This window comes from Natator depressus, chromosome 4, assembly GCF_965152275.1.
Source record: "Natator depressus isolate rNatDep1 chromosome 4, rNatDep2.hap1, whole genome shotgun sequence".
NCBI classification, from domain to species: Eukaryota; Metazoa; Chordata; order Testudines; family Cheloniidae; genus Natator; species Natator depressus.
The window spans coordinates 132,901,784-133,023,679 of NC_134237.1; the positions used below are offsets into that span (position 1 = coordinate 132,901,784).

The 121,896-nt window shown below is 44.7% G+C and overlaps 1 protein-coding gene and 1 long non-coding RNA gene across 2 annotated transcripts; one reads left to right on the top strand and one right to left on the bottom strand.

Moving 5' to 3' along the window:
* Positions 1–8,049: 8,049 nt before the first annotated feature.
* LOC141986011 (uncharacterized) lies at positions 8,050–47,607 on the bottom strand. The gene is made up of 3 exons (XR_012639103.1): positions 47,319–47,607; positions 35,879–36,003; positions 8,050–8,263 (listed from the first exon to the last, which is right to left on the bottom strand). It is a non-coding gene; the product is annotated as an uncharacterized LOC141986011 (long non-coding RNA).
* Positions 47,608–47,702: 95 nt separating this feature from the next.
* On the top strand, positions 47,703–120,969 carry RNF24 (ring finger protein 24). Its single transcript, XM_074951909.1, has 6 exons — positions 47,703–47,835; positions 89,856–90,005; positions 99,412–99,454; positions 103,300–103,341; positions 110,986–111,065; positions 114,175–120,969. Exons 2-6 carry the CDS (start codon positions 89,863–89,865, stop codon positions 114,311–114,313), a joined length of 447 nt encoding a protein of 148 aa, XP_074808010.1. The 5' UTR covers positions 47,703–47,835; positions 89,856–89,862; the 3' UTR covers positions 114,314–120,969.
* The last annotated feature ends 927 nt before the right edge of the window (positions 120,970–121,896 follow it).

The window sequence follows — 121,896 nt, forward strand, 5'->3', positions numbered from 1 at the left end:
ACTGGCTCTATGCTTGTATTTAAAGTGTTTGCTGTAGAAAGCACCTAAGGCAGATTTGGTCAACATAGTGTGAAGGGGTTATTCAAGTAATTGGGAGTACTTGGTTAACAATGGACCTTGATAGATGCCAATCCACATCTGAGCTTTCCTGGGAATGTTCTATATAAGTTGATATATGCATGGACACGTGACTTGCCCATGTGACTCCAAAACTCCATTTTGTAGCTGCGTTCTACACAGGGGAAGAGAGGGGTTTCCACCCACGAGAAAGAAAATATATATGCCCCTAGGAAAACCCCTCCATTTTGTCTTCAGCTGGCTCAAGAGGTAGCCTCTCCACTCCAAAGAGGTGCCTGAAAGAAACTGGAACAAAGGCCAGTAAGTACAGGGGTGTGAGTGATTGCTGGACCCAGACTAGAAGGAGGCTAGTCTGCCAAAGAAGCTTATTGGAACATCTCTGAGGGTGAGATTTACCTGCACTTAGTTTCCTACTGTATTAGGTGAAGACTTGCATGTTTTTATTTTATTTTATTTGGTAATTTACTTTGTTCTGTCTGTTATTACTTGGAACCACTTAATCCTACTTTATGTATTTAATAAAATCACTTATTAACCCAGAGTATGTATTAATACCTGGGGGGAGAGGGGGAAGAAACAGCTGTGCATACCTCTCTATCAGTGTTTTAGAAGGCAAACAATTTGAGTTTACTGTGTATAAGCTTTATACAGGGTAAAATGGATTTATTTGGGATTTAGACGCCATTGGGAGTTGGGTATCTGAGGGCTGGAGACGAGCACTTCTTAAGCTGTTTTCAGTTAAGCCCGCAGCTTGTGTGGTTCAGACTTGGATCTGTGTTTGCAGCAGGCAAGTATGTCTGGCTCAAACAAGGCAAGGCACTGAAGTCCTAAGCTGGCAGGGAAAACAGGCTCAGAGGTAGTTTAGGCACATCAGGTGGCAGTCCCAAAGGGGTTTCTGTGATCCAACCCATCACAGGATCCACTTCTGTTATTACCTCACCTGCTACATACTGTGGCAGTGAATCTGGGACCTTCAGCACCAGAACCACAAGCCCTGTCCCCTGAGCAGCTCTGCTAGTGGTCAGTAAGTAGCAGGGTTTTATTCCTGCTGGGACCAACCACTCGAGGAAGACGTGATCACATGCAGTAGCCCAGGCTATTATGTGGTGTAGTGATTGAACGATCCTTGGTCAGTGCTGCTGAGTCAAACCATGGGAGATAAGGGGGAGAAGTAAAATGAACAATGGCTTTCAATGGGGCATGCAGAAGTGTGCCTAGAAAAGCAGGTCAGTTACTGCCGCACATTCGGGTGGCATTTGCTGTGACTTCTCCATGGCTTACTTCTAATTCTAGTGGGCCAAGTTCCGTCCCCAGCTGCACAGGACGGTGTTGGCTTGGGACCAGCGAGCTGCCTTGCTGTGTCATATTGGACTGGACAAACCAGGGCTCTGCTCCTGTGGGGCAACGCCCAGGGACAGAACTAAACGGTGTTCAGAGTCCTGCCCCATGGGCAGTAGCAGAGGAAGGACAGGGTATTTGAGAACAGAGGAACTAACTCTGATTTTGCTGTCCCATCTCCTAACCCCAAACTTCTTGCAGGAAGAGAGAATGATGGAGGAGAGAAGGTGGGGGGAGCAGAAGCAGCATGTCCTGTACTGAGCAGGCTGCTGCTTGTGCAGGAAGGAAGGTGAAATGTAAAGCAAACTCCTGTTTTACTTCTCTACCTGGGCTGGGCTCTTGTGGGGTTCTATTACTTATCTCTGCTCTCCACCCTGCCCTGAGAGCCACTGCTCACTCAGCCTGCACCCCACTTCTCTGTCCTCTGACCTCGTATCCCCCCATTCCTCCACATGTCACCCAGAACACATCAGTCTATTCAGCTTCCCCTGGGTCTTCCTTTTGGTTTTCCCAGCAGGGTCCTTCAGTCCCTTCTGGGAGAAATGAGGCTCTTAACTAGCATACTTGTTCGGGTCTAAACTCACCGCATAGACTCATTTAATGGTAGGAACAATCATTTCTCCTTCTCCACTCCCCTGCCAACCAGCCTTTCACCCACAAGGCAACCGCTTTGCTTTTCTCCTGGTTTTACAGGGGGGATTTTCTCTTCTCCCCATCCCACTGCCTGGTCCAATCAGGAATCCCGCCCTCTTCCTGACAGGCTTTTACTACTGTAACCCTTCTGCCCGTCAGAGTTGGCAGCAACAAGGGCCGGGTTCAATATTTAGGGAATCCATTCCCATAACACAATGCTCGAGCCCCCACCCAGTGACCTGGGACAAATATATACCACCCCCGCTGGGCGCCTCCAAGAGGCAATACTTCCCCTCTCGCAAGCACATAGTCTGAGTGTAGCAAAAAGCCTTTTAATAACGGAGAGAAACAATGTGGCATTATGTTGGGGAAACACCACCAACAGGATTCATAACACAACCCATGAGCAAAAACCCACCCCAAGCAAATTGGGGCATACCCCTTTCCCTTTGGTTCTTGAGTCCAGCAACCCCAAATCACCCAAAGTCCCAAAAGTCCAATGACCCAAAAGTCTCTGTCCCTGGTCAGGGCAGCCCCAGAGTTCGAAAGTTTATCTGCGGAGCTTTACCTCCCAACCTGGGTGGAGATGGGACGGGGGTAAGAGGCACCTTACATGATCTGAAGCTGACCGCCCCACAGCTCCATAGGCCTTCGCTCCGCTCACCGCCCCACAAACTCCTTCGCTCAGCTCCGCTCCGCGGCCCACAAGCAGCTCCCGCCATCCCACAAACTGCTCCGCATCCCACCAGCAGCTCCCGCCATCCTACGAACTGCTCCACCAGCCTGTCCACAAGGCACTCCAGCTGTCCCGCAAACTGCTCCACGATATATCTTCAGGCTCCCCCACTACTTAACACAACGCTCAGTGATTTCAGCTCTTAGTCAGTTCAGCTTGTAGTAGGGGAGCCTCAGTGCTGGTGCACGGTTAGCCCAAAGTGAGCTCAGCAGCCTGTAACTAGACTTCTAATGAAATCAAAATTAGCTCTGATATTCCACAGTGGAGAGAGGAGGAAGTGCAATTAGCATGTAAGGCCCTCACCAAGGAGCCCATGCCACCAAGTATTAATACTTGTCCCCAACCTCTCTCAATTCACAGAGTTTTGGAACCCATGACCCTTGCCTAGCGAGTGCCACTTAGTTGATGGTGAGTCCCTCCATCATAACAAAAGGCCAAGTACAGTTCCAAGCACAGCTCCCATAATCAGGGTAATAACAATTTATTCTTCCTGCCCCAATAACAGAGACACTGGGGATCCCACAGCAGCCAAAGTGACCATTTGGGCAGCTATGGCCTCATTCTAGGTGGGGTGGGTGTGCCTATGCAAATGAGATCAGCCCCTGAAGTTCTTTTCCACAACTTGCCACACCTCACCACCAGATGTCAGGGTGGAGCTCATCCTGACACTGCTTACACTACCTTGGCTACCCTCGACACGCACACTTTCCCAGGTGTGGCCTCTCTTTGCCGCTGACCCTCAAACACCGTCCAGCACACAATCTAACTCTCAGCAAACCATGCAAATGTGATTGCTGGGGAGAGCTGTGCAACAGTTTTGTCCCACCCTTGCCCAGCACCTTTCATTCAGAGATCTCCAAGCGCTTTACAAACCATCATTAGGGCTCATAATATCCATGCAGGCTAAAAAAATCAACAGTACTTCCATCTGACAGCTGGGTGACCACAGGGCCAAGTTCACCCACTGAACGGCCCTGGGCTGATGCCAGGAATGAATCTGCTCCAGAGGCGATATGGCATTTTCAGTGGAAAGCCCTCACCCTGGAATTCACGTCCCCCGCTGGCCTTGCAGAGGCACAGCTTGCGCTGTTTGACATGGCGTAAAGCCCACCTCCTTGAAGAGGTCTGTGTGTGAAGGGTGCTGGGAGCAAGTGAGGATGTGGGTAATTGCATTGGAAAATGCACTTTGGCTCAGGACAAAAGTTAAAATGGCATCATAGCATTCCATGGTTATATTTTTTTTACATTGTTTTTACTCCAGATCAAATGTGATCAGTCTTCATGTAAAAAGCAAGAGATTTACTCATTGCCATCCCTGCAAACACCACTAAGCGGACCAGAGTAAAGCTGGAGTCTTTTAATCTCCTGCATCGTTCCCAGGAATTCCATTGCACAGGACTGGGATGCAGGAGATCTAGGTTCAATGCTCAGCCCTGCTACAGACTTCCTGGGTGACCTTGGACAAGTCACTTAATCTACTCTGTGCCTCAGTTCCCCAGTTGTCCAATGGAGACAGTGCTTCCCCCGACTCAGAGCTGTTGTGAAGGTGCTTGAATACAGTGATGACAAAGGCTCTATAAGTACCTAGATAGATTCATGTTACTGGAGTAACTGATCGGTCTTGCATGGAAGCTTTGCAACCAATTCTATTTATGGAACACAAGAAGGAGTGGAATCCAGTTCACGCTGGGTTACTGGGAGTAAAAAGCAAGAAGAAATTATTTTTCGCACTAAAGTCAGCAGCTCTGACCCTGAACACAGCCAAGTGACAGTTCAAATATTGTTATTACTTAGTCCCTTTTCACAGTAGAGCTTCACTTAAAAAGCCACTTGCAACATATTTTGTATTCAGCATTTTAAAAACTGAGGGGAGGAAAGTCAGTGATTAGGCTGGATATAGAACCCAGGAGTCCTGGCCCATCCCAGGCCCCTGCTTAGCCATTTTACAGAACAGGCCGGCAAATTGCAATGAAAATGTTGCAGGCGTTTTGGAAGTTAGAGAGGCACCAACTCAAAAAAAAAAAAAAAAATCACAATGGCCTGCACTATATTTACCTGCTACTGTTTCAAACAACACTGAAGATGACAATGGCCCTGAGCCAAAGCACATTTAAGTCAATCGAACCGTCCTGTTAATATTAGTGAGCAGTGGAGCTATTCCTTGTAACTGAAAGGGATTAGATAGAGACACATTTGTTTTTAGTGTATTTATTGTGTGTGCACGTTGTGCTTGTTAGGGGCTTATTCCTTCACCCGCTCACTTCCCTGGTCCTTCTCGCATGAACAGAGAGCAACAATACCCAAAGTCCGAAGGTGCAAACAATTTGATGTTTATTGGGGTGAACTTACAGCAAGCATGATTCCAGTTTCCTTCCTCAGTGTCCCCCTTCCCAGCTCTGACACCACAGAGCCTTACACCTGTGTCCCTGTTCCCATTCCTGCCCTTAGCCAAACATGATTCCAATTTCCCCACCCCCATTCCCTGTTCCCATTCCCCCCCCTTACTTCCTGATTGACTGCAGACTATATAATAAAACTTGAGTTCTGCTTAGTTATACCTTAACCAATCATTTTCCTGAAATTTAACTAACCAATCCCAACATATTGTAACATGATTATTTAACCAATTATATCCCAGCACCTTAATTAGTTTACACCCAGCAAAATTAATTACACAGCAGACAGAAACAATCACAGAACCAGACAGAGACCATGCAAATAAATAATAGCAAAGTGGGAACTATAATGACAAAACAATACAGAAGTGAGGATTTCACAACTACATCTATAAAGACATCCGATGAAGTGAGCTGTAGCTCACAAAAGTTTATGCTCAAATAAATTTGTTAGTCTCAAAGGTGCCACAAGTCCTCCTTTTCTTTTTGCGGACACAGACTAACAAGGCTGCTACTCTGAAAAAAGACATAAGGGTTTCCCAGCTGTGTCTATTGATAAGTAAGTTCTTACCAAACAGAAAACTATCAAACTAAACTTCCTTTTACATCTTCTAGGCACTTCCCTTTCTCTGGAGGCGACAGGCATTATCAGGACAGGATTGTATTTCTAACAGCCCAATAGCACCTTATTTCAATGAGACTAGTTTGGAATGTGAGGATGTGACCGTTCGCTTCCCAGCTTATGGCTGCCTCTGCTGCTTAGCCAAAGATCTTAGCCTAAGGGTACGTCTACCCTACAAAATTACTCCGATTTTACAGAAGTCGATTTTTGGGAACAGATTGTATAAAGTCGAATGCATGCGTCCACACTAAGCACATTAATTCAGCGGTCTGTGTCCACAGTACCATGGCAAGCATCGACATTCTGAGTGGTGCACTGTGAGTAGCTATCCCACAGTTCCCGCAGTCCCCGCTGCCCATTGGAATTCTGGGCTGAGTTCCCAATGCCTGATGGGGCCAAAAATTTGTCACGGGTGATTATGGGTAAATGTCGTCAGTCAACCCTCCCTCTGTGAAAGCAACGGCAGACAATCATTTCGCGCCTTTTTCCCTGGATTGCCCAAGCAGACACCATAGCATGGCAAGCATGGAGCCCGTTCAGCTCACTGCAGCAGTTATGACCATTGTAAACACCTCGCGCGTTATGGTGCAGTTTATGCAGAACCCGAACCTGAAAAACCAGGCAAGGAGGCAACGGCAGCGCGGTGACAAGAGTGATGAGGACATGGACACAGATTTCTCTAAAACCGCGGTCCCTGGCAATTTGGAGATCATGGTGTTAATGGGGCAGGCTCATGCCGTGGAATGCCAATTCTGGGCCTGGGAAACAAGCACAGACTGGTGGGACCGCATACTGTTGTAGACTTGCTTTCCCCTGTCCTGAAGCGCAAGAATACCAGGATGAGAGCAGCCCTCACAGTTGAGAAGCGAATGGCAATAGACCTGTGGAAGCTTGCAACGCCAGACAGCTACTGGTCAGTCAGTAATCAATTTGGAGTGGGCAAGTCTACTGTGGAGGTTGCTGTCATGCAAGTAGCCAATGCAATCATTGAGCTGCTGCTATCAAAAGTAGTGACTCTGGGAAATGCGCAGGTCATACTAGATGGCTTTGCTGCAATGGGATTCCCTAACTGTGGTGGGGCTATAGACGGAATGCATATCCCTATCTTGGGACTGGACCACCAGGGCAGCCAGTAAATAAACTTCAAGGGGTACTTTTCAATGGTGCTGCAAGCACTGGTGGATCATAAGGGACGTTTCACCGGCATCAATGTGGGATGGCCGGGAAAGGTTCATGACGCTCGCGTCTTCAGGAACTCTGGTCTGTTTAAACGGCTGCAGGAAGGGATTTACTTCCCAGACCAGAAAATAACTGTTGGGGATGTTGAAATGCCTATAGTTATCCTTGGGGACACAGCCTACCGCTTAACGCCCTGGCTCATGAAGCCGTACACAGGCACCCTGGATGGAAGAAAGGAGCTGTTCAACTATAGGCTGAGCAAGTGCAGAATGGTGGTAGAATGTGCATTTGGACGTTTAAAGGGTCGCTGGCGCAGTTTACTGACTCGTTCAGACCGCAGCAAAACCAATATTCCCATTGTTATTGCTGCTTGCTTGTGCTCCACAATCTCTGTGAGAGTAAGGGGGAGACGTTTATGGCGGGGTGGGAGGTTGAGACAAATCGCCTGGCTGCTGAATACATGCAGCCAGACACCAGTGCGATTAGAAGAGCACAGCAGGAAGTGCTGCACATTAGAGAAGCTCTGAAAACCAGTTTCATGACTGGCCAGGGTACCATGTGACACTTCTGTTTGTTTCTCCTTGATGAAAACCCACCCCCTTGGTTGACTCTAATTCCCTGTAAGCCACCCATCCTCCCCACTTCGATCACAGCTTGCTTGCAAAGGAAATAAAGTCACTATCATTTAAAAAACATGGATTCTTTATTAATTGATTATAGAAATAGGGAGATAACTCACAAGGTAGCCCAGGTGGGATGTGGGAGGAGAGTAGGAAGGAAGGAAAAGGCCACTTCAAAACTTGTTGAATGACAGCCTTCTGTTGCTTGGGTTGTCCACTGGGGTGGAGTGGTTGGGTGCCCGGAGCCTCCCCCCCACCCCCCACGTTCTTGGGCGTCTGGGTGAGGAGGCTATGGAACTTGGGGAGGAGGGAGGGCGGTTAAACAGGGGCTGCAGCGGCAGTGTGTGATCCTGCTGCCGTTCCTGAACCTCTACCAGATGCCGGAGCATGTCCGTTTGATCCCGCAGTAGCCTCAGCGTTGCCTCATGCCTCCTCTGATCTTCCTGCCGCCACCTCTTATCTCAAACGTCCCTCCTGTCCTCATGTTCATCGGCCGCTTTCCTGTACTGTGCTACTGTGTCCCTCCACACATTCTGCTGAGCTCTGTCAGTGCCAGACGACTGCATGAGCTCAGAGAACATTTCATTGCGCGTGCGTTTTTTTCGCCGGCTTATCTGCGATAGCTTTTGGGGCGGAGGAGGGAGGCTTGAAACATTTGCGGCTGCGGGAGGAAAAAAAGGGAGTGAAGTATTTTAAAAGATACATTTTACAGAACAATGGTTATACTCTTTCACAGTGAACAACACTATTCACATTACATAGCACATGTGATTTTGGTACAAGGTCGCATTTTGCATCTTATATTGAGTACCTGCAGCTTTGTTGTTAGAGATCACACACACAGTGCTCGGCAACAGAATTCGGCTTGCAGGTGGCCATGGTAAGCCATAGTCTTTCAGCTTCGCCAGCAACCTTCATAACAGCAGCGCTCTCCTTTCCCAAACCAAGCAAAGCTCGTTGAGTTGGCCATTAAGTGCTGCGGTTTTCGTGTTAACATGCAGCAGCAGAAACCAAACTAACCCCCTCTCCCACATCCAAGTCTCTGGGATGATTTGATTTAACGCTACTAAATTCGACATAAACTCATAATGTAGACCAGGCCTAAGAACAGGGCCTCAGACTGTCACTGTAAGAGAAGGCCCGTAAACAGGCAGACTGTGATTTTGATTCTTTCTTTTATACCTCTATAACTAGCTAAGTGATAAGAATACACCTAAATTCTTAAAGTATAGGCCTTTGCAGACAGGCCTGAATATCTATATCCTAACAGTGCTTAGTCACTTTCACCTGTGTAATCAATTTCCCTTGTTTGTGTGGGAGATCTTCCATACGAAGGAGAGAGAAATATCTTTACAAAAAGGGAAGTGTGGTTGTAAAACCACAAAACTGGCCGGGTGCCTTCCGTAGATGTCAATTCATTGGGGCAGGGAGTGTCGTTTTGGTCTCTGTTTGTACAGCCGATAGCAAACAGAGCCCTGGGACATGACTCCTAGGTGCTGCTGCAATACACATCATAAATAAATAACAACAAGCATAGGGGCAGAGGGAGGGGGTGAAACTCTTCAACTCTGCCTTCTTTTTTCTTTTTTTAATTGAGTAGGTTTCAGGTTGCCGGATTCCTTTTAACAATATTTTAAATGGAATTATGAGGGCAGGGTCGCATTTTCAGTGCTGGTACCGTAAACAGACACAACCCTGCTATAATTAGCCCGAGCTCTGAGAGCACGCAGCTCACATGACCTCCAAACAAGGCTTTGCCCCAAACCCACATGGCCTTCCTGATCTCCAGGCAGAACTGAACAGTTCCTGCTGCTACAGAGTTCCCCTGCCAAGGCAGTGGCCACTTAATAACCTTGTAAGATGCCTGAGAAGGAAACATGATGTCCTAGAAGCATGACTGTCCTGTCAATACACAAGCTTGGGGCATAAAATGGATGGATAGGCTGCAGCTAGGTTTGGAAGGTAAAAAATCAGGAGCCAAGTGGGACCAAGTAAAGTCAGCTCAGTTCTATGTGTAATAAGCCTCCAGCGGCTGTATGAGGCTTTCAGCTGTGTTCTTATCAGCTAAGCAGCAGAAGATCTGGTCAATTCTTGGTTGGGAGCCCTCCAAGGAGAATCCAGCAGGGAGTGGAATTGGTAATTCAGTAGCCACTGGTCTTTCCTCTGAGTCAGTGCTCCAGCTTTGGGAGAGCTCTGATAGTAGAATACCAGGGGTCAGATGTTCCTCTCTGATACACTTGGTGCAGCCCTTTTGATATTCATGGGATTGCGTCTGTATAACTCAAAGGACAATAGGGACTTGCATTGCCAAAGCAAGGTACAAACATTGTCTGACCCTGACACCACTACTGGGGAGATCAGTATCATCATCTTGGTGTTACAGATGGGGAAACCAAGATAGGTTCAGTGAATTGTCCAAGGCCACACAGCCTATTGGCAGCAGAGGCAGGACTAGGTCCTAGGAACTCCTGGCTCCAACCCCTGTGCTCATTCTGAGTCTTCTTAGACCACGCAGGGTGTTGTGTTTTACGGGTGTACTATATAACCAAAGTCCTGACCAACTGTTTGCTCATTAAAAATCAGATGGAATTTTTCATAGCAGGATGTGGGCTTCGGCCCTGGATTCCTGGCCAGAATTGAACCCCTCTACAGTTCTGTTATGTGCAGATCTGGGGTTTTAATTTGGGCCCCATCGCTAGGTGAGTCCTTGCCATTCTGGGATTTGGAATGTCCCCAGTCTGACGAGTGGAGCTCAGCCAGCCTGGCCTATTACAGCTCCTCCATTGATATCAACTGTTCTACTGTCTCTCCAGTTGCGGTGGCCCGATATCCTCCTTTGGGTGATCGCTTCCCAGTGAGCCAGCGTAACGCTGACAAACCCCAGTCGCCAGCGGGCAGTATCGAAGCGGGGACCTCTGGAAATTACTGCATGAGCCTCTACAGCATGAGCTAAAAGCCAACTGGCTGGTAGCTCAGACTGTAGAGCAGACTCATTTAATCTCTCTCTCTAACGGTCTCGGTGCCACTAGATGGAAAGAACACCACATCCAGGAGGTGTGTGGGTTACACCAGCATACATTGCGCCTGCCCCACTGGAGAGGAGATTCACACTGAGCCCAGGGAAAACTTGCTCCCCCAAATTGCGTGTGCTTATAGAAGAGCGAGGTGAGAGGTGATGAGCAGGACAGTGAGCAGAGGGGAATCCAACCCAGCCTGATGTGAGAGGGCTGTTGTGCAGCCACCCAGTTAGTCCTGCTTAGGGACGTATTTAGCTAAATGCCTCATTGACACGCTTAGCATCACACTTAAGTCCATGCCTCTTCAGAGATGCCCATTCTATACCTCCACCTCGCCCCAGGCTTGCCCTGGGCACAGGCAAGTAAGCCATCAGGTGCCAGGGGGTTGAGACTTTTTTTAGTGCCCAGTGCAGAGGGATATATTATCTTACTAGGGCCAGCAAGCAAACTCCATTCACTCTTGGGTTAGACCGCAACAACCTTGCACACTTGCAAGATCAGAGCAAATTGTGTAGCCTGATACAGAACTGTCCCAAGACAGTGGCTTTGTGGCTTCACCTGTTGTGACCTTGCTGTTACATTCCCAGAGATTTTCCCTAAAGTTACGTAACGGTGCAACCGCTTTTCAAAGAGAGAATCTTATGATAGAAACTGAAGATGGACAAGAGCTACGAGATCATCTAGTCAACCGCCACCGGGATCAATGCAGAATTTTCTGCTACAATAGTTATGTTCTATTAAACCCTCCATCAGTTATTCTCACTGTGTGTGCTTCAGATGCTCTCTGGAGTTTTACCCAGTCTAGTTTTAAAGAGACACTAGCTAGTTAATTTAGGTCCTAGGATGAAGTTTTATAAAAAGGTTTAAATAAAATAACAATGAGACATTGTCTTTCTAGAGCACCTACCATTTAAGGATCCAATCCCATGGAATTTACATGAACACATTCTGATTTCACAACACTCCTGTAAGGCAGGTAAATATCACCTCTATCTTACAAATTGGTGGGGGAAACAAGCACAGAGCCGCTAAGTGATTTGACCAAAATAAGACACCAAGTCAGTGGTGGAGCTCGATTAAAAACGCAGCTGTCTTTGCTCCCTCCCAGGCTAGTATTTTGACCATAAAAATAATGGAAATTTTGCCCCAAAATTTTTGTTTAAAAAAAAATTCCTCTGAAAGCAGAGTTTTGTTTGGATAGAAATATTGCCTTGCTGTGTTTGTAACCCAAGCAGTGGAGCATTGTGCAAGGGGCAGAAAATGAAATGGGCTGAACAAAAGTGAAACTGTCTATTCAATTTTATTGTTCTGGTTGATGGAAATGAAAAAGCATCCAAACAAATAGCAGCAATGGTAGAAAGTCAAATAGATTTTTAAAATTCTTTCACTGGTCATAAATCTTCGGTGATATTAATATTTTAGAAAGGAAGTTCAAGTCTGGAGTAATAGGATTGAGGCTCTGTGGGAGTTTTGCCTGAGATAGGACTGAAGGATTTAGACCATGATTTTTAGTGTTGTTTTAAATAACCCAAGCGATGGAGCTCGAATGATCTCCTTTGGGAAATGACTGCACAGTCTAATCATTCTTACGGTTAGGCTGAATACCAGGAATTTTTTCTTAAGCTGTACTGCCATTAACTTCACTCCATTACTGCAAGTAATATCCAAATCAACATATTGGCAGCTCCGCTAGAGATAAGGCTGAAAGTCACTTACTGTTTAAAAGACGGATTCTGAGTGCTTTAAAAGCCACATGCTGACTCAGGTGGTCTTGAAATTTGCTACGCTCATGGGGGTGCAGCGTAGGGACAGTGGTCCAAATTTGGAGTCCTAATATCAAAGCAGCTTTGTCCTCTGATTCACAAAGGTTTCCACGTGGACTCTGGGCTGGCTTTCTGCTATGCACTCTGGTTTAATGGTTGTCCTGGATAATTCTAGTTACAACTCCTGACCCCTCATGCAGCTGAGTATCTTCCAATCGTATCCAAACCATTCGAACTGCATTTGAACTATAGGCACAGTGAGGCAGTTAGTGTCTATATAGAGAGCAGAATGAGGGACAGTTTGGAAGAACTCCGAATTTACAACATTCCATTCTCTGTAGGGTTGATTATATCCAGATGGTCCATATTGCAACCTATGTTTAGAAGTGAACTAATATCTCAGGGCTAAGAGTGAATTCCTCTAATCCCCAGATGCCTTGCTCAAGCAGTCAGTAGTTTCAGAATGGTTCTTTATACATCTTGAGATTTCTTATTTTTGCATAAGAACAGCCGTACTGGGACAGACCAATGGTCTGTCTACCCCACTATCCTGTCTTCTGACAGTGGCCAATGCCAGGTGCTTCAGAGGGAATGAACAGAACAGGGCAATTATCAAGTGAGCCGCCCCCTCTCGTTCACTCCCAATTTTTGGCAATCAGGGGTATAGGGACACCCAGAGCATGGAGTTTTATCCCTAACCATCTTAGTTAATAGCCACTGATGGACCTATCCTCCATGAACTTATCTAATTCTTTTTTTAACCCCATTATAGTTTTGGCCTTCGTAACATCCCCTGGCAAGGAGTTCTACAGGTTGACAACGCGTTGTGTGAAGAAACACTTCCTTTCGTTTGTTTTAAACCTGCTGCCTATTAATTTCATTGGGTGACTTCTGGTTCTTGTGTTATGTGAAGGGGTAAATCACACGTCCTTATTCACTTTCTCCACACCCCTCGTGATTTTATAGACCTCAATCAGATCCCCCCCTTAGTCGTCTCTTTTCCAAGTTGAGCAGTCCCAGTCTTTTTACTCTCTCCTCACATGGAAACGGTTCCAGACGCCTCATCATTGTTGTTGCCTTTCTCTCTACCTTTTCCAATTCCAAGAAAAAACAACTAAGATGGGGTGACCAGAGCTGCACGCAGTGTTCAGTGTGTGGGCGTACCATGGATTTATATAGTGGCCATTATGATATTTATGGCCTTATTACCTATCCCTTTCCTAACGGTTCCTAAAATTCTGTTAGCTTTTTGATGGCTGCTGCACATTGAGTGGATGTTTTCAGGGAACTATCCACAGAAACTCCAAGATCTCTTTCTTGAATGCTAAGAGCTAAAGATCACATCATTTTATATGTATAGTTGGGATTGTTTTCCAATGTGCATCACTTTGCATTTATTGATATTGAATTTTATCTGCCATTTTGTTGCCCAGTCACCCAGTTTTGTGAGATCCCTTTGTAAACCAGGACCGGCTCTAGGCACCAGCAAAGCAAGCACGTGCTCGGGGCGGCACAATTCCAGGGGCAGCATTCCGGCCACCCTTTTTTTTTTTTTTTTTGCTTGGGCAGTTGCGCTGTCAGAGCTTGGGGCGGCAAAAAACCTACAGCTGGCCCTGTCTGTAACTCTCTGCAGTTTGCTTTGGATTACACTATCCTGAGTAATTTTGTATCATCTGTAAATTTTGCCACCTCCCTGTTTACCCCTTTTTCCAAATCATTTATGAATATGTTGAACAACTCAGAGATCCTATTATTGTACCACTGTCATGTAAATATCCTACCATTCCATCCTCTCTTGTGCTTACTTCACTGCTGTTGTTTATATTCTAGTAGCATTTAGGAATTCTAGTTGGAGATTGGGGTCCTGGTGTGCTAGGTGCTGTACAGACAACGAGACACGCCCCATCTCAGACAGTTGACGATCTAAGTGTCAGACAGAATGCAACAGGCAGAAGAAATGCAGATGGGGCAGGTTGGAAGGACGAGGTTACAATACAATGAATGGAGGTTCGCAGAAACAAGCAGAATTCCTTAGCCTAACTAACGCTAGAAAGAAGTTTTTTGGAGGCATCGCAGCAGGGGCAGAATGATCAGACGATCCAACCGTTTTTACTCTTGTTGTATTACTGACGCGGCACTCCTTGTGCATTAATATTAGGTACATTTTGAAAGCCTGCCAGGAGACAATGGCTGTTTTATTGGGTTGTGTCTTTTTCTTTTAAAATGTTAATGGGAGTGCTCCAAAAAGTTGCCAGCCAGGGAGTGAAATCTTCAGAAGAAGTGTAGCATAGACAGCAACAGCTATCCCGTTAATGTGCTTCACGTGAGCTCCAGTTACTGAGCACAATACAGGGGTAAGTAGGTTGGATGTAATGTCCTGTGCTATACAGGAAGTCAGAATAAATGACCTAATGGTTCCCTTTGGTCTGAAACTCTGTTAATCTAACCATGGGAAGGGAATTCCTTCTCTATGCTCCTTCAGTCTTCAGCCTCTCTGCTGTGGTTACCATTAAAGGTTGTTCTATGTGCAATGAGTTTGGCAATTCTCAGTGTAGGTCCAAGTGGACAAGTATCTATGCGACAAGAAAACACCCCCCACACTTGGTACATTTTTTGTCTGTGTCAGCAAAGAGGACAAGTGGGCCGCAGAGAATGAATTACCTTCTGCCCCTTACAGCTAGCTAGTTCTCTCCAGGACAGGGCTGGAATATATTGGCAGGGCAGTCTGGTGAAGCCTGGGCTGCTGCTGCCAGTTCTGTGTCTGTTCTGGGGGTCAAGAAAAGACTTTGTTCTTCCAGACTGCCACTCTGACACTTTCATGAAGGCCAAAACAGCTTTTAAAGAACCAGGCGCTGGCTTGCACTGCCGCTCCCCACCTGGAACTGTCATGTAGTGTAAGGAGGGCTCTGTATCTGGATTGACTACAGAATCAGACTCCAAAACATTTCATCTTCTGCTACCGGTCTGTGGCTAGAATAACTGAGATAAATCTAATTGCAGCATTCTGTGCATGTTAGTCACTGGCCCCTGGAGCCAACTTGCACATTGTCTAGGACAGCGGCCTTCAGATAGGGAACTTCCACATCTTCTATCTTGATTTGAGTGCTTTCAAGGATGTTGGTGGGTGGTTGTTTTGTTTTTGTCTCTTCCCCCCCCCCCCATTTGTTACATACTTTAGCAAAACTGTAACAGCCCCTTGCTTAGATCCCTCAAGCATGGTGTGCAGCTGTTGGGGGGGAAGAAGGGGGACTGAGGAATCCACACAACCGCTGCATCATTGTCATAAGTTCTGGGCTCTGTCCCATGTCTTCCTCAGCCTTCCTGTGGGATCTTGGACCAATCACTGAGGCCCCTCAGTCACTGGCCTGATGCTTAGAAGTGCTGAGCTGATTTTGAGGAGTTTCCGGAATCTGGACAGTTTGCAGGGTCAGGGACCCCAGCACGTCAGTAACATAAACCCTTCCCACAAACGGTGGTACCAGGGATGACCAGCTCAGCTCTTAATGAACCCAGGCTCCTAGAAGAAAACACCTATAGACCAGCCAATGACAACTTCTCGGGGGGATTCCATGTAGGGAGACCATACAGCCCGTTTTGGCCAGGACAGTCCCCTTTTTAAAGCCCTGTCCTAACTTTTTTGGCAAAACTGAGCATTTGTCCTGTTTGCTTTTGCCAACTTGATCAGCGACACCAGCCCCAGCCGTGTGGTGGAGGCAGGGCTTGGGCCAGCCCTGCACGGAAGGGGGCCTCAGGCTAGCCCCACGCGGTGTCCCGTTTTCCCTTGGGGAAATATGGTCACCCTAATTCCACGGCATAACCAGCCAGGGGACCTGTGGCATTGCTCAATGCTGTGCCCTCTCGTCCCTAGCGGAACAGATTCGGGGGAAGCTTGCATAGCAGAGTTCTTGTAGCTATAGGCTGGAGGCAGGAGGAGACGCAGGGAGGGAAAAGAAAGCATCCTGCTTTCAAGGCTTATTTGTAACACCCGCAGTCCCAGCATACTTCACTCCCCTGAAAAGAACCAAACCCTGAGCTCCTGGGTGAGATTTCATTCAGACTGTACTCAGATGAAGCTCACTGACTTCACTTCCTGGGGACGGAGCAGGTGAGACCTGTGGATGTGGCCCCAAGCGCTTAAGGGAATAATCGTGAGTCACTTGCAGCAGCTGATATCCGGGCTGTAACTGAATGGACAGCTACAACAGCACTGCAAACTGCCTGTCTGAGTCAGTGGCGGGAGGGAGATAACAGGTCTCTGAGCCATAACGCTGATCAGCTCTGGGACTGTGAGGGGAAACAAATGTAGGTTCAAGTGTCGGTTTGTTGCTATTCCCCACCCCCCTGATCACGCCCTTCCTGACAGGCCGTGGCAGTGCTGTGAAACTTGCTGCAACACGTGGACTACTCTGCATGGTCTAAAGCCATTGATTTACCCGCGGGTGACGTGCCATCTGTAATTCAGCACGCTCATCACTTACGGCAAGTGCTTCTTCTAGCCATTATTCTCTGCCTGATCCTTCCCCTGCTCCACACAGGGCACCCCATCCACACCCAGCACAGCACCGATGAAGTGAGCTGTAGCTCACGAAAGCTTATGCTCAAATAAATTTGTTAGTCTCTAAGGTGCCACAAGTACTCCTTTTCTTTTTGCGGATACAGACTAACACGGCGGCTACTCTGAAACCAGTGTTACTCTGGGAGGTTTCCCTCCATCATATGGAGCCTGTGCACCACCAGAGTCCGATCAGGGCCAAGTGAAAAGAGTACCAGGATGAGGCACAGTAAAGAATCAGTTGTCTGCCCTTCCTATGTCCATCTCTTTCTCTCATATACAGAGCAGTGGAACTGGTGCTCTAACTCTATCCAGGGCTTATATTCTCATACAGTATTTCCCGGAGCCCCCACCCACACCCTGCATTCAGGGCACCAGGTTTCAGCTGCAGGGCACCAGGGCTTGGGGCTTCAGCCCTGCAAGTTTGAAAATATTTACTGGAGCTCCGCTCTGGCCAGCTCCAGCTGAATTTAAGCCCTGACTCTATCCTTCCGCCCAAAGAGCAAGCCTTTATCCCTGGAGCTATAACAATCACTCTAGGGAGCTGGGACCAATATCAGGTCTGTTATCCTCTCGGTGGCCCACCCCTTAGAAGACAGCCTCATTCACATGAGAGCATATGGCTCCAGATTGCACCAACTTATTTTGACTCTAGTTAATTTTTGTCCCTATGCTCTTCTCTTTCCTAGCGCTCTGTTCTCTGTCCTCTCTTGCGCTCCACTCTGCCCACTCCAGAGGGAGCATGTTCCTGCTGACAGGACTGGATTCCAGAGACTTTCGGTTTTACTTTTTTTTTTCCCCTGCTGGCTCATGCAGTAGTGCAGCAAAGTAAAAAATAAAGTAGGTCATGATAGAAGAGATGCACTGTCCTGCCTGACTCCCCTGTTGGTATCAGAGGGTGGGAAGGGAAAGCTTTAATAACTATCTTTCTGGGGATGGAAGAGCAATCACTAATATTTGGTGTGCAGAAGTGACGAGCTGATAACTGTTTGATAGTGGGTATGTTCGTAATGGGATTCCATCATTTGGGGACAGTACAAGGAGTATACAATCCAGATGAGACAGCAGTATGTGCTGGACCTAGGCATGTAAATAGAAATGACAGGAAGGACCAAGGCCCATCCCTGCTACATTACAGGAAGCTGACTTTGTGTAATGTGCCTGCTTAATCTGACCAGGCAATCCCTGCTCTGAAAGAAGACAGAAAACACCCAAAAGTTCCTGCCAATAGCACTTAGAGGAAAATTCCTTCCCGTGGCCAGATCTGGCAATCAGGTCCACCCTGCAGGTGAGTGCAGTACTGCAACAAGCAAGTCTCACTGAACTCAATGGAGCTGGGGTTTGCTCAGCGCTTTGCAAGATCAGGTGCCAGGGAGCAACAACCCCTGTGGCCAAGTGTCTGACTCCACTTATTCACTGAGTTTTTTTCCCCATTGAATCCTGTTTAAACTCTTCAATTCTCTGTGAGCTTGTGCCATGGCTAACAGCACACTGCCTGCAACTGGAAAGGAAGAATTTGCTACATTTTTATTATCCACCCATAAACAATACCTGTTCCACTTGTTAAGCTAGATGTGACACAATACAAAATCACCCTGAAATTCCTTCGCCCTGTATGCAGGGTATGATGCATAGATTCCGCATTTCTGCAACTATTTATAAAATGTTCCCAGTCCACCATGGCTGTAGGTGCGCACACAACATCTGGTTTAAAAAACAGCCCATGTTTTGACTCTTCCAAGGAGCTGGAATAGCTGAGGACTTTCCCCTAAAACAAATAAGCAAATGCTGGAGAATAGGGCTTGGTATGAGGCTCACATCCTAAAAACACACTCAGACAGTTTAGACCAGCAAAGGAGGCAAATTCCACAAGGGAGAGTTGTTCCTTGAGCCAGCAGCTCCCAGATGTTTAATTACAGAGACTGTGACAGATACAGCAATTTACTGCCATATTCTTAAGATACCTTATTGAATTAAGCTTAAGTATCTTTGGTGTCCATTCTATTAAATGACTGGTTTATGTATTATTGCAGGCCAGGAGCGTATGGAACCTCTCCAGGGGGAGATGTGAGACGTAGGGGTTCCCTGGACTATACTGAACAATGTGCCAGACAAGAATGGACTTTTGGAACAAAAAGTCTTAAGTAGTTTTCCTGGGTAAGGTCTAGGGGAAGGTGAATAAAAATTCCCCACCTCCAGTTATGCAAAAACCCAGCCTTTTCAAACAAGGTCCTGAGGAGTGGGCCTTTGTCTGCTGATCCCCTGTTACATGGGCCCAAGATCAAAGGCCCAAGCAGTACAAAGGAAAGACTAAACTGTTTATGGTGGTTCTGGTTCTGAATCTGAGACAGTTCTGAACTTTTAACCATGGGGAAAACCCAGTTGTGGACTGGTCTGATGACAGTTTGAAGGACTGACACTACCAGAGCCTGAGGTTGGAGGTGGGGTGCACTCCGGTCAGCTTTTTAGAATGTGTGAGGGTTCTTTGACTGTTTTTAGTATATTTTCTCTGTACTGCTTTCCCCTTAAGAATAAATGTGCTTGCTTAGAAAAAGCTGCGTGGTAACGGATAACGCTAGGATGGGTAAGGTGGGGTAGCAACTAGGCTGAAGCCAGAGTGGGTAGGTGGCAGTGCGGCAAGGCTCCAAGAAGAGTGCCATTCAGTAATCCAGGCCTGAGGTGACAGTGCTATGAATAAGTAGTGTGATACGGTCTGGGTCGAGGAAAAAGTACTCTTGGCCATCCAGGACAACAGGGATTCGGGAATAGTTGGAGACACAGGAGCACAGACACAAATGGAAAACTTCTTGGACAAAGGCTGGGGAACTCAACAACAGGGACGGGGATACCCTCAAGATTACCACCAACAGTTGCTCCTCCAGCCCCATCAAACCACTAGCAACATCTCTGTTGGGTCTGGACTGAGCCTCAGCCAGCAAACTATCACCTAAATCCTAATCTCAGCCAAGCCCTGGGAAAGCACCAGCTGGGTGTGACGAAAGCACAACCGGGCTGTGTGTCATCTGCACAGTAATAATGCTGCAGCTCTGATCTCACCATGAATCATTGTCCCACTCCACCCCCTGAGCCCTATCAAAGAGGGAAGAGTGGAACCATCAAGGGACTCTGCCTACCCCAGCGAGGGACGTCAGGAAGGTTAGCAAAGCCACACAGGAAGCGGTATCAGAGGCTACTCTGGACAGTTCTGGAGGATCAAGATCAGAACACTCTCCCCTCCAAATCCAGGCAGCAAAGCCAGCAGAGAAATGTAAGGACTCCAGAGCTGCCTTTCCACCACAACTTAATAACCTTCTTCTAAAAAGGCAAGATTAGAGACCGAGCAAGGACTGGTGAGAGCCAGTGACACAGCTTCCTGAGAGCAAGGATGATCCACGAGCACTTCGTTGGACTTTGGAGACCTAGGTTCAAGCTTCTGCCCTGCCACAGGCTTCCTGTGTGACAGTGGGCAAGTCACTTACTCTCTGTGCCTCAGTTTCCCATCACTTCAATGGGGATAACCGCACTGCTCGACCTCACAGCAGTGTTGTACGGTAAATACACTAAAGATAGTCTGGTAATAGGGGCCATGTACGTACCGTAGACAGTAAGGCTCTAATGACTGCTCATTTGAGGGAATAAATTACTATACCTTCTCATATAGAAATGTCCATCTCAGCCTTTCCTGTCACTAGCCACGAGGGGCATGCATCCAACTTGCAGGTGGTGAGCACAAAGCGCCCCGTCCTCTGTGACTGAAACTAGGTTGAATGCCGCCAAAGATGTTGCAGCTGCCTTCACTACAGCAGTCAGCCCTGTCTGGATCCAACAGACCCATCTGCAGAGACAGCGGAAGATTCCTCATGGCATGTGGGATGGGAGAGGATTCACCAGGATGCTGACAACTCAGGGCAGCTCCACTGGAGAGGACTTTGCAGACACAGTGGTGGAGAAGGAAGATTTTTCCCCCTACACCAGTGCAGCAAGACAGAGGTTTTCAAATTCTGTGCCACAGCTGACCAGAGTCACTGCATGATTCCCACCAGCCATGTGCTAATCTCCACCCCACATAGCTCATTGTACATGCAGTATGTTCTGTACAGTGTACAGCTCTTGCCTGTTCCCTTTCTAGCCTGGGATCATCCCACTTGTAACTCAGTAATTGGGGGTCACAGCATGTTAAAGGGTCCCAGAATGACTTTCAAGGATGCCCAACACTGTCATGTTAGGAATGGTTCCGAATCCAAACCTGGATTAGGATCAGAATTTCACAATTGATCTTATTTTTTTCCCCCAGTATTGCCCACAGTGTGATAAATGCTTCCCACACAAAACAGCTCCATCTTTAAAATGGGTCGGATCTGAACTTTGGAACGTCCAAAACCCAGATCAGAACTGAGGAGCATGGCCCTGTCTCTAGGCACAAGACGGGCAAGTTACCGTGAAGCGAACAAGGCATGTGAGGACTGTGTGGCACAATAGTCCATGAAGGAAGTATCCATCAGAGATATCAGTACAATGCGGTTTTTATCTCCCTTCTCACGTTGACATGTTTTCCACTTCTAAAGTTTGGGAGAGTGTTGGATTATCAGCTTGTGAGCACCAGTCTGTCTGCCCACCCCAGCCTCAGCATGGGTCACAGAAGAGCAGAAAGGGAACTGGAAACAGGCAGGGAGCCTGGTGGTGGAACATGGGCAGGGCCACACCAGGCTGTTTGGGGAGGCTCAGCCTCCCCTGGCCTATGATACCCGTCACCCATGGTCTCCTCTAAAAGACCCCTCCCATACCAGGCTGCATGGAAATAAATTTATCTACCTCAGACACAAAGGGCTCAGTTAACCCTGCCAGGATTTGAACCTGAAGGAGTCTAAGCAACCTAAAACTGACACTTAAACCACTAAGTTAGCCACTTTATCAAGCAAGCACATTCACCCACCGCAAGTATGAAAGTAATTGTCTCTTCTTCTTCTTTTAAATGCCTCCCCGCATATCCAATGCGGGCCGTTCAGTTTTTAAACTGAAGTTTGTTGCTGTGCATTTACAATCCTACTGATCAGGGAGATCCCTAAAAGAAATCGTTAACAGGTTTTTGCAGTTTTGGAGCGGGGGAGTATCTCATGGAGCAGAGAAAGGTGATGGGAATACATACAGTGGAGGCAGACGGGGGAAGGAACAACGAAGGAATTCATATTTTAGAAATCCTAGAAGCTCATATTACTCATAAGCCTTCCTTGCTGCTCCATTTATCAACCAAGATAAACACAAGCGCCACAAAGCTTCACTGTTGAACCAGAGAGAGGATGTATCTGACAAGCAATTCCCAAACAGCCAGGCACTCCCAAGGATATCACATAACATCCCCCTTACGTCATCCAAGGAGCAGAGCCAGACCAACTGAGTTACATTACTTCTTTTGCCTGCTGCACATGGCAACAGCCAGTAGAGATGTGGCAGGGCCCATTTCGCCCACTGTCCTTTCAACTGGAGCCCTGCTCAAAACTCCACGCACTTTATAAAGTGCACACGGGACTATCACTGTGTTGGGCTTTTGCAGCACGTATCTCAAAGCACTTTGCAAGCAGGAATGGGAGCTCACAGAAGTGAGATGGAACAAGCCTGTGAGCTCACCCAGTCTCTCTCCCTGCTAATGCAGAATTGTTCCCTTTCTTGATACTCAGTTTATACTTCCCCATTATTACTGATTTGTAGTAGCACCTAGGAGCCCCAGTCATGACCAGAACCCAATTGTGCTAGGTGCTGCACAAACACACCACACACAAAAAACAGTCCCTGCCTTAAATGCATTACATTAGTCCCAGTAGTCTGTGTCATCCCAGTTCTGCTCCCTCCTTGGAATGACCATCACCATTTTACAGAATAGGGAACTGAGGATCACTGAGTAACCAAAGGTCACAGAAGTCTGTAGCAGAAGTGGGAACAAACCTGTCTCCTCATCCTTTGCCTTAGCACCAAGTCTGACCAGCCCCTTCCTGATTTCTGTATGTATACCCAGTATCTGACACTCAATGGGTTAATTTCTGCCCCCCCCACACACCCCCGGTACATCATGCAATTCTGCTTGACTTCAGTTGGATGCACATAACTGTGAACAAAACTGGATCTTAACTAAAACAATAATAGTTCTCACATTATCTTGCACTTACAGAGAACTTTTTATTGCAAAGGACTCCTGCGCTCTCTACAAGCTTCACAGATGGGAATCACTGGGCAGGAATGCAGCGTCTGTTTAATATCATGCAACACTTCACTGTAGTGTGAGACAGGCAGTGGGAAGGAAACTGTATATACAGCTGAACCTGTAAGCAGCATTTCAGGAGCAGCAGGCAAGAAACAATTGCCCACAATAGGCTTTGGCCAGGACATTTTGGTCAATGATACTATTCCCAGGGGATCTTTAGTAACACATAGTCAGGGCCTTGGTCGTCCATCTCATCCAAAATAGAATCCCCAATTTACCAACCCTCTGCAAAGGTATCGAGGTCACTGGCCGCTCTGAGGGAGAGAGTCAGTATGGTTATTTCCTACAGCACTCTGAGTCTTCCATCCGATCCAAGTACTGACCAGACAGGAGACTGTTTAGCTCCTGAGGTGCCTCGTCCCAACCTAGGAGAGGCTGTCTCTGTAGGAGCAGCAGAAAGGATTAACCCCCTCGGACCAGCTACATCCTGGATATTTTCCCTGAACCTGCCAGTAATGGTTAGGGGTTGTGTGATGTGGACCCATGTCCCAGTGGACATCTTGAGATTGCTAGGTCATTTTACAGAAGAGGCCCCCTAAACAGCTCTCAGATGGTAACACCATCCAGTCACTGCCAAGCGAGTGTAGCTTTAAAGGGACCAGCCAGAACTAACAGAACTAACAGGTGTTGGGGTCACCTGATAATGGATCTATGCCCTGCAAACAGACACCACTATCGTATAAACCATATAAACTTTCAGGATCTAAAAGTTGAATTCTGGACCTGGGCATTTGTGTACACACACTTGCCCCTGAACCAGCTAATCCCCCTACAGATCCTGTTCCATTTGCAGCCCTCTCTTTATGAATTTTGATTTCTATCCACTTTGCTCAAGTTGCGCTATCTACCCAGACCACATCCACTCTAGGCGTAGACTTTTCCATAGGACTTTGGGACCCCTGAAGTCCTGTAGCTATAACATCCACTTGCAAAACTGCAAGTTGATTATAGCGATGTACTTAAAGGCTCACGCCTGAGAGGTGAAGTCGGCAGCAGCTGAGGATAATCAGAAGCTTGCTGGATTGGTCCCTTCCTCCGACATGATCTGCAAAAGGAGATAGATACAGGATGAATCTATTACAAAGGCAAATATTTTTGCGGGGTGAGGGGCGAAGGAGGATTGCATCAAGCTGTGAACTCCTTGCTGACACCTGGAACAAAGATGTATCTGTTGTGCCCCATGGCCTTGGTCTCAGGGATTTAAAATGCATGTGTTTATGTTTTGGTTTCCTTGAGTTAGGCTGAGTACATAGAGTGGTGGTTTCTTTCTGAGCCGTGACTGGAGCAGAGTTAGCCCTTTGTTAAACATCACCCCATCCTTCCATGCAAGCATCTTAAACACTCATTAAGCCCCAACACCCCTGACACTATTTACAGAAGGGGAAACGGAGGCACAGAGCAGGTAAGTGACCTGCCACAAGGTAAGTCACTGGCAGAGCCAATCATAGAACCCAGGAATCATGACTCACACTCTTCTGCTCTGACCACCAGCCAGGGTTCCCTCCTTCATCCCTTTGCGGTTAACCCCTTCCGTCCACAATTGGACAGCTTGTGTGTTGGAGGCAGAAGCAGAATGTTCTGGGGCTGCTCTCCCCACACTCCTGTGTTTGGAGAGCCAAGTGTGTATGTGGCTTAAATGAAAACAGATCCAGGGACAGGGAGTCATTTCCTCAGGAGGAGGGTTTAAAAAAAAACTAAGAGCAGGCACGGGAGCCACAGCTGTGGGACAGTCGTCCAGAACATGCAGTCCTGGAAACAGGGGAGAAACAGTTCGGGCTGGACTAATTAGGCCAAGATTTAAAAACTAGGAAAGGCCAAAGGAGGCTCCTGAGTCCATATTTCAACATGTAAATAAGTGACCTGATTTGCAAAAAGCACTGAGCTCCTAGCAGCAACCCCTGCCACCATGGGCCTTTGCAAGCAATTTCAATACTGGTTAGCAGGAGGAGTGTCTGTCCTCCAGCATTTCACATGCCATCACGTCCTATCACTTCTAAGCACGACGAGGCAATACAACACGAAAAATGTGGCACATGGTGACCCCGAGCTACCATCTCCCTGCTAGGGATGGCTTCAAACAGGAGACTGAGCCACAAAGCTGCCCTGCTCCCAGCATGAACCATGCCAAGCTCCCCACAGATGGCAGTGACATGATCAGAAGCCACAATGATGGGCACAGCACAAGACCCTTGCTAGATGGATAAATAACAAAGGAGCTCAAGAATTGCCAGCAGATGGAGGGAAGTGATTGTTCCCCTCTATTTGGCACTGGTGAGGCCACACCTGGAGTATTGGGTCCAGTTTTGGTCCCCTCACTACAGAAAGGATGTGGACAAATTCAAGAGAGTCCAGTGGAGGGCAACGAAAATGATTAGGGGGCTGGGGCACATGACTTACGAGGAGAGGCTGAGGGAACTGGGGTTATTTAGTCTGCAGAAGAGAAGAGTGAGGGGGTATTTGACAGCAGCCTTCAATTACCTGAACGGGGGTTCCAGAGAGGATGGAGCTTGGCTGTTCTCAGTGGTAGCAGATGAAAGAACAAGAAGCAATGGTCTCAAGTTGCAGTCGGGGAGGTTTAGGTTGGATATTAGGAAACACTATTTCACTAGGATGGTGGTGAAGCACTGGAATGGGTTACCTAGGGAGGTGGGGGAATCTCCATCCTGAGAGGTTTTTAAGGCCCGGCTTGACAAAGCCCTGGCTGGGATGATTTAGTTGGGGATTGGTCCTTCTTTGAGCAGGGGGTTGGACTAGATGACCTCCTGAGGTCTCTTCCAATACTAATATTCTATGAATGGGTATGGATTTGAACAGCCCTAGATAAACGGTGGGAGGAGAGGAACAAAATGGAAAATAACTGACTCCTAAACACAAGGCTCCCAAAATACTGGCCAGATTGTTTACACACACACACTATCAGTTTTTTTAAATAATCAATTAGTCAAATAGTCTGGTGGAGACAAGGCGGGTGAGGTAATATCTTTTGTTGGACCAACTTTAGTTGGTGAGAGAGACAAGCTTTCAAGCTACACAGATCTCTTCTTCAGGTCTGGGAAACTAACAAAGTGTCATTGTTAAATACAAAATTCCTTCTGGACTATTCTTGAATTCTCATGTTTGAGCAAAAAATATAGTTGTTACTCATTTTAGATGCAGTTGGGATAAAAAAACTAGCTGAAAGAGGCAGATCTTTCTGTTACAATTTCACCTTTAAAGTGGTACTGACAGGGAATGCAATGAGTAATGCTAAATGAGCTGGGTGGTAATAATAATTAAATAACTGCACTGACTTATTTTGTTTAGGAGAATCCATCCTCAGCTGTCACAGGGTCCCCGCAGGCTTTGTCCCTCTTGAGCCTGCGCCCTGTGTTTAGGCTGGTGTAATAAAGACTCTTCCACACCTTCTTTTGCTGGATCACCCAAGTGTCTTTATTTACAGTGTTCGTGCAGTTCCCAGATTCCCCAACAGCTAGTGGCCCACAGACCCTCCCCAGGGTCTCCTGGCTTTTGCGGCTTCCTTCTTTGGTAAGGAGACAGCGATACCACCCTCCTATCTCCTCCCAGGCAAGCCTCCCCACTGAGGTTTGCCCAAGGCTTTTATAGCCATCTCATGCCTCAGCCCAGCTGTCCACACTTAGCTTAGCATGTTCCTCTGAGCCAGCCCTCATTAGGGCTTGCAGCTGGGCTCCCTGCTCCTGGACAGAGAGCAGGATGCAGCCTTAAAGGGGTTTACTTCTGCCTGCAACATCAACATATAGGATTCTGAAGACTATCCACCTTCAAGATCACCATCATTTTCTACAGTTTCAGAGTTATCTGCCAATAATAGTGTTTCAGTCACATCATGTATATCACATACCCACAGGATATAACCTGTAGCAAAAAACAAAACAAAAAAAAAAAAAAAACACTCCATCACCCAGAAACAATCATAAATAAGTTTGTGATAAGAACCAGCAGATTACAAAAAGAGGTAACTGATGACAAAATTGCCCGATTTGTTTATGCAACAAACTCTCCTTTCCGTATGATTGAGAACCCACACTTCATTAACATGGTTCAGTCATTAAGACGAGGATACAGTCCACCCAACAGCAGATGTGACAGGCAAACTGCTGCATAAAGTGTATGAAAGAGAAATTGAGCAATGTGCAAAAGGTCTAGAGGGTGAAATTGTTAACTTGAGTCTTGATGGGTGGAGCAATGTCCACAATGATCCTGTTGTATGTGCTTGTGTGACAACAGAAGAAGGGAATGTCTTCCTTACAGAAACAACTGATACATCAGGAAATGCGCACACAGCAGAATACTTACAAGTAGCAGCAGTAAAAGCTATAACAAACTGAAAAAAAATTCAAATGTCTAGTACACAGTTTGGTCACACACAAATGCTGTAAATGTCCAAGATGAAAAGAAATTATTTAGAAGAGAGTCCCAAGCTAATAACATACGGCTGCAGTGCTCATTTGATGCACCTCCTAGCCAAAGACTTCAGTGTTCCAGAAATAAAGGCTAATGCTGTTGAAATTGCAAAATACTGTCGTAACAACCACTTGGCAGCAGCTGCTCTGAAAAAAGTGGGAAAAACCAAACTAACTCTCCCACAAGACCTGCGATGGAACTCAGTAGTGGACTGTTTTGAGCATGAAATCAAGAACTGGCCTAATCCGATGACAGTTTTGTGAACTAAATCGTGAAAGAATAGATGGTACTGTCACAGCCAAAGTTCTCAGCGTTGGGCTTAAGAGAAATGTTGAACACATGCAGAGTACCCTGAAGCCTATTTCTGTAGCCTCGAACAAAATGCAGGGAAACAGCTGTTTTATTGCTGACGCTGTTGAAATTTGGAAGTAACTGAGATCTTAAAAAGAGAAATATGCAATGACAGAGTTAAATTACAAGCATTAAAAAAACAAATGGGACAAGCACTGTCTCCAGCTCATTTTCTTGCAAATATTCTAATACTCAGTACCAGGGTCAAAACTTAACTGAAGAAGAGGAGTTGGCTCTGACATGGACATCCAGCAATCATCCCTCCATAATGCCAACTACAATAAACTTCAGAGCTACGGGTGAACCATTCAAGAAATATATGTTTGCTGATAATGTTTTAAAGAAAGTCACACCAGTGAACTGGAGGAAGTCACTAAGCACTTGGAGTCAGAGACTGTTGACGTGATAATCTCACTTAACAGCAGTAGCTTCTTCTGCCAGTGTAGAGAGAATATTTTCTTTCTTTGGACTAATTCATTCCAAATTGAGAAATCGTTTGGAACCTGAAAAAGCAGGAAAGCTCATTTTTCTTTTCCAGATTATGAACAAACAGGAAAATGAAGGTGAAGACGACTGAGTTAGCTGCAGAAGCCAAAATTTTAAGTTTCTCATGTTGACCTGGAGGACATAGTCGATTTAATTTTTTTTAAAAAAATATTTCATTTAACTATTTTAGTTAAAAACAATTTTAACAAAAACAAACCTGATTTTAAAAAACCTGAATGTTTAACGAAATTCAAAAATTCATATGCTTGTTTTGTTTAAAATATTATATGTTTGCTGTTGAATAAAAAAAATCCAGAATACATAACGTTGTTGTTTTAGTTAAATAAAACAATTTAAATGTCTGTCCGGTGATGTTCTCCTCCTAATACAGCATGGCAAGAAAATCCTCCAAATATTAATGATTGTTGAATTGGAGATAGTTCACCTCCCAATGACTTCATAAATATCTGCTTCAATTACCTTTGGTAAATGAAATAATCAAACAAGCATTCGTTTTCTGATATAGCTGCAAAACTAATCTGAAAAGTTTTCAAAATAAATCTCTTTAAAAATGTATAATATGTACCTTCTAAAAATGAAACCTATATCTATCTGAGTTGTGAAGAATATGAATTAAGATTATAACAACCAACAAGAATGCACTTTTATGTAGAAATCCATGATTAAATCGAGTCTTCCTGACTAGTGATTTAAATCAATTTGATTTAAATCAAATCCACCCTAGGAGCTTGCTTCTGCTGATGAGGTTGGGCGTTGTTTGAAGGCCAGAAGAGGAGGTTCAGCAAAGATTTCTTTCAGGATGGGGTCCCCATCGAGTATGGATTGTAGTTGTTTGATGAGACCCCATATGGGTTCCAGTGTGGGGTGGTAGGTGGTGCAGTCAGAGGTAGCTGGTTTGGTAACACTTTGTTGGTTGTTTTACATGTTCTGTTTAAAATCCGCTTGTTATTTTGGTGTCATTGTGTCAAAGTGAAAAACTAAAGGCCTGTTTGTGCAGTTCTTATTATCCAAGCAAATGCATTCACTGCCCCTATGTTTGGTATGAGGTGCCTACAACAAACATTGGCACCCCAGTGCCTGCCTGCAGCTATCTCACCTGGCGCTGTGATCCGGTTAGATCTTCCCTGCTAAGCCAAGACATGCCTACTCCGTATCAGGACAGGAGTTCTACAAGGAGCAGAGAGAAACTGCTGCAGCAAGTGTTGGGGATGCAGTCGGTAGTGCTCTTCCACAGCAATAACTAAGCATTTTACCACCTGGGGTGAGCAAGCACATTTGCACCCCCTAAAGGTGACATGAGGGGCGGGGGACATGTGGGGTCATGTCCCCCCCCAGATTTCTGCTTTCCGTTTAGCACAATGGTTTTCAAACTGTAGGGTATGACTTCCTAGGGGAACGCACCCCACAGTTTGAAAACCACTGCCTCCTTCCTGGAGCCAGCAGATCAGAAGCTGATGGGAGATGCTTGGGCCCCTGGGTTTCCGCACTTTGGGAGTCGGGGCAGTGGCTGGCTGCCCGGCAGCCCTCCCTGCCCTGCTTCCCAAGCCAGGCCACTTCTGCACGGCTGACTGCTCCCCAGGCAGGGGGGGCGACACAGCTCCAAGGTGCGCCCCTGACACGCTCCTGGCTCTGTCCCGAAGGAGCCCGGCGCTGGCCAACGCAACCGCTGGAGCCGGCCCCTGCCCACAGAACTCAGCTGTCATGGGCTGCTCCCTATGATGCTCCCTGCAGTACTCATCCCCCTTGGACCCCTGCCTCTCAGCTGCCCAGTCACACCCTGCTCGCCACCCAGGGACCTCCCACTGCAGCTGAGTCACTCTCCCCACATGCCTTATGTGCAGAGTGGAACCGTCCCTTGCTCCCATTGGCTTCCCTGTCCCAGGCCAGGGCTGCCAGGCTCACGGTCACACAGCCCAAGGTTGGCTGCGGTGCCCAGCCCAGCCACCGGGAGCAGGCGGCTGCTGCTAGCAGGGCGAACTTGCTCCCACCTGCACTGGAACCCGAGGCCCTGAGAACGGAGCCACCCCTAGGGTTACCATATTTCAAGTTCCAAACAGAGGACATTGCTGCGGGGAGGGTACAGTTAGGGGGCTGCTGAAGGGGTGTCTCTCTACTGGGAGGGGGTATGGGAGGGCATTGGAGTGGATATTTGGGGGGTGCTGGAAGGGTGGGTGTGTACTGGGAGGGATATTGCGGGGCACTGGAGAAGGTATTGAGAGGTCCTGCAGGGGATATCTGTGGCCGGGATACCCACAGGAGGTGGGGGGCAGCGTCGCGCTCCCTGCTGCGGTGGCAGGGTGGCTGGCGCAGGCCTGGGAAGCACTGCCAGCCCATCAATCAGCGCCTCCCTGTGGGCCTCTCCCTCTCCCCAGGGTGGGGAGCTGGTGGCCCTCAGTGCCCTGCCCGCCTGCTGCCGCCATCGCAGTCCTACTGGCGCAGGGAGAGCCTGCTCTGGTCAGGATCACCGGGCCCATGATCCTGTGGGGAGGGGGATGCTGAGCACCCTGGGCTCCAGCTGACACTGGTGGGCCTGAATCTGGGTTGTCATTAAAAGGTCACCTTTTGCCAACAGGTACCAGAGCGGTAGCTGAGATGCTGCAGTTTCCTCCTTCTACAGTGAACCCTGTGATGGGGTCTATCAGGCTTTCTCTGGAGACACCAGCACCCAGACACTCCCTGCCAAGGAAAATCCACTCGGATTGGGCAACCAACGAGACAGTCCTCCAGAGGCCTGTATGTGCCAGGAGCAAATATTTACCAATCAGGAACCACTGGGCCCATTAAGAAGGCTTGCCTGTTGTTTTTGCTCAGGAACAGAGGTGGGTGAGATTGGGATGGGAAGGAGCCCTTCAGTGCTGACCCAGGCCAAGGCCTGGCCTTAAGTGCCGAAACTACGCGCATGTTTAAAAGTGCAGACAGCTGACTCCAGAGTTGCTATTTTTGTTTAGAGACTGATGCCAAGCTTATGGCGCAGGCTACCCAGACTCAAGCAGGTGGCCAAAGGCTGCAGACTAAGGGGGCAGGGGAAACCGGACGCTGTACTGCTTGTGTCCCTGAAGGGGGCACTGCAGAGCAGCCCTGCCTGCTGCATCCCCGTCTCATCACTAGACCTCCCTTGGAAGAACCGAGCCTTGAACTAGTGGTGCATATCAGCTCCAGTCTCCTCACCCCCCACCCCAACTTCAAACAGCAGGGCTGATCAAAGCTCCCAGGGTCAGAGCCTTGCAGCCTTTACCAAGACACCAACAAACAGACCTGTCTTAGGTCCTTACGCAGCCAAGCGATGCCATTCACACACAGGGAACAAAATCAAACAAACCACCAACAGAGGGACCAAATGAACCACTCCCCAAGTCCTGCTACCTCCATGCACAGAGTCCACAGTAATTCCCTCTGAAGCTCTCATGTTAGCTGACTCTGTTCAGAGCTCTCCAGTGCACCAAGCAAGTGACTTTTTATACTAAAAAGATCAGTGTGAGGAGGATCACAGCAATAATGTGAGCCCTCAGGGTGCACAAGGGTGCACAAAAAAAGTTAGAACCACCAAGTGATTTTGTAAAGATGTGGCTTTTTAGTGGGCTCTATCTCGGGAACCCCTTACTCAAATGACCCCAAATTTGGGCCACTATCCTTACTCTGCACCTCTAATGGCACGCAGCAAATTTCAGGGCCCTGTGAATCACCAGGTGGGTTTTAGAGCACTTAGAATAAGCATCTTTTAAACAGTAAGTGACTCTCGGCCTGCATTCTAGCAGAGCTGCAGTTCTGCTCTAATGTATTATCCTGATGTTTCCTCCCCTTTGAAAACTTTGCATCACCACTTCTGTCCTCCAAACCAATGGCAGCTTCAGGAATCCATGCGGGCCTGGGATGCCCCTGCTCTCTTGAAGTGGACACACCTCCTTTTTTTCGGCATGGAATTGTAAAAACTGGACTCGGAGAACACTGAAAGGTCAAAGAGTCCTGCGGCACCTTATGTCTATAAGGTGCCACAGGACTCTGTGCCACACTTACAGATCCAGACGAACACGGCTACCCCTCCGATACCTGAAAGGGTCGGGGCATTTCCTGCGCTCCGCACTTACGGTGCTAAGGAACTTGCCTAGGAGAAACTGGTGAGTCTGGGCTGCCCCATTTGCTTTCTTCGCTCCTGTGCATGAACATTTTAAATGCAGTGCATTGAAGACGATGCGATTCAGTGCAACTTGGTGCTACAGCTGTCTCTACTTACTACCCCAGGATTAACCATTTATTAATAAAGGGTCAAACCTACACTTCTGTTAAAATGAATAAAAAAGAAATGCAGGGCAAAGGCAGCATGCGCAACCTCTGGCAGCCCCGGAAAGCTGCCACCATTCGGTGATATCACAGCTGGGCTTAACCTAAAGCTGCCTGAACAACTCACTGGGCCTACAAAGTGCCCCAGGTTTGCAGATGTTCCCAGACCTGGGAAAGGCTTTGGGTACTGCAAGAGAAGAAGAGCTTTAATTCAAATTCGTGGCCAACAGCTAAGTGTGAGCATTCCTACTCCTTGTACCATTCCCACTGATAGGACCTAGCTCCAAGCTTCACCAATGAACATTTAGGATTGGCCAATATGTAAAGCTCAATATAACCAGTTCACTGTGGGTATTTAGCAAAGATTAGGGAGATAATCCACCCCAATCAGTTTTGTCAATGGGTATTAGTGTTACAAGTCATCCTCACAAGTCTTTACACTCTGTTTGTTCAGCGTAAGCACATCTCAGGCGTGTTTTGGCAAGTCCCTCTCTTGTCTGATAAAACCACCCAGCATAACTCATGTAGCCTGAGGTTAGAAGCCGCTATCCCCTTCAAATATGCTGGCAGTCTTCTGATTAATCCTATTTTTGCTGTGTCAGCACTATCTTGACATAATCCTTCATTGGTAGGGGAAATTAGATTATTGTAGGGCTGTCGATTAATCACAGTTAACTCTCGCAATTAAAAACATTAATTGCAATTAATCACCGTTTTAATCGAACTGTTCAACAATAGAATACCAATTGAAATTTATTCAATATTTTGGATGTTATTCTACATTTTCATATATCTTGTATTCTGTGTTGTAATTGAAATCAAAGTGTATATTGTTTTTTATTACAAATATTTGCACTGTAAAAACGATAAACAAAAGAAATAGTATTTTTCAATTCACCTCATACTAGCACTGTCGTGCAATCTCTTTGTCGTGAAAGTGCAACTTGCAAATGTACATTTTTTGTTACATAACTGCACTCAAATACAAAACAATGTAAAACTTCAGAGCCTACAAATCCACTCAGTCCCACTTCTTGTTCAGCCAATCGCTAAGACAAACAAGTTTGTTTACATTTACAGGAGATAATGCTGCCCTTTTCTTATTTACAATGTCACCAGAAAGTGAGAACAGGCATTTGCATGGCACTTTTGTAGCCAGCATTGCAAGGTATTTAACGTGCCAGATATGCTATACATTCATATGCCCCTTCATACTTGGGCATCATTCCAGAAGACATGCTTCCATGCTGATGACACTCGTTAAAAAAATAATGCGTTAATTAAAATTTGTGACTGAACTCCTTGGGGGAGAACTGAATGTCTCCTGCTCAGTTTTACCCGCATTCTGCCATATATTTCATGTTATAGCAGTCTCATATGATGACCCAGCACATGTTGTTCATTTTAAGAACACTTTCACTGCAGATTTCACAAAATGCAAAGAAGGTACCAGTGTGAGATTTCTAAAGATAGCTACAACACTCACCCCAAGGTTTAAGAATCTGAACTGCCTTCCAAAATCTGACAGGGATGAGGTGTGGAGCATGCTTTCAGAAGTCTTAAAAGAGCAACACTCCGATGTGGAAACTACAGAACCCAAACCACTAAAAAAGAAAATCAACCTTCTGCTGGTGGCATCTGACTCAGATAATGAAAATGAACATGCATCAGTCCGCACTGCTTTGGATTGTTATCGAGCAGAACCTGTCATCAGCATGGACGCATGTCCCCTGGAATGGTGGTTGAAGCATGAAGGGACATGTGAATCTTTAGCACATCTGGCATGTAAATATCTTGTGACGCTGGCTACCAACAGTGCCATGAGAATGCCTGTTCTCACTTTCAGGTGACACTGGAAACAAGAAGTGGGCAGCAGTATCTCTTGCAAATGTAAACAAACTTATTTGTCTGAGCGATTGGCTGAACAAGAAGTAGGACTGAGTGGACTTGCAGGCTCTAAAATTTTACATTGTTTTATTTTTGAATGCTTTTTGTTTTTACATAATTCTACATTTGTAAGTTCAACTTTCATGATAAAGAGATTGCACTACAGTACTTGTATTAGGTGAACTGAAAAATATAATTTGGTGGGGTTTCAGTGCAAATACTTGTAATCAAAAATAAATATAAAGTAAGCACTGTACACTTTGTATTCTGTGTTGTAACTGAAATTAATATATTTGAAAATGTAGAAAACAACCAAAATACATAAATAAATGGTATTCTATTATTGTTTAATAGCGCAATTAATCAGCTTGGAAAAGAGGAGACTAAGGGGGGATCTGATAGAGGTGTATAAAATCATGAGTGGTGTAGAGAAAGTGAATAACGAAAAGTTATTTACTTGTTCCCATAATATAAGAACTAGGGGCCACCTAATGAAATTAATGGGCAGCAGGTTTAAAACAAATAAAAGGAAGTTCTTCTTCACACAGCGCACAGTCAACCTGTGGAACTCCTTGCCTGAGGAGGTTGTGAAGGCTAGGACTATAATAGGGTTTAAAAGAGAACTGGATAAATTCATGGAGGTTAAGTCTATTAATGGCTATTAGCCAGGACGGGTAAGGAACAGTGTCCCTAGACTCTGTTTGTCAGAGGGTGAGATGGATGGCACGAGAGAGATCACTTGATCATTACCTGTTCTCTCCCTCTGGGGCACCTGGTATTGGCCACTGTCGGTAGACAGGATACTGGGCTGGATGGACCTTTGGTCTGACCCAGTATGGCCATTCTTATGATTAATTTTTTTAACCAACTGACAGCCCTAGATTATTGTTTATTTTATCATAGTGCTTAGAGAGTGTGATTTCAGGCTTTGGACACACACAAAGCAACAGCTGCTGCCCCAAAGAGTTTACAAACAAGGTCATTGGAAACAGAACCCAGAACGCCTGGATCCCAGTCTAAGGAGCTATCCACTGACCCATGCTGCTATTTAAGGGATAGGAGAGTAGATGACCAATTATCTCTTTTCTGAGCCTTAGCTATGTTTAAACAAAGGCCCATAGGTCACACTGACCCCTAGACAGCTGACTGCAGTCAAGATGAATTTGGCCCCTTCTTTTTATTTGCTTTCTCCCCCTCCCCAAGCAGCATCAGCAGTCATAACCAACTATATGACGATCTTTACCTATGAACCAGCTGTCAGTGATACCTTAACACATCAATGTAGCCTGGTCCTTTTCAAAGGTCACCATCCGCCGACCATCAGATGACAGGACAGAAATCCAGATCCCATGAGTTCATCACCAAATGCTATGAAAAACCAACACAAAAGGAGGCGTTACCAGGCATAAAGTTCCCTCGGTGTTCAGCTCCAGGAGCCATTATTTCCAACTGTCGGCCACCTACACTAACAGAGAGAGAGAACACAAGCCTTTGGAAGGAATGGGAACACACAGGCTGGGGCTACACTTAAAAAGTTGTACCAGCATAGCTACATCAGAAAGGAGTGTTATTTTCTAGGATCAAAATTAAATTAATGGCAATTCCTTGTATAAGACTACAGGCTACAGGAACTGGGACAGAGCCTTGGGCTTTGTCTATACTACAAAGTTTTGTCGACAAAAGGCAGCTTTTATCAGCAAAACAGTAGAGGTGTACACACTACACTGCTCCTTCCACTCGCAAAACTCTCCTGCTTTGCCAACAAAATAAAACCACCTCAACGAGAGGCGTAGAGCTATTTGTGGCAAAGTTATATCGACAAAGTGTCAGTTTAGATACCGCGCTTGGTTAGGTCACCGTAAATGGCCTATCTGTAAATTTCAATGATTATTAATGGAAATATTTGTTTGTCACTTTGTGTGTGTACAGTAAAATTGACAGTTACAGACACTTATCGATAAAATTCTAATTCTTCCAAGCCTATGTAGTGCCAACAAGCATGTATTTGCCTTACCAGCTATTTTTAACAGCTTCCCTATATAAAAAGTGTTTTCCTTCTGTACTATGTTTACTCCTGATTTTCCTACATTTGCTGTTCTAATTTACCCAGGGATGTTGTATGTTAAATACAGTGAAGAACCTTCTCTTTTGAATCTTCTTTACCTTGTGACTACTGCTTTCTAGTCATAACAACCAACAACAAGCAAAGATTGATCTGCCCTCCTAAGGAACTACTTTGTTACATGGGGTCTAAATTGGCTGTTACCACTCAAGAAAGAGATCTTGGAGTCATTGTGGATAGCTCAGAGAAAACACTCAATGTGAAGTGGCAGTCAAAAAAGCGAACAGAATGTTGGGAATCATTAAGGAAGGGATAGATAAGAAGACAGAAAATATCATGTTGCCTCTATATAAATCCATGGTACGCCCACATCTTGAATACTGCATGCAGTTGTGGTCACCCCATCTCAAAAAAGATCTATTGGAATTTGAAAAGGTTCAGAAAAGGGCATCAAAAATGATTAGGGGTATGGATCAGCTTCCGTACGAGGAGAGATTAATAACAGGGGTGGCAGGTTTGTAGAAATTTGGGTGGTGCCCAGAACCCGCACCCCCAAACTCCGCCCCCCAGCTGCCTAAGGCAGCTCTGGAGCCCTTACATTTCTCTGCTGGCTTTGAGGCCTGGATTTGGAAGGGAGAGCGTTCTGATCTTTTTTCAGAGTAGCAGCCGTGTTAGTTTGTATCTGCAAAAAGAAAAGGCGTACTTGTGGCACCTTAGAGACTAATACATTTGTTAGTCTCTAAGGTGCCACAAGTACTCCTTTTGAAAAACTGACATGTCCTCAAAGTATAATCAAGCCAATGGGAATCTGTTCTGATGAGGTAATGCCTGTTATCTGATGTTTCACTGATTGAGTGTGTTGTCACTTTATTTACAGCTGGAGACTTGTAGGGGTGGAGTCTGTGGAAGGTCAGAGAACTTTCTCTCCCCTGATGGAGCTCGGTGAAGCTCTTGTTAAAATCAGTTTGTTAAAAATCACTCTCATGGGGCTTTCAATTATTGTTTCAAACAACAATTAGGCAGTGAGGGTGGGATCAATGGTTTGTTTTTGAAGACAAAGGGGAAAGTACTGACCGGATCTTTAAGTTGTCAGGTGTGCAATTATGCTCCTAATTTGCAGATGCAATTACCATGACTGCTTGCCCGAAGTCTATAACAGTATTTCCTGTAGCACCTAACACTGTAGTATTTAAGCAATCAGATGATTTTCAGGTATGCAAATCAGGCATGCAATTGTACATAGGTTTTTGCAATCACCTGGGCTGCAGACCTTTTGAAAACAAGATCTGTTGGTTTTGAAAGAGAAGGCAAATAGCTCGTTTTCTGGTTTGGAAAAGACAATGAATAGCTTGTTTTCACAAGGACACTAGCTTGCTCTTTGAGGACAGATGATCTCCAACAATTTCTAGGAGGGTGACAGGAAGAAAACGCTGTGCTGCCATCATCATTAGCAAAGTGACAGAGGATGTGGAAAAAGCTAATGTACTCAATGCTTTTTTTGCCTCTGTTTTCACTAACAAGGTCAGCTCCCAGACTGCTGCGCTGGGCATCACAGAATGGGGAAGAGATGGCCAGCCCTCTGTGGAGATAGAGGTGGTTAGGGACTATTTAGAAAAGCTGGACGTGCACAAGTCCATGGGGCCGGACGAGTTACATCCGAGAGTGCTGAAGGAATTGGCGGCTGTGATTGCAGAGCCCTTGGCCATTATCTTTGAAAACTCGTGGCGAACGGGGGAAGTCCCGGATGACTGGAAAAAGGCTAATGTAGTGCCAATCTTTAAAAAAGGGAAGAAGGAGGATCCTGGGAACTACAGGCCAGTCAGCCTCACCTCAGTCCCTGGAAAAATCATGGAGCAGGTCCTCAAAGAATCAATCCTGAAGCACTTACATGAGAGGAAAGTGATCAGGAACAGTCAGCATGGATTCACCAAGGGAAGGTCATGCCTGACTAATCTAATCGCCTTTTATGATGAGATTACTGGTTCTGTGGATGAAGGGAAAGCAGTGGATGTATTGTTTCTTGACTTTAGCAAAGCTTTTGACACGGTCTCCCACAGTATTCTTGTCAGCAAGTTAAAGAAGTATGGGCTGGATGAATGCACTATAAGGTGGGTAGAAAGCTGGCTAGATTGTCGGGCTCAACGGGTAGTGATAAATGGCTCCATGTCTAGTTGGCAGCCGGTGTCAAGTGGAGTGCCCCAGGGGTCGGTCCTGGGGCCGGTTTTGTTCAATATCTTCATAAATGATCTGGAGGATGGTGTGGATTGCACTCTCAGCAAATTTGCAGATGATACTAAACTGGGAGGAGTGGTAGATACGCTGGAGGGGAGGGATAGGATACAGAAGGACCTAGACAAATTGGAGGATTGGGCCAAAAGAAATCTGATGAGGTTCAATAAGGATAAGTGCAGGGTCCTGCACTTAGCATGGAAGAATCCAATGCACCGCTACAGACTAGGGACCGAATGGCTAGGCAGCAGTTCTGCGGAAAAGGACCTAGGGGTGACAGTGGACGAGAAGCTGGATATGAGTCAACAGTGTGCCCTTGTTGCCAAGAAGGCCAATGGCATTTTGGGATGTATAAGTAGGGGCATAGCCAGCAGATCGAGGGATGTGATCATTCCCCTCTATTCGACACTGGTGAGGCCTCATCTGGAGTACTGTGTCCAGTTTTGGGCCCCACACTACAAGAAGGATGTGGATAAATTGGAGAGAGTCCAGCGAAGGGCAACAAAAATGATTAGGGGTCTAGAGCACATGACTTATGAGGAGAGGCTGAGGGAGCTGGGATTGTTTAGTCTGCAGAAGAGAAGAATGAGGGGGGATTTGATAGCTGCTTTCAACTACCTGAAAGGGGGTTCCAAAGAGGATGGCTCTAGACTGTTCTCAATGGTAGCAGATGACAGAACGAGGAGTAATGGTCTCAAGTTGCAATGGGGGAGGTTTAGATTGGATATTAGGAAAAACTTTTTCACTAAGAGGGTGGTGAAACACTGGAATGCGTTACCTAGGGAGGTGGTAGAATCTCCTTCCTTAGAGGTTTTTAAGGTCAGGCTTGACAAAGCCCTGGCTGGGATGATTTAACTGGGAATTGGTCCTGCTTCGAGCAGGGGGTTGGACTAGATGACCTTCTGGGGTCCCTTCCAACCCTGATATTCTATGATTCTATGATTCTATGAAAGGCAGGGTATTGGGTTCAGGCAAAGGATACGCATGGCAGGGAAACCAGCTGAAACAGAGTTTAATATGTTCATTATACTGTTAAAGAGGCTTTTTAAAATTCACCTATAAAAACACATCTTAGCTAGAAGATATAGGGCCCCATTCATTTCCAGCATGGAATTCAGCCTGCAAACTCCAGGTGACTGAATGTCTCCTCCCCTCGGAAATGAGATCTCAGCAGCCCTCGCCACACACTTGCAACCTCTCTTTTGCTGGAAGATCCAGAGCTAGCTGGAGCCAGGACATCCAGGAGATGTACAGATTCTTCAGTGCTGATGCTGCTTATGATGAAGCCCTGGTGGATAAAGTTCCTCTTCCCTGGTGAATTTCACCTAAGATTCACCTTCCCTAATTCCTGCATGCAGAAACCGGATTAACCCCTGTGTATCCATAGGGGTGAATCAAGCTCAAGGGTTCTATGATCACTGTGGTGAAGTCGTCTGAAGAGCAAGTTTGAAGGAATTCATCCAGTTATAGTAAAATACATAAGATGCAAAGCAGGCCCAGGACCTGCTAACATTAGTGAGCTGTGGACTGTCCTGATATTCACTCCATGCCTGTCTGCTCTAGTAAAACATCCGGCTAATGCAAGATCTGTGTGACTATTTGTCACCAGGAAACAACATCTTCATCTCTGGGAAGAAAGAAGTGCTTGGAATGTTGTCATGTCCTAAGCTGGGTTTGGTGAGATAAGGCTGAGCAATTTATAAACAATAACTCAGTGTTTCCCAAACCTGGGATACCATTTGTTAAAGGAAAGCCCCTGGCGGGCCGGGCCAGTTTGTTTACCTGCTCCGTCCTCGGCCGATCGCAGCACCCACTGGCCATGGTTCGCCACTCCAGGCCAATGGGGTCTGCAGGAAGTGGCGGCCAATTTGTCCCTCAGCCCACGCCACTTCCCGCAGCCTCCACTGGCCTACAGCGGCGAACTGCGGCCAGTGGGAGCTGCGATCAGCCAAACCTGTGGACGTGGCAGGTAAACAAACTGGCCCAGCCCGGCAGGGGCTTTTCCTGAACAAGTAGCGTCCCAAGTTTGGGAAACACTGCAATAACTCATTTGGGGAGCAGTCACTAGCTCTGTATGAGTTCAGTCCCGCCAAGCCTCTTTGAAGGAGAATCTGCGTATTATAACCAAAGTAATGCTGTTGCAACATTCATCCATGTACATCAAAGCACTGTAACAACCATCCTTGAATTAAGTTTCACAACATCCCTGGGAGCTAGGGAAGTATCATTATACTAGATTTACAGATAAAGGAAACTGAGGTACACAGAGGTGAAATGACTTGCCCAAGATCACCAAGTCAGTGTGTGGCAAAGCTAGGAACGGATACCAATCTTCTGCTTTAGCCCAAACATTTTTCAGCAGAGCCTGATTTCATTAACCTTTGCACTCTTCCATCTTAGCATCGCTATTTGGGGTTTAACTGGCCTTTCTGGAGAACTTCCCTGAATCAATCACTGTTTGAGCTAGGGCAGATCTATCAGAAAACATCCAACCTGGATTTAAACATTGCCAGTGATCAAAAAGTTGGTTAACGTACTAGAGTGGGACTCAGGAGATAGGTTCAAATCCCAGCTCTGCCACAGACTCCCTATGTGTCCTTGGGCACTTTAGTCAATCTCCGTGCCTCACCTCCACACGTCTTAGATGGGGAGATTCCCCTACTTCACCGGCTGTTTTGTGGATATGTTCATGAGATATCAGATGTTACAATGAAGAGCCTGCACAGAGCATGGTGTTTTCCCTTTGCAACTGCTCCAGGCTGCTGGAAGCCACAATTAGTGTGAAACCTAGAGCAGGTGCTCCAGATGAGTGGCTTAATCCTTACAAAGTTGTTTCGTTGTAGTGGGATTGGCTTCTGTGCTACATACAGACTCCATCACATCTCTGGGAGGGTGCATGAAAGACAACACCTAACTATGGGCATCTTAAATATTCTGAAGGGATGCTCTAATGCCCTACCTGGAAGAAAATTAACGAGCAGCAGATTCCCACTTAGAAGGCCACGGATTGCACAGATGTCTATGGCTAAAGATCAGCTGAATTAAAAAAAAAATAAACCTAAATCTCTCTACCAACAGTGCTAGACTGGGAATAGCTGAACATAAGATTTAAACATGCATGTATGGTCAACCTAAGGCCCTCTCCCCACAACTACCTCAAGCAGAATTTTGTAATCAGTTTGTGAAACTCTCCTCTGGGCCAGTAAAAAACATGGTTTAGAGTGATGTCCACACTGTAACCACTCTGTCTGTATCTGTGGCTAGACAACATTTGGGCATCTGTCTCCCCATGCTACAACAGTGCATTCTGGGAAAATATGGGCAGCCACCCCATACTGCCTCAGAAGAGCATACACAAAGAGTGGCATTAGCAACATGTGGGACAACGTCCTACTGCACAGACAGCAGGGAGGAAGGAGGACTGGCCACACTGGTTACAGTGGCATGACTGGGAGGGCCAGCTGCACTTCATAAAAAACCCAGTGTGCTGAACTGGTTCCAGGGAGACAGCCAGGTATAATGTTGGCTTCTGGGAAGAAACAAGACACTGTTTGCAGCCACAGTTACTGAGGCCCAGATCCACAAAGGTGTTTAGGCTCCTAAATCAATGGAAGCTAGAAGCCTAAATATCTTTGAGGATCTGGGCTAAGTGCACAAAAACTATGCTTAGGGCCCACTAGTTGACCAATCTGGTTAATAGTCTCAAGGGCTCTTCTATCACTGTTTTATATAACTTTGTGATCCTATTGAAATCTGGCTTCAAATTTATCTTTCCATCTAAGCAACTTTTTCCTTTTTCGGGGGGCGGGGGTAGGGGAAGGGTGGAGCACAGAAGTACCTACTATTGTCAAAAATGGAGTCAGCTTCATTCACATCCTGGTACTTTTGGTGCATACACCCTATCATCGTGACATCATGCTGATGCACTGCTCTGAAAACCTCCTTACACTCCTATTTCCCCACTCCCTCTAACAACGTTGTGATGCAATAGAACCTTAGTTGTCTTCAAAGACGGGGATGATGATCTGTTACTTAATGTTATTTAAGGAGTGTGTTATTAAAGGCACATAATGCTACGAGCATGCACATTTCCCTGTTGTTCTTACTATGATGCATAGGGTTACCATCCATACATGTTCCAATGGGTTTATTCCATTTTTTTCAGAGAGGATGGATCCACAAGTGCTAGGTGCGGGATGGGTCGGGGTCCCAAAAACCCTATTGGGTCCCATGTAGTGCCATGTTGTAGCCATGCTGGCCCCAGGATATTAGAGAGACAAGGTGAGTGAGGTAATATCTTTTATTGGATCAACTTCTGTTTTGAGACAGACAAGCTTTCGAGCTTACACAGAGTTCTTCCTCACATGTGGGAAACATACTCAGAGTGTCACAGCTAAATACAAGGTTGTGCAAATTACTCAGCGTATGTAGTTAACACATATTTCAAGTTTCAGAGTAGCAGCCGCGTTAGTCTGTATCCGCAAAAAGAAAAGGAGTACTTGTGACACCTCAGAGACTAACAAATTTATTTGAGCATAAGCTTTCGTGAGCTACAGCTCACTTCATCGGAATGCATCCAATGAAGTGAGCTCTAGCTCAAGAAAGCTTATGCTCAAATAAATGGTAGCCTCTAAGGTGCCACAAGTCCTCCTTTTCTTTTTACATATTTCAAGGGCATTCAAGGTGAAGTGGCCCACTAACAACCCTCCAGTCATGGGGGGAAGAGGGGAGGGAGGAAGGAAGGGAGGGGGAAAAAGGCTGCTTGGGAAGGGGGTTGTTAGTGGGTTATAGATTGTTGTAAGAAGGTGATACGGTATTCTTGTCTTTTTATTGTTTTTCTGTGTGAGTTCATTTGCGAGTGCAGTGACTGTCTGGTTTCACCCACATAGCTGTTAGTGGGGCATTTACTAGGCTGGATGAGGTACACCATTTGTTTTGATAGGCATAGGTTGACCAGATAGCAAGTGTGAAAAACTGGAACACTTTTTTTTCCCTCGGGATGGGGTCGGCGTATAGTTGTGCATATAAGACAAAACCCCTAATATCAGGATGTCTGATTACCCTCAGTAGGCATCAAGTATCAGAGGGGTAGCCGTGTTAGTCTGCATCCACAAAAACAACGAGGAGTCCGGCGGCACTTTGAAGACTAACAGATTTATTTGGGCATAAGCTTTCGTGGGTAAAAAAACTCTTCTTCAGATGCCTAAGTAGGCATGCGTAGGACCCCTTGAAAGGTGGGTTGTGGTAGGTATTGATCACTCTAGCAGCGGAGAGATATCTGCAGGTTTTGCATCTGCTGTTCTGGCAGGGTCTGTTGCCACTTTGGGTTGGTATGTCTTGGGGCTAGTCTACACTGGCAACGCGCAGCGCTTTAACGTGGCTTGTGTGGTCACGGCAGAGCCACCTCCACAAGGGGCGCGGCTCCCAGCACTGGTGCACTGTCTACGCTGGCGCTTGACAGTGCTGAAACCTGCAGTGCTCAGGGGGCTGTTTTTTCACACCCCTGGGCAAAAAAGTTGCAGTGCTGTAAATTGCCAGGGTAGACAAGCCCTACGTCTGTGGAGAGCCCACCTATGGGTGAACCCTTTTCACAAAATGACCATCCTGTATCTGACCTCTCAGGCCTCATTCTCAAAGGAAAACTGCACAGCACCACAACGTCCTCAAAAGACAAGCCTGGGAGTTTAAAATGGTAACTTTTATAGATATTAAAAATCATGGACTGAATAGAGACACTGGATTTACAGCTTATTACAAAAACTATAACCCACTAACAACTTTCCCACCACCGCCAGCACCTCGACAAGCTGCCTTTTTTTCCCTTCCCTTTCTTTCTGCCCTATGACTGGAGGGGGTATTAATAAGCCACTTCACCTTGAATGGTCCCTTGAAATATGTTTTAACTCATTATGCTAAACAGTCTGTTCCACTGTGACACTCTGGGTACATGTACACTGCAATTAAAAACCCACAGCTGGCCCATACCAGCTGAGTCAGGCTCAGCAGGACTCAGGCTAAGAGGCTGTTTAATTATGGTGTATACATTGGAGCCCAAGCTGGGGCTCGAGCTCCTAGGACCCTGCATAGAATCATAGAATATCAGGATTGGAAGGGACCTCAGGAGGTCATCTAGTCCAACCCCCTGCTCAAAGCAGGACCAATCCCCAACTAAATCATCCCAGCCAGGGCTTTGTCAAGCCTGACCTTAAAAAATTCTAAGGAAGGAGATTCCACCACCTCCCTAGGTAATGCATTCCAGTGTTTCACCACCCTCCCAGTGAAAAAGTTTTTCTTAATATCCAACCTAAACCTCCCGCACTGCAACTTGAGACCACTACTCCTTGTTCTGTCATCTGCTACCACTGAGAACAGTCTAGAGCCATCCTCTTTGGAACCCCCTTTCAGGTAGTTGAAAGCACCTATCAAATCCCCACTCATTTTTCTCTTCCGCAGACTAAACAACCCCAGTTCCCTCAGCCTCTCCTCATAAGTCATGTGTTCCAGTCCCCTAATCATTTTTGTTGCCCTCCGCTGGACTCTCTCCAATTTTTCCACATCCTTCTTGTAGTTGGGGCCCAAAACTGGACACAGTACTCCAGATGAGGCCTCACCAGTGTTGAATAGAGGGGAACGATCATGTCCCTCGAGCTGCTGGCAATGCCCCTACTTATACACCCCAAAATGCCATTGGCCTTCTTGGCAACAACGGCACACTGTTGACTCATATCCAGCTTCTCGTCCACTGTAAGCCCTAGGTCCTTTTCTGCAGAACTGCTGCCTAGCCATTTGGTCCCTAGTCTGTAGCGGTGCATGGGATTCTTCCGTCCTAAGTGCAGGACTCTGCACTTGTCCTTGTTGAACCTCATCAGATTTCTTTTGGCCCAATCCTCTAATTTGTCTAGGTCCCTCTGTATCCTATCCCTGCCCTCCGGCGTATCTACCTCTCCTTCCAGTTTAGTGTCATCTGCAAACTTGCTGAGGGTGCAATCCACACCATTCTCCAGATCATTTATGAAGATATTGAACAAAACCGGCCCCAGGACCGACCCTTGGGGCACTCCACTTGATACCGCCTGCCAACTAGACATGGAGCCATTGATCACTACCCATTGAGCCCGACAATCTAGCCAGCTTTCTATCCACCTTATAGTCCATTCATCCAGTCCATACTTCTTTAACTTGCTGCCAAGAATACTGTGGGAGACCGTGTCAAAAGCTTTGCTAAAGGCAAGGAACAACACGTCCACCGCTTTCCCTTCATCCACAGAGCCAGTTATCTTGTCATAGAAGGCAATTAGATTAGTCAGGCATGACTTGCCCTTGGTGAATCCATGCTGCAAGTTGGGAGAGTCCCAGAGCTTGGGAAGCAGCTTGGCGTCTACTCTGCAATTAAAGAGTCCTTTAGCCTGAGCCCTGGAAGTTCAAGTCAACTGGCGCAGGCCAGCCATGGGTGTCTAACTGCAGTGTAGATGTACCCTCCGAGTACATTTCCCAGACTGGAAGAATAGCTCTGTGTAAGTTCAGAAGCTCCTCTCTCTCACTAACAGAAGTTGGTCTAATAAAAGAAATTACCTCACCCACCTTGTCTCTCTTTTGGGTCTCAGGAAATGCAACCACATTGTATAGCAGGACATTTTATTTCACTTTATTGAGCATCTGGCTGTGATCTATGAGCTTTACAATGCCTCGAAATAAAAACAGGACCAATTCTACATAACACAGCCCCAGTCCATCGTAAGTAAAATACAGGTTTCAGAGTAGCAGCCGTGTTAGTCTGTATCCGCAAAAAGAAAAGGAGGACTTGTGGCACCTTTAAGACTAACAAATTTATTTGCGCATAAGCTTTCGTGGGCTAAAACCCACTTCAGTTATCCCATAGCCAAGCCCTGAAGAAAAGCCTTAGAGGATAAATAGATCAGCTTTACCAAAAACTTGGCACCATGGACAATGCACCTGTGTGATACTAGCATGGGATGCCCCACTCTTGGTCATAACCAAGGATCACATGTTAATGGGGATATTATCTAGGAGGCATTACACCATTCAGTCTTCTTTGTCACTTCCCCCCAAGCTCTTGATCACATAACATTCCACAGCAAGTGCAGCAATTGCTTACGTGGAGAAGCAAGATTAGGAAAATATTAATTGTATTTTGTACTTTGCTTTTTTTAATGCAGTTTAGCTGGTGGACATGTGACTAAGGAACCAGCACCACCCGACTCGTTAGCTCTCTACCCACCATTAGGAAACCTCTGTACTGTGATACCCAGAAAGCAGTTCCCCCCGAATCGTGAGGTGGCTTAAAAAACAAATCATGAGTTTGGGGTTCCTTTTATCTGCCTTCTGGCTTTTTTGCACATTTCTCTGTGTCCACAAAGGGCTAGGAACTCACTTTTTGAAGAGAAACGAAAAGCCAAGAGTCTCACATAATCACAGGACTCCCGGAGCTGAGGCTTTCCGAAAAACGCCAACCATCCCGAGCCGCGGCACAAGAGGTCGCAACGCCGGGGCAACCCAAGCCGGCGACGCCCGCGGGCCCCTGGGCGCGGGGTGGGGACACGGCAGCCAGGCCCCACGGGCCCAGCCTGGGAAGGAGGCGCGACCAGGGCTCCGGCCCTTGCAGAGCGCGGACGAAGGGCTGGAGGCCGCAGTAGCCGCCACGAGAGCGGGCGGCCGCCGAGACAGACACGCCCCCCGCCGGCCCCGCCCCCGCGCGGAGCCCCGGCCTCGCTCGGCGCAGGCGCAGAGCGGGAGGTTCCCCGCGCGAGGCAGAAGGGGAGTGGGCGGGGTCCTCCAGATCCGGGTCCTTGGCGCTCTGGCAGAGCCGGGCTGTGTGTCTGTCTGTCTGTCAGCGGGAGCGAGGCGGCTGCGGCATCGACGGACTCCCTCCGCCAGGGCGGCATCTCTGGGTGAGTGAGGGGCGGGGCTCCCCCCGGGTGCAAGCTGCAGGGAGGGGGAGAGAGCTGCCCCCAAACCCCCCCCCCCGCCCCCTGGGTGCAAGCTGCAGGGAGGGGGGGAGAGCTGCCCCCAACCCCCCCCCCCGCCCCCTGGGTGCAAGCTGCAGGGAGGGGGGGAGAGCTGCCCCCACCACCCCCCCGCCCCCTGGGTGCAAGCTGCAGGGAGGGGGGGAGAGCTGCCCCCAACCCCCCCCCCCCGCCCCCTGGGTGCAAGCTGCAGGGAGGGGGGGAGAGCTGCCCCCAACCCCCCCCCGCCCCCTGGGTGCAAGCTGCAGGGAGGGGGGGAGAGCTGCCCCCAACCCCCCCCCCGCCCCCTGGGTGCAAGCTGCAGGGAGGGGGGGAGAGCTGCCCCCAACCCCCCCCCGCCCCCTGGGTGCAAGCTGCAGGGAGGGGGAAGAGCTGCCCCTAAACTCCCCCTCCCCCCCCGGGGTGTACGCTGCAGGGAGGGGGGAGAGCTGCCCCCAAACTCTCCCCCCCCCCCCGGGTGTACGCTGCAGCTTGGTGATGGGGAAGAGTTTCTTGTTCCCCCCGCCCCAGGGTCTCACTGGAGGACGGGGGCTCTACAGGGAGGAGCTGCCCCCTCTCTTCCTGGGGCTTCTGGCAGCCGGGAGGGGCTCTGACCTGCTCTGGGGGAGGAGACCTGAACCCCTTGGAGGGCAGAGGGAGGTGAGCAGTGGTTACCTGCTCAGGGAGGGGAGCCTCAGCCCCTCCACTTGACTGAAGTGGGGCAAGGAGTGGTGCGAGGAGGATAACTTGGCCTGAGAGGGAGAGGGGATGGAAGGAGAGCATCTTTCTGTGCAGCAGAGCCCGGGGGGCCATCATGCGCTCCCCTTCCTGCAGAGTAGTTGGCATCAGCCATGCCCCGTGGGGAGACATGCAAGCCCCCAAATCCCCGACCCAAGTTCTCAATTTGGTCTGGTCATATCTGGCTGACATCCTGGGCTGTGCCAAGGTTGCCAGCAAGTGCAAAAGAGACACCCCTCTCAGGGCTGTGTCAGAGGTGGGTACAATCTGCCCAGGATGGCACAATCGAGTGTGTCCTCTCTGTTGCTCTGTGCTGCTGAGCTGTCTGGTGGAGAGGTAGGGCAGAGAGGTTGCTGCTAATGTATTGTTGTAGCACATCCTATGGCTTTTTAGGGGCTGAGACATACATTTGTGATTCTGATAAAAGCATCACCTTCGTATTTAAATTGTACCATGAGATGGACTTTCCGGCCATGCAAGCACATACAGAGACAGTCTAAGCATCCGAGAGGCTGCTGTTTTTGGGGTGTTGGGTAGATTACACAGGGGAGAATGCTGGAGAGAAAATGCACCTTCTGCTTCTTGGCTTGCATCATATGTCTTTGTTTTAGGGTGCATGGGCAATGCACGGGTTAGGGAATCTGTGAGTTGATGGGAGGAAGTCTTAAAGCATAAAGACTTGCTATGGAAAAGATGTATTAGGTCGTTTAGTCTGTTCCCCCAGCCAGTGCGGAATTGTTCCCAGAGGTGTATTTGCTGTGCAATACTCATGATGCAGGGCTCCGTTAATATCTGTAATGTGTAAGTCAATCCAAGTAGCTCTCCTCGAACCTTCCACGCACACCATGTGCAAATAGCTAGGTGGTGCCAAATCCTCCACATCTGTGTATGTGTGTTGGATTTCCCCCCCCCCCCCCCACATACACCCCCCTTGACAGGAGGTTTTGATTACATATTGCTCTGGCATGCTCCCGTCTTTGATGTGGAGTTTCCTGTCATGTATAACGTGTTCAATATCACGTAACCCAGCTCAGTGGCTCCTCTCACAGGGCTGCTGGAAAATAATGAGATGCATTCCTCATTCTGATTTTTACAAAGGAATAATGTCTGGGCTCTTGAGCTGAAATTTTGTTTCACTGGGTTTTCTTTGTTTTTGTTACTGCTCTGCAGGGCTGTTTCAACTAGGAAGGGCTCCTATTCACAGTCTGCAACTGACTTTAAGCCAAATAGAGACAAGAGCTGTATGGTTCTGTTCTTTTATTTAATCATTTCTCTTTTGTACCTATTTTTTGTCTGTGGGGTGCACACTAGCTGGAGTGTTTCCTTTCCTTAGCTGCATAGTTCACATTTCATTTTGTTGTTTATTTGTTTGTGCTGTGTGTGGAGTAGCAATCAGCTAATTTAGATTAGGTATGTTGGAGAACTATATCATGAGTATATATCGAATAGACATATAGCAGTCTAATGTTAGCTGGTAAACTAAATGGCAACTGAAGCATGGTTCTTATATTAATTGCTGAGAGCCCTCTTCTGTTTTACCATGTTTCTTTATTCAAATACAGAAATACAGAAGTTAGTGATGGAAAAGATCTATTACAACAGATAAAGTCCATCCCTCTCCAAATGCAGGCTATATATACCTCTTGCTACCAGAAGCTCATTAAGGCCCTAATTCATAGGAGCACTTAAGTTCATGTTTGATTTTAAAGTGGACTACTCACATGCTTAAAGTTAAGCATATCTGCAGAGCACTTATGTTGAGAGGAAGAAGAAAAAAAGGTGTGTGAAGGTGAATAAAATATAGATCCCCTACCCAGAGTCCTGCCTAATTTAAAGGGCAGTTCTAGTATGAAAAAGGATTTGCAGTGCAAACAGGGAACAGATCTATTGACTACACCAAGGTGCCATTTTTACAAGATCACTATCTGCTTTAGTGGGGTGGGGGACAGAAATGGAAGAATTTATTCTTATGAGTAGTGGTAGAGCCAAAAGAGCTCTGTGAGAGAGCTGCATTTACTTCTGGATCATGCTTCATCAACAGAATTGTTAAGTTGCAGTTACAAGACCAAATTCTGCTCTTTGGTACACCTATGCAACACCTTTGAAAATAGCTGGTTGGTACAAGTGTAACTGAAAGCAGAATTTGGCCTGCAGAATTTTATCATCATGATAATGCAGAAATAGGAAAGAACCCAGCGTGACTTGTAGATTGTGGGTTGAGTCTAGTGCCTGCAAACAGGAAAAAACTATCTTTTTTTTTTTTTTTTTTTACTTATAAACTGGACAAATTTGATATGAAATCAACCTCACAATATTAGGCTGCTGAGTCACTTTTCAGAGTGAAGCCATGCTTAAAATCTCATGTCCTGTTTTGTTTTGAGTAATACATACTGTATAGAACCATATCACCAAGGTGGAACCTGTTCCTAGGCACACACATTTGATGTATGAATTTTGGCAGTACCTGTGTGCTTTATCATGTCAAAATTATTGAACTGAAATAATTACTTATCTTAAACAATAGCCCACCCTGTTATTGCTTAGTAAGGGAAATACAATATACCAGAATAATTCCAAGTGTAACTTCTAAGTGTGTGGAGTTACACCATAGATAAGTTTGGCCCATTTAGTTCAAACAGTGAAATGGCTTGTCTTGATAAACTACACTGATGAATAAAACAAAATTTGCCCATATTCTTCCTGTTTGAGTTATGAGACAGCAAAAATGGAATGGAATGTTTCAGACTTTATTCTTGATCCCAACCTGGGTAACCTACAATGTTTATTATTAAACTAAGCAACTACAATCTTCTTGGTATGTGTTTCTATCAGATGTAAATAAAACTACTTTAAACTAGTTACATAATAAAATTAACACAGGTGAAACAGATTATTTATTCAGTTACTGTATTCATAAAGCACTTCCTCTGGTTACTATATTTGGAGTGCTAGGCAATCTATAGCAAAACCTTAAAGAAAAACTTGGCCCAGAGCCTAGAAAAACTAGCTAGTTTTTCCCTCAAATAATACAGAAAAAAAGAAAATAGTCTCAAAAGGAAGAACTCCTTGGGGGCGGGCAGAGATGCCAACCCACCCTAATTTTCTGTAATGCTCCTGATTTTTACATGTAATTATGAAATTACTAATTCAGGTTTAAGCCTACAAATTTTGCAAGCATGCGCATACTTGATGAGTCTCACGCACGCACGCCTGACAAACACAGCAAATAGTTCCGCAGCTGTGGGGGGCATTCTTCACCACCCTTATGGCACATGCACAGACCGCACAGTGAGCGTCTGATAGGAAACAAGCTATGGAGATTTTGAGTGGGCCAAGATGTTGCTTGTTTCCCTGCCCAAGCCACGGGCTGTGCTCTAACTGTGACCCTGCTGGACTATGTTGATGTGCTCTAGGTACCTAGTGTGTGCCAGTAAGGTCCGCTTGGGCAGTTAATGCACGACATGCAGCTTTGTGGCTTGAATGGTGAATCCAGTGCCCCAAACTCCATTCAGAATCACTGCAGCTTGCCTCCTGTCAGACCCTCACTGTGCAGTCTGCAGGGGAGGAGGTGGCAGCAGGAAGAGAGAGGGAATGGGACAGAGGAAGCTCAACCTGATAAGGAGGCCCAGAACTGACGTAGGTAATTAAGGGCCCTATGCAGAATAGAAGGGCAGTTTTTCTAGGGCTGATCCTTCCCTTCTCCCTGTTTAGGGGTGGGGGTTGGGCACAACAAGAGGGGGGTGGGCATGCCCTCTCCTTGGTCATAGATAGTTGGGAGAGGTCCAGGTTTCTCTGTGGGGGGAGAAGTCCCAGTTATTTTAACATGCATGGAAATGCCTCTAAAATGCACCACAAGTGTTCAAGGCATTCCCCTAAACCCTCCCATCTTTATGTGGCTTTGTACCTTTGGCCCTTGCCGCTGGTCCAAGCAATCTCCATAATTCCTCCCTAGCTCCCCCCCTCCCGCCCGCAGAAATACCCCTGAAAATCTCAGAACAAAGCCATGGTATCTCTGGGAGGGGTGGAAAGAATCCAAAGTGTACTGACCAATGTAGGAAGGCCTTGTACCAGATGCCAGAGACAGCCAGGAGAGGCAGTGTGGTCTAGTTGTTCAGGCCTGGGACTGGCAGCCAGGGGAACAGGTTTCTAGTCCAGACTCCCACTGGTGCATCTCTCTATGTGTATAGTACATGCTTTAGCCAAGGGAGACTCCAGTAGATCTCCTCAAGGAGAGGGGGAGGGGGAAGTTTCACTTGCTGCCGCAGGCTAGATTCAGTTGTGCGTTCCAGACTGAAAGCAACTAAAACCCAGGCATCTCTGAGTGGCTGCTGACATCAGCGAGGGCAAATCCATGACCGCCATCACCAGAAGATTGTCCACTAGTACCGCTACATTGATCAGAGTTGCCTCCATGACATGAGACTGTTTGATTCCAGGGCAGATTTGAAGAGGCCCTGGGGGATTTTCACCTTCCTCTGCAGCATGGGGCCTGGGTCACTTGCTGGAGGATTCTCTGCACCTTGAAGTCTTTAAACCATGATTTGAGGACTTCAATAGCTCAGACAAAGGTGAGAGGTTTATTGCAGGAATGGAGGGTCAGATTCTGTGGCCTGTATTGTGCAGGAGGTCAGACTAGATGATCATAATGGTCCCTTCTGACCTTAATGTTTATGATTCTAGACTGAGCTCTGTATCATCTGATCCAAGTGGTATTGGGGCTTCCCAGCCAACACTTCCTCGATAACCTCTCCTGAAAAGGGTAGATGAGAGACTAGACAAGAGACTGGGATAATAACATAAAGTGAAGGCTTTTTTATGCCTATGGACCACACCTTTGCACATTAAAACAGAGGACCCTTTCCATCTTTATGCTTCTCTTCAGTCATCTACAAAGCCAGCACTTCTCCACTGGCCTTAAGCTCAAGCTCACCGTTAGAAACTCAGCCAGGGGTGTTTGTTCCCTCCTGCTCGGACATTGTAGCAGCAGTGAGGGCCCATCCTCTGCTGATCTAGCCAATGAAAGTCACAGCAAGCATGACGTCTGTCCTCTTGGCAGATGCACCAAGGATGGAACTGGGAACCTGCAGACTTGAAAGCCTGAGCTGCATCAGTTTGAGCCAAAGCTCTGTACCTGGGGGCTGTAAAAACTTATCCATTGGAACAGTGCAGAAGGGGAGCCTGTAACACCCACCCACCCACCAGTGTGTTACACAAGCAGCAACTGACTTTGTCATAGGCTACAGGTATATCAGGCTGCTGCCATCCAATGCCGTTCCACTGGATAATTCTCCTGCTCTTGCAGTGGTAGAGATCAACAAAGCTATTTTACCCTTCACAGAACACCAGTAGAATCAGTGATTCTAAATAGAACACAAGGTGGTCTTACTGGTCAACCTCTACTGCTGCTCCAGCTTTTCCCCTAGCCGTTCATTCTCTCCCCTGTGCAGTCAGTAAACCAAGACCAGCCCTAGGGTAATGCAAAGGCAGAGGAAACTTCTTCCTGGAGATGATAATCACTATGCAAAGCCTTTGATCTCAAGGTATGAATTTATATGGGGAGCATTCATACCCCAGTGGAATGCAGCAGCTGTTTAAAGGTGACCCATACAGCAAAAAAAAATTGTGACCCATTTTAATTCTTTATGATGTGTATATAAAGTAGGCCTGAACGTTTTTGATTTGGTTTAGTTCTTAAAACTTTCACCCCAAATATTAGGGTTTCCTGACTTTCTGTTATGGCAGAACATCTCTGGCTCATAGCTGGATCGTGTAATATGTTCTGAAGCTGGCTAGGCTTTGGCTTAGCTATTGCGGGAGATAGAACTGATATCAAAGTTGCGCATTGTTGACCCAAGACATTTTATCACAGTTTTGCAACTTTTCTTCTAGGCCTTGTTAGCTGCATTCTCCCAGAAGACACTTGGCTCAGAGGCTTGTAGTTGGAGAGGCTATTTCAGATATACAAAGGTCTTGACCTGCTCACAGCCTTGTGAATGACAGGTTTCAGAGTAACAGCTGTGTTAGTCTGTATTCGCAAAAAGAAAAGGAGTACTTGTGGCACCTTAGAGACTAACCAATTTATTTGAGCATAAGCTTTCATGAGCTACAGCTCACTTCATCGGATGCATACTGTGGAAATAAGGCTCAGGGCCTTGAATTGGAAATGAACTGTGAGCCAATGGAGTGTATAGAGTACAGGGGTGATGTGATTCCTCTAGCTAGGGAGCTGGGTTATCATGTTTTGCACAAGCTGGAGCCTCTTGGTTGCTTCTACCTTAACCATAATAATCACTCTCCTGGAGGTGACCCATTGTAAAAGGTACATATTTGCTGCAAAAGTTAGAAAGTTAAACCTCTGAGCTAGTGTAACTTATTGGCCGTTCATCTGGAGGGGACACTTGAACTATCAAACCAGCAATTGACTACGATAGCGTCTTTCACTGGCGCTGATCAGTTAATTGAACTAACTTATTTATTCCTGAAAAGAGAGAACGAGATTTTTTTCCAAGCAAAGAGAGTCTGTTCTACAAAATCTGGTGGGCCCAGCAAACTACAAGGGCCTGTTAGTTCTTAGTCATCATTTTATAATATTTATAATATAGTAATGTCTAGAGATCTTAGAATCATAGAATATCAGGGTTGGAAGGGACCTCAGGAGGTCATCTAGTCCAACCCCCTGCTCAAAGCAGGACCAATCCCCAATTAAATCAACCCAGCCAAGCCTTTGTCAAGCCTGACCTTAAAAACCTCTAAGGAAGGAGATTCTACCACCTCCCTAGGTAACGCATTCCAGTGTTTCACCACCCTCCTAGTGAAAAAGTTTTTTCCTAATATCCAACCTAAACCTCCCCCACTGCAACTTGAGACCATTACTCCTTGTCCTGTCATCTTCTACCACTGAGAATAGTCTATAACCATCCTCTTTGGAACCACCTCTCAGGTAGTTGAAAGCAGCTATCAAATCCCCCCTCATTCTTCTCTTCTGCAGACTAAACAATCCCAGTTCCCTCAGCCTCTCCTCATAACTCATGTGTTCCAGTCCCCTAATCATTTTTGTTGCCCTTCACTGGACTCTCTCCAATTTTTCCACATCCTTCTTGTAGTGTGGGGCCCAAAATTGGACACAGTACTCCAGACGAGGCCTCACCAATGTCGAATAGAGGGGAACGATCACGTACCTCGATCTGCTGGCTATGCCCCTACTTATACATCCCAAAATGCCATTGGCCTTCTTGGCAACAACGGCACACTGTTGACTCATATCCAGCTTCTCGTCCACTGTAACCCCTAGGTCCTTTTCCGCAGAACTGCTGCCTAGCCATTCGGTCCCTAGTCTGTAGCGGTGCATTGGATTCTTCCGTCCTAAGTGCAGGACCCTGCACTTATCCTTGTTGAACCTCATCAGATTTCTTTTGGCCCAATCCTCCAATTTATCTAGGTCCCTCTGTATCCTATCCCTACCTGCCACCGTATCTACCACTCCTCCTAGTTTAGTATCATCCGCAAATTTGCTGAGAGTGCAATCCACACCATCCTCCAGATCATTTATGAAGATATTGAACAAAACCGGCCCCAGGACCGACCCTTGGGGCACTCCACTTGATACCGGCTGCCATCTAGACATGGAGCCATTGATCACTACCCGTTGAGCCCGACAATCTAGCCAACTTTCTACCCACCTTGTAGTGCATTCATCCAGCCCATACGTCTTTAACTTGTTGACAAGAATACTGTGGGAGACCGTGTCAAAAGCTTTGCTAAAGTCAAGAAACAATACATCCACTGCTTTCCCTTCATCCACAGAACCAGTAATCTCATCATAGAAGGCGATTAGATTAGTCAGGCATGACCTTCCCTTGGTGAATCCATGCTGACTGTTCCTGATCGCTTTCCTCTCATGTAAGTGCTTCAGGATTGATTCCTTGAGGACCTGCTCCATGATTTTTCCAGGGACTGAGGTGAGGCTGACTGGCCTGTAGTTCCCAGGATCCTCCTCCTTCCCTTTTTTAAAGATGGGCACTACATTAGCCTTTTTCCAGTCGTCCGGGACTTCCCCTGATCGCCATGAGTTTTCAAAGATAATGGCCAGTGGCTCTGCAATCACATCCGTCAACTCCTTTAGCACTCTCGGATGCAACGCATCCGGCCCCATGGACTTGTGCACGTCCAGCTTTTCTAAATAGTCCCGAACCACTTCTTTCTCCACAGAGGGCTGGCCACCTACTCCCCATGCTGTGTTGCCCAGCGCAGCAGTCTGGGAGCTGACGTTGTTCGTGAAGACAGAGGCAAAAAAAGCATTGAGTACATTAGCTTTTTCCACATCCTCTGTCACTAGGTTGCCTCCCTCATTCAGTAAGGGGCCCACACTTTCCTTGGCTTTCTTCTTGTTGCCAACATACCTGAAGAAACCCTTCTTGTTACTCTTAACATCTCTTGCTAGCTGCAGCTCCAGGTGCGATTTGGCCCTCCTGATTTCATTCCTACATGCCCGAGCAACATTTTTATACTCTTCCCTGGTCATTTGTCCAATCTTCCACTTCTTGTAAGCTTCTTTTTTATGTTTAAGATCCGCAAGGATTTCACTGTTAAGCCAAGCTGGTCGCCTGCCATATTTACTATTCTTTCAATACATCGGGATGGTTTGTCCCTGTAACCTCAATAGGGATTCTTTGAAATACAGCCAGCTCTCCTGGACTCCTTTCCCCCTCATGTTATTCCCCCAGGGGATCCTACCCATCGGTTCCCTGAGGGAGTCGAAATCTGCTTTCCTGAAGTCCAGGGTCCGTATTCTGCTGCTTACCTTTCTTCCCTGTGTCAGGATCCTGAACTCGACCAACTCATGGTCACTGCCTCCCAGATTCCCATCCACTTTTGCTTCCCCTACTAATTCTTCCCGGTTTGTGAGCAGCAGGTCAAGAAAAGCTCTCCCCCTAGTTGGTCTTGATCAGGATTAGCAGTCTTTTATGCAAACACATAACAAACACGGTCCCTGCTCTGAACAGTTGACTAGGAAGTGGCATGTAAAGGGAGGGGAACACTATCAAATATACAGTTTTTGTGTACACATAGAGTTTTTTTCATCATCATGATGTAAAAGTACGAACCATGCGGAGCAGCTTGTCCTCAAGCTGCTATTAATTGGCTGATTTCTTGTAGGCATCATGGCAGAGGTGCATCTTGAGGAGAGGTTATTGGCCTTACAGTACAATTCAGTGTGGGTGCTCAGTGCATAAGGGTCACTGTGGAAGAAGGCATAAGGTATGTTTGTGTGAGAAGCTGCCCAGTGGGTGGAACAGAGGAGGCAGGTTGTAATGTGATAAATCAAGCTCAGATAAATAGGGAAAGGCAGAGTTGTGAAGTTTGAGAAGCTTGAGCTTGATTTGTTGCTATAGGGAGAGCCAGAGTATGAATACAAAGAGAAGGTGGTGAGGCAAAGGTGGTGATCTTTGTAGCTGCTTTTTTGTATGGCAGTGCTAGGGGACCAGAAGGGGGAGTCAGCAGTCATTAGGACCAATGAGGGCCTGGATGAGAGTATTGACTGTTAGGACAAACAGAAGAGGTTAGATCTTTAAACAGGATGTGAAGAAAGACGTGGCACGACTTAAGTTACAGCCTGGATGTATGAGGTAAGGGTGGGAGGAATTCAAGATGGATGACCCACAATGAGGCTCAGCTACGGAGGGTGGTGGTGTGTTGGCAGTGACAGGAAGCGACATTAGTGAAGAAGGTTTGGGGGGAAATCATGAGCTCAGTTTGGCTATGTTAAGTGTAAGCTGGTGGAGACTTCTCGGAGGAGAACCATTGGATAGACAGGCTGAGATGAGGAGCGAATTGAGAGAGACGGCTTGAGAGCCCAGAGGATAGATGTGATTCAGCAATATATAGTACTTGTGGCACCTTAGAGACTAACCAATTTATTTGAGCATAAGCTTTCGTGAGCTACAGCTCACTTCATCGGATGCATACTGTGGAAAGCATGCATCCACGGTATGCATCCGATGAAGTGAGCTGTAGCTCACGAAAGCTTATGCTCAAATAAATTGGTTAGTCTCTAAGGTGCCACAAGTACTCCTTTTCTTTTTGTGAATACAGACTAACACGGCTGTTACTCTGAAACCTAGCAATATATAGGTGACAGTTTAAACCTCTGTGAGCAATGAAGTCACCCGCCTATGGGGATTAAAGAAAGGAGAGGAGAGGATCAAGAGGTTCAAGAGTGGAGCCCTGTGGGACTGTCACACAGAGAGATGGGTGTGTGTTGAAGACTCTCACCCTACTGAAAGATTCTGAAGTGATCCGAGAGGTAGGAAGAGAACCCAGGAAAGATGGTATCTCAAGCCAAGAAAGGACATGATTTTTAGCAGTGTCCTATCAACAGTGCCAGGAGCAGCAGAGAAGTCAAGGCAGATGAAGGACAGGCCCTAAGATCCAGAGAGGAAATGATCATTAGAAACCTTGGGGAGAGCGGTTTGTGTAGACTGGAGAGGGTTAGGAGGGACTGGATGGAATCTAAAATGGAGGAGAGGAGCTCAAGGCAATGGCATGTTCAGTGAGGTGGAGGTGGGGCAAAGTTAGAGAAGCAGCTGAGTTAAGACCACAGCAGGCTTGTATTTTGAGTGAAATAGGCCAGAAAAGGTTGAAAGGTGAAGGAGGAGAGAAAGGGGATGGCTGAGAGTGGGAACACAGTAGGTTGATTAGTTAGGAGAGAATGGAGTGGAAGACAGCATTCTGACAGAAGGAGAGGATACATGTTGGCAGGGAAAAGCAGAAGAGAGTGAGAGGGAAGGGAAGGGAGGTTGTGGTGGCGGCTTTTCCTTTAGAGAAGAATAGTCCATGGCCTGGACTTGGGAGACCTGAGTTCAATTCCCTGCTCTGCCACAGACTTCCTATGTAACTTTGAGCAAGTTTATTTAGCCTCTCTGTGCCTTAGTTCCCTATCTCATAGGAGTGTATGAGCAAAAAAGCCGTTAAATATTGTGTGGGGCTCAGATACTTCAGTATATGGGGACCATATAAGATGATCTGACAATTTTTTTTCTTTGAAAAACAAGCAAGATTTTGCAAAGAGTGAGTTAAATATAGCAAACCCCTAATAGAGTTTGAGGTATGGGAGTCAATGAGGATGGAGAAATAAAGCTGTTTGATAAGAGTCTACAGCAGTATTGAAGGAGGGAGAGAAGAGAGTTGCAGTGGAGGAAGCCTGCATGATCGTGAGACTTTCTCCAGAGATGTTTTTGGGCATGGGAAGAGGAGGAAGCAGATGTGGGAGTAAACCAGGTTTAGGCGTCCAGTTGTTATAATATATCCCTCTTTAGTAGGTTTTTAAGGGCACTGTCAAGATATCAGGTGTTTCTAGGTCCAAATTTAGATTTTGTGGGTTTGTTTTACAGAATTCATAAAATTAAAAAAAAAATCTTAGTATTGAAACATTTCATCTGGACGGGTTGTTACCTTTAACAGTGTCTTAGTTCATGAGAACCTGTGCATGAAACTGTCTTGTCTACTTTAGTTATCCACCCTGGCCAAAGTGATAAGAAGGTGGAAAGTACAAAGATATTTATATTTTTGTTTGCGTAATCTAGAGTATTAGCCATCCAGGAATCAATTTTCCAATATGGCTTTTAACTCTATAATGATTTGAGGAAAAGCTTTATAGTAAAAAAGAATCTGAAAGTATTGTGTCAGAAGAATACTAGCAATGTTCTGATATTAAATCTGATATTTAAATTAGAATTTTATCAGAATTTTAAAAATGTCTTTTATCCACCTGCCCCTACTTTCCTGTGTTTAAACACATAGCCTGACCACCTTTTTATTTTTAAAATTAAATGGCTCTTTTTAAACCATCTTTACGTTTGAGATATACAAAGAACACATTGAAAGCAAGAACACTGTGGACATACAGATTAATGTACTAGAGAAATATAATCACCAGAAAGGATTACTTTAAACTGTATTATATATTTAGGGATTCAGTATATTAAAATGAATCAAAGAAAAAAAATGCATGTCTCTTCAAAGTAGCTAGCTCATTGTTGCATTTCTCTTTATACTCAAGAGGAAAAGACCATTATTTTTAAGAACGCTATTGTTATAGAGACTCTGTCACTGGAACAATAACTCTTATCTGATGGGACTAATGCATTCTTGCCCTCTGATCGATCATTAACATTGTTTTTATGAGTGCCTCTCGGTTGATGATTAAAAACCAGTGGTGCTGTTTTAAAAACCCATCTCTCATTTTGTTTGTTGGCTGTGACTGGCATGGCAGATGTGTGTGTCAGTTACAACTCCTGCGCTTCGTCAGGGCTGTCTGAGCTGTATTAATTTAAAACACCACAGCTATCACCCCAGCAGTGCCAGTGAGACGTGGGGTTAGTGGAGCTCTTTGTTTGACAACTGCTGCTGTATTGTGTGTTTGTTTTGTTTTTAATTTCTTTACAGATGTCCATCTCCGTTCAGATGTCCAGTTTTCTGTAAGTTGTGCTCTGATACTGGTAGTTAAATACAGGAAGGGCCTGCTCTGTAGTGGTTTAAATATCCAGCATTACTATGGTAATAGCAGGAAAGGCTTGGGTATTGGGGGTGCACTGTTTTTTCTGTTCTCTCACATTAGGGTTCATGTACCTGAACACCTATAAATCGGTGCTTTTAAGATGAACAGACTCCTAGTAAAAAGAAAAGGAGGACTTGTGGCACCTTAGAGACTAAAATTTATTTGAGCATAAGCTTTCGTGAGCTACAGAAGCTTATGCTCAAATAAATTTGTTAGTCTCTAAGGTGCCAGAAGTACTCCTTTTCTTGTTGTGAATACAGACTAACACGGCTGCTCCTCTGAAACCAGACTCCTAGTAGATGATTTAAATGCAAAGTTCTCGCCATTAGAGAAAAGTCATGAGAAAAGGCGATTGGCGTGAAATATGTCAGATCAATATGAGCTAGTCTGGTTTATGAAGGAAACTTTTGTGCTAACATGAAAATTTGAAATATTGGGAGTGGAAGTATTTAAACTGGTGATTTGATAACGATAAGTTAAAATACAAAAGGGACTGTTGTGACTGCAGACTAATGTACAGTATTGTGATTGCAAATGGACATTTGTAATTTATGTTGCTTCATAGAGAGGGTATATGCATGTGCAGTAGCTGCCATTGCAGTGGCAGTCTAAATTCAAAGCAATGTAAAGTCCATGTGGTCAAATGTTGCAGTGCTAATATTTATCAAGTGACGATAGCGCTGATCAAGTGTAAGAGCAGTGAGGTCATTGTTACAAAATGTGCGTGGGCTCACATCAAACTGTAATGTGAGTTCTGTTTTTAGCTTATTGTTTATACATTTGGCCTCTTTTACATGCTTACACAAAGAATGTTGCATGCTGAGTGTGATATTGTGACGTTGCTGAAAAGCAGAAAGGGAGTGACTGCTTTTTCAGCTGAATGTTTGCATGAATGGAGATAACTCGTAGCATTCACTGTAGTAGGAAAAGAGCCTGAGAACAGAGATGTGGCTTCCCTTTTCGTGCTGTTTAATTTCTTTCTCAGCCATTCTTTACGGCTTGTCTACATGCGGAAATTGACTGGCATATCTCTAACCAAATAAATATTCTGCTATAACTGTGCCAATCAGTTTCCCCACATAGACCAGGATTAGATACAATTTAGAACTTCAGTGGAGGTGTCAGTGGATTTTATTTTTTAAGAGATTTATATTGGCAAAAGCTTACTTTTTACTCTATCTAAATTTTGGGTCAGATTTGACTTGATTCCCTTCAAATAAATTGTCTGTTATATCATCTGTCCATTGTTTAATGCACTTTCTATTTTGATTTCTTTTCATTGTCTGAGAGTGATTTTTATGAGACAGGAACTAAATTCACAGTAGAATCTTGCTAATGAAGGATTGAATAAATATGACTATTTAAAAATCAAAGGTATTGTATCACAATGTAGTCTGTTTTGAGAAATGTAGTTGTAATGACAGATAATACTTCACAGTACTTCTATAGGATATCCTATAGTATATTTTTACAAGTAATTAAATCTTAGAAGTGCAAGTCTTGACTACAGAACTCTGCCGTTAAACCTTGGCTGTGAAATGGGGTGAGACTGCCAGGATTTTTGAGAGAATTATCAGGCTTGCTGATAAGAGAGGGAGGTTCTGCTGAAACTATGTTTTGAACTTTTTAGTGTCCAGTGACCAGAGCAAAATAAATTCGTTTTTATGGAGCCGATGTATCAATTGTTACTTTCCTCCTCCAACAACTGAGACTGTAAGACAGTGCATAGAGAACATCTCTGTGACACATTTTCTTCCACAAAATGTCATGATGTCATTCATAGCTCTGGTCTAGACTGCACAGTTAGATTGACGTAAGGCAGTTTACATCGACCTGACTCTCTAAGTGTCTACACTAAAATGTAACTCCCACCGATGCAACTCACCCTCCATCTCCACGAGAGGTGTAGCGCTTAGGTCGATGTGGTTAGGTTAACGCAATTCAGTGTCTACACTGACACTACTTACGTTGACTGTTGCTGCCTTTTAGAAGCCACCGCACAGTGCCCCACACTGATAGTTAAGCAAGCACTCCTGGTGAGGACGCACACCGCTGACACAGGAGCATAGTGTGGACATGCAAATGCGATTTAATTACTGCAGTGGCTGTATGTCAGCGTAACTTAGGTCAGCGTAATTGTATAGTGTAGACTTGCCCATAGGTTTCTCATGGTGCTTCATAATGGCAGGAATTCATCTTGGACGTGAACTCAGATGTTTCAACTATCTTGTGTAATAGTCAGACTGACTAAAATAGCAGTTGGGTTGAATTTGTTCTTGCATGCCATATATTATGGAGCAGGGTAGTTCTCAGTCCTGACTCTGCTTACTTACGGGGGAAAGAGTAGTTGTTCTTTAATGGGAAGCCAGATGAGGGTTCCTCATCTGTGACTTTCTGTGTGGTAGCAGTCTCTGCAGGATGTGGATTGTGCTTTGCTTTCCTTTACATCAGGTTCAGAACTCCTTTAATTTGCTAGTAAGAGAATAATTCTAATCCTTTTCAATGAGATCAATGGATTAGTGGCTTATAAAATTGCAGGGATTATCTCTCTTTTTTTTTTTTTTTAAGCAGCACACCACCATTTGTGTACCCAAAGTAATATAGGTTTAAGAAGGAATCTATTTGCTGTTAGTAAGATTTTTTTTTAATTTAAATATTGAATTTATTTGTAGGGTTTTTTAATAAATCCAAGAACTTGAATTGATACCTGGTTCTTTCCTTTTATTTAAAAGACTAAAAAAGAATGCAGTTGGTGCATACTCAGTGTTGTTCATTTCTCAGGCCTTGTCTACGCTGCCACTTTCTCGCTCAGGGATGTGAAAAAACACCCCATGAGCGCTGCAAGTTTCAGTGCTGTAAAGTGGCAGTGTAGACAGTGCACCAGTGCTTGGAGCCGCGCTGGTAGCTACCCCCCTCTTGGGGATGGGTTTTTTACAGCGCTGGGAGAGCTCTCTCCCGGCACTGGTGCCGCGACTACACAGCCATGTTAAAGGCCGCCGCAGCCACGCTTTAACAATGCTAGTGAAGACAATACCCTAAGATATTTAGGGTACCTTTCTGCAGCTCCTACACAGGGGAAATTGCAACTGACCCTGGAGTTTTGCCCGAATGAGGTATGCAGGATCATACACAAAGAGGATTTATTTTTGAAGCCACTTGATTATGTAACCTTCATTTGTTTAGAATGAGTTTTAACTTGTAGGAAAAGGACTTCAAAATCAGTCCCCTTGCCTCCTGTGGGTGACTGGCAGACCCTAGTTGGACCAGAAAGGAAGGGCTGTTTTTCTAGCCCTCTTGTATTTGATGTGAAGGGGAGAAAGATCAAATTAAGTACTTACATTCTAAAAATGTAAAAAAAAAAAAAAAAAACCTTAATTCTAATAATAAAAAAAAGACCCTATTGCAAAAATGCTGTTCCTTGGAGTGCAGGAAAAGTAGGTTTTAGTTGGACAGATCTGAAGATAAGGAGTAAGTTACACCCTACTGACCCTCCCTCTCCCCCTTCAAAGTACTGCTTAAAATCTTCCTTTGTGTGTGGCTTGTTTAAAATAATTTTCTCCCCAGCTTGTTTTATTTCTGTATTTGCTTGACCTAGGTAGGCTAGGTGATCCTCATTGTCCGATTGCCGAGCTTCAAGCCGGAAAACCCTGGCTGCCCCCCAGTATGCTTTCAAAGACGTGCTTTTTAAATGTATACAAAGGAAGGCTAATGATTTCCACTACGCTAATGAGGCCATGGTAGTCTCATTGAAATGTGCCAATAGCTGCCATGGTGGTATTTGAGCAGCCTTGTTCTGTGAATTCAAATGTGATTTAACATGGCAGCCCCCATGGAGCTGAGGAAAACTGGCTTCTCTTACAGAATTTCAATAATGCTGCTCTTCTGCACTTAAAAAAAATCATCATTCCACCAACACAGTTTAGCCTGTGGAGCCCCGGTGTAGATTTAGTTCCAGTCTTTCGTTTTTAGAATTTAAGCTTACGTTTTGCTGAGTTTTTCCTAAAGACAGAGGTGGTACAAAGTGTATAGAAAGTAGGGAGGGTGGAATTGAAGAAAGAAACAGTCTGCTCAATTTCTTTTCCCCTGCTGAGAGGCTTGCATAGTGGTAGCAAGAGGGACTTGGGAATGCTGACAGGTTGAGATTATGGTTTGATAAATGGACCAGTTTAAAGTATCTTTAGCCTGTATTAAAAGCTTGTATTACTACTCAGCTGCGTCATATGCTCTCTTGACCTTTTAAAGAGATACTTGGCATTGCCTGGATGCTCGTTGCTAAGTTGTGTGGCTGGTGCCTATATCTTTTGCCTTCCAGTAGAAGACTCTAATTACATGAAGTTATAAAGTTCTGGTATAAAACCTCTTGACCACTGCAGCTCGCTCTCTTGTGCTGGTGGCTTAATTTTCCTAGGAACTCCCAATATCTTTGCAGCAATCTTACAATAAATCTCAATAAATAGTGTGTCCTAGGCCCAAAAAACCACTGTAAAGTGAAGTTAAGGTTGCAAGCAGTAACATAAAGGTAAAAATCCTTGTATTAACATAGGGGGTGAGTTTTAGAATTGAAAACTGGAAAATTCAGAGTTAAGGTTTAAGCCAATAAAAAACCTAAACAAGGAAACAGAGGAATTGGGAACTCGGGTAGGCAACCCAGCAGGGAGTTATTCCTGTGCACCCCCTACCAACCTGCTATACACGTGCACCTATTGCATAAAAAAATCCAACTTCATTGCAGTTGCCTTTGACTTTCTATTCTCTAGCTAGTATCTGGCTGCAGAAGTGGGGGAGAGGTATCCTCCCCCCCCAACAGAACCAAACACCATTTTTTAAACATCTTAATTGCAAACAGCTGGTCTGATTAACTTCGAAATTTTTCCTTTTTTCATTGACATACAGTTGAGTTACACACTTTGAGGTCTGCTTCTGCAAGGAAAAAGGCTAGAAACTTAAAAATCCTGCACCCACTGTAGGTCTCTAGCAGTCAGTGTAAGCCTCTCTGATCCAATGTGCCCTTCTGATGTTTGAAATGCTAATAGTTTATTGATTAAAAACTGGAGAAGAGACAAAACTTAGTGAACTGAAATCATCTAGTCAAAAAGTAATATAAATGGCCAAAGAACTTAGATTTGCTGAACTGAGATGAATACTCCTATTTTAAGGGTGTCATAATTTAATCACCTCTTATCCAATTACGTGGATGAAAAATTCTACCTCCAGCCCAGACTTAAACTACTAATTTTGAGGCCACTACAGTTTGGCTTGTGAATTTCTTAAGGGGGCAGACAGTATCAGCCTGGCTTATAATCAAAATTGAATTTTACCCCTAATAATGAGAGCACAACAGTAAATTACTGTAATTTTTTTTTTCCTGTTTCAAATTTATCCTCTAAAATGACAGGGTCAGGTTTTGGGTTTGTTTTGTTTTATTTTATAAACTGTGCAGGCTTGTACCACTGAGTATACAGTAGGGTGGGAGGAACTGTAGGAGGGAAAATCATGTTGTTTTATGGCTGTCACTGTTTACTCAAACAACACTACACCCTGTGCAAGGCCCCAGGAATGCTGCTGCGTTCACTGGCCAATTTTGCAGTGTTGTGGAGGGAGTCACAGTATTCAGTTCTCTTCATTTCCCCTACTGCAGTTCCCAGCGTGGGATAGTGGAATCTCAGTATCCCTGACTCTACAATTCCATGGAATTTCTTTAACCGCCTCAGAACAGTTGAAAAATTCCGCTCGCCGGTAGTAAAGCATACACAGTATTGAAAAATCACAAGATGCGGCCCAGAATATTGCGTGAACTCGCATTAGGACTTTTTTTTTTCTTCCCACCAAACTGCTGAGAATTCTGAAAACCTTTCCTCCTGCTCCACAGAAAACAGCTGTTACTTTAAAACGTGGGGAAAGAGAAACCATCTATTTAGCACATTTTGAGGTTAACATCTTCTGTTGGCATCAGGAAGGATGTAAAACAAACATTAAAAACGCATTGGCACAAATTCCTATCAGAGTAGGGTGAGGAATGCCTTTTTTTTTTTAAGGTTCTTAAATAATGTTTCAGAGTAGCAGCCGTGTTAGTCTATATCCGCAAAAAGAAAAGGAGTACTTGTGGCACCTTAGAGACTAACAAATTTATTTGAGCATAAGCTTTCGTGAGCTACAGCTTACTTCATGATGAAGTGAGCTGTAGCTCATGAAAGCTTATGCTCAGATAAATATGTTAGTCTCTAAGGTGCCACAAGTACTCCTTTTCTTTTTAAATAATGTTGACATCTTAAAATCTTTTAACGAAACACAAAACAAAAACAAAAAATCCCACTGAGCTCCAAAATGTACCCTTGCCTTGCAAGAGTGGAGGGAGTTATTGGCACATCTCCTGTTAAAACAAATAGGAGACTCACCGGCTTTGTTGGTGCTTCTCTACCAGAGGACACCAGCTTTTCAGTCATCTGCATGCTGCTCTATTGTGTGTGTGTGTGTGTGTGTGTGTGTGTGTGTGAGAGAGACAAAATTTAGTGCAGGTGAAAGGTGCTACTTTGGGCATCCCTGGAGACTGAAGTCTTGTGTTCACAGAACAAGGAATGAGGGTAACAGCAGTACAAGATTTGCTCCTGGGGCATTCTGCACCAAATAATTAAAAATTCTGTGCCAAAAAAATAAAAATTCTGTGCACAATATTTTAAAATTCTGCAAATTTTATTTATCAAAATAACACTAGATAATCACACCAGTTTCAATTATTTTGGTAATTTATTTCAAAATACCTGTCAGCAAGTATGTCTGTAACAATACACACACACACACACACACACACACACACACACACAGAAAATTCCCCCAGGAGTAGAGAGTTAAAGAAACCCCTATGACAACCCAGTTCCTGTTTCTCTGCCCCCTGCCCAGCCAGGGGGCCAGAAACCCGAACCCCTTCCCCCTAGAGCCCAGCCATGGTGTCCCCGCCAGCCAATACACCCTTCCCTCCCCCAGAGCCCAGGGATCCAGAGGGAGAAACAGCCTGATGCTGGGTCCCAGGCTCGCATGGAGTTTCCTACACGCTGCCGTCTCCTTCCCTCAGGACATGCTGGGAACTGCAGCTGCCAGGAACCCTCTTGCTCCCTCCCCTGGCAGTGTTTTCCATGTGTGAGCTGGGCCCTGTTGGGTCCAGCATCCCCTAGTGGCGGCCAGCAGCACTGCATCCCATTTCTGTGGGGGAAAGGAAATTCTGCATGCACTGCATTAATTTCTGCAAAATTCTGCAGTGTGCAGTGGTGCAGAATACCCCGAGGAGTAAAGATTCTTCCCTTCTATCCCCATGCTACTTTGCTGTTCCACAACTAGTCCTTGGAGCCACCTGGTCCCTTTTCAAACTACTCCCTAAAAACTTTTGAGATAATATAGCAACCTTATTTAGTTCCTCCTCTGTATCCCCATACTGAACTCAGCTGGTCTTTATTTCATTTACCTTTTGGTTCTTGGTGACCGACAGCATTCCTGCCACTAACACAAGATGCCTACCTTAAACATATGCTGTGTAGACTATTAATCTCTTGGTATTTTATTTCTGACTCTACTCTGTTAGAGAAATGATGAGATGTCTGTGTATTAACATAAAAGATATGAGAGGGCCTGTTCACATTCTCCTTTGCAGCACTCCTTGTTTTAGTACAGTGGTTCTCAAACTTTTTGTATCAGTGATCCCTTTCACACAGCAAGCCTCTGAGTGTGACTCCTACACCCTGGGGGCTGGGGCTGTTAGCAATGTGCGGAGTTGACAGGTCCAGCCCCACCGCTGACCCGGGGGCTGACAGCTCATGACTCCCACATAACCACCTTGTGATCCCTAGTTTGAGAACCCCTGTCGTAGTATAACAATTCATGAATTGGCAAAGAAAGTCGTTTTCAGGATTTTGGGGGGGATCAGAGTTTTGGAGGGACCCTGTACCTAATGACTTCCTTCTCTGAGCCTCTGCCCTTATTCAGTCGTCATTGTAAATCCATGGATCACCAGTGCACTTGCCATGTAGCTAAGGCTAAGAATTAGCCACGGGTATTTTTAGTAAAAGTCATGGACAGGTCACAGGCAGTAAACAAAAATTCACGGCCCTGTGACCTGTCAATGACTTTTACTATAAATACCCATGATGACTAAATCTCTGCGCCTGGGGCCCCGCTGCTCTGTGGGGCCCCTGCTCCAGCAGTGAGGGCTGACTGCCCCCAGCAGCCCATTGCTTCAAGGCCCCCGGGGACTACTCTCCCAATGGCCTTTGGGGCTGTCCCTGGGGCTGCTGCTCTGGCTGCCCCCGGGGCCACTGCTGATATTGGCACATCTCCAAGCAGAGGCCGGTGTGGCTGGCCCTGGCGACAGCTGCGCTGGCCACCGCAGCTGTGGAAGTCACGGAGGTCGCAGAAAGTCATGGAATCCGTGACTTCTGCAACCTCCGTGACAGAATTGCAGCCTTACCTATAGCTAACTGTATCTGGCCTCATAGTATCCATGAATTTACTGCTCAGTGGTACAAGGGTTTCCTGTTTGTATTCCACAGTGGACTCTAGTAATCATGTACAGGGAAAACACGGGAGGTCAAGAATGGGCACAGCAAGCTAGAGGCCAGTCTGAAAGAGGAAGAAGTTAACTGAATTGAGCAATAACGGTGGAGTGCTGTTTTTATCTTTATTGTGAAATGCCAGCCTGGAACATTGACTGCTATGAAGCAGAAAGAGGAGGTTATTGTGTTTCTACATCCACATCTCATGGAGCAGCTTCATTCCTGGCTTTCAGTGTCTTTATTTAAAAGGAACATATGGATTTGTGTTGAAAGAAGAGCCATTTGGCGCCACTGTGAAGAATTGCCCATGGATCTGGAGTTTAATTTTGTTTGTGTGTCAAGGATTCTTCCCTTTCTCCCTTTCAAATTCAGGGGGAAATGTTAGTGGAGAGTTGCTTGGAGTGTGATCTAGTACTTAAAGCAGAGGATGAGAGCTTGTAGTCCAGTGTTCTACTCCTGACTCTGTCACCTTGGACAATTCACTTAATCTTTGTGTGTGTCACTTTACACCTCTGCTCCTCCACGTGGCCTGAGGGGGTCAACACAGTAGTGTGTAAACCCAAATCCCCAATGTCTGAGTACATACCAGACAGGGATAGTGAGACCTGACAGGGATAGTGAGACCAAGATTAGTCTCATCACATCATTTCTTCTCCAGCTGCACACATCATTTGGCTAGAAGTACTAACATGACAGGATCCTAGTCATTTTCACTCTGCTGCTGTTGCTGGGCAATGGGAAACAGAATAGACATGATCCTCTGTTGCTTGGGGATGATAGGGAAATAGAGAAACTACCTTGTTAGCTTTCCAACCTCACCTGTACCCTAAGTTCCTACAACAATCGCAGAGGATCTTGCCTGTGTTATTTCTGCACAGCACAGGTCTCCCATGAGCAATAGGACCAGCAGAGAGAAACTGACCTTTGAGCATGTCATTTTAGCACTTTTGCTCCTCCTGTCTGGTCTGTGTGCTGGACAAGTAGCTGCACGGGACATGCAAATAGGATGCCACCAATTGTGCACCAAATTTAAAATCCTAGAGATTATCAGATAGTCCCCCTCTCACAAAGGGAAACTAAGTACATGATAGTATTTTATGAAAAATAAGGAAGAGTGGGTACAAAAGAAGCGACAACATTACGCAAGGTTCCTGTTCACCTATGCGAGATGGGCGATAGTGACCCTTTAAAACTGGACAATGTAAAACTAGAGTCATTGTTCCACCATCATAGCGTTAATACTAGCCTACGCTGCAAATGGATTTGAAAAAACGCTGCATGCTCTCCCACCACCCTGGCGAGAAATGAAAGTCAATGCTGAGGGACACGACATTTTGATCTCCTATAGAGCTGTTGTGGCAGGAAACAGTGAAACAAAAGGCCAAAGGAAAAAATTCTTCAAGTACTATTTCATAGCTAGGAGGGGAGAAGCAAATACACGGGTAGGACAATTCTGTGGGCACAAGCAGTTAATGGATGTAATTTAGGTTTCTGCGATTCAGTAAGCTGGATATGGATCTTATGACTATCTCCAAATGTATGTTGCTGGCTGCTCTGCAAGCTTTCTGCAGTTATGCCACACACGTACTTTTCTGGGTTGGACTTCCATTGAAACCACTGGCAAGAGGATGGACAAAATGACCTAATGAATCACTTCCATTTCTCATTTCTGCTTCAGTCCAATCCGAGCACATCATGAACGAAAAATGTTTTACTTTGTTTTGAACTTCATTTCATCACTATTTTAGGCTGGTTAGAAGGTTCTTTTGATTTTTCTGTAAAATGTTAAATCAGCCCTGAGCAGACTGTGGCCTGCCTTCCCAACAAGCACTGGATGAAGGTATTTGAACTAATGAAAACTAGAGATGATCTATTTTCTGCATTTATTTCCATGCCACTCTTAGCACAAATTCATTCACATATAAGGGTACATTTAAGCAGTTCCTCAAATTTGATAATTATCTTCTAACTTAAATAACAGGAGTTAACGGGTCTTGCCCTGTATTATAGGCAGAGCTGTTAGGGCCACATAGAGTTAAGGTTGCCTGACGCTTTCCAATATAAGACTCTGTTTTGAACTGCTTATGACTTTTTGCCAAACTTTAGCCATTCAGTCTGAAATTTTCCATATGATCATGTAATCAAAGACCATATCATGCATATACACATGGGGACTGAATTAAGGCCACACAGGAACCTTAATTCTGCCATTTCCTATTGAGTGCTTGACTTTACGACCTTAATTTTCTTTTAACTTATTTTTGGATGTGATATTAGAGAGTGTTGAAGTAGCTACAAACCACTCTTTCTCTAGTGCTTGTAGCTTTCTGCAAAAAAATCACCTATTCCAGTGGTTCTCAACCAGGGGTCCGTGGCCCCCAGGAGGTTCGCGAGCTGGCTTCAGGGGGCTGCGGGGCCTCGAGCCCTGGCAACTCAACAGGGATGAAACTGGGAGGAGAGCCACAGGGCTGAAGCCGGGTGCCCAGAGCCCCGGTGCCCCCTGTGGGGCTGAAGCCGAGAGCGGAGCCGTGGGGAGCCCTGAGCCCACCGGTGCCTGGAACCCCAAGCTGCCATCCCTCCCTTCTCTCTCCCCCATCACACACACGTGCACACCCGGTGGCTAAAGCCAGGAGCCCTGAGGCCCCACAGCTGGGCCCTGAAGTTTTGTAGTATGTTGTGGGGGGCCTCAGAAAGAAAAAGGCTGCAAGTTTTTTCATTTCAAAGGTAAATTATTATTTTTTTTTAGTTGAGTAAAATTCCACTTGGCCATTAGGAGTTAGCAGGATGTGGAAATTTTTTTCCACTTCGCAAAAGATTTTTTTGGGGCGGGGGGGAGGAGGCTCATTTCCTACTCTTAGGTAACTTACATTGCTTCACTGTAAAATGTTCAGGTTTGTCATAGACTTAGTCTTCACTGAGGACAAACGCCTTTGATGTGTTGGAACAAAGTGTGCTTTCATGTTTACTCTGCTCTTTTAAATAAGTTTGTATTTTTGTAGTGTCTTCTATCCAAGAATTTGTGCTTTGAAATCATGAATTAAGCTTTGCAACTTTCTTAGGGAGTAGGCAAGGGATATACGACCATTCAAGGGTGGCATGTGGGAAGTCCTTAAGAGCACACAGCAGCCCTGCTTAATGGTTAGGCGAGAAATTGAAGAATGTCATAAGCAATTGAAAGTGGAAGGGGATTTTATGTAGGTTTGGAATTTGACCAGGACACGGGGGATCATACAATCATAGAATATCAGGGTTGGAAGGGACCTCGATGCATGTTTCCATTTCACCATTGTAGCTGCTCCATCATGCTTCCTTTCTAACATCCATATTCTTGCCAAAAGATCCATAGGATCTTTAGTGACCACTGGTGGTCATTAGACTTTGGTTTTATGTCTCATCTGAAACATGGGACATCCATCAGCATAGCAACCTCATGGCGTAGGCTTTATATACTAGTGACTGAGGGCGGAGTGCTACCTCCTGAATCACCATTTCAACACCAGATCAGCATCTTGACCTCCAGTTGTGTACGCGCTGGGCCAAATGCCAACTTGGCATAAGTAGGTGCAACTTGCATGGAAATTACTGATATCCCTTATATTAACTTGGTCCTATGCCCTTACCTGTTTCCTTATATTATACTTCCTCTGTGTACTGCATTGCACTTTGTGTGTGTATAAGACCAGGAGCAGTTCTGAGTTGCCACAATGCCGAGAAATAATAGGGTTACAGATGGAGTTTCAGCTTTTTGTGAGAACAAACACACACTAGTTAAGTAACTTTAATTATACCATGTTTCTCAAACTCATTGAACTTTAGGTTGCTTAGCAAAAATATTAGTAGTAGCTCCATGAGCCTTATAAATTTAATTTTATTAATTAAAATTTCAGATTATATTGTTGACCAAGTTGTGAATGAATTAATATAACATAAGAAGTTAAAACTTATCAAGACATAATAAATCACAGTAAAGCAGTACACTTATTCTAATCTCTCCTGTTTCTGGAGAGGTAACTTTGGTACCATTATGGCATTATGACTCTTTATTATAATTCATTTGCATTACAGTAGCACCTAAAAGCCAGGGCATCATTTTGGCAGACACCGTACAAACATATAACAGAGAGTTGCCTGCCCCAAATCTGTGTGGATAAAACAAACACGTGGAGGGAAATATAGGTCTTTATCAGTTTGCCAATCAAAAATTGTGTCACTAAAGCAGTATTCCATATTCATGAATTTACAAATGTTTAACATTGTCTCGGATAAGTTTGTACCATCTTATGGTGGTTTTTAACACTATAAATTCTATAATATATTGGCACTATATAAAATATAACAACACTCAAGTATTTTATTAAGATTATTAATATTCTTGTTTCGGCCATTGTCATACATTTTATTCTGAACTTCCTTGTTTCTGTGAATCTGATTAAAGTATCTGATTTATGTATAATTCATGTCGTCAAAAAGACAGAGCTGGTAACTACAAGAGATGCAAACCTGATTCCAGATAGCTAGTTGGTACTGAAATAGCGTGACCTGGACATGTGCTCTTAGCCAGTCATAGTTCATGTAACTGTTTTGCACAAATTCCCATGCGTATCAAACTGGCTTGGGATAAATAATAGCCAAAGAAAGAGAGTTATTTTCATGGACAATATTGTAATTAAGGGAATTTCCATAACAGTATGCACTAGCTACTAATATTGTCTTGCTCTTGAATGACATGGGATATCCAGATGCTTGCAAAATCCGTCACTCTTTGTAACCTGTGTGGTTTTCTATATATTATCTTCATTATTATTATAGATTGCTTTTAATAAAACATATTCTTGAAAGGAGCTAGTCTCAAATTCATTTGGGAGGGAACAGGATAGGGTTTTAGCATTGATTAATGAGAGCATGTTGGTACAGTACATTACGTTAGTTTAACATCTTGGCTGGACTCTGAGCAGATATTAGATACATCTCAGGCAGCCAGTTAATCAAGATCTCATAGCAAATGTGTATGTATATATTGTGGAAACATCATGTTGTCCTTTTTCTTTAGGCTGTGTTTCCAGAGCCTATTATAAAATTACAGAATATGAAAATGGAAACAAGTGTCATGTTTTTTTTTCTCCACTCCTTTTCCCTTTGCTCTAGTGTTTAGTTTTTTGTTTTTTTTAATTACTTAGACATTACTCGCAGCTGGAACAGATCTTGCTAACTTTCCCCTACTTCTTTAAATGAAACGCAGAGTGCATTCTTGGCCCTTGGTTTAGCATTTGCTGGCAAAGAGCCTTTTCCCCAAAGAAGTATGTAGCAATTGCAGAGTAACTTTTTATTATAGCTTTTGTGATTGAAGACTCTCACCTTAACTTTTCACACAAGTAACCTCCCCTTTGCATGTGCTCATAATTTGCTCCAAAATGTTCCCCTTGGGTTGAAGTGGCCCAGGTTTGGCTTTACTACAGAGGAGAAGTTAGAGAAAATTCCATTGAGCTGTTTTGGTGGGTGAGGTGGTCAGCTTTAAAAATAGTTTTTAGGGGGTTTTTTTGCTGCTGTTTTCTACTGTGCCCAAAAGATCACGTGGAATTCAGTTTAGATGTGTGCACCTGGTGAGGATTTTGATTATTGTATGTATATATCAAATGAATAAAATAATCATATCTCATGGCTGAATGCATACCTCTGGGTATTTGAATAAGGCTTTGTCTATATTCAAAGTTGCCACCGGTTTAAATTTGAGTTAACAACTGTTTTCATTAAATCAGTACGAAAGCCTGTGAGGGCTTATAGACTTTAAGGTCAGAAGGGGCCATCATGACCATCTAGTCCAGGGAAGGGCAAACTGTGGGCCGGATCCGGCCCATCAGGGCTTTCAGTCCAGCCTGCGGGATTGCCAGCCCTGTGGTGCAGCGGGGCTAAGGCAGGCTTCCTGCCTGCCCTGGCCCCGCACCGCTCCCAGAAGTGGCCAGCACCACGTCCCTGAAGTCCCTGGGTGGGTGGGCAGAGAGCTCTGTGCTCTGCTCTCGCCTGCAGGCATTGCCCCCCCGCAGTTCCCATTGGCCGGGAACGGGGAATAGCGGCCAATGGGAGCTTCAGGGGTGGTACCCGCAGGTGAGGGCAGCGTGCGGCGGAGCATCTACTCCACCCCACCCCCAGGAGCCACTGCCGGACATGCTGTCTGCTTCCGGATGCGGTGTGGGGCCAGGACAGGCAGGGAGCCTGCCTTAGCCCCACTGCACGCCTCTGCCACCCCAGAGCCGCTTGAGGTAAGTGGCACTGGGCTGGAGCCCGCACCCCAAACCCGTCCTGCACCCCACACCCCAACCCCCTGCCTTGAGCCCGCTGCCGCACCCCTCCTGCACATCAGCCCCCTGCCCTGAGCCCCTTCCTGCACCCCAGCTGCTTGCCCTGAGCCCCTCCCTGCACACCCCACCCCATCCCACATCCCAGCCCTTTGCCCCAGCCCTACATTCATGGCCCTGCGTACAATTTCCCCACCCACCTGTGACCCTCGGCCAAAAAGTTTGCCCACCCCTGATCTAGTCTGACCTCCTGCACATCACAGGCCACAGAACCTCACCCACCCACTTCTGTGATAGGCCCACAACCTCTGGCTGAGATATGGAAAGTCCTCAAATCTTGATTTAAAGACTTAAAGTTACAGGGAATCCACCATTTACTCTAGTTCAAACCAGCAAGTGACCTGTTCCCCATGCTGCAGAGGAAGGTGAAAAACCCCCAGGGTCTCTGAATTCATTTTAAACCTGACTTACAGGGTTTTGCTCCTCTGTAGCTTAAACCAGCTTCAAATCATACCTCTAGTTAAATTGATGCAACTTTGAATACAGACAAGACCAAATTCTTTTACTAAGTTTCAGTGGAGGGGGAGGGAACTAAGTTATAAATAGTTTGTTCTAATGATCTGTTGTTGATGGTTTGGAGAATCTAAGTACAGCTTATAGAAAAGGAGTACTAGTGGCACCTTAGAGACTAAGTACAGCTTATGAATTCTGTTTGTTATTGGGGAGAGGCTATGCATATATGTATCAGACTGCAGGCTCCATTTTGAATATAGAGCTTGCCTGCCTTCTCTGTCTTTCTACCTCCATGTTCCAGTGAAATTCCAAGGTGATACAATGGAGGGTCATTAAACCTTGATGGTCCTCTATTCACATGGAAGCCATAGGGGAGACAAAGTTGGTTACTGCCCAGGGCAAACCAGTTTCTCAAGTCTGAACCTCCCCAGGGAGGTAACTTAACAACAGATCACCTGGTAGAGGACTCTGATCACCCGATGAGGTGGATCTTACCAGACATTTTAGCAGCAGAGAAGAGTGATAGACTTTGCAAAGCTTCCAAACCCCTGTGTGTTACCTGCTTCAACTATCACACCTTCCTAAAGGGATAAACTGTAAGTCATATTGCTCACAATGTTGGAGTTCTGGGAAAGAGTGGGCTTTAGCCACTGGGGAGCTGAGGGGGAGCTGGCACTAGTCCCAGGCGGGGATGTGGATCTCAGCTCTCAGGAGGGGGTTCTAGGAGGATCTGCACCCCAAGAGTGTGCCTAGAGACCCAAAGCCGGAGGCAATGCCTGGGCTTTCCTCAGACTCAGGAAGTTTGAGTGCATGAGCCCAGCATGTGGGCCCAAATTAGCAGCCTGTGGCGTGACCCACAGGGGAACCCTTACAAGGGGCTGTGACATCCCTTCTGACCTTAAAATCTATGAATCAGTGAAAACATTTCTGAGCACGCTTCCTGGGAATGTGTTAAGTTTTATCAGTCTATTGAAGCCACACCCATTTCATTAGATTGTTGGGGAGCTAGGAAAAGTGCACATTCTCTGACAATCCTAACCAGGAGACATGGAGGGACAATGTGAACGAGGAGATGGTGAATGTTACACACATGCACTTATAAATCCTCTCCCAAATCTCTGTCTTAACACCGAGAACAGAATAAAATCGCTTGGGAATGATGGAGAGGGACAGTTGCATTCCAGTTTCCCACAAATGCTAAGCTTCTGTTTAAAAATATTCTATTTCTGTCTTTTCCCATTGCTAAGATAGAACTGTCACAATACAAACTGATGCATTGCTACCCTTTTAACCATCCACTGACAGTGAAGGCATGAGCTTTCTCCTCACCCAACCCATTCACTAAAGTCCAGTATGATCCAGAGAGCTTACATGAGCTATTTGTGTAATGGCATTAAGTCAAGCAGTTTCTTTCCTGTTTAATAAATATAAACCAAGTGAACAACATACAGTTGGAATTCATGTGTTAAAATTAGGAAATGAAAATGTTGAGTTCTCATACTAGTGTTACCTTGATGGCATTACACATAGTGGCCAAATTCATGGCTCATGTGATTTCATTGACTATAGTGGCATTATTGTAGAAATGAACTTGGCCATTTTGTATATTTAGGTCCATCTTTAATAGTCCAGTTTGCAATCAAAAGTATATGTGAGCAAAGCTGGCAAATGCATGTTCCTGTGAGTCCTGTAACTTCATTTCCTGACTCCTGGGCTTTTTACATTTTTAACCTTAATCTTCCATTAACTCATACTTTAATATAATTGCTTTTGTAAGTGACAAAGAAATAGGCCTATGTCCCAGAGCTAAACCTTGGCATGTCTGCCTCATTGAATTGTGTAATAAAAGAGGAGAGAAGAAGTTAGTTCTGAACTAGAGGCTTTCTGTTTTAGTGCATTAATCCCCTGGTTTTAATTCAAATGATCTCAGCTGAAATGTGTGAAATGGCAATTTACATGGAGGATTTTAATTCCCTATTCAGCGTGGATCTAGTGTTTAAAATGTTCCAGTGTAAAGGGCCATGCATGCAAATCTGATGGCAGGATCAGGGCCACAAACTGTAAGCTGTTCCTTATAATGTGTTAGTACAAAGCCAAGCACAATGGGACCCTGATCTTTATTAGGGCCTCTGGACGCTACTAGTACTAGGGCTTCTTCTAATTGTTTTTTAAAGAAACAAACATTTTCCAGTCCTGGGCACTTCCTGGACACTATGATGCTAATAAGCGATGGTCACATAAACACCACCCTATGCCGGAAACCTACTGACCGCTATTCCTACCTACATGCCTCCAGCTTTCACCCTGACCACACCACACGATCCATTGTCTACAGCCAAGCTCTGCGATACAACCGCATTTGCTCCAACCCCTCAGACAGAGAAACACCTACAAGATCTCTATCAAGCATTCTTACAACTACAATACCCACCTGCTGAAGTGAAGAAACAGATTGACAGAGCCAGAAGAGTTCCCAGAAGTCACCTACTACAGGACAGGCCCAACAAAGAAAATAACAGAACGCCACTAGCCGTCACCTTCAGCCCCCAACTAAAACCTCTCCAACGCATCATCAAGGATCTACAACCTATCCTGAAGGACGACCCATCACTCTCACAGATCTTGGGAGACAGGCCAGTCCTCGCTTACAGACAGCCCCCCAACCTGAAGCAAATACTCACCAGCAACCACACACCACATAACACAACCACTAACCCAGGAACCTATCCTTGCAACAAAGCCCGTTGCCAACTGTACCCACATATCTATTCAGGGGACACCATCATAGGGCCTAATCACATCAGCCACACTATCAGAGGCTCGTTCACCTGCACATCCACCAATGTGATATATGCCATCATGTGCCAGCAATGCCCCTCTGCCATGTACATTGGTCAAACTGGACAGTCTCTACGTAAAGGAATAAATGGACACAAATCAGACGTCAAGAATTATAACATTCAAAAACCAGTCAGAGAACACTTCAATCTCTCTGGACACTCAATTAGAGACCTAAAAGTGACAATTCTTCAACAAAAAAACTTCAAAAACAGACTGCAATGAAAGACTGCTGAATTGGAATTAATTTGCAACTGGATACAATTAACTTAGGCTTGAATAGAGACTGGGAGTGGATGGGTCATTACACAAAGTAAAACTATTTCCCCATGTTTATTTCCTCCTTCCCCCTCCCCCCCCCCACCCGCTCAGACGTTCTTGTCAACTGCTGGAAATGGCCGACCTTGATTATCACTATAAAAGGTTTTCTTCCCCTCCCCCCCCACCCGCTCTCCTGCTGGTATTAGCTCATCTTAAGTGATCACTCTCCTTACAGTATGTATGGTAACACCCATTGTTTCCATGTTCTCTGTGTATATAAATCTCCCCACTGTATTTTCCACTGCATGCATCCGATGAAGTGAGCTGTAGCTCACGAAAGCTTATGCTCAAATAAATTGGTTAGTCTCTAAGGTGCCACAAGTACTCCTTTTCTATTTTCCAGTCCGTATGTCACCTTTTTGCTACCCTCTGATGTCCCTTCCTCATCCTGTAAGAGTTTGTTTTCTGTACATATTCTTCTAGTTAAGCTATTTTATTTGTAACATTTCTTATGGACCTACTAGAACTTTCCTCCAAGCAATCTCTTGGGACTTTTCATGGAAGTGTACTGTACTTTTCCTCTTTCAGGGTCTGTTACGATTCAAGATATTCAGTCTCTTTTCTCCTTCTATAGCAAAGTGCTTATTTTTAATCTTGCTTCAACTTGCTTATTCCTTTCATGTCTGGGATTGTTGACATCTCTCTGTCCCACTCACACATACACGTTCACACACACACTGGTCTACGCTAGAAGATTGTTATCTTAACAAAAATCCACACCCCTGAGCAGTGTAGGTAAGCCCACCATAGCCCTGGTGTAGACAGAATTCTTCGACCTAGCTACCGCCTCTCGAGGAGGACTACCTATGCCGACGAAAGCATCCCTCCTATCAGCACAGGTAGTATCTACACTGAAGCGCTACAGCAGTACAGCGATGCCACGGTAGCATTTCAAATGTAGATAAGCCCCCGGGCGCACAACCGTCTAATCCCCCCCTCCCAGAAACTTCACACGCTGCAAGGTCACAGGGTTCTGCTGGAGGCAGTGGCAATTAGAGCGGTACAGAAATTCAGCTTTGAACAGAATTCCATCCCAAATTCTCACACTGGCCAATTGATTTTTCAAATCTGTTTGAAGCTGAGTTTTTAGTTGCCTTCCCCATACCCACACACATGCTCAAATACCAGTGGCATAGTTGCCCTGGCTGTTTTTCATTGAGTTCAGTTGGTGCCCTACCATGATCTGGGGGAGCAGATTCTACCCCATTCTGGTTTCTTACCCATGGGCACTGGTGCAAAATCTCCTTTTCTCCTTGAGTATAATTCCTGTACTATCCTCTCAGTGCCATTTTCCCTCCCTAATGAGAGACATCCCCAACCCCTTCTGTATTTCACTGTTGCTCCCACCTCAACTCCTTTCCTCAAAACAGCCCCATTTCTTGTACACATGCAAGGTTGTCACTTGCTCTGGCATACAAGGAGCAACAAACGATGCAAGATCTTCTAGAGCATGTTGAATGCACGCTATGCTATCTCAAATCCTTCATCATTACACTTGCTTTTTCCTAGGCCCTGATCTTTTGCCCTTATTATGGATAAGAGGGTACATCAAGGCACTCTTACCCCTTCCTACCACATTTATTTGATTACCCTAGAATAGAAAACCTTTTTGACAATCTCTGCTTATTTTACAGTTTATCTCTGGGTGACTGACCACCTTCTCCATTGGTTTGCCATCGAAATATGAATAGTGAAGGATCTGATGTGTCTGGAAGAAAGGTGCCTGGGGTAGGGAAAGGAGTTTTTTACATTAAGCAAAGCACTTCCGAATAGGGACAGAAGCAAAAAAACACTTCATCAAAATTAAAAAAAAAAAAAAAAAAATCTTTTCTTTTTTGGCTGCTGCTTCATAGATCTGTGAAGTAGACTGAAATACAAGTTAAAAGAAGAGCCCAACTGTTTAAAAATCTGTCAGTTTATACAAAGTCCCTTAAAGCTATTTGTTTCCCAAATCTCATGCAGAATATTTTCAGTCTAACCTTTAATGGTTTTTACTTGACACTTTTATTTCCCATGTCTTTATGTTAAGTTATGGAATAGAAGAAAAAAATTAACTTGCCAGGTTGACCCCAATGTGGCAAGAGTTAAATGTATTGTATTGCTGAAGGAATTTTATGCTGTGAAAAGTGCTGGACTGACAGTCCTAGAGTCTGAAGTTGTTTCTTTACTTATAGATAGGCTTGGCAGAATTCCAGTTTTGTTTTATGTAAATTCACCAGTTATATCAGGTTTTTTAAAACCTTTTTTCTGGTTTTTATTTATTTATTTACTTATTTTTAAATAAATGTTTGGTTTCACAGTGGTGCCGCAGGGGACTCCCTTCGCAGCAGGTGACACCAGATCCCTGCAGGCACAAGGTACAGGGGAGTCTGTGCTTGCAGACTATTACCAATAGATATTTTTTTCGTCGATTCATTGTGTCCGGTGAAATCAATGTTTACTGGCAACTAACGATTTATTTCGAATCCTGTGAAGCCTGTTCATAGAACATGCACAGCATGGTCAGCACCCAGGCAAGTTTACTTCCACTTCCATCAGTGTGCCTCAAGGCAGTTCATTGATTTAAGTGGAACTGATGACTTGAGTAAAGGCTATATGATAAGGCCTATTATCTGATTGACTTTCATTTGGTTTAATTAGGATAGTTTTAGGGCGGGTTTAATCGTCAGCTTAGACCCACTTACACTTTTTTCAGGTATTGGTTGGTTAGGATTACCTCATGTAAGGAAGGAATGACTGAGTGGATCAAAAAGAAAAGGAGTACTTGTGGCACCTTAGAGACTAACAAATTTATTAGAGCGTAAGCTTTCGTGGGCTACAGCCCACTTCATCGGATGCATAGAATGGAACATATAGTAAGAAGATATATATACACATACAGAGAAGGTGGAAGTTGCCATACAAACTGTAAGAGGAAGGAAGATGATGTCTGTCTGGATCAGATATTTAAGACTGCCCATCTCTTTTTTTCTTTAGTGGTTGTTAAACTGCCTTTTCACTTCCTGCTCTGAAGAATGTTGCTTTAACTGAATTTCTGTAGTTAATCTGATACCAAAGGTCATAAATATAAAAGACCATGGCATATATACTGGATAACATAATGTCTGAACACAACAAAATTCGAAGCACTAGTCGGAGGATGAAGAATTGCTCCCAATGCTTTTGTTTCAGAATGTGAGGTAAAACGCAGCCAAGTCACTGGATAAAAGTAAGAAGTGATGTGTAGCATATGATGGGTGAAGGAAGTAATACTTATAAATAGCGTTCAATAGAAAAACGAAGTAGAAAGATGTGGCAAGATCAGCATATGGAAAGCTTTTGGTTTACATAACCGTTTGTTTAACCCTGCTGCTTTTGCAATACTGTTTAAAGTGTATCTGTAATAGCACAGGAGGAGATACATCCTTCCCAAACTCCTTTCTTCGGGAGGAGGGGGAAGTTGCGTTACCCGCTTTGTTGTGATAGCTTTTCACACTGAAAACCAGCAATTAGCATTAAGAGCCTGCTTAATTTGACAAAAGGAGAAAAACTGTAACACTATCCTTATCTAGTTGTGATAAGGTATTGTAGGGAGTTCCAAACAATCTATGTGTGGCTGTTTTGTTTGTCCTTGTTGTTACACCACAAGGGGAGGGTCAGGTTGGCATGTTGACTTTGACTTTAACTAGACGTTTCCTTTCTTTTGCCTTAGATCCCATATACACTATAGCTATCTTGGGGATCCAGTTACAACACACACCCTAAAATGGTTACAACATGGTTCCCCCTTGCAATGTAAATATGACCAAATTGTGTTTTAACAGAATCCTTGATCCATAGTACAGCCTTTGACCAAACAAGGCTGCAGTAGCCCAGTTAAGGGACACATGAAAAAACCCCAAACTCCTACTGCAAGACCAAACTGTATTAACTGTGTCTAGACAAGGAAAATAGGTTTGGGTTTTGGGTTTTTTTCTTAAATCAACATAGTTGTCACAAGATAGCTAATCCCATTTGAAACACAAGGCCTCAGACAATTGTGTTATAAGCAGTACCCGAGAAGTGGCTTTAAGGGTGTATACAAGCTTCTAGACTCAGAAGTTATTGGAGCATTTCTGCTTTGGCTCAGAGGCTCTTTTGGTACATATTCTGGTCTTTAAGGATTTTAATCAAGCTTAGAAGTTGCAAGAAATTACTATGAAAACTCTTAACTGCTATCTTATGGAACTGAAGCCAGTGAGAGAGAACACAGCAGTATTACAGCATGAAAGGTAATTTTAAAGTTACAGAGACACCTTCGTTACTCAGTGGGGTATTAGTGAAAATAAACCAGAGCCAAGTTTGAAGGTGATGCAAATCCCAAATATGACTGATGCTAGCACATATTGGAAGAACTGTTATGCAGGTTTGAGTAAAAAATCAATATAAATGATCTCGTTCCACAGCTCTTACACGGGTGAGGGCAAGCAACATAAACAAAGGGTAGCGTTCTGTGCGCTAATTCTTTTGGTGGGTTTTTCATTTCCCGTGAAAACTAAGCTTATACGTTGTATAATACATGCACAGCCATCTACCTTATTACTGTTTATAGAGGAGCATAAGAGTACACAGTGCTTTCAAAGCAGGTAAGAAGGCCATGGTTCCTTGCTCTGAAAGTGGGTAGTATAAATCCTGTAAATGCCATGCAGGTAACAGTGGCTCACATGCAAGGAGGAATGAAAGAAACCACAACGAGATCAGCAGAGGATGGTTTAACAGAAGAAGTGGGTTTGAAAAAGGAAAGGGCATATTCATAGATTCATTCAGCGATTCTAGGGCCAGATGGGACCATTGTGATCATCCAGTCTGACCTCCTGCATAACACGGGCCAGAGAATTGCCCCAAAACAATTCCTAGAGCAGAGCTTATGGAATAAATCCAATCTTTATTTAAAAATTGCCAGCAATGGAGAATCCACCATAACTCTTGGTAAATTGTTCCAATGGTTAATTACTCTCACTGTTAAAAATTTACACCTTATTTCCAGTATGAATAGCTTCAACTTCCTGCCATTGGATCAGGTTATACCTTTCTCTGCTAGATTGAAGAACCCATTATTAAATCTTTGTTCAGCAGGTAGATACTTAGGCTATGTCTATGCTACAGACCTTACAGTGGCACAGCTATACCGCTGCAGCTGCACCACTGTAAGGTCTCTTGTGTTGCTGCTCTATGCCAACGAGTGGTGGTAGCTGTGTCAGTGGGAGAGCATCTCCCACCAACATAGTGCTGTCCACGCTGCTGAAATGTATGTCGGTTGGGGGGCTGAGGGGGGTTCACACCGCTGATTGACAAAAATTTTACTGACAAAAGTGCTAGTTTAGACAAAGTCTTAGACTGTAATCAAGTCAACTTCTCTTTAAGTTAAATAGATTGAGTCCTTGAGTTTATCACTATAAGGCATGTTTTATAATCCATTAATCATTCTTGTGGTTCTTCTCTGAACCCTCTTCAATGTATCAACATCCTTCTTGAATAGTGGGCACCAGAACTGGACACCATATTCCAGCAATGATCATACCAGTGGCAGATACAGAGATAAACTAACCTCTCTTCCTACTCGAGATTCCCATTTATGCATTCCAGGATTGCATTAGCTCTTTTGGCCACAGCGTTACACTAGGAGCTCATGTTCATCTGATTATCCACCACCACATCCAAATCTTTTTCAGAGTCACTGCTTCCCAGGATAGTCCCTCATCCTGTAAGTGGTGGCCTATGTTGTTTTTTTCTAGATGTATACGTTTACATGTAGCTGTATTAAAACGCATATTGTTTGCTTATGCCTAGTTTACCAAGTATTCCAGATCACTCTCTAAATCAGTGACCTGTCTTCTTCATTATTTACCACTCCCCCAATTTTTGTCATCTGCAAACTTTATCAGTGATGATTTGTGGTTTTTTCCAGATGCTAAATAGTGTAGGGCCAAGACCCAATCGCTGCAGGACCCCACTAGAAACAGATCCACTCAATGACCATTCTCAGTTTATAGTTACATTGAGAACTATCAGCCAATTTTTAATCCATTTTGTGTGTGGTGTGTTAATTTAAATCATTCAAGTTCTTTAATCAGAATGTCATGTGGTACCAAGTCAAATCCCTTAAAGAAGTCTGACTATATTACGTCAATATGCAAAGGGAGGAAGCTATTCCAAGCCGAGGGGAATTGACTTCCGCCACACCCCGGAAAATGGCTCCGGAGGTTTTAGACTGTGCTGAGGGTGGTGGCAGGATCATTACAATGCACACTTCCTTGGGCTGCCCCTTTTTCCTTCAGTAAACTCCGCTGTCTGCCTGTTCGGCATCAGTCGCATCACAGCACATCTCTGGGGCTTAGGTCAGGTCTACGCTAGCAGCTCTTTGCTAGTATAGCTCTATTGATTTACCGTATCAGCAAAGCTCTTCGAGTGTGGAAGCAGCTTATACCAGCAAACCTGAGCTGCAGCTGATCTAGCTTATTCCAGGAGGGCCCTATTCAGGTTCTCTTTAAATTCAGTGTGTCGTGTGATAGTACATAAAGCACTAATGGTGTAGGCCTGGGGTGCTCAAGTGACTGACTCACCTCCTGTCCCTTCCAGCCAGCTTAGGTAGGTCAGCTTGTCCTCTCTGACGATCCCTAGGCTGAGACTGAGTTGAGCTATGGGCAAGGACTTCTTCCTACAGGTTTCCAGTGTGTGGAAGTCCCATCCTGAAAATGTCCACTAGACCCCTTCTGGTTTGTGTTTTATTAATATTCTCTATCTTACAAGGTACTCCTATTGAGGCCAGGTCATTTGACCATCGCCACCTCTTTCCTTTTCAACACTTGTATTTTTGGGATTCCCTTCCTGCAGCCAGGAGTGCCAGGAACCAGTCTTCTTCCGTCATTGTTTTAAATTGTACAGTGTCCCAGATTCATACAATGAGCACTTAGCTAATCTCAATTTATATCCTATTCTGGTACAGAATTCCAGTAATACTGGACAGTTCTTGATTAGAAGAGAGCCACTCTTTTGAATTTTTATGTGACTGCTTATATCTGAAGTAGAGCTGGGTGACTTGTGTTTCTCTGTGCCTCAGTTCCCCATCTGTCAAATCGGGATAATAGTTCTTCCCTACCTAACAAAGGTGGTGATAGGCACCTATACTGCAAATGACAAGGACCGAATAAGTGCATTAGAAAGATAAGAGCTCCAAAGTTCTGTTCCCCTGCTTTGAAAATTAGGGTCGGATATTTATTTAACACATATCTATTTGCACAGATGCAACTTTGGATGTGGAAATAAAATGCAAGTGCAAGTAACTCTTGGATTTATATGTAGTATCAATGGTGCACAAACAATAGCACTTACAAGTGCACACAAAAATGTTTGAACATGCACAAATAGGACTGAATGGAGCCTCCTTTTGAAAACTCATTTGCCTTTGTACTTCAGTTTCTTCATCTGTAAAATAGTCCTTGTTTACAGACAGCCCCCCAACCTGAAGCAAATACTCACCAGCAACCACACAACAAAAACACTAATCCAGGAAGCTATCCTTGCAACAAAGCCCATTGCCAACTCTGGCCACATATCTATTCAAGGGGCACCATCATAGGACCTAATCAAATCAGCCACACCATCAGAGGCTCATTCACCTGCACATCTACCAATGTGATATATGCCATCATGTGCCAGCAATGCCCCTCTGCCATGTACATTGGCCAAACCGGACAGTCTCTATCTAAAAGAATAAATGGAAACAAATCAGACGTAAAGAATTATAACATTCAAAAACCAGTCAGAGAACACTTCAACCACCCTGGTCACTTGATTACAGACCTAAAAGTTGCGATCCTCCAACAAAAAAAATTCAAAAACAGACTCCAACGAGAAACTGCAAAATTGGAATTAATTTGCAAACTGGACACCATTAAATTAGACTTGAATAAAGACTGGGAGTGGATGGGTCATTACACAAAGTAAAAACTATTTCCCCCTGTTAATTTTCCCCCTACTGTTACTCATCTTCTTGTCAACTGCTGGAAATGGGCCATCCTGATTATCACTACAAAACTTTTCTTCTCCTTCTGATAATAGCCCACCTTAATTGATTAGTCTCATTATAGTTGGTCTGGCAACACCCATTTTTTCATGTTCTCTGTGTGTATATATCTTCCTACTGTATTTTCCACTGCATGCATCCGATGAAGGGGTTTTAGCCCATGAAAGCGTATGCCCAAACACATTTTAGTCTCTAAGGTGCCACAAGTACTCCTCGTTCTTTTTTTCATAAAATAGGGATAATTTTTCATTAAGCTTCACGCTAACAGTGGGTAATTCAGCCTTGCAAACTGCACACTGACTCGCCTTGGGCAAATCATTTGAACAGGTAAACATCTTATTTTTAATTCTTAAGTAGAGTTGGGCAGGTAAATTTTTTGCCTGAGCTGATGTATGTTCATTTGGGTTTTGGAAGGCTGGGATGAATTATTAGCATGATCTTTTTGCAAGAGGGCTGTTTACAAGCTATAGTAAGTTACAATAATAAATATGCACTTGTTTCCAAGGATTTCAAAGCCTTTTCCAAACATTGCTGTATAAACTCTAATTAGTAGCACTGTAACTTAAATGACTGTGTACAGACATTAATTAATCTATTTTACCTGATTATAGCTATTTTATTCATTTTATATCTACATTTACCTGCATTCAGTGTACTGTCTGTTATGCTTACTGTAAAATATTGGCATCCCATGTAATGAAGCTGAAATCATGGGAGAGATCATTTGTTAAGCAGCTGCTTGCAATAATGAGTTTATACAATGTAATTTGGTCCCTCTGTGGGGACTTGATTTTGGTCTCATGCTTGAATCTTGGTAAATTGACAGCTGAGCTGACTGCCGCCTTCTCCTTCCATACTCCTCCCGTGTTGCCCTATCCAAATCAGCTTCACCTATTCAAAGATGATTTGGCACTTTAGTAAGCCCCCCGAATGATCAGGGAGAATCAATGAAGGTTTAGACAGAGGGGTACACCCTACAACCTGTCTTTGAGCCAATCTGCCTCACATGGGTAGACATTAGCTGACCCGTGTGAAAGCTGTAAAATCCAGTTTTATGGCACTTGTAATTTTCCTAAAAAGAAAAGGAGGACTTGTGGCACCTTAGAGACTAACAAATTTATTTGAGCATAAGCTTTCGGATGCATCCGATGAAGTGAGCTGTAGCTCACGAAAGCTTATGCTCAAATAAATTTGTTAGTCTCTAAGGTGCCACAAGTCCTCCTTTTCTTTTTGCGAAAACAGACTAACACGGCTGCTATGCTGAAACCTGTAATTTTCCTGTGGCTGTGCCATATGTTAGTGGAAATCTCCTTGCATTCTTCTCTGCCCCCATGCAGGCTTACACTAACTGCAGCATAGGAAACCACACCTAAAATAAAAGGGAAACGCCATATTCAAGTAGGAATGCTAGCTTTGCTTGAGCCAAGACAAGGATCAGCTCAGTGTTGATTTGAACAGGTTTGGATAGCAGTCAATCATTTGCATGCTTGAAGTTTTCAGAGGGGAATTTCCACTAGATGAGGAATTGGTCTCAACAATTGTTGAAAAAAATAAAATCCTCTTAATTCAAAGCCCTTCAGCCCTTTAAACATTCCTTTCTTGGTTGTTCAGGTTTCAGGTATTGATGGTCGCTGGCCACAATAACATGTACTATGTAAATGTACATCTGTGGTAACTCTTTGTGGCATTTTTTTTTAAAGCACTTGCATATGTTTATCGGAAGGGGAATAACCGGATAAGATCACATAAGGAGGAGAAAAAGTTCTGTCTACGGTTTATTGTCCGTCTGCTCTGCAATAATGCTGGACTGGTCTTGGGATTGCTAAACCAGGGCCTTAGCTCATGAAGAAACTTGTGGGAGCGTGAACTAGCCAACATAGCATTTCTCTTCCTTTCCCTTCTCTTATGTCACAGGGAACAATCAAATGTTGTTGGTACTGCTGGAATGCTTCCTCAGGGGCATGGGAGACATACTTGCCAGGAAATGGGATGGTCGTCTTTATTTCTCTCCTTCTAAAATGTTCAAGCTGTCATTCATCACTTTAAAAATTAACACGATTTTGATTCTTGGTCTCTTCTGACTGCACCTAAAAGCCTTCTGTTTTATTTCTGTTTCCTCACAGCCCATCAATGAGCTCAGATTTCCAGCATTACAGTTTCAGGATGCCGAACATTGGGTTTCAGAACCTGCCTCTCAATATATACATTGTGGTTTTTGGCACTGCCATATTCGTCTTCATCCTTAGTTTACTCTTCTGTTGCTACTTGATCAGGTAAATAAACTACCATTACTATTTTCTGAAGCCAACTGAAATCTATTTGGTCCCAGTCATGTGATGTGCCAGACATTTCCCGTGGTTCATTCAGGCATGGAGAGTACTATTAAGCACCTTGCTGGAGGCACTCTACCTTTTCTAGGATTGAACCCTTTTAAGTAGTGTTCAAAGAAAACAAAACACTGTTTTTTTTCCCCCACCTAAATGGTAAAATTTTCCATAGGCGCAGCAAGACGTTAGATTTAATGAATCCATTGTTGATTTACTTTACAGGTATTACTTGAATAGATTTGGATAGTGCTGCCTTCCCATCTGGCACTGCAAACAGTGTTGTCTGGTCTTTATCACTGGATATCATCTATGAAATTATTTTAATTCTCCATTTTTAAGTAGAATAATTTGCTCATTGGCTTAGTATTAGACCCACACATTCATATATATTAAATCCATCCAGAGCACATATAGTAAGTACCTAATTTGATCCAGGCACATTTCTAGAGTTGAGTCTAAAGGAAAGCAATTATAATGTACTGCTTTTAAAGTGGATTTTTTTGTAATTTAAACGTGCATGAAAAGCATGATTTCTTGGCATCAGTGTTTTCTGCTTGCTGCTTATAATATTTTGATGCATCTCTCCCTTTAATTAATAACTCATGTACTGTGTGCTTAAGAAATGTTTGATACCTGCCCCATTTGCTTTTGTACACAAATTGCTCATTCAACAGCGCAGTTTAGAGATTAATGATGCAGAGTTGACTTGTTAATCTGAACAGTGATGAATGCGGTCCGTAAAGGTCATTCTGGTTTTGGGAAGTTTGAATAATTAATTGTCAGGCAAAACTATTTCTCCCAGATGGAATGGGAGAATGGAGACATAGCCAAATAAATAAATACTAACCTACAATAGAGGGGAGAGAAAAAAGTCTATTCTGAAAAGTCAGCACACTGCAGTCTGCATGATTCAGGGCTGTCTGCGCCTCTCCTCAGTGGTCAGGAACAAAGGATCTCTTTGTGAAGATTTCAGTTTATTGGCAGCAGTGCACTTCACCCCACGCACATCTTAGATACCTTGCAAAACTCCTACTGAAAACCTACATATACACAGCTGTTCTGCATATTATCTTTCTCTGTTTTTGTCTCGTTAACATCTTACATTTATGCACACACTCCTCCTCTTTGGAGCCTGTCTCTTGCCCAGCGTCAGACAGCAGGCTGCCCTTTACGCTTTCTCCCAAGCTGGTATTGAAAATGGTCGTTTCACTAATGTAGACGAGATCAGCAAGGTTCTACACCCATTGCTGGATGCCTTGTTCCAACAGGTGTGAAGCACTTTCTGCTACTGTGAACACTGGACCCATTGACCCTGTTTACTCTGGCTGGATAGCTGCTGGGGTGGGGGCAATGGGGCTGCTGTGTTTAATACCTAAAAGTCAGAAACAGCAGTTTCAGTAGCGTAGATATCCCTTAGATCATAAAAGCAGAGTACAAGCGCTCAGTAATGTTCGCATATTTGCAGCTCCATAACTGTTGCCCGAAGCAAAGCAAAGCCGGCTAAAACTTTTGAATGACTCAAAGATGGTTAAAGTGATAAATAATAATGAGGACGGGTCAGTCATACAGAGTAATCCTGATAGAATGGGCCCGGTTTACCAAGTCAACAAATTTTAATACATCCAAATGCAAAGTTATACATCTAGGAACGAGGAATGCAGGCCCCGCCTACAGAATGGAGGACTGTATCCTGGAAAGTAGTGACTCTGAAAAGGATCTGGGGGGGTCATGGTTGACAAGCAACTCAACATAAGCTCCCAGTGCTATGTTGTGGCAAAAAGGCTAATGCAGTCCCTGGATGTATAAACAGGGGAATGGGAGTAGGGAGGTGACTATACTTTGGTAGACAGCACTGGTTAGACCAGTGCTGGAATACTGCATCTGGTTTTGGTGTTTGTACTTTCAAAAAAAAAAAAAATCTAGACAAATTGGAGAGGGTGCAGAAAACAGCCACGAAAGAGATTTTGAGAGCTGGAGAACATGCCTTACAGTGAGAGACTTAGAGTTCAATCTGTTTAGCTTATCAAAATGAAGATTGAGATGTGACTTGATTACAGTTTGTAAGGACCTTCAGGGAGGAAAACTAGGTACTAAAAGGCTCTTTAATCTGGCAGAGAAAGGCCTAACAAGAGCCAATGGCTGCAGACTGAAGCTAGACAAAAGTTGTGCCTAACTTCTAATTTGAATTTAAGAGAGAGGGTGATGAATCATTGGAATAAATTACCAAGGGAAGTTGTGCATTCTCCATCTCTTGATGTCTTCAAATCAAGACTGGAGGCCTTTCTGGAAGAGATGCTTCAGCCAAACACAAGTTACTGGGCTCAGTACAGCAATAACCGAATGAAACAGACAGGCTGATCTGTTGGTCCCTTCTGGCCTTAAACTCCATGAATCTGTAAAAAGCCTCCCTCTCTTTTATAGTCATAATCAGCAGTTCCATTTGTTGTTTGCAGGATAAGCATGAACCTGAGAAACCTTTAGTATGGGAACAACTTACATTAGTCAGGGCCTCGTATATGATTTGATTTGCAGCCGTGTAAATTGCCACATAATTGTCCTCCTTTGAATTTGCTGCATAATTGTGCTCCAGAACTTCAGCTTGAATTTCTGAAATAAAATTAGATCTCCACCTGTCATGTTTGTAAAGATAGCCTTCAAAATATGAGCTGAGTATAGAGACATCTGCCTGAATCTGCAGAGTCTCTGAAGCAGTAGCTCCAGAGAGAAGTGGGCACTGTCCCTTCATACCAGTGGAGTTTTGACTCTGAGGTGTAATTCTTTACATGTCAGCATTGGTAACTATTCCATTGCTGACCAGCTTAGTAGAAATAGGCAAATGTACTCGGATGTCTTTATTGGATGCAGTGGCAGTAGGATTGGATGCAATGAGGGAATTAGTTGCTGTCATGATTTGCATGGATAGAGAATGAGGAATTCAAACTTTCCCTGTTCCATACAAACACCTTAAAAAATTAGCCCCATCTGCCCCTGCTCCAAAAGGGGTAAGAAAAGATACATCTTTTTCACAGTTCCAAAAGCTTGAACTACCTCTTCTTTTTCAAAAATAAACTCTCTTCCCGCACCTTTTTTGGGTGCCAAAATCCCCAGTAATACGCTACCTACCTGCCTAAACCTTCTGCTTTCCCCTGGCAGCTTCTGCAATGAAGTTACGATTTTAATACAAAACTGCATTTGGGGTAGGATAAAATAAATATGAATAAACAGTAACAGATGCAGTATTGACTAGACCACACCGTGGTACTGACTGGACTAGATCATTTAGGTCTTGCATGATGCACGAGGGCTTGATTTTAATGCAGTCTGTGAAGCCAAAACAGGGTTTTGTTCAGGTGCTAACACAAAGTATCCCGTTATCTAACTTTCCACTTTTTTCAGCAACCAGCATTGCTACAAGTACTTTTTGCAACTAACAGATGGAGCTTGTGACATGAAGTTATTTGGTACATGTTTCCCATATTCCATTCCTTACTGCACCATCGTGCTGCTTCCAAGCATTTGGTTTTAGGAGTTGCAAATAAAGTCGATAAAACAGCACCCCCTAGGTAATGCACTAATGTGTCAGACTGAAGGTACTGGAAAACAAACGTTGGTAAGACCTGATTCCTGGTGTATTTACAGCTAGGCCAATGGCTGCCTGGATTAAAAAAACGGTACTGCTGTTTGGAGAAACTGCCAAGTGAGCTGCTTTTTACAAAAGTGGTGGTGTAGACCTGCCCTAAAGTCGATCTAACTTACGTCGCGCAGGGGTGTGAAAAAGACATCGCCCTGAGTGATGCAAATGACAGCAACCTAAGCCCTGTCCAAACCAGTGCTGTGTCAGCTTCCATCTCTCATGGAGGTAAAGTAATTATGCCAACGGAGAGCGCTCTCCTGTCAGTATAGAGCGTCTTCACTAGACACACTACAACGGTGCAGCTGCGCTGATGTAGCGCTTTTAGTGTAGACCTGCCCATAGTTTCAGTAGTCAGACTGTATTCCTACCTTCTGAAGCTCCATAGTACACTCCATGGGAGCCAAGAGTTTTGCCCTCCACGATCAGATTGGCTTTAAACAGAAGTATATTGGGTTATATATGAAATCTGTCCTGAAAAAGGGGGCAAGAAGGCTTGCAAGAAGGGCTGAAATAAAATAAAATGTTCTTCTACTCTTAAAAGGCATGCATATGTGGAACATTTAATTCCACTCTTTTAAAGTAATGCTGCCTATTATGTTGCTGTTTGGGTGCATTCTGCCTTAAGACTATAGACTATAACAGGGTTCAAAAAAGAACTAGATAAATTCATGGAGGATGGGTCCATCAATGGCTATTAGTCAGAATGGGCAGGAATGGTGTTCCTAGCCTCCGTTTGCCAGAAGCTGGGAATGGGCGACAAGGGATGGATCACTTGATGATTACCTGTTCCGTTAATTCCCTCTGGCGCACCTGGCACTGGTCACTGTCGGCAGACAGGATACTGGGCTAGATGGACCTTGGTCTGACCCAGTCTGGCCGTTCTTATGTTCAGCCTTTTAACAAGGAAAAGAAATTTTTCAAAGACAGTTGCTGATTTTTTTTATCTGCTTTAACTTTGGGGAAATTAATTAATGTGACACCAAATGTATTGCATTCAGTCCTATAAAACCCAAACTCAGAGGGTTACTAACACCAGTGTGTTCCTTTAAATATTTTAAAAGGGTGTTTATGCTAATTTAAAGTAAATGCTAGTTTTGTCCATAATCAAACTTTCGGACAGTTTATAGTGTGTTCATGTTTATGGTTGCCACCTTTAGCTGAAATATTTCGAACTATGTAAGGAGGCGTGGGGCACTTCTTTCCCAAAGAGGCTGTTTGTTCACTTTTGCCCTTCCGATTTTAAACATGCTCAGATTAAACAAGTCATTCCTTGTCAGCTGTGGAAAGCTAAAGATGCAGTATCTCTTTGTTAAAAGCAGATCTCTTTTACCACTGAGAGAATTACCACACTAATGTACTGCTGTTGTGCTGAGTTTGGGCTCCTTCTGGCACAATGATTCTCTTCTTTTCGTTCTTGCCAATTGAAATAAGGATTTGTCTTCTCATATAAACCTATTTTCAGCCCATGGAAATTATACAGTCATCTTGAATATAATGGAAACTTTTTATTGCATGGGGTTGGTTTTTTTTGCTTGTTCTTACTTGTGGATTTCTCCCCAAGCCCATTGGGACAGTGTCAGATGTCAAGGAGGCGTTGTATTTGGTTTGTGTCTCTATGGAGAATTGCATTTTTTGACTGAGTGTCACAAATTGTTTCGAGTAGCTCTCTCGGAAGTCTAGTAGGCCAATTCTTTAATGAATTCCACTTTAAATATAATATCGCCTCTGGCGTAGCACTGTTGCCTATGCACAGAATACTGACATGATGTTGTCACTGAATATGCAATACTGAGAAAGCTGGGTACTGTACTCACTAGGAAGGAGAAAACATTGGTCTTTTCAAGCTGAGAATCCTCTCAGTTCAGGATTTGAAGGAACAAAGGGAGGAGCAAATAAATGTAACCAACAGAAGCTAATAGCAGCTCCAGCCAAAGAGTGTTCTTTTTCATAAAGAAGCAATAGAGAAGGGACATTCCACTGTACTTCCATTGTGGGCTGTAACTAGTAGATCCATTGAGACAGTACAGCCAGAGATACTGCATCTTTAAACGCTACTCCGTTGCAAAATGTAAGACTTTTATGAGGTTTTTTCTTCTAGACTGTGCTGCCTGGTTTACAGATTTCTATCTTTGAACTCGGAGAGGTTAAGTGTACTAATAATGGAGGTAAATCTATAAAATGTTATTTCCTCTGAATTTTGTTAAGTTAGTAGTTTACTCACTTCATTACTGAAGCATATTCTAATAGTACTTGAAATTGAAAGAAACAAAACTATCCAAAGCGATGCAATATTCCCTTTTTAAAGAGAATCCACTGGGTGTGGGGCATAAACATTGGAAGGGGATTCTAAATTCTAGCTGAAATGAGTGATTAATTTTGGAGATTAATATGTCTTCACTATCTTGCCGCACTAATTGTGGAGAGCATGTTTTTAAAATACTGCATATTTTCTTCTCTAAAGATACCATCTGCCAGAACTCACTTCTGGGTACCAGCTTCCTGGCATGAGACTGGTGAAAAAACTCCTCAGGCTCTGAAAGGTTCCTTGGCTTCTAAGGGCTTTGGTGCTGGGTTGTGTTAGGCTTTTTATTTGGGAGGGTGCGGGTTGGACCCTCTCAGTTTTAGTGCCTTGGTGTGACATTGGTGCCTCTTATCCAGCAATTTAGTGCTGGAACGTGCTCAGTGCGTTAGCACCAGAGACTTTCCATCATTTCATATGTGATGCTGTAGCGTGTACAGTTGAAGAGGCTCAGCACCTGCATGAGAGCTTTGGTCTCTACTTGTCCAATGTCTCGGTGCTCACAACATAGGTTGACATGGGAGAAGGCAGCCTCCACTGCATAAGCAGTGTTTCCATGAGGCATTTGCAAGGCAGCTGTGGGGTCCTCTTTCGCCACTGTCACAGAGTATTCTTGCTTGCATTTGGTCTCCAGAAAGGAATATTGGTTTTGGTCTCTCTGGACTCCAGAACTTGTTTCCCAGAAAGGGGAGGCCACGGTCTCCTGACCCCAAAGTTGTTTTTTTGTTTTTTTTTTTTTTTTTTTGCTTCCTTGGGGATCCCCCTTGAGCTGGCCACTTTTACCCTGACTCTTATTATTGGCATATCCTACAGTCTGTCTGTGATACCTCTCAATGATAACAGAGATTTCTTAATCCCAGTGCACCTGGTTGGCATTTGCCTTCTAGTTGCTGCCTGTTGCAAGTTTTATTCTGACTATTGGGCCATCCGTTGAGTGAGAATTCTAGTGGATGGTATCTTTAGAGAAGAGAAAATGGTGGCCCTAGAATTCAGCTTCTCTGTTGGTAGCTTCTCTCCTGCTACTTATTCATCACAGTTTCAAAATTATCTCGATTGGGATGAGGTGGAGATGATTGCCTCGTGATTTTTTTTTTTCGTGACTGGTTTATGTCTCAGGAAGCTTTGCTTCTTGTACTCTCCAAACTGATAGGAACATGTCAAGGGTAGCACTTTAAGCTCAGGGACTGGTGCGTGTCAGCCTGATTCATGGTGTTAAGTGCAGCCCTTAGGGACCAAAAAAACCCCTGAGAGCCTGGGGAGTTCCATCAGTGGAATGCTAGGGAGCTGAAACCCAGGAATGAGCATCCCACTGGAATGTTTTCAGAGAAGCAGAATTGCAGGTCAGTAAATTACACGTCTTCAAGCAGTGTTGGAGACTGCAGTGAATGACGGTTCAGAAAAATTACTTACATCTGTCTGGCCTTTATGCGTGCACATTCAGACCATGTTCTAAAAGTCCTTGCCCAATTCTTTAACATCCATAACTTTCCTCTTCAGTTTTATGAATGATTTACCAAATGTCAAGCTTAAAACGAGAAGCTATTTTTGATTTTATAAGCACAATTGACATTTGTAAAGGGTTTTGTATCTTCAAATGAGCTGTATAAATGACGCTGCTGTTATTAAGGCTGGCAAATATATTTTTAATAAATCTTAAATTAAAAATCATCAATGTAATCCAGCCTAGAGTAGCTGTTAATACCTAGTTCTGTCTTGGAATGTACGTGTTTATAATGGAAACCATGGCAGAGCATCAACCATACCAGCACAGCTGTAATACTAACAGACTAGGAAATGTGCTGCTTTTTCCTCTCCGCCCCATACCCCAGCGTAGGCGTTTTAGGCTAGGCCTGCCATTGGAGGTTTCCAAAAACAGATGTATAGCTTGTGAAACAAGATTAACATTAAATACATATAAGTACATGGATTGTAACTTTTCGTAACCATGTTGGTGCACTAAGCATTTTCTTTTGATTCTAAATTAAGGCTCTGATGTGTTTAATGTATTTTTTGTTTCACTCATTTTTGTCCCTAGCAAATGGGATGGGACACTTCCATCTGTGACTTAACCATTCATTCATTTTCATAAATAAATACTTCATCTCTTGTCCCCATTTGGAGTTCCTTGCTATTCAGGAGCTTTTTAATGTGGATTCATCCACTTAGTCTCCACCTCTTGATTAATGCCCAAAAATGAAACTATACAGAAAACAAACATTGTACGTGGCTAGCAATGTGAAAGCCTTAAGAACTACTCAGGATACCCTACACTTATGCCTCTCACTGCATAAAATCTTTAGTATGGGCCTGATTCTGATCTCACTTAAAATTGATTTTACTCCAGTGTAACTCCATGAATTCCAGATGAGTAACTCATCATATACACCAGCGTAAGTGAAAGTGGAGTCATGTCCTATAATCAACTCATATGATTATGGCTCCACAGTTAAATATAACACAAGTTGATCAGTTGTTAGGTAAGCACAATCATTTGGTCTTCTGCTGAATTAAGTACATGAAAATAAATTCCCAGGTTAAAGTTTCAATTTCCTGTAATTTTTAACCGTGATTATCTCTTTGGCTATTAAATTGCCTCATGTCCCTTAACTGCAACTGGAAGCTACAAAATCTCACACCAGGTTTAAACCATTCTCATATTTATTTTCCTCTTAAAAAGGGATATTTATCTTTTGCTTTTTAACCAGTGCAATGACTTACCTTGAATGTTTCTCTATAAGACATTGGATATCAGAAAACTTCTCTGAAACAATATTACATGTCAAAAGCATAGCAAACAATTGGCATTTGAGATTAATTTAACGACTCAGTACAATGAGTAGGGCTCGAATGGTAAATATTTGAAAGGGGCAATTCTCTTTTCATTCTATCCACTCCCCACGTTTAAAGTATGAACAGAGGTGCCTTTCTCCCCTACATTCCCCAGGCACTGAGCCCTGAGTATTCTGCACTTTCCCATCACCAAAAAAAGATGCAGTGTCCATTCAACCCAGCATATGAATCTTAGTAAAGAAGTGATTGGGGGGGGAAGAGAAATGGACATGTATGTTAGTTGTTCGTCCTATCAATAACTTATACAGGTTAAGAGTTTGGTGAGCGTCATTTAACAACTCAGATAATGCTTTTGCAACAAATTACATAGTTCAAAAAAGACAAATCGTAGAAGGTTCTCAGCAATTGAATGGAGCTAGATATAACTGGAGCGATATAAAAGCTCTTAAACTAACTCCCTGGGAACTGGATACTGCATCATTAGGTGTCCTATATTTTTCAAAACTAAAAAAGTTATTAAATATGAGGGGGGAATGCGAGTTTTTTTTTTTCTTTTTCTCTTATCTGGTTTCGTGCTAATCCTGATATTTTGGCCTATTTTGTTCATATTTTCCTTTCTCGATTTCTAGGCTCAGACATCAGGCACACAAAGAGCTTTATGCCTACAAACAGGTGAGATGTTAAATAGGAAACTATTTTTTCTTCCTCTCTTCTTACAGATAAATCTGAGCAAGAACTGTTAATTTCTTGTGATGGTCACCATTTTAGGTTTCCACTGAGCTGTTCCAGAGTTTGAGGTCTTGCCATTTTAGGCCTACCTCTGCAAGTACTTACGTATGTGCTTAACTTTACTCACATAAGTAGTTCCATTGAAGTCAATGGGAATATCCACATGTTTAAAGTCACACATGTCCATGTGTTTTGCAGAATCAGGACCTTACTCTATATCAGTGCATGTTGTCAGTTGTTCCCTACAACGATCTAGGATTTGTATTCTTAATGTTACTCCCTATATACTGGATGCTTCCTCAAAGTGATGGAGAAAGGATGGAGTCGACTAAGCAGAAAAGAGAAAATCAGGGATTTATAAGAATGTAACTTTCAAAAAATGTATTTATAAGTAGAGCAGCCATGTGGCAGGAAATTGACTGGTATATCATAGCTCAAACCCAGTAGTGAGCTCTGGGTCAAACTGTGTGAGGCTAGATAACAAAAGGGAAAAATACAAGACTTTCAGCCTCCTTCACACAAGGAGAGTTCAGTTCCTTCACAAAACATCCAAAGCTTTCACAGATGGCAATTAATGTAATCAATTAAAATCCTGTATTTGACTGGATTTTCCTGGTTGAAGGGAGGGGGCATTGCCAGTTGAGGCACTGACTTTCTGTGCCTGGAGCTTGCACTGTCTGGAGCGGGCAGAAAAACCTGAGTGTACTTTCCCTCGTGGTGGGATCTGTTCCTGTCCTGATTGAAGTCAAATGGGACTTTTGCCATTGCCTTGAATGGCAATAGATGTGCCCCAGCAACATGACTCTCAGTTCTTGCCATGTTTACAATAAGTAGTAATATACCTTTCCTACAGCAATAAAAGAAAAATGCTGTCCCAGTGGATCTAAATTCAGTTCCCATGAACTGTATCTTGCTGGGTTAGATTACACTAATCCTGAGGGCATTAAAGCAGTGTACTGAATTTGGAATAGTGGGATTTCTCTGTAGGGAATGTTTCCAAGTATTTTTGGCAGATCAAACAACTTCTTCCACTCACTCCCATAGACACACATCAGTGTCTGCTTCAAAATAAACATTGCTAATAGATTAGTGGCAGGATAAATTTAAACGCCCTGCTTTCTTTAGTGTTCTAACTATGTTGGTCCCAGGATATGACATACATAGGGTGGGTGAGGTAATATTTTTTATTGGACCAGTTTCTGTTGGTGAAAGAGAAAAGCTTCACAGAGCTCTTGTTCAGGTCTGGAAAAAGTAACCAGAGTGTTGCAGCTAACTGTGAGGTGGGACAGATTGTTAAGCACATGGAAAGAGACCCCTTAAAATGAAGTGGGCAATCAGCACCTTTGCAGTCATGGGACAAAGGAAGGTTAGGAGGGCCTCCTCCGAGGAAGAACTTCTGGAAAAATTAACACTCACCAATGATATACCTGAGGCCAAGTCTACACTACACGCTTACTTCAGTAAAACTACGTCACTCAGGGGTATGAAAAATCCACACCCCTGAGCAACATATTTATACCGTCTGTAATCCCCTGAGCGGATGGCACTAGATTGGCGGGAGAGCTCTCTTCCATCAGCTTAGAGCGTCTTTACCAGAAGCGCTACAGCAGTGTAGCTATGCTGATGCCAGCTTGTAGTGTAGACCTGCCCGAAGATACTTTCATCCTTTGGACAGATGACCTAAACTCCCTCATAGGTTTCCACCATCTGTTCACCAAACTCTCTAGAACACTTCCACACCAGCCTCCCGTTCCTCGATGCTGCAATCAGCTTAAGCAAGGGAACCCTACAGACAGCTATCTACAAGAAACCCAGAGGTCACCACACTTACCTCCACAGATCCAATAACCACCCAGGACACACCAGGAAATATGTTATCCACAGACAGGCACTCAGATACCACAGAATCTGCTCCAAGGAGAAGTCCAGGATACACACCTTAATCAAACAAGGACTGAGAAGTAAATTGCATCATGGAACAGGCCACCCAAATACTGCAAGAGAACCTGCTCCAGTAGGGTGGGAGGAAAGGGACACAGTGCCCACACACCCCTAGTTGTCACCTACTACTCCCACCCTGGAACCCATATGGGATATCGTCAAACAATTACAACCTATATTTGACGGCGACCACATTCTGAAATAAATCTTTCCTGAACCTCCTCTTCTGGCCTTCAAACAACGGCCCAGCCTTGCCAAGCTCATCCTCAGAAGCAAGCTTCCCACACCCCAGGACACACCAACTCAAAGTGGCACCAGACCTTGCCAGAACAACAGATGCAAAACCTGCAGACACATCTGTGCTGCTACGATGATCAGTATCCCCCACAACACACCTTTTCAAGATCCATGGGTCCTACACATGCCTATCACAACCTGTGCAGTACCTCACCCAGTGCATCAAATGCATCAACAGCAACTGTGTGGGAGAGACCAGACAATCACTATGCTGTTCAATGAACTCAGACAGAAAAATAATAAAAGACAAAAACTCCTTATCACCAGTGAGCAAACACTCTTGCCAAAGCAATCATTCCATATCTGACCTCTCAGTCCTGGTCCTCAAAGGAAACCTGAACGTCTTTCAAAAGACAAGCCTGGGAACTTAAATTCATAATTGTGCTAGACACTGAAAATCATCTCAGAGACACTGATTTTATGGCTCAATGCAACAATTTGTAACCTAATATCCCTCCTTTGTCTTATGACTGCAGAGGTGTTAATTGCCTCTTTCATTTTAAGTGGTTTTTTGCAACATGTGTTGGCCCCTCATGTATAACAATCTGTCCCAGCCTCTATTTAGTCGTGACACTCTGGTTACCTTCTCCAGACCCAATCTCTTCCAACAATAGAAGCTGGTCCTCACCCACCTTGTGGCTCAGGGTTCTTCAGTTTTGGTAAATTATCTTTCAATTCTGTAGTCTGAGCAAGCATTCTGACATTAATAACATTACAAATTTACAATCCTTTGATTACAATCCTACTCCCTGCTAGTTAGCCAAAGGGGACACAGAACTCTGAACAAAAACAAGGGAAAAAGGATGAATTGGTAAGAGGAGGAAATACCTGAATAATGAAGTTCATCAAACAAATATGGGAACATGGCATACTTGATTTCAGAAGGAGGTTCTCTAGATTTCATCCCCTTTTTTGGATTAGCAGTTGTAATCTGCACAATAGCTGCCTTCCCTCTCAAACGTGTTCTTGGCGAGCATTTTGAAAACCTGTTTTTACTAGTTTATTATTCATGTCTGGTTTATTTAGGCTGTCGAATTTCTGGTGGCTTTTTTTGTTTGTTTTTAAACTTCTAAAAATATTAGCTATAATTTGCCTACACATGTATATCAGTGTTCAAAAATATCTACGTTCATGAACTATCTGTAAATCTATATATCTATATAAAATGCCCTCCTTCAAAGCTCCAGGTTCCTGGGGAAGCACAGGAGAAACTTAGAGTAGTGGAGTAAAAGACCCACAGCAGGCCTGGGTCAGCTGACTTGAGCTCCCATTGCAGAGCTAAAAATTGCTTTGTTGATGTTCAGGCTCAGGGACCCTCCCTCCTCACTGGTTGTTAGGGATATTCAATCCATATAGCTAAAGTGGGGGAAATACTGCACAGAAATTTTCACTTTTAAATTACTTCCGTTAAAGATTAAATACAAAGGAAATTATTTACATCAGCTTTATTTATTTAAAAGGAAATCTCTGAAGACCCAATTGATGTAATGAAGTACAGCGATCAGAAATGGTAGAAGTCCCGGTCCTAATGCTGTCTCTCTGTCTTGCAGGTTATTCTAAAGGAAAAAGTAAAAGAGCTTAATCTGCATGAGGTAAGCAAGTATTGTTGGGCTGCAATGAGTTACACCTACAGAGCAAGGCCTCTTTCTGCAGTTCAGGAGTCAGCTGTTTGTCACGTTCCTTTTCTGGAATGATTATACAACTCGTGTAGAGTTCACACATTCCGGCTTCTAGTCACTAGTGCAGACTTGTGGTTGAGGGAGATGGGCAGAGTAAATAAAGAATAACCAAAAATCTACAGCTAAGAGGGAACAAATGAAAATAAAAGTCCGCCATGTTACAATTTATGGTGTAAATAGGTCAGGAGCAAATAGAACAATTGATTGTTCTCGATCAGTGTTGTTACAGGTGCTCATTTCTGCATTTATATCAGATTAGAGAGACACCGTGGGTGAGGTAATGTCTTGTACGCTTCTGTGGAAGCTTGAAAGCTTGTCTTTTTCACCAGTGGAAGTTGGTACAGTAAAAGATATGACCTCACCCACCTTGTCTCTCTATTGTCCTGGGACCAACACAGCAAACAGTGGTTTACATCTGGTTGGTACTTAAGTTCCAGAATACCAATCATGTGCCCCCAAATGATTATTTAGGCACCTGTGCAGAACTCAATGTCCCAACTTAAGCCCCCAGGACTAAAAAATGGGTTTTTATGCTAATATTTTAATTGGAGGAGGGAGGGACAGAGTTTGCATCTAAGGTCAATTTGTCTGGAAGGCTTTGTCCGCAAAACTTGATGCCATGAAATTATGATATGACTGGGGGGTTGGCATCTATGACTGAATGGCTTGTTGGCTGTTTTTTGGAAAGAATGAAGCAAGGCAAGAGGTGAGATAGAAGCCAGCAAGGAGGAGGATAGAAATGGCTGAGAGAAATGAGTGGTGGAGATCTTACTAATGAGGGAAAACATTCTGGATTTAGTGAAGGCCCCAGCGCAAGGGGGACTGTACACCCAACCTCTCTGATTGCAGCATAACCAGTGTTTAACTGTAGACTTGTAAGTGGGAAAGGAGTTGAATACCAGGTTGTCTAAGAACAGAAAGGTTGTTTACAGTAGTGAGGAGCTGTTGCCACATCCTTGTTACTTAGTAACCCAGTTTGGATTTTTAATGTGGTTTCAGTGTTACAGGAAGGTGATCAGAACAGACTAATGACTAAACTGTCAGCTCTTGTCCCGCTTAAACTTAAACACATTAGTTTCCATTCCGTTTCTAGGTGGCCAAAGTGCATCTCCCTAATGCAGCCATGGCGTAGTACTTAACGCTGTAGCCAAAATGTTTGTGTGACTCTCTGCAGAAGACAGGTTTCTGAAAGGACAGCCCCCCCAGCACACAATCTCTCTGCTTCTGTTGGCTCCAGTTGTTGCCACGAATTAATAGGGATAGAGGCAGCAAAAGAGACCACAACAAAGCAGAAATAATGGAGGGTTGGGTAACTGCAATGGACAGACAGAGCCCGTGGCCTGAGGCAGCATACTGTGTTGGTCAGACAGAGGGTCTGCAGCAGTCATGGGGCACTGGGAGCACAATATGTATGTTATGTAACGCACATCCCCAGTCCCCGAAATAGCTAAATGTAAACAGATGCCATTGTCATGGTGTGTCCTAGAATTTTTTAGAAGTCTAATTTGTTAATGAAACAACTGGAAGCCTGACTCTGAAATACTTCTGTATCACATGATTTGCTGTTGCTGGATCAGGAATGCTGCTACACTGAGGTTTGGGCAGGATGTTGGGTTGGTTTGGGGTCACTGGGGGGTGGGGGAGAAGCATTTGGGGACAGAAGTAATGTATGTAAGATGATAGAAAACTAGATAAAAGAGAGAGTCAAATGTGGGTCCCTCAATGCATCCGATGAAGTGAGCTGTAGCTCACGAAAGCTTATGCTCAAATAAATTGGTTAGTCTCTAAGGTGCCACAAGTCCTCCTTTTCTTTTTGCGGATACAGACTAACATGGCTGCTACTCTGAAACCTGTCAGATATAACAGTATAAAGGTGATTTCTGGCTCAGTCTGGCTAAGACTTGGTAATGGGTCAGACAGGTACGTTTCTGGTTGCTACCTGAGTTGGGCTGAGTAAACTCCGTGGGACTTCATTCCAATTTAAAAACACCCAGCCACCTTTGCTTCTGTCCATTATGATTGCAGAGATCTCCTTCACAGTATGAGCCATAACAATGCTGCCTTCCTGAGTCTGCAGATAGATAAACAATACCTTGAGAGGTAGGAAGGGCACCCATTCACACCAGCAAGATGTCTACTTTAGTACGTTCAGAATTATGCCGCTGCTGATTACTTTAGCAAAAATACTGAGTTCTTAGACTCATAGGACTGGAAGGGACCTTGAGAGGTCATCTGATCCAGTCCCTTGCACACAGGGCAGGACTAAGTATTATCTAGACCGTCCCTGACAGGTGTTTGTCTAACCTGCTCCTAAAAATCTCCAATGACAGAGATTTCACAACCTCCCTAGGCAACTTACTCCAGTGTTTAACTTCCAGGATTGTGGTGGAGCATGCACCAATTAGCACCACTTCTCCTAGCCCTCACCACCCTGCCCCCTTCATCAGATGCCTAGATGTACGTGTACATTGTTATGGGTTGAAATTGTATTTGGCACTGGTGTGACTGCTGCTGGAATACTGTGTCCTGTTCTGGTGTACGCAATTGAAGAAGGATGTTGATAGATTGGAGAGGGCTCAAAGAAGAACCATGAGAAAGATTAATGGATTGGAAATCATGCTTTGAAGTGAAAAACTCAAGGAGCTCAATCTGTTTATTTCGACAAAGAGAAGCTTAAGGGGCGACTTGATCACAATCGGTAAGTAGGAACATGGGGAACAAAAATTTGATAACAAAGGGTAGGGAAGGAATATCCCACAGGACTGTCACTGAAGTTTGCTGGACGGTCTCAAAAATATTCCCCATCAGAAACACCATTTTCTCATCTACCTCTGTTAATTAGACTTGCAGTAATACGTGTGTGCCTGCTTCATCCAGCAGCCAGAGTTAGGCAGGCCTGTCGCCTGGTTTTAAGGCAGGCGGTCCTCTTTTTCTGTGGTCACACCGATGCAGGCGGAGCAGTGTGCTCTTCAAAATAGCATCCTCTATGCGGTGTGACCTTGCACATACCATATGTGCAAGGTCTCACAAATGGGATCACACCTGGGCCCACACCATTCCCAGAAGTACTGGCATGTCCAGTATTCTGGGGATGCAGCAGTGGCTATCTTAACCAGCGTACACTCTTCACAGCATGTGCCCTGCCACTGTGAAGCGTTCACGGTGTGCGGTGGGAATGTTTATTTACCGAAGGAGCTGAGATACACCTGAGACTGCACCTGGAATAATATTAATACTCAGTCCACCTGTGGTGCCTCTCGTCCACGGTACTTAAGGCCCTGATGCAGCGTTCACTTCCAGGCACCTCTTTACCAGGAAGATGTAGGCGAGCTGGAGAGACTTCAAAGAAGAGCAGCAGAAATAATTATGGGGCTTCAGCAACTTGGCTTAGGAAGGAAGATGAACAGACTCCAGTTCACCTTTGGGGCACCAGTTGCTGCTCATGACAGCTAGCAGACACTCAGGAGGGAAAGGAACCCGTAAAGCTCTTTGAGTCCGCACATCTGCTCTATTTTCTGTAGTGCCACTTGACAGGCTCTTAACATGGAGCAAACTGTGTGTTCACGGTACTGGAAAAAAGAAGTCTGGATAGCACTTTGGGGCCCAATCCTGAGGGCTCGACTCAGGCAAACCTCCACTGAAGTCCGTGAGAGTTTGCCTGAGCTGCAGGATTGATCTGATCTGTAAAGAGAACTTGAGACTGATGACTGGATATACTCAGTTGATCTTACTCCCTTGGAAAAGGCTTGAGCAGTCAAGAACTCCTTGTGTTCCTGCAGCTCTTGCCCTTAGAGCGTGCTGCCCTGGGACAGATGGTCTCTTTGCTCAGCCTTTTGGGAGCTTTCAGTTTTATGAGAAGAACAGCATCAAAATACAGCACAGCACATTAAAGAGCCCTGCACTACTGCCAGCACAGGTATCCATGATGCAGCCCCAGTGAAAGGATCATTTCAGTGAAGAGTCAGAGGCAAAAGGAGTTGGAAGCATCAAAAATGGGTGAGGGGGAACCTGCGATTCAGAGGAAGGAATCAAAATGTATTCCTCATACAAGCACCTCCGATAACAAGCCACCTTTAACGAGCTTCAATCAGCTCTCATTTTACTTGTATTTCAGGATATTTAACATTCTGTTCCTTCGTATTTAGGGCTTGGAAAGCCAGGAGGTGATCATTATAGATACTACTTCTGTACTATTTCGCATATGCAAAGCCCTAGGCAGATTTTCACTAGCCTTCATAACACTCTGTGAGGGAGATGACTATTATCCCTATTCTGCAGATGGGGGAACTCAGGCAGAGAGGTTAAGTGAGTTGCCCAAGGTGACCGAGGTGGCTGAGTCAGGATTAGAGTTTAGGAGTTACTGGCTCCCAGGTTTATGCCACTAGATCATGTGCCTCTTAAGTTTGTAGTCTCTATTTTATCTTTTACAAGACACTTCTGCATTAGCCTCACAGAAGGCAAGTAACTCAGAAGGACCCCACCCGCACTGGGCCACCTGCTATGTTTGCTGAACTGGATTAGCATGACTGGTCAGCCATCTTGGGTGGATGGGATCAGACTGCATCTATACCAAACTTAGAAACTCTCTCCTAGCCTATACCCCTACTCCTAACCAGGACCTCATTCCTAGTTTTTCATACGATGAAGATTTAGCCTAAAATACTATTTCTAAACTTGGGCTTAACACTAGCTAGCCAACCCCTGTTTTAAAACTGAGCTGGCCTGAAGTGGTTTTAAATCTGGTTTCTAACTAGCTCAACCCAGTGTAGAAGAGAATAACGCTCTCATAGGCAAAGTATGGATGTTTGATGTCAACCATGGTGGCAGTCTCCCTGTAGAGCACTGCTGAGGAAGAGGAACACACAGAATAAATATTAGAAAGGAAATCGGACTGGGCTTTCCCAATGGAAAGGAGTCAAAGTGGATCTAAAAGAAGGGTAGTTGCAGAGTAGCGGGGTGGTGAAAGCCCTAGTCTTTTCCCTGCTGGAGGTCTAATGGAAATGAGGTTGGGGGAAGTCCAACTTGGGAGCCATCTGCACTGTAGGAGCTTTCATGTTGAGAAACCCAATTACAGCGTAGCAATCCCAGGACTTACATTGTACAGTTGAACCTCAGAGTTACGAACTGACCAGTCAAACACACATCTCATTTGGAACCGGAAGTACAAAATCAGGCAGCAGCAGAGACACCCCCCCCCCCCCCAAGGCAAATACAGTACAGTGCTGTGTTAAACGTAAACTGCTAAAAAAATAAAGGGAAAGCAGACTTTTTTTTTTCTGCATAGTAAAGTTTCAAAGCTGTATTAAGTCAATGTTCAGTTGTAAACTTCTGAAAGAACCACCATGATGTTTTGTTCAGAGTTACGAACAGCCACCATTCCCGAGGTGTTCGTAACTCTGAGATTCTACTGTAATTCGACTGAGTTGCATTTTCACCTCCTTCCAAACCAATACAGTCCAAGGTTGTAGCATGGTCTGGGACGACCGTTGAAACCCGGGTCAGCCTGTCCGTACTATATGACTAAACTATGTATTATATTAAGCCCCTCCCACCCAAAAAAGAGTAGTTTCCACAGTGCAGATGGGAACGTGATTCTTAACAAAGAGCTATCCACACCATGAAAATCACCCACACAGTAGTCTTGAAATAAGAGAGGCTGAAGGTCCTTACGGGCCAGGATTAAGGTGATTTGGAAGGGTTCTCTGGGTATCTTGTACAGCACAAACCCTGGCTAGGTCAGGTATAAGGCAGGCTATTTGACCTGTAAATTCAGCTACAAATATCTCCCCACCTAATAATTTTTTTTTTACCAGCAATCCAGTGGGTTAGTGGTACATAGGTGCTGGAGTTAGGGGTGCAGAGGGTGCTGCAGCTCCCTCTGGTTTGAAGTGATTTCCATTATATACAGGGTTTACAGTTTGGTTCACTGTCTCTCAGCACCCCCACTGTACAAATTGTCCAGCACTCCTGTAGTGGTATGGCCAAAGTGAAGGACATCATGAATTTTATAAATAGGATATTACTGCCAGACAACATGTCATTTACAGGGTTTCCATACTGAGTAGGAAAGAAGTCTGTTTCTTGTGTGCATAAGCTTTAGTTGTTCACTTCTGAAAGTCAAATGGAGCATTAACAATCTCCTGAGTGCTTCTGCTTTGCTGGCATCATTTCCATAGATCACTGAGTATCTTGGTGCCTTTCTGCAAGCGCATGTTCTACTATGCTTACTGATTATCTCTCTTGAAATATCCCAGTGGTCAACAGTGGAAAGTTGGCTGGATCTAGGAGCCTATTGCCAGAGAGGTGTGGCTGCTATTGACAGTTAAGCCAAGAGTCTCAATGAATCGCTAGTGACAATTGTGTGGGAGTGAGTTTTACATGCTAAGAAAATTTTTTTTTAAACCAAGAGCATGTCACAAGGTGGGGGAGAGGGCGGTCGGGTAGTCTATGTAGACTGACCATCTGTCTGATCATCTTCAGCGATAAAAGGCGATAAGTTGTATTGGGGTGATTAGAGCCCAGTCGTTTGTATTAAATGCAGAGAATGTTAAACTCTTTGATTTGGATTAATGTGTCAGATTAACGAACTGAGGCCCTTGGTTACTTATCACTTAAACTCTCCCAACCCTGACACATGTGACTATACCAAACTCCGATTGGGCTGTGCATGGTTACTCAGCATAAGCCTCACAGAACGGGTTCTGCACAGCACAGACCACTTGCGGTTCCCTTATACTCTCTCTGGGTTTGCCCATACTAGAGGAAAAACATTGAGAAGAAGCTTAGCCCTTCAGAAAGGCAGTGATGTCAGAGTTGTGTCCAAATGTCAAGACTGCAGGTTCACTGTGGCCATGTCTACACAACAAAATTATGTTGACCTAATTTATGTTGGCATACAACCACTGCAGTTATTAAATCACTTGTGCATGTACACCCATGGCTCCTTGTGTGGGTGCTGCACGTCCTCCCCAGAAGCACTTGTATCGATTGTCTTGTCAGTGTGGGACGGCTCCTGAAGGCCCTTAGCAGTCAACATAAGCTACGTAGTGTCTATACGGACATTGCATTAACCAAATTACATGTAGCGTGACTCTATGCTGCTCGGGGAGGTAGTGTTACTAAATCGGCATAGAGAGGAGGCACTTATGTCAGCGGGAGCCAAATTTAAGTGAAGATACTTCCAAAGGTAGATGGATGCAAGGCAGCTTATGTCGACCTCACTATGTAGTGTAAACCAGGCCTGTAACTCTGGCCTCTGGATGTTTTTCCCCTACAATATTTTTGTTAGGATCACAGGTGAATAACGTAACCCATTTTCGCTGAAGTGTGTTCTGTCCCAAGGCAGAATCGTAGTGAGACCATTTGACAAATCTGCATCCCTGACGAAACAAGATGAAACAGAGTTCTTTAAAATACTCCAATGTTAGTCAAGAGAGCAGTTTGGTGGAGAGGTTCCTTGGGGAATGTTTCCATTGACTTAGTCTTACCTACAGAGTATGTATTCAGAAAGTTTTCCATCAACTGATTCCATTGTCTCTCTGTTTTCTCACCTTTCAGATCTGTGCCGTTTGTTTGGAGGAATTCAAGCCCAAAGATGAGTTGGGAATCTGTCCATGTAAACATGCCTTCCACAGAAAGTAAGTGCCGAGCTACCAGTCGGTACAAAAGACCAAAGTTATGTTTACAAAAGCCTTGCAAGTCTCTTGGAAACACTGGCAGCACTAAGTAATTGATGGCCTCTAATTACAAAGGCTTATATTGTGAGCATCTGCCTGTGCTGTGTTCTAAAGGATTAACAAATGCTACTCCTCTTTAATAAGGCCTCATTTACTGTATTAAGTTGAGCCATGTTTACTAAAGCTTTGGAAATCTAGTCACAGTTGCCTTGAAAGTTGGTGGGAAAAGTTGTCTGTGCACGAGCCTTGCCTTTAATGGAGAGACTTGTCACACATTCACTTGCGTTGGAAGTCTAGGGTTCCAGGAGGTGTATGCGGCGCTGTACCACGTGTTGCACAGTGAAACCCGCCCAGGGTGGGCCTTCATTCTAAAAGCCCAGCTCGCTGCAACGCAGAATGCTCAAAACAAAGCAGGACACGCAGCATGGGACTGGCTTGCCTGGTGGGGACAGGCGAGCCTTCCTGGAGAGTTTGGAAGGGAGCAAAGGTACTTGGCAAAGGGTATACAAGGCATCTCAAAGCGTATGTGGACCATGAAGTGTGGAGTGGGTGATGGAAATCCAGATAAGATCGGGTGAGGAGTAGCAAGGGATGTATGAGGAGCTGGAGATGAGAATAGAGGCGTGCAGAGGCTGATGAATTAATAGCTGGAACTGGATGTGTAAAGAGAGAGGGAAGGCGGTGAAGGGACTTGAGTGGCAGAGGAGATGTGATCAGAATGGCCTGAAAGGAAGATAATCTTGCCAGTAACCTTTCTGACAGGCTGGAGTGGAGAGAGTAGAATGCAGGGTGGAGGAAGCTTACAGTGATTGGGGTGGCAACGAATGAAGACCTGCACCGAGGTCGTAGCAGTAAGGCTAGCAATGAAGTAAATACTTGTCCTGAAATGGAGTTATCCTGTTAATTTGTAGGCTACGTATTGTTCTTGTATAGCGTACGATGTGGGAGAGGGAGGGGCCATGGCTGGCCTCTAAATCCCACTGCAGTCACCTTTCCCTCTATCCCTGGCTGGAGAGAGGCCAACAGCACTCTAGAGCTATTGGGCTGGAATGTTCCAGTTTAGTTCTGAACTTCACACCCTGCAACAGGATTTTAGTTGAGCTAACACACAGTAAAAGCTCATCCATTCTCCCCCTCCCTCTGCTTCCCCCAGCTTGCTGTCTACCAAGTGATTCTAATTGTTGGCTATGTAAAGGAACTGTTAGACTATGTCTACGCTGCACTTTCGTTGGTAAAACTTTTGTCGGTCAGGGGTGTGAAGAAACCACACCCCAACCAACGAAAGTTTTACCAACGAAAAGCGCCGGTGTGGACAGCGCTTTGTCGGCAGGAGACGCTCTCGCACCAACAAAGCTACCGCCCCTCGTTGGGGGTGGTTTTATTTTGTTGGCAACAGAGCTCTTTCCTGCAGACAAAGCAGCTATACTGCGTACCTTACCACGTACCTTACAGCTGTAAGGTGCATAGTGTAGACACAGCCTCAAATTTGCTCTAAAGCCGTGCTGTGTGTTCCCATGGTATGAATGCATAATTTCCCCCTCCCCCAAAGCATGCAACCTAAACAGAGAGTGGAAAAATGCTTTCCCCGCCATGCAAAGGTGGTTTTTCAGTGACCCAGATCTGGACGTGGAACTAGGTTTTGTGACTTTACTCCCTCAAAAATCTGCAGATCCATGAATCATTCTAGCTGTAATGGCCTGTATGTACCCTCTGTGCATGTCTGTGTTTTTCTGCATTGCACCTGTTCATGCCTTTAGATCATAGCGTTCCACGACAGATATTCCACATGCTCTGTACAGAGATGCAGCACGCTCTACTGGAAAGAGCTGCGTGAGCTTCTGGAGCTAGATCAGTAATAGACCATCTCTCTTGTGCATAAGGCATCCCAAAAAGCCTTTTGAAAGAAAAAAGCCAGACACTGGTAGTTTAGGACCCAATCCTGCAAAGTGCTGAGCACCTCCCGTGCTTCAGTGGGAGTTGAGGTTGCTTTGCACCCTGCAGGAGCAGAGCTTTGTGACTTAGCGATAGCTCAAATGCAGCCTTTGGGTGCTAGAGCCTGTTTCCCAGGGGGGAGAGAATACTGGTGAAGAAGCTGGAGTTAACCCCTCCTCCCTTTGGAAAATGTCACTGGTTCTTTACCTTCCCCCTGTTGACCTGCCAGAGGTGGTCAGAATTGACATCGGGCATGTAGTACTTCCCATGCTGCAGTTTTGGTGTGAACCCAAGTCCTGGGACAGGGCTCAAATCTGCCAGACATTTTGCTCTGAGGTGGGATTGCTACCAGCAGCGTTGTGCTAACATAGCAACACTCTGGGCCTAATTCTCCAAGCGTGCTGCGTGCAAAGCACCCTCTGAAGAGCTCGTATCTGTGTTGGGGGGTCGGCAGAAGGCAAGAGCTTGAGTTGAGGATGCCAGCTCTGGCCGTTTGGGGGCTTCTGTAAGGATGGGGGTTTGCTTGGATGGTGCTTGCTCTTTAGAAAGAAAGCAGCATTGCAGCAGTGAGCATCACCGCAGAAGTCCATAATGGCGCTCTGACAGTCATCCCAGTTCAGCAGAATCGGGCATGTTTAAGTGCAGTTTTTTTATTTGCATAAGGGGAGGGGGGTGCGGAATTTTAAAATTCTTTGGGTGAGATTATCTCTGACAAGTTCCAGTATCGAGCTGGCACAGCGATTTTCCGGCTATAAAAATGTCTGTTCACTGTATAAAACTGACTTTCTACGTGTGAATGCAAAGAGGGACTTTAAGATGAACTAAAACTCTGGAGGTAGAAATGCGCCTAATAGGATGAAAATGGCAGGTGAGTGTGGAAGCCAGGAGTCTGGGGCTTGATTCCAGCTTTGTCGCTGACTCTCTACGTGAACTTGGGTAAGTCATTTCACTTCGCTCTGTTTCCACAGCTTTAACATGGAGATAATGATTTCTACCTCCAAAAGGCTGAGAGAATTAATGTTTGGCAAGTGAGAGGAGGCGCTCAAATGAGGGGGGCCAGAGAAGCGTACAGAGTGTTCAGTGGTGGTAATCGGGTTCAGTGTGCATTAACTCTGTCCTCTCTTTTCTTCATTCCCAGGTGCCTCATTAAGTGGTTGGAGGTGCGAAAAGTGTGTCCACTCTGCAACATGCCCGTCCTGCAGCTGGCACAACTCCATAATAAGCAGGACCATGGGCCTCCCCAGGGACCGCTGCCTGGGGCAGAGAACATTGTATAGCTTCTCCTAAGCAAAGGACACTTCCGTCACAAAAAAATCACAAGGATGAAAACGATGGACTTATGCAGAGAATCGCAGATCTCTGAATCTGTTCCTTACAGCCTTGGTGCATCTACCAGGATTCCCTTTGTCTCATGAAGAGCTCCCACGATGCACTTTAGGGGATGGGGCCAGATGCTTGGACTTCAGAACAACCAAAGCAATATGCCACCAGCGCAACAAGAAGACAAAAGGCAACGACAAGCCTATGTGTTTGGGTTTTTGAGAGCACTTTATGACGGACCCTGTCGCCGATATTACATGTGTAGGCCTGGTACCTGTTTCTGGCTAGTTGACTATATGGTGTGCTGAATAGGAGGGATAATGTTACGAGCATAATAAAAGAACTTACAAGGGCAAGTCTTTCAAGACCCTGGCCCCTGGGTACCTTGAATGGCAGATCCTATGCAGCCAGTGGACATCTTCTCATCTCAAAAAAACAAAACCAACCTTCACACCCCCTTTAAAAACTGTCTCCATAAGGCCAAACCCAGCCAGTGGTTACCTCACGCTGAATTGCTAGTGGCTGGAGAAATGAGCAAGGGTTTTACATTGTTCCTTTAAGGAGAATTTCCTGAAGTTGTGGGATTACTCGGAAATTTAAATTTTGACAATGTCCTGTTAGCAGGGACAGTCCTAGACCAGTCTGCCTCTAAGACAGAGCAAGCGCATAAGCACTCTGGGCTGAAGTAGTTCCAGGGGAAGGGTTGCAGGTACTGTCCAGTAAGGGAACTGGGTCACTCTAATGTGCACGTATGGCCTGATTGTGTCGGAGATGCTGAGCACCCACGGCTCCCCAGTCTTCATCTCTGAGAATCAACCTTTACGTGACCCCAGAGGAGCAGTGAGGTTGGATCTGGTCTTGAGAACATCCATTGCCCCCGAGTGTTCTGAAAAGTGACGGGATGATTTCCTACCAAGCGCTGACATTAAGCTGGCTTTGGACACAGGCACTTACTGCAAACTGCACAGCAGCCGTACACGTGTCCTTATTTTCCTCTGCAATACAAAAGCCCATTTGAAAAATCTAAGTCCAAGGCCCAGCGGTTACATGCTTTTCTTCCCGTCTCGTGTAGTTGGTGAAGCATGATTGCAGTACACCGCCTCACTCTCCCACATGCCCTCCTGTCTGCACAATCACAATCTCAAAGGGCTGATTTAACCTTGGCGCAGACAGGCCCAAGTCCACTAAATTCAGTAGAGCTGTGCTGCCTCTTACTTCAGAGCCAGTGATAAACCTTGACTATCTTGTTTCTTTCTCTTGGCTCTGAACTAGAGAGAGGTACCATGTCATTCTGCTGGGTGCAGAGGTATTCAAGTCGCCCTTTTGAGTTCTATGGCCCACTTGAAATTGATGTGTATCGGGATAAGTGGCAGGGCATAAGGTCTGTTTGTGTATGTACGTTTCTTGGGGTTGAGGAGTACCCTTGGTGTTTGGCCAAAGTATATTTAAGCAGGGTAGGTTTCCGATTTCTAGCTCCACTTTCTGAGTGATTCAAAAGTACTGACACTACTGAGATTCCTGAATTAGACCAATAATAAACAGTACAGATGCAGCTGGATCAGGGGGAAGTTAAATGTACGTAGCTAGCCATTGTCTAAAATGCCGTAAATGTGCATATTGCTTACTGCATTGGCTTGCCAGCCCTTTCTCCTCCTAGGTACACACCTGCGTGCTTAGCATCTGCTGTAGTGCCGTCCCATGACAGCCTCACAGCTACTCCCATTCAAGGCAGATCCTCTGGTTCTTTAACAATGTTCCAGGAGCCTGATATCCCCTGATCCCTTTGCTGTCACATCCAATCCAGTTTACATCTCGTGTACTACCAGGAGTCCTTTTGTCTTCTAAACCTTGCTTTATAAGGGCCAAATCCTGCTGCCATTGATCTCAGTGGAAAAACTCTCCTTAACCTCTGTGGCATCAGGATTGGGGACATCCGAGGGGGAAGATTCACTTACTCATGAGTGCCCTCTGCGCTGACTTTGACTATTGCAGCCTGCATGTTGTTTGCAGACTGTATTGTGACGGGGGATGGGAGGGGAAGACACGTGTATTTGTTTATAAACGTGAACCCGTGGCTAGTTCACTCTGCTTATTTGCCTGCTCGCAGGTATTTGCATGAGCTGTGAATGATTGAACAGTTTTACAGAGGAGCTTTGCAACAACCAGTGGGAAGAAGGATGGGTTGTGAACATCTACCATTAACCACTTTGTCCGTCGTGAACTTCAAATTCCCCATTTAACCAGAATAGAAAAGGTCCAAATGCTGTTATTTCCCTTTTGTCGATCGGCACCAAGCTGGTAGTGATCGGCAGTATTGATTAAAGAAACGTTAGGTGCCTTTGGCCTTTGCTCCCTTTACAGAGCTACGGTCCAGTACCACACCACCACCAGCTCTTGCAGATGAAACCAACAATCCTACCATGCCTCAGCCTGTCGAGTTTCTGTCTCTGGTCCAGCCAAGCAGGGCACGCTGGCTTATAGGTGGATGTCCGCAACGAGGGTTGATGACTTGTCTCTCTAATGTAGCCTAATATATGCATTTCCAATGTGCCTACACAATAATTTAGGTCAGACTTGAACAAAAAACCTCCTGCTGCCACTGAAGTCAATGGGGAATTTTTGCCACGGGCTTCACTAGGAGCAGGATTTGATCCATATGGTCTGTCCTGTGATACGTGCACCCTTCCTGACCCCCCACCACCACCGTTGAGCCTTTCTGTGTACTTTTATTTTTTTTGCCACAGCCATTTTTTAAGTCATTCAGAAGAATCTGTGTCCTGAACGTTTTATGTATGAGACTCTTACCTAGGCAATTAGGTATCTTAGATTGTATTCTGAATGGAACAAAGGTCTGGATTTGAACTATGAATATAAAGTGACAGGGCTGGCTTAGTGTCTTCCCTGCTGTCTCCTGGCTGTGCTGATAACGTTTGCATTTTATTTCTGTGATGAATACCACAGGCTACAGTGCTGTATCTCATTCATAGATTCATAGATACTAAGGTCAGAAGGGACCATTATGATCATGTAATCCGACCTCCTGCACAACGCAGGCCACAGAATCTCACCCACCCACTCCTGTGAAAAACCTCTCACCTATGTCTGAGCTATTAAAGTCTTTAAACCACAATTTGAGGACTTCACGGAGCAGAGAATCCTCCAGCAAGTGACCCGTACCCCATGCTACAGAGGAAGGCGAAAAACCTCCAGGGCCTCTTCCAATCTGCCGTGGAGGAAAATTCCTTCCCGACCCCAAATATGGCAATCAGCTAAACCCTGAGCATATGGGCAAGGTTCACCAGCCGGATACCCAGGAAAGATATCATAGAGGATAAAACTGTGTGATCCCTGCATTCTTGTGACCTGGAAAAAGAGCCAGCCTGGCTGAACTGCTTCCTAGGTGCCCTGCAGGAGAAAATCCGTGAATTTCTTCCCTGAACGTCGAGGCCGCTGAGGATGCTTGCTAAGAAAGTGGTGGCTTTTGGTCTCCACAGTAAATAAAAGTGACTCATAGGCTGGTCTCTGGCAGCATACAACTCCTGGAGTCCGTGTCCCTCCATTCCTGCGGCTGGATTAGAATTTAGTATGAATTCTATGGGGCTTCCTCTCACAACTCCTGACCCTTCCAGGTTCTCAGTGCTCAGAGCTTCTCCAGAAATCACTGGAGTTCTGTGCAAGGACAGTTTGCAGGATCAGCACTAAGGATTTTTTCTGATGGCTCAGTTGGTGGGTTGGTAATAGAGTAGTGCAAAAAGCTTCAGGTCTGGGTAGGAATCTAGCCTAGGTCTGCAGTGTCTGAAAGTCATGGCCACATGATGGCGGTTGAGTGATCTGCGAGTTGGCAGTCTTATTCCCTTTGTTAGCATCTGGTCTCTCCATTCCCAGACACTTTATCTCATTTGGTACCCTTGTTGGGAATCAGAGTAGCAAGGCTGAGAAATGGGCCATGGATGCTTCTTCCTTCTCGTTCCTAGGGGTGTCTCTTCAAAGCAGGGACAGAGGCACAGGGAGATGACTGCATGATGCTGTTTGCAGGACCGCTGTCTGTTCTGGGCATAGATCTTCAGTCTTGAGAGTTTCAATCTATAATTAGTTTATTTAGTTTCACTAAATTCTCTGAAACAAAACGTAACTTTTCTGGTTCTCTGGATCATATCAAGTTACAAGCAAACTTGAAGCCATGCTCTGATTGGGCCCCAAATCCTATAGGGGTTGGTAACCATACAGATACATAGAATGTCAGCACAGCAACTGTGAAACTGGGGAGGGGGAAGGTTAAAACCCTCTTGCAGAAGCTGGCCTGAATTGGTGCCACTTGAAATATCCTCTCAAATGGCCAGAGGAATTCCCTGCACTTGCCTGGTGTGCTACGTCCTTCAGTGTTTGGTTGAACGAGTACCTACAGCATGGCTGATTTATTCCTTTTGGCTTTACCAGAATATTCAGCTCCCAATCACATCCACGCAGTCAATGAACCAGTGGAGTGAGATGTATTTTATTTTAAAGGGCTGTTACAGTGAGACTCCATCTTTCTCCTGTTGCTGTCCATTTTAGAGCCATCTCAACCGTACTCAGGTTCACCTTGCTGAGGGATGTTATGAAGGTAGTTTGCCAGTTCCACTCTAGTCTCTGTAACCGGTACACCACCACCTTGTGTATAGTATCTGTCTGGTATCTCTAGAGCAATTGACTACCTCAAGAGAGCCATTTAATGTCTTAAATGTCAGCGGTATATGTCACAAATGTATGGGGGGGAGGGGTAATACCCACATCCCGGAGCATATGAATGTGTTGTCCTCTCTCCATTTCCCAGCAGTAGATTCTGCCGAATAGCACTCAGGCTCTTGAGCAGATTTGTGGTTTGTTTCACATTAACTGGTGGCCAAAAGTGGCACAGATCCCTGCAAACTCAGCACTTCCTTGAGACAGTGACCCGGGCTTGTGGGGGGAATTAGGCTAAAATATTCACAGGAACCACATTCCTGTCTGGTAAGATTCCCTTTCCCAATCTCGTTAGTCAAAAATATTTGTTTGACAGGCCACCTACCCACAACTCCCATTCACTTCAATGGGATTTGTGTGTGATAGGGTCTGATCTTGAGAGGTGTCAAAGAGCCCATTCAGCCAGTGGATGAAAGTAGAAGCCCTCATGGCAAATGCAATTGTATCTCCCTTGATTGATTGGTCCCTTCGTATATAGACCTTCTAACACTATTCTCTCCTCTAGTATGTACCCATAACTCCCACCAGTTAATGGGTGGTACATGTGTACATATCTATGTGAGAATAGGCCACTAATTTTAGCAGGCTAGTTGCAGTCAGTTCATGGTTGGCTTCTTATAGCTGAACTAGGACAAGTTGCTCATGGATAATCCCTACTAGCTTGCTCTTTCTCTCCCAAGTGCATGATTGATGCAAATTTCCATTCCCAGGAGTTGAGTGGACAGGATCTCTGTGAATGGCCAGTCCTTGGTGCCAACTCCTTTTGTGATACAAAACATACACTGTTCACTGTAAAAGCTAAACCTTGTGGCAAATAAGGTATTTGGAAGTATAGATTCTACCATGTGCCTATGTCTTGTGTTTCTTTCAAAAGTTGACTATTTGCCTTTATTGGAGAAAATTAAGCAACTTGTAGTCAACATTTGAAAACTCTCTTGTGTGTATTTCAAAGCAAAAGGCCCGAGTGTTAATTAGTTGCCATAAACCAGGTTGCACTGACCCATTGGTCCAGAGCATTTGTAGTGGTGATGGTGGATTCTGAAGCTTGATCAGATTTCATTGTCTTGATGAGGAAATGGAGCTGCAGGGCATAGCTCTGTGTCCTCCTGGATGTGTCTTCCTAAAACTCTTTACATGGTTGGTGAAAGCTCACTTTCCCCCTTGCTTGTTTTTGGTGACCCCAGTATTGAGCTGTTTGCCAGTGGAGGGCTGACCTGTCTGATCTCTCACCCCCGTGTAAATCTGGAGTAACTCCTTGACCACCAGTGGATTTATACCAGTGTGAGATCAGAATCCAACTCCATGTCATGGGGATAACTATTGATCAGCCTCTAGATGACTTTGGATGTAAATGGAAGGGGCAGGCTATTACCTGAACTTTTTCTTAGGAGTTTCTCTTTTTTGCTTCAGTATTTACAACCCTCCCTACTGAAGGGGTGCAAGAAAGGGATCATTCAGTATTACATTGTACAGGCTTTTCTAATGGCAGAGTAGACTGTTCTTTCCAATCCTTTTAGAATGGGGCTAAAGTTTCCCATTACCAATTAGTCTGTGTAGTTTGATAGCATCAGTACCTGAACTATCGCTAGTATTTGACCGGTCTTGTGATTAGGCCACCAAGGGTTTAGGTTGGGGGCGGGAGGGTGGCGTTTTCTCCTTCTCTGTAAATACTGTGTGACTCCTGAGATGTTTATGCCTCTGGGTTCATAGACTGTTTGTACACTAAGAGTTCTGCAGCAGAATGTTTTTTAAAACATTCGCTGTTTTTTGTAAGCTATATTTTTGTATATTTAATTGCTATTTTAAAATTCTAATGCATCTTTTTTGCTAATCACACTATTGTTAAGGAAAAGAGAATTTGCATGTGATTGGACTTGAAATGTAAATAAATGCGGATTTTGGAAAACGTGCTGTGTTGGAGTCACTTCCGCCACCATCTCACTGAATCACACATGTTCACCTGTCTCTGGTTTATGTAGGTCACCCCCAGGGTGACTCTGGCTTGAGTCCATTGCTTACAAATAGACGGTACCTACTGCTGGGGGCAGTCCAGGCCAGGACACCATGGTGAGATTGAGTCAGCAAAGACTTGCCCCCTCCTTGCTTTTCCCCCATAGGTCTCAAAGCAAGTAAGCACCATTATCCCACTCTGATAGGTGAGGGGAAATGCAGAAAAGTGACTTGCCTGAGGACCCACAGTGAGTTGGGCAGAATGGAACCCAACACCCTGTCCCCTGTCATGTGCTACCTCCGATGTAAGATTAGAACTGGTCATCTTAAGGTGGTGGAGACCCTGGATTCCCTGTCACCCCTTGCACGACAGGCCGAGCAGAATATTAAAGCCTTATGGCTGGATTGTCTGAGGTGCCGAGTGTGTCCATGGCTCCAGTTCACTGCAGTTTGGAACTCTGTGTGCTCAGGGCCAATGGAAATCAAGCCCTAACTGACTTCTAGCCTGAGATTGGCCTGGGCATCCCACTACGTAAAGTGATCTACATAAACTATTTGTTCTGCTGCCTCCATACAAGACTGATCCAGGCTTGCACTTAGCATTAACAAGCTATATCTCCCCCTGCTGACTACACTTCTCCCTGTCTCCTCAATGTACTGTAGACGAAGCTGACACACTAGCTGAATGAGAACTCCCCCATGGCAAGCCAGCCATTCCAGCACTTTCCTGGCTTGTACAAAGTGTCCTATTCAGCAGAAACTTCCAGAGGTCAAACTATTCAGCTTTCCTCTGTGCTAGCAACTACTCCCTGTCCAAAAAGGAAAAGGAGTACTTGTGGCACCTTAGAGACTAACCAATTTATTTGAG

Bases quoted from the DNA above. Each gene is read 5' to 3' on its own strand.
- RNF24 (XM_074951909.1), top strand. From the start codon at position 89,863: ATGAGCTCAGATTTCCAGCATTACAGTTTCAGGATGCCGAACATTGGG. The intron at 90,006-99,411 runs GTAAATAAACTA...CTCGATTTCTAG, and splicing joins TTCTGTTGCTACTTGATCAG to GCTCAGACATCAGGCACACA. The intron at 111,066-114,174 runs GTAAGTGCCGAG...CTTCATTCCCAG, and splicing joins AAACATGCCTTCCACAGAAA to GTGCCTCATTAAGTGGTTGG.